This window comes from Apium graveolens, chromosome 5 (assembly GCF_009905375.1).
Source record: "Apium graveolens cultivar Ventura chromosome 5, ASM990537v1, whole genome shotgun sequence".
Classification (NCBI taxonomy): Eukaryota; Viridiplantae; Streptophyta; class Magnoliopsida; order Apiales; family Apiaceae; genus Apium; species Apium graveolens.
In genome coordinates this window covers 315735347-315875087 of record NC_133651.1, presented here as the reverse complement: position 1 = coordinate 315875087, position 139741 = coordinate 315735347, and the positions used below count along the sequence as shown (strand labels likewise).

General features: G+C 35.1%; 11 protein-coding genes across 17 annotated transcripts; 4 read left to right on the top strand and 7 right to left on the bottom strand.

Annotated features, from left to right (window-relative positions):
* The first annotated feature begins 17839 nt into the window (after window positions 1-17839).
* LOC141659517 (protein SCAR2-like) lies at window positions 17840-25806 on the top strand. 5 transcript variants are annotated; one of them, XM_074466421.1, is made up of 9 exons: window positions 17840-18306; window positions 19936-20099; window positions 20445-20568; window positions 20651-20780; window positions 21200-21264; window positions 21349-24937; window positions 25016-25099; window positions 25213-25317; window positions 25425-25806. In XM_074466421.1, the coding sequence occupies exons 1-9, from the start codon at window positions 18122-18124 to the stop codon at window positions 25470-25472; spliced, it is 4494 nt and encodes a 1497-aa protein (XP_074322522.1). In that variant the 5' UTR covers window positions 17840-18121; the 3' UTR covers window positions 25473-25806. The 5 variants fall into 5 exon arrangements, with proteins under 5 accessions (XP_074322522.1, XP_074322523.1, XP_074322524.1 ...); XM_074466422.1 differs by having other exon boundaries at window positions 17841-18306; window positions 21203-21264; XM_074466423.1 differs by having other exon boundaries at window positions 17842-18310.
* A 426-nt stretch (window positions 25807-26232) lies between these two features.
* Window positions 26233-30260, bottom strand: LOC141659516 (conserved oligomeric Golgi complex subunit 4). The gene is made up of 2 exons (XM_074466420.1): window positions 28498-30260; window positions 26233-26931 (listed from the first exon to the last, which is right to left on the bottom strand). The coding sequence occupies exons 1-2, from the start codon at window positions 30118-30120 to the stop codon at window positions 26302-26304; spliced, it is 2253 nt and encodes a 750-aa protein (XP_074322521.1). The 5' UTR covers window positions 30121-30260; the 3' UTR covers window positions 26233-26301.
* Window positions 30261-30748: 488 nt separating this feature from the next.
* LOC141661314 (uncharacterized) lies at window positions 30749-32059 on the bottom strand. The gene is made up of 3 exons (XM_074468298.1): window positions 31883-32059; window positions 31678-31743; window positions 30749-31564 (listed from the first exon to the last, which is right to left on the bottom strand). The coding sequence occupies exons 1-3, from the start codon at window positions 32057-32059 to the stop codon at window positions 30749-30751; spliced, it is 1059 nt and encodes a 352-aa protein (XP_074324399.1).
* A 4622-nt stretch (window positions 32060-36681) lies between these two features.
* LOC141659515 (endoribonuclease Dicer homolog 1) lies at window positions 36682-53079 on the top strand. The gene is made up of 21 exons (XM_074466419.1): window positions 36682-37029; window positions 37451-38657; window positions 38782-38895; window positions 41134-41344; window positions 41467-41861; window positions 43471-43693; window positions 44664-44836; window positions 44935-45057; window positions 45136-45296; window positions 45404-45637; window positions 45726-45876; window positions 45955-46137; window positions 48080-48241; window positions 48316-48411; window positions 48540-49168; window positions 49422-49522; window positions 49635-49834; window positions 49914-50834; window positions 50948-51112; window positions 52174-52544; window positions 52752-53079. The coding sequence occupies exons 2-21, from the start codon at window positions 37488-37490 to the stop codon at window positions 52927-52929; spliced, it is 5961 nt and encodes a 1986-aa protein (XP_074322520.1). The 5' UTR covers window positions 36682-37029; window positions 37451-37487; the 3' UTR covers window positions 52930-53079.
* Window positions 53080-57818: 4739 nt separating this feature from the next.
* On the bottom strand, window positions 57819-60806 carry LOC141659514 (putative HVA22-like protein g). 2 transcript variants are annotated; one of them, XM_074466417.1, is made up of 7 exons: window positions 60661-60806; window positions 59999-60039; window positions 59818-59916; window positions 59656-59712; window positions 59506-59569; window positions 59185-59394; window positions 57819-58496 (listed from the first exon to the last, which is right to left on the bottom strand). In XM_074466417.1, the coding sequence occupies exons 2-7, from the start codon at window positions 60028-60030 to the stop codon at window positions 58104-58106; spliced, it is 855 nt and encodes a 284-aa protein (XP_074322518.1). In that variant the 5' UTR covers window positions 60031-60039; window positions 60661-60806; the 3' UTR covers window positions 57819-58103. The 2 variants fall into 2 exon arrangements, with proteins under 2 accessions (XP_074322518.1, XP_074322519.1); XM_074466418.1 differs by having other exon boundaries at window positions 59185-59307.
* Window positions 60807-61764: 958 nt separating this feature from the next.
* LOC141659513 (protein SPA, chloroplastic) lies at window positions 61765-67716 on the top strand. The gene is made up of 5 exons (XM_074466416.1): window positions 61765-62034; window positions 62320-62403; window positions 62980-63031; window positions 67065-67221; window positions 67484-67716. Exons 1-5 carry the CDS (start codon window positions 61873-61875, stop codon window positions 67503-67505), a joined length of 477 nt encoding a protein of 158 aa, XP_074322517.1. The 5' UTR covers window positions 61765-61872; the 3' UTR covers window positions 67506-67716.
* Window positions 67717-67862: 146 nt separating this feature from the next.
* On the bottom strand, window positions 67863-74654 carry LOC141659512 (L10-interacting MYB domain-containing protein-like). 2 transcript variants are annotated; one of them, XM_074466413.1, is made up of 3 exons: window positions 74538-74654; window positions 68781-69107; window positions 67863-68701 (listed from the first exon to the last, which is right to left on the bottom strand). In XM_074466413.1, the coding sequence occupies exons 2-3, from the start codon at window positions 69105-69107 to the stop codon at window positions 68120-68122; spliced, it is 909 nt and encodes a 302-aa protein (XP_074322514.1). In that variant the 5' UTR covers window positions 74538-74654; the 3' UTR covers window positions 67863-68119. The 2 variants fall into 2 exon arrangements, with proteins under 2 accessions (XP_074322514.1, XP_074322515.1); XM_074466414.1 differs by lacking the exon at window positions 74538-74654 and adding an exon at window positions 72054-72427.
* Window positions 74655-77165: 2511 nt separating this feature from the next.
* On the bottom strand, window positions 77166-80279 carry LOC141659511 (cytokinin riboside 5'-monophosphate phosphoribohydrolase LOG1-like). Its single transcript, XM_074466412.1, has 7 exons — window positions 79996-80279; window positions 78954-79051; window positions 78809-78839; window positions 78473-78572; window positions 78306-78376; window positions 77816-77959; window positions 77166-77725 (listed from the first exon to the last, which is right to left on the bottom strand). The coding sequence occupies exons 1-7, from the start codon at window positions 80140-80142 to the stop codon at window positions 77630-77632; spliced, it is 687 nt and encodes a 228-aa protein (XP_074322513.1). The 5' UTR covers window positions 80143-80279; the 3' UTR covers window positions 77166-77629.
* A 5269-nt stretch (window positions 80280-85548) lies between these two features.
* Window positions 85549-95982, bottom strand: LOC141659510 (5'-3' exoribonuclease 3-like). Its single transcript, XM_074466411.1, has 23 exons — window positions 95763-95982; window positions 94193-94295; window positions 94022-94098; window positions 93748-93939; window positions 93493-93612; window positions 93335-93397; window positions 92980-93123; window positions 92723-92887; window positions 92041-92118; window positions 91828-91914; window positions 90699-90947; window positions 90246-90341; window positions 89744-89839; window positions 89059-89129; window positions 88215-88343; window positions 88043-88119; window positions 87919-87959; window positions 87723-87797; window positions 87450-87607; window positions 87147-87251; window positions 86973-87048; window positions 86583-86662; window positions 85549-86487 (listed from the first exon to the last, which is right to left on the bottom strand). Exons 1-23 carry the CDS (start codon window positions 95964-95966, stop codon window positions 85821-85823), a joined length of 3153 nt encoding a protein of 1050 aa, XP_074322512.1. The 5' UTR covers window positions 95967-95982; the 3' UTR covers window positions 85549-85820.
* A 28896-nt stretch (window positions 95983-124878) lies between these two features.
* Window positions 124879-125520, bottom strand: LOC141661313 (uncharacterized). Its single transcript, XM_074468297.1, has one exon. The coding sequence runs from the start codon at window positions 125518-125520 to the stop codon at window positions 124879-124881; it is 642 nt and encodes a 213-aa protein (XP_074324398.1).
* A 3972-nt stretch (window positions 125521-129492) lies between these two features.
* Window positions 129493-129914, top strand: LOC141661312 (protein SMALL AUXIN UP-REGULATED RNA 51-like). The gene has a single exon (XM_074468296.1). It carries the CDS (start codon window positions 129573-129575, stop codon window positions 129912-129914), a length of 342 nt encoding a protein of 113 aa, XP_074324397.1. The 5' UTR covers window positions 129493-129572.
* Window positions 129915-139741: the final 9827 nt, after the last annotated feature.

Below are 139741 nucleotides of genomic sequence, written 5' to 3'. Positions count from 1 at the left end.
ACGTGTATGATTATATGAAGTATTACGAGTCGGGTTTTGTTAACGTTCGGGTAGATTGTTAGCGAGGATATGTCAAGCATAATCGAAGGTCTAAGTTAGGGTATTTCGACTTTGTAGGTGCTAGTCGGAAAGCTCAAGAGTTGGCGCTGGATAGCCTAGTGGACAGTCGACGAGCTCAGTAAGGTTCCAATGGAAGGGCCTGAGTGTTGGAGTCGAATCCAGGGTAATCTAGTGGTTAGACGTTAAAGTCTGAGCGTCCGTGTCGGCTCAAGGTCAATCAATAATAGTTGTAAAGCTTTGCAAGGCAAGTACCCCCGACCATATCTTTATGGTTCAGTATATATGAATATAATGTTATTTTATTCTCGTACTGGAACAGATTGATTTAAGTTACGTATCCCCTGTGTTTCAAATTGTTTTACTAACTTGTGTTTTGAGGGAAAAGTAACTTCTGAAAATACCTATCTCTAAGTTTTGAATAAAATGGAAATGTTTTGGGAAAATGTGCTGTGTTATAATTGTTTTGACAAGAGATAGGTAAGTGATGTGGAAATAAACTGGATAAAAATGATCAGATAATTGGATGAGTGTGCGCAGAAGGCCCGTAACGGCCTGGAAGTTAGCGTAAGAGGCGAAGTGGTTGCGCACCCTATTATAACCACCAGCCCAGCGTGATAGAGACCTAGCTAGTCTCTGAGTTCCGGAACAAGTTTCATATGATAGCCTGATCAGCTGTCTCACCAGGAATCATCCAATGCTTTTATATCTGAGCAAGCGATTTTGAGGTTCCCGGAAAGGGACAAGTTTTATGGTTCCCGTAACGGAACAAATGGTTTTGGGTCCCCGTAACGGGACAAGTGGTTTTATGGTTCCTATAATGGAACAGAAGGTTTGAAAATGAAAATAGCATGCTAAAATTTAACTCTGGTATTTATACACAGCACACGACTGTTGATTTTGGTTTTACAGAGCATGCCAGTTTGATATCCAGTTTATACATGTTTTACATGTTTCTGGAAAGTTATGATTTCTGTTCCTATAATTGTTTATCATAAACTGTTTTTGATTATTATTCATATAGTGGTACCGCTGAGCAATTGATTGCTCACCCTTGCAAAATGTTTTATATATGTATTGCAGATACCTAGGAGATTCTTCAGTGGTAGTCGGGGCAGAGTTCCAGTTCCTTCCGTGTCAGGCTCCTCTGAGGTAGTTGTGTTGGACCCAAGCGGGTCTGTTGAGTTGCTGAATAAAGATAGTATTATTTGAATTGTCCTTACTAAATTGGTTTTGTGATGGTTGTAACCTAAGTCATACTTAAACCTGGAAAAGGTCTTGGTAAAGGGGTCGGAATTATGTTTAAGTAATAATTTGGGTTATATTGTTTATTAGTATTGTTGTTAGTGACGTCAACTCCTGACCCCGGGGTTAAGGCTGTCACAGTTGGTATCAGAGCCACAGGTTTGAGTCCCTGATTTAGGTTAAGAATAGAGTCAGAAGAGTGCAAGAAGGTTTATTCTATATAGATATGAGTCAGCAACTCAACCAGGGGAGCGAGTTTGTGAGTTTAGTCAAGGGCTCGAAGGCGTAACCCTAATGTCTGTGGAGGATTGGTTGGAACCGCCCTAGCTTTTAGTAAATCTCCCTTATATATAGGTATCATTGGCAATGTCTAGTTGAGGTTTCTAGTTTTCCTTCTCAAGCGAGCGAATCTGACCGTGAAAGTTCAGTTAGAAGGGTAATAGTCAGCGGCTGCCACGACAGCCGAGTTTCATAGTGAATGTGGATCAGTACTGAGGTTTATACCTTGAACCCTTATATTTATTTCCTCGGAGATTCTATCGGTTGATTGGGGCAAACAATACATATGATGTGCCTATTTGTCTGTGTAACAAAGGGTCTGGTGGGACGCCACCGAAATATGTGTTGTAAACTGTATGGTACTAAGACTGGCCATCTTACGTACTTGTATGGTTGCTCCCAGTCATATCCGCATTCCCTTCATATTTCTTTTAGAATGAATTATCCTGATTTCGAAATTTTATTTTGTATTTTATGGCAATAAATTTCCTTCGGTAACCACTGTGGTCAGATCATTCTAGTTATGGAAAGTAAACGAAGAATTGACCGTCAGGAGAAACAAAAGTTATGTGTCTGGTTGCTACTTTGGAATGATGGAAACAGTAAGGATTTGTGACCCATTGGAAAAAGGTTATTGTTTTATAAAAGTTAATTCAGTAGTTGTCGAGTCCATGGCAAATGATAGGAAACCGCCTTTAGAAGAATGGTCGGCTGAAACTTGGACTAGTAGGCCTATCAGAGATCCTTAAATTGACTTAGTTTGTGAAGTTGCTTGTTGGTAGTTGTGACTGAATTAGCTAACCCCGTTTTATTATGTTGGTTAGTGATACATATGGTTATTAACATGTTATGTGTCACAGTATTGTGAACTGTGGAGTGGAGTGGTGAAAGATGGTTAGTATACTTGTTGGTGGTTTGGTTGATGTTGATGGGTTGATATGGTTGTTGGTTGAGTGTTGGTGTCGGCTCGATTCCGACTGATAGTCAGTAATATAGAGGAAATGCTGCCCAAAATTTTGAAATACCCTACTTTTACAGATACAATGTATACTATGATGTGTTAGTGGGATTTCGGATGATACTCCAATTGGTCAATTCAAGAGGAAGAGTTGGTTAATTTTATCAGCTAATGGTCAGTTATGTAGAAGTCGGTTCCAATTATATGAAGTTAAATGCTAATGTGGTTTTCAAATTCGAAAACAAAGAATGTTCAATGCTTCAAATGCGGTCATAAGGGTCATGCTGCGTTGGAATGTAATCCAGAAAATAAAGGAGTTATTCGCTACCATTTTAGGAAGGTTATTACAAGGAGTTGTGAAACGGTTATTCAAGGTACTACATCTCAAGGGCCAATATCCAGCACGGCTAGAGGAAGAACTTTCAGAGTGACCAAAAGATCGAGTGTTTAGAAATTCGAACGTAGTGCAGCTGATCTGACACCCTTTGAGCTAGAGGAATTTGATATGATTTTAGTAACGAGTTGGTTTTCCTTTCATAAGGCAAAGATTAATTTAGGAGAAGCGAATAGTAAAGTGTATGGAAACCAGTAGTAGGGTGAGTTGCTAAATGAAGGAGCAAGATAAGAAGCTTTTCCAATCGTGTGAAGAAAAGAGTTAATAAGCTAAAGAGATAAAGTAGATCCACCTTGTGTAAAGATAAGAAGTAGAAAATACTTAAGCTGAAGGAAATTGAGTAATATATAAATTTCCGGGAGTTTCTTGGAAGGCCAGTGGGACGAAATAATTAGATCAAAAATTGTAAAAGATATTAGTAAGGAAAGTGAGCATACGAGATATAGTCCCTTGGTTTATACCAGAAATGTTGCTGAAAAGAAGAATAAAATTATGAGAGTATGTAATGATTATCGGGAGTTTAACAAGACGATGAATAGGAATAAGTAACCCTATTAAGAATTGATTATTTAGGTGACCTAATTTAAGGAGTGCTTGGATAAGCGAATTGTATCTATTGATAACATCCTCAGCTATTTAAAGATTAAGAAAGTCTGTGTAGAACGCTCAAAGATTTCCCTATGAAGATTAGAAGGGAAGAAACTATATGTTAAATTTTCCAGGATGAGTTGTAGCTGAGATAAATAAGGGATACATATCGTTTTAACAAAGATCACTTAAGCAAAGTCGGTGTAGTAACATATGCCCTGTATAGAAGGAAAGAATTGAATGTGATTAAAATCGCTAAGGAGTTAATAAAGGAATAGGGAAAGTGGAATGTGAAGTTCAAATATCTAAAGGTGAGAAGAAGTGAAGATAGGAGATTATTTTCCAGTCTTAACTGATGGTGAGAAGCAAGAGGTGTTTGAATGTTTGGAAACTAAATTGAAAATAAGCACCGCCTATCATTCGTAGAAGAAGGGTCAAAGTGAAAAGATGATTCAGGCAATATAAGGTATGCTGAGAGTATATAGTTTGAATCTAAAAAGAAATTATGGTAATCACCTACCAATGATTGAGTCCTCTATGTTAATAATTATCATGTTATTAGGGAATGCTACCTTGCGAAGCCCTGTGTGAGCATAAGTGTGAGTTCCCCTCTATTAAGAGAAAGTGGGAGTAGAAATGTTGCAGATTCTGAGTTAAGTCAGCGCGCCAAGGACGTAGTGGTGTTGATTCGAAAAAGAGTTAGAAAGAAGACGAATTTGCATCGAAAGAGTATAAATATAAAGGGAGGATCGTGGGTATTAACAAAAATTTCACTTTGAAAGAAGTTGGTTGGGTTTAGTTAGAAGGAGCGAGTTGAGCCCTAAATATTAGTACACGTTGGAGGTATCGAGAAAGATAAATGAAGTGCTCATGAGTTAGCATTGTCATTACAGTTGTAGACCCTTATAATGTGTTCTGCATGTCATTGTTAAAGCGATATGTTCTTGATTCGAACCAAATCGTTGAGTAGGAGCCAACGGGCTCTTGTCCAAATTGTTCTGCATAGAATGATCGACTCATATCCTATATCGTTATGTGCGAGTCCTTAGGAATAAGTTTATATCCGTAGTAAGTGTGCTTTGAATGAATCCTCGAATAGAAGAATCTACTTGAGATTTAGAGTCAGATATGCTTGACAAATATCCTCACTTGTTTGGTTAAAAATCAGATTCTGAGGACAGAATCTTTTTAAGGGGGGGAGATTATAACGACTCGTATATATTTATATTGTTTAAATGTGCAATTATTAAATAATTACATAAATAAAATAGCTTTGTGGGTTCTGTCAGCTGGATATTATTTTTGTTAATATTTTAATTAATTATGCGTGATCGTTGGTGTTCGTGTATTAATTGTATAATTCGTTGTGAAGCTGTGTTGTCACTTTTGTATTTAAAGGTGATTTTATTCAGAATTTATTTCCATAAATCCTTAGGTTATCCCTAAAATCATTTTATGGCTTCATAATTTTATTAATTATTTTTAGGGGTTTTTAAAATTGAGAAATCAATATTTTATTGATTATTTACCCTTAAATGATTTTCTGATTGTATTTATTTGTAAAATCCATATTAAATCCATAAAAGTTTCAGAAATTATGAAACTTATATTTATTCAAGTTTGGAATATCCCGAGAATTTTAAAATTATTTTGGTAATTTTTGGGATAAAAATCACCTGCGCGTTGTTTCGTTTATTCGTTAAAAACGAGTATCTATTGTGTTTCAAAAAAAAAAAATTTAAAATTATTTTAAAATTTTGAAAATTCTATTATTATTAACTTTTAGTTATTTGTGATATTTTATAAAATATTATATTAATGCTCGGGTTTTAGTTACCCGTGATTGTTCGTTACAGCTAAAATGCGGGTCAGATAAATTTTGTTGCGGGGTTTATTTCATAAAGAAGAAATAAATAAATAAAACAAAAGGGGGGGCTGTTCCATTCGGGTATAACCCGTCCTCTTCTCCAATCTCTTCTTCGACTCTCTTCTTCTCTAACACTCAAATCTCTCATGTTCTCCATTCTTATTTCCCCTCGATTCCCCCTGTACTGGTAAGTGCCTGTGCCGCCTTTCGTTTTTCGGCGCCGCCCTCCTTGCTTCTCCGGCGAGGGGTGGTGGTGTGTGATGTAGGCGTTACTGTGGGTGTGAATATTGCGTGTGCGTGTGTGTGTTAATCGTGGTGTGTGTGTGTATTATATGTGGGTGATTCGTGTTGTGTTGGTTGAGTTATTTTCTGGTTAGTTTTTCTGAGCTCCTGAGCGTACTGCTCTGTTCTCCTTCCGCGGTGCTTTCCGGCTTATTCTTCGTTTCCAGTTACTTTGTTGCCTGATTTTTCTTTGCCGACGCGTGTACGCGCGTGGCCTGAGTTGAATAACTCCTGATTTGTTTTGTTGGTTATTCCTGATGAAACTATTCGGTGTATACAGAATTAAATTTTTACAAATCGGTAGAATCCGTAAGGAAACCCGAAATTTATCGGGTACCGACGAATTCTACCGCCGTCGGCGATGAGCTTCGGCGAGCCGACGGTGGACGGTGATGACGTTGTTCTGAGTCCTACAATTTAAAATAAAAAAATACGATTTAAAATGTGAGTTGTGAATAAAACTATAAAATGCGATTAAAATTATAAAACATGACTAATCATTAGTAATTGTATTTAATTGATAATTGAGAATTTTGGGACTGATATTGATGGCTGTAATTGGTGGTTGGGAAATCGTATTTGGATTAATTGTGGAATTGTTGTTGTGATTTGACGTCGAGTTATTCGACGGGTAGGCTGGTAAACAGAGGAGGTACTGCCTGAATTTTTTTTTTAGAAATTAAATTTGGAAATTCAAGACATACCCTGTAATTGTCGGAACGTCGAGCGAGTATAAATAAGTATATACATATATTTTGTGCGAAACTTGATTGTATGTTGTGGTGAATATTTTTCCAAAACTCAATAACCCTAATTTCGTAAAAGGACGAGTATGCGTATTTTCCGAAAATGAACACCGAACCGACTTTCGAAGACGTGAACCCTAATTGATACGTGTATGATTATGTGAAGTATTACGAGTCGGGTTTTGTTAACGTTCGGGTAGATTGTTAGCGAGGATATGTCAAGCATAATCGAAGGTCTAAGTTAGGGTATTTCGACTTTGTAGGTGCTAGTCGGAAAGCTCAAGAGTTGGCGCTGGATAGCCTAGTGGACAGTCGACGAGCTCAGTAAGGTACCAATGGAAGGGCCTGAGTCTTGGAGTCGAATCCAGGGTAATCTAGTGGTTAGACGTTAAAGTCTGAGCGTCCGTGTCGACTCAAGGTCAATCAATAATAGTTGTAAAGCTTTGCAAGGCAAGTACCCCCGACCATATCTTTATGGTTCAGTATATATGAATATAATGTTATTTTATTCTCGTACTGGAACAGAGTGATTTAAGTTACGTATCCCCTGTGTTTCAAATTGTTTTACTAACTTGTGTTTTGAGGGAAAAGTAACTTCTGAAAATACCTATCTCTAAGTTTTGAATAAAATGGAAATGTTTTGGGAAAATGTGCTGTGTTATAATTGTTTTGACAAGAGATAGGTAAGTGATGTGGAAATAAACTGGATAAAAATGATCAGATAATTGGATGAGTGTGCGCAGAAGGCCCGTAACGGCCTGGAAGTTAGCGTAAGAGGCGAAGTGGTTGCGCACCCTATTATAACCACCAGCCCAGTGTGATAGAGACCTAGCTAGTCTCTGAGTTCCGGAACAAGTTTCATATGATAGCCTGATCAGCTGTCTCACCAGGAATCATCCAATGCTTTTATATCTGAGCAAGCGATTTTGAGGTTCCCGGAAAGGGACAAGTTTTATGGTTCCCGTAACGGAACAAATGGTTTTGGGTCCCCGTAACGGGACAAGTGGTTTTATGGTTCCTATAATGGAACAGAAGATTTGAAAATGAAAATAGCATGCTAAAATTTAACTCTGGTATTTATACACAGCACACGACTGTTGATTTTGGTTTTACAGAGCATGCCAGTTTAATATCCAGTTTATACCTGTTTTACATGTTTCTGGCAAGTTATGATTTCTGTTCCTATAATTGTTTATCATAAACTGTTTTTGATTATTATTCATATAGTGGTACTGCTGAGCAATTGATTGCTCACCCTTGCAAAATGTTTTATATATGTATTGCAGATACCTAGGAGATTCTTCAGTGGTAGTCGGGGCAGAGTTCCAGTTCCTTCCGTGTCAGGCTCCTCTGAGGTAGTTGTGTTGGACCCAAGCGGGTCTGTTGAGTTGCTGAATAAAGATAGTATTATTTGAATTGTCCTTACTAAATTGGTTTTGTTATGGTTGTAACCTAAGTCATACTTAAACCTGGAAAAGGTCTTGGTAAAGGGGTCGGAATTATGTTTAAGTAATAATTTGGGTTATATTGTTTATTAGTATTGTTGTTAGTGACGTCAACTCCTGACCCCGGGGTTAAGGCTGTCACAAATGTAGTGACTGTAGGACATAAAAGAAAGGTAGTCACTAAGAAGGCTAACACTAAACATGACAAGAACAAGGCTAAGAAACCAAAGATGAACAAACCATGTTGGTCTTGTAGACGGGTTGGTCATTGGAGCAAGGACTGTCCAAGGAAGAAAGCTAAGAAAGCTGGACTGGTAGCTCAAGCAAATACTGTGCTTGGACTTGGAACCATGAATGGGCCAGTAGCTAACATGGTCATTGGTGAGGTTGTTGCCTCTGCAACCGATGATTGGTATGTTACTTACAACCCTGTACTACTTTCCACTTATCTGTCACATGAGTGGTTGATTGATACTGGAGCTAATGTACATATTTGTGCTGATATTAGCTTGTTTGTATCTTATCAACAGAGTCATGGAGTGACAGTGACGATGGGGAATGCTAGTGTTGCACAAGTGCTTGGAATAGGAAACGTGGACCTGAAGTTTGCTTCTGGGCGGATTCTATCTCTCACTAGAGTGTATCATGTTCCCTCTATTCGTATAAATATTATAAGTGGAAGTTGTTTAGTTAAGAACGGCTTTGAACTTTCTTTAAAATGTAATAAAGTAGTTATTACTCATACTGGTACATTCTTTGGCTAGGGTTACTTGTCTAATGGTTTGTTTTTAATAAATGTTGAACCCGTTTTGGGTGGTTTTATTAATGATAGTGTTGCACCTTCTGTTAATTGTGTAGAATCATCTGATTTGTGGCACTTACGACTTGGTCATTTAAATTTTGGTGCTCTAAAGAATATGATGAATTTAGAGTTGATTCCAAAGTACGCCATTGATAAGAAATCTAAGTGTCAAGTGTGTGTAACTGCTAAACAAACAAGGAAACATTTTCATAATGTTATTAGGGATTCAGACTTGTTAGATTTAGTGCACTCAGACATATGTGAATTTGGTGGTGTGTTGACTAAGGATCACTGTAGATATTATTACCTTTATAGATGATTGTAGTAGATATTGTTATGTTTATTTGCTTAAACATAGGGATGAAACACTAGATAAATTCATTATGTATAAAAATGAAGCTGAAACACAAATTGGCAAAGTACTTAAATGTTTGAGGTATGATAGAGGTGGTGAGTATACGAGTACCTTGTTTAATGAATTTTGCGCAAGCAATGGTATAGTTCATGAGGTTACTCCACCATACACACCTGAGTCTAATGGGTGGCAGAACGAAAGAACAGAACTTTTAAAGACATGATTAACAGTATGCTAATTAATTCTGGGTTGCCTAAGTACATGTGGGGAGAGGCTCTGAATACGGCTTGCCATATTCTGAATAGAGTCCCTCTAAAACATATGGACAATACACCATATGAATTATGGAGAAATCGTAGGACAAGTTTGAGTTATCTTCGTGTGTGGGGGTGCCTTGCTAAGGTGCTTTTCCCTGAACACAAGAAAAAAAACTGGGTCCGAAAACTGTTGATTGTATCTTTCTGGGCTATCTTGAAACCACAACTGCTATGAGATTTTTAGTATTAAAATCTCACATAGATGGTATTGTGCCGAATACGATAGTTGAGTTTCGTGATGCAACTTTCTTTGAGGAAGTATTCCCAATGAAGACTGGTATATCTTTGGGTAGTTCTGAGGATGATCCCACTCACACATCAAGTTCTATTCCTGATCATGTGGAAAAGATGACAAATGTAGTGGTGGATCCTGGTAGTAGCTCTACTCCTAACAAAGTAGAGGAACCTAGAAAGAGTAAGCGTGCAAAGGTAGTCAAGGACTTTGGAAGTGACTTTATCACTTACAATGTCGAGGATGAGCCTTTAACTTTCCGTCAAGCCAAGGATTCTTCGGAGTCAATGCATTGGAAAGGTGATGTAAAGAGTGAAATTGACTCAATTGTTTCAAACGGAACATGGGAGTTAGTTGATCTCCCTCCAGGGTGTTCTACTATTGGATGTAAATGGATCTTCAAGAGGAAGCTAAACCCTGATGGCTCAATAAATAAGTACAAGGCTAGGCTAGTTGCTAAGGGCTTTAGGCAGAGGGAAGGCATTGATTATTTTGATACATATTCTACAGTTGCCCGAATGACAACAATCAGAATGCTTATTGCATTGGCTTCTGTACATGGTTTTATCATCCATCAAATGGATGTAAAGACAACTTTTCTTCATGGTGACCTTGAAGAAGAGATTTATATGGATCAGCCTGAGGGATTTGTTGCTTCTGGTAATGAGAGGAAAGTATGTAGACTAGTCAAGTCCATCTATGGCCTTAAACAAGCACCTATAGACTGGCATAAAATGTTTGATGAAACTGTTTTAGACTTCGAATTTTTTAGTTAATGAAAGTGACAAGTGTGTCTACTATAAGGTTAGAGGTAATGATTGTGTGATCGTGTGCTTGTATGCAGATGATATCTTGTTCTTTGGAACCAATATTGAGATTATTAACGAGGCAAAGAGTTTCTTGAAGATGCACTTTGAGATGAAGGATATGGGTGATGCTAGTGTGATTCTTGGGATCAAGTTGACTCAGTCAACTGATGGAATAACTTTGTCACAGTCTCATTATATAGAGAAATCTATACTTGAGAAGTATGGTTATTCAAATTGTAGAATCGCTAGTACACCATATGATTCAAAAGTTGCCTTAGTCAATAATAGTTCAGGAGTTCCTGTGTCTCAGTTAAGGTATTCTTAGATTATTGGGAGTTTGCAATATCTTGCTAATGTGACTAGGCCAGATATTTCTTATTCTGTGTCTAAGTTGGCTAGATATACAAGCTGTCCAAACAAGACTCATTGGGAGGCACTGGATAGAGTTCTTAAATATCTGAAGGGAACTATTTCCCTTGGCTTGCATTACCAGAGATTTCCGGGGGTACTCGAGGGGTACAGTGATGCAAGTTGGATAGCTAGGAAATCTGGTTCCAATGGAGTGACTGGATATATGTTTACCCTTGCGGGTGGAGCAGTGTCCTGAAAGTCTTCTAGACAGACTTTGATTACTCGGTCTACTTTTGAGGCTGAGTTGTGTGCACTTGATGCCACGGAGACGGAGGCTGAATGGTTACATGGACTCATGAGTATGTTACCTGTAGTAAGCAAGCCGCTTCCTGCCATTTCTGTTCATTGTGATAGCCGTACAACTATCGACAAAGTCAGAAGTGTAAAGTATAATGCTAAAACAAAGAGACACATCCAAGTTAGACTAAAGTCTATAAGGGGTCTTGTGTCTGATAGGATTATTGCTATAGAGTTCATAGGAACTCAGGATAATATAGCTGATCCGCTGACTAAAGGGCTTGAGCATGCTATAGTCCTTAAGTCGAGGTTGGGGATGGGACTGGTAACCCATCATAATTCATCAACAATGAGAACCCAATACACCTGAGAGGAGATCCCTCGAAGTGTATTCAATGTGGTAATAACAAGTTGTAAGGATGAATTAGTAGTACCTCTACCATATACATTTAGATACTTATGTATCTGAGTCTATCCCCTATAAATCTTAAGAGGTACTTGAACTGCTGGTTAGCAAGAGTTATTTGAACTCTGAATGGGGTCAAGTCGTTTGACGAGATGATAGCAGTACATCTCTGGAGATGCCCAGCTAAGCGAATGTAATTGTGTGGTCGCAATTAGAGGAAACGGTTATTCGTCGAAATATTTGACGAACAGGATCGAGACATGACCATTAACGTCTCAAAGCCGTAGATTGGCACCATAGCCTTTGACTTGTCGTCGTCTATAGAGTGTGGTTACACCCAACGGATAAAGATTCAAGGTGAAACATTCCATCTGTATCCGGTAGCCATCTTATTAGAGGACTTAGGAGGGTTCAAACCCGGGAGGGTACCGACCCTGAAAAACAAGTCATGATAAAATCTGGTATGCAATTTAATTATGGATTTGTGGGGGATTGTTAGAAAATGGAAAGTTTGAGGCATATTTTATATATGTTCTTGATATGATTTCCGGAAACTAACACTTGGAGGTTGTTTCTTGATATGAGGACTTAAACTTTCATATTTGGATCTAAGATATTTTCTTAGTGGAATCCATGAATATATTGAGACAAAGTTGCTTGTTTGAACTGGGTTATGGGGATTTTGTCCCACATTGGTATAGTAAAAGAAAGATATTGAGTTTATATAGCATCTTGTGTTAGTGTTGTTTACAACTACTAGCATAAGTGGAATGCTTGTGTGGCCTAGTGCTAGTGGGAACTCTTATATTTTTCTTTTCTATTACAAGTTTAATTATTTATATTGATTATTTAATTATTAATATAAAATATATTGAGTAAGGATTATTTTAATCATACTCTGAATATATTTTATAATATTAATATTAATTAATCAGGATATAATATAAATAATAAGGAAAACCCATTTTATTTACTTTTTCTGTTTTGTTACTTGGTGTACCACATCGAGTAAAATAGAAGAAGAGTAACTTGAGATTCCTATATATTGAGAGGTACACTTGAGATTAAAATGATACAAGTCTCGGTGCCTACCTCGCAAACATATATGAGTTGCGTAGGTTTTTTGGGCAAACTGAGGTGCGAGTCGCCGTTGATCATTGTTGGTTCTGTGGCCAGATTGATCCGTTGTTGTTTTATCCTGGAAGCGATATTGCTGCATTCCATCACAGCTTAAGTGGGGGAAATAATCTCTTCAATAACAGTCAAGTCCTCTTGAAGGGTTTGGCGACTCAGCTGTTGTGTTCTTCTTCTTATCAGAATTTGGCAAGCGATAAGAGATAAGTTTTCTTTACTTTCTTTGTCAATTACAGTCTTTATAGTTTGTTATTGCCTTCGTGTTTTGTTTCGTTAGTTAGTTATTTGTCATGTTCTTGTTATTATATATGTAACTGCCCATTGTTGCTGTGTAGTTAGAATTATACCCAACACATACTTCATTGAAAGTGCGTATCATCCTCATACTCCAGGTATCAGTGGAGTATCTGGTAGGTATTTTGGGCACCTTTTTTTAGAATAGATTTTTTGGGCAAAAGGACATCTAAAAAGAGGTATTTTGGTCATTTATTCAATATTTATTACGGTTTTTATATGTTGTGTTCATGAATATACATTAAGCTTAAAATTTGATAAATTTAACTTTTTTTATTACCTTGCATTTTTTAATAATGATAGATATTAAATCAATGAGTCAAATTTATAAATTTAAGTGCAAGTAGGCACAAACCAAATAAAGTAAATGTTATTATATATTTTGAAATATATTTGATTAATATTTATCGTTGAGTATCCGATAATCGTCGACTATCCGATTATATCAAAGCGTTTTTACCGACTAATTTACGTTCCTGTCATTTAGAACATTGATCACAATATCATCAGGGTGCAAGTTGTGGCTATGCATTTCTCGTATTTGTTAGCATCATGAGAACTTAAAATTTGTACCTCTTAACAAAAATAATAAATTAGGTGATATGTTTAGTTGTTTAATACTCCCTCCATCCCTAAAGACGTTTCCTATTTGTCTTGGACACGTTTGTCAATGCACATTTTTGATTGTTAATATTTTTAAATTCGTATTATTATTAAATATAAAAATTTCACTGTATTAAAGTATTGATAAATACGAATCCAACGAGATAACTCATGACTATGTGTTACAATATATAATAGACATCTGCAGTCATACAAGTGGAAAAGGCGAGTCAATTTGTGGCTTGGCGGGAAAGTTTGTTTTTAAAGTCAAAGTGAGTAAACTGAGTTTGTTACATCTAATGTGAGATAGGGAAACTTGTATATAAGGCTTGAGAGAACTGTGAGAGAAGATAACAGAAGTGATACAAATATTTTGTTCTGAAAAGATTGTAAGTAATGTAGAGAGATTCTCAGGTTCATCACTGTAAACACATTCATTGTGAAATAAGAATAGTAAGTAGATTTCTGAATTTATCATGGTATCAGAGCCACAATCACGGATCTAAGCATTCATCTTCATCACATCTGCACAGTTTCTCAGAGATTTCTATTGAGATTGAGTTTTTTTTCCCTCCATCTGCACATTATCTGTTTGCTTATTTGCTGCAATGGCAATGTCTTATTCATCCGCTGCTTCTGGATCTACATCCACATCTTCAGGTTCTATCATTGACTGTAATCATCCATACTATCTCTCTTCATCTGATCATCCAGGTATGATTCTTGTTACTATTACTCTTACAGAGCATAATTACAGTCAATGGTGTCGATCTATGCGAATTGTATTGTCATCGAAACTTAAACTAGGTTTTATTGATGGATCCTATGCTAAACCTGTATCTACATCACCTCTGACTGTTTACTGGAATCGGTGCAATGATATTGTAATCTCCTGGATCCTTAACACTGTTTCACCTGAGATTCGACAAAGCGTCATGTTCATGAATTCTGCTACTGAGATATGGTCTGATTTAGCCACTAGATTTGCATATACAAACATTCCTAAATTGTTTAATTTGAAGCGTGCAATTTCATCCTTAAGTCAAGATAACATGTCTATCTCTGCCTATTTCACTCGATTTCGTGCTCTAAATGATGAATTGGAATCCTTATCTGAATTGCCTAAATGCTCGTGTGCTAAATGTACTTGTAATGTCAATGCAAAATTAAATCTCTACATGGAATCTAGTCTGCTCGCTCAGTTTCTTATGGGACTCAATGATTCATTTACTGTTACTCGAGGTCATATTCTCATGATGACACCACCTCCTTCCCTGAGTGAAGCATATGGTATCCTGTTACAAGAGGAGCATCAGAGAGAGAAATCAACTTCTGTGTTACCAACTACTGAACATTCAGCAATGTCTGTCAAACAGTACAATGAGTTTGGCAACAGGAATGCTAAATCTCTTAAGAAAGTTACTTCTGATTTGTACTGTGATTACTGTCACACTCATGGTCATATCCGTGACAAATGCTTCTGTATTCACGGATATCCTGATTGGCACAAAATGTTTGGGAAACCCAAACCTAAACCAAAGAATTCAGTTCAACCTAAAGGAAAATTTCAGGCTCAGGCTCATAGTGTGCATATTGATAAGCCTGGTGTCTGTTCTGTAATCACTGAGTCTTCTGAGATGTTATCAAAAGAAGGTGCTACTTCTAATACTTTTTCTGAGAATCAGTGCAAGCAACTTATGCAGATGATTCAAGCTGGTATTAGAGAGATGACTCCTTCAGCTTCTACATCTGTTTGGCATCCTTCAGCAAATACAGTTCATGCTGCAGGTACAATCATGCACTTTGCTGGTTACACACAATATAATGGCTCAGAATCAAATGTTTGGATCATTGATTCTGGTGCCACAGATCACATTACATCAAATATCAGTCTTCTTACTGATATTCATGAGTTTCATTCTGATCTTCAATTGCCAAATGGCACCACTGCTGCTATTACTCATTTTGGCAAAGTTTGTCTGACTGATGAGATTTCTCTTGACAATGTGTTATGTGTGCCATCATTCACTTATAATTTGTTATCTATATCCAAACTTACTCAATAACTTAATTGTCCTGTATACTTTGATAATACAAGTTGCTTTGTTCAGGACCTTTCCTTGAAGACAACCAAAGAGATTGGTAGATATCAGGATGGTCTCTACCTGGTTCATCCCAGCATACTTCCTCCAATTACAGCCCAATATCACTTTGCAACTGTTTCTACTCAAGCATTTACACTTTGGCATGCTAGACTTGGTCATCCATCTCTCTCTGTCATGAAGTTACTTCCTTCTACTTTGTTCTCTGATGTAACAGACCTTAATAAATGTGATACTTGTCACCTGGCTAAACAAACAAGGTCTGTATTTCCTCTTAGTTCTACTGAATATGAGAACTTATTTGACCTAATTCATGTTGATGTTTGGGGGCCTTATAGGCATAAGACTCATGGTCAATGTTCTTATTTTTTGACTATTGTTGAAGCCAAATCACGAGCTACCTGGACTTATCTGTTTGCAAATAAGAGTCAAGTTCCTGAGTTACTTTCTTCTTATTTTTCTTATGTTCAAAATCATTTTCACACATCTGTCAAGATATTGCGCTCTGATAATGGGACATAATTTATCAATAGAACTCTTCATAATACCTTAAACTCCCTTGGTATTCAACATCAAACTAGTTGCTCATATACCCCACAACAAAATGGGGTAGTTGAACGTAAACATAGAGCTTTACTGAACACTGCCAGAGCTTTAAGACTTCAAGCATCTTTACCTTTATCTTTTTGGGGAGACTGCATATTAACTGCTACATATCTACTTAATAGAACTCCTTCTTCTCTTCTACATGGCTCTACTCCTTATGAAATTTTGTTTCGAACCAAGCCAGATTATAGTCATCTTAAGATTTTTGGCTCATTATGTTATGCCACAAATCATGATCCTCATAAAGACAAATTTTCTGATAGAACACCCAAATGTGTGTTCTTGGGGTATCCTATTGATCAAAAGGCTTATAGAGTGTTACACTTGGATAGTAGGAAGGTTTTCACCACCAGGGATATTGTATTTGTAGAAGATGTTTTCCCTTTTCAACAATTTTTCACTTGTATGACTGCAGATGTCTATTATATATTGTAACATTATGTTACAATATATAATAGACATCTGCAGTGTATTTTACCTTGTAGAACCACTTACAACCTACTATCTTTTTATATGGAGGATGTTACAATATATAATAGACATCTGCAGTCATACAAGCCACAAATTGACTCGCCTTTTCCACTTGTCATACAAAGTCATACTGTTGGACAGGGCATTCTTCTGTCAGCCACTAGTCCTTTTACACTTACTGCCTTTGCTGATGCAGATTGGGCTGGTTGCCCCACTACTCGTCAATCTCTGACTGGGTATTGTGTTACTCTTGGTGCATCTTTGATTTCATGGAAAGCTAAGAAACAATCTACTGTTTCTCGATCGTCTGCTGAGGCCGAATATCGTGCCATGGCTGATGTTTGTTGTGAGATTCAGTGGTTAGTTAATCTGTTTTTAGAACTCAATGGTGTTAAACTCACTCCTATTACCTTGTTCTGTGATAATAAGTCAGCCCTTTACATTGCTTCAAATCCTGTTTTTCATGAGCGTACCAAACATATTGATATTGATTGCCATATTGTTCGGGCTAAACTTCAGCAAGGTATCATTCGCACTGCCCATGTTTCTACCTCTCATCAACCTGCTGATATCTTTACAAAATCCTTGTCTGTTCAGTCTCTTCGTTCTCTGTTGTCCAAGATTGGGGTTTGTAATCTGTTCCACCCACAATCTTGAGGGGGATGTTACAATATATAATAGACATCTGCAGTCATACAAGTGGAAAATGCGAGTCAATTTGTGGCTTGGCGGGAAAGTTTGTTTTTAAAGCCGAAGTGAGTAAACTGAGTTTGTTACATCTAATGTGAGATAGGGAAACTTGTATATAAGGCTTGAGAGAACTGTGAGAGAAGATAACAGAAGTGATACAAATATTTTGTTCTGAAAAGATTGTAAGTAATGTAGAGAGATTCTCAGGTTCATCACTGTAAACACATTCATTGTGAAATAAGAATAGTAAGTAGATTTCTGAATTTATCACTATGTTTGATATTATAGATTAGACGTAAATTAGTAATCAATCGTTTACCGTAAACAATACCGAAAGAGGAAACGTTTAACGGGACGGAGGGAGTAACATATTAACATCCCTGAATTATAAAACAAAAAATGTGTTTAAATATTGTACGCGCAGAAGTCGTAAATAGAATGCGCAAGACAATAAACAAATACGAAACATGTGTCCTCTTATTATTATGGGGGAAGCCATGAACATTATTGGGTCCCACCCATTCCCCACCTGATCGACACGATCTCCGCCGTTGATTCTTTCTGCAATATAAATTCCTTCCGATTAATTTAATTTTTACATTTATTACTATACACTCCTCTCTCTCTCTCCACAGCTAATCTCGCTGTCACTGTGTGTGTAATCACACACACACATAATGGAAATGTATAGAATTGTGTATGTATACTTGTAATGTTGGCAAATGTGGTTGGAATTAGGAGTTTAGAACGAGGAATAGAGTGAGATTAAGTTAGTTAGTTAGTTAGGGTTTATGAGAGAGAGAGAGAGAGAGATGCCGATGAGTAGATATGAGATAAGAAATGAGTATAGTTTAGCTGATCCGGAGATATATGGAGGAGGAGCTGCTAATAGAGATGATGATCCTGAAGCTTTGCTTGAAGCTGTTGCTATGGCTGGTCTTGTTGGTGTTTTGCGTCAATTAGGCGACCTTGCTCAGTCCGTACTTACTCTCTCTCTCTCTCTCTCTCCCTCCCTCTCCCTCTCCCTCTCCCTCTCCCTCTCTCTCTACAAACATATATGTATCTATTGGTTATGTTGTTTGTTTTTGTGTTTGTAATTCTTAGAAATTGGACATATTAGGTGCTGCAATGCATAATTGGATATATAATTTTAGGTATATATAATTATTAATTCATATAATTTGTCCTATGTGGATTAGTGATTTTGTGATCAGTTTTGCATCCAATTATTAGATATACAGTTATATAAATCATATACTATATGTTTTAGTAGTCTAAATTCTAGTGATTGCTTGCTTGATAAACGAGTGTGAGTAAGTCCTTGGGGTTTGACTACCTGAATTTTGTAGTTTAGGATGTTCGCATATAGCTAAAAGTCTGAGATCTTACGGAATTTCCGATCTCAATACAGAAATTGATGCTTTTAAATTTTTTTTGAAATCATTTTTTTTAATAAACTATAATAGGAAAGAAGATACAAAGAACAAGGGCTTCCCCCGGTGCTAAAGAGTAGAGAGGAAGGATAAACACTCTCCTCTTAAAGGCGAACACAAGAAAAAACATAAAAAGAACTAGCTAAACTCTACTGGCAGACTATGGCTCATATCTAAAACAAGATGCTGATAATAATGTGTCTCTACGAGCAGCCTTTTGAAATTGCAAACATTCATAGACTTGGTCCCTTACCACCTGCTTAACTGTCTTTAAAATAATGCTCTGTATCACCACACTAACAAATCAGAACTTGACCTGATTTTGGATGGCCATTCGTCATCATGCCCATGATAGGTAAAACCCAGTTTGGTGCTAACGGTACAGGACTGAGGACTGTGTCTCAGCATTTCTGAGTGTAGGGGAAACTCTGGAGAAAGTAAAACATGGACTTAGTCTCTACGTTACATAAGGCACATTGATCAGTTTGCATGCAAAATTGTGTCATTCGGTCCTTAGTGATAATTTTTTTGCCAGGAGCAAGCTAGAGCAAAAACGAACACTTTGGGAATTCTGTGTAAGTGAAAATTCTGTGTAAGTGAAAGCTTCACTAAATTCACCTGGTTCCCATCCTATGTAGGTGGTCATGGTGCAGGGGAATCCCTGTAATGATATTCTATAATCCACAGCAGAAACATTATTTAAAAGGTGCAGGACCCATTGATTATTCTAAATAACCGAATTCGCCTTTAGCAGATTGTAAAACCTCACAATAGAACTTACTCTAGAGTCCTCCTGAAACCTTTAGAGTCCAGAAACCTTTTCTTCTCTCTATTACTAATAATTTCGCTTTTTACGAAAGAAATTGTTCAAGTTCTTAATTTGTTTTTGTCAACTGTTACATGTGAGCTTTTAGGAATTCGTTTTGTGAAAAGTTGATCTGAAGAGTGTGCTATAACTTTACAGATGGCATGATTGAGAAAACTATTAGGTTGTGCATTGCTGCAGTTTAACTTCGTTAATAGGTGCATATACAAAAATTAAACGGAACTGTGAAATACAAAATTAGCTCTTTATCTGTGAAGTAATAGCCATATGATATCTTTGGTTTATTTTATGAATATATGCGTTAATGAAATAATTCCATATAACATTTGTCCCTTGCATGCTTCAGGTTTGCTGCTGATTTATTTCACGATTTGCACGAGGAAGTGATGATAACAGCTACAAGAGGCCATGGTTTGATGGTTCGCGTAAAACAGCTTGAGGCAGATTTTCCTGTGATAGAGAAGGCATTTCTGTCACAAAGGAGTCCCTCGGCTTTCTATTCTAATCCAGGTTTGGTTGGTACTTAATCTCTTGCTACGAAATCGTTTTTATTACATAGCTTATATTGGATTTAATCAGGTTTGGTACTTTTAAATCTACTAGTCTATTCTGAATGCTGTACTTACTAATATGATAGCAAAGCATTTCTTCTTTAGCATGCCAGAAGGCCTAGAACACATAACCATAATAGTTTCACTTACCAAACAACTTTGAACAATTTGCATTTTGCTTAATTCTAAGGTTTGACTCATGATATCTGGATGGTTAACAACTGTGTTTGTGCTAATATTCTTATCTTTAATTTGAAAATGGATCATTAGAATGATAAGTAAAGATGGATATTTTAATTCACAGGTGCTGGCTGGCATCCTAGTCTGCGGACTAATCAAAATCTGATCACCGGGGGAGACCTGCCAAGATTTATCATGGATTCTTATGAAGAGTGTCGCGGACCTCCTCGCTTGTTTCTTCTTGACAAGTATAACCAGTCTTTTTTTTTGTAAGAAACATTTCTTATGTGATGGAATGGAGACCTTATGAATAAATCTGCTCTGTAATAGATTTGATGTTGCTGGTGCTGGAGCATGTTTAAAGCGGTACACAAATCCATCATTCTTTAAAGTGGGAGCATCAATCTATGTGCGTTCGAGTGCAGAAGTTCAGAAGGAAAAAAGATCTCGTAAATCCAAGGTTTATTATCTTAGACAACAATCCTAGTCAACAATTATAATTCTTTGTTTCCACTATTATGGGTTTGTTCGTAATTATAGAAATATAGTTAATAGGAACCTTACAATTGTTCTGGAAATCATGTACATATCAAAGTCAATGTCCAAGTTTTTTGGATCCATCAAATCGTGTTACTTACTAATGCCAAGTTTCTTTATCTGCATTCAAGCATAAGTAACCCTATCTACTTTGTCTTTCTCATATATTATAAGTCGATTTGTATTAATATTGTTTACTTGGTATAATCATTTTACTTTAGGTGTGTCGACACCATAGACAATTATAATGTTTATTACTTTATTTGCTTCATTAAGCAAAAAGTTTTTCACTTGATTTTCTCTGGTTATTCTTGTAATTGTAATCCGTGTTTTTCTTGGTAGCAGAAGAAAGGTTCACGTTTGAGGAATGCTGGAAATCCAGAGGTCTTACCAGCATCTCATGCCAAGTAGGACTGATTATTTTAATTTACTGTGATGCTCATCTTTTAGATTGGTACCGTGAATGAACTATTTTCAATGTAATACTGCAGACTCCAACAGCTATTTTTAGAGGATCGTGTCGAGAATGGCGTCACCGACTCTGCACGTCTTGTGAAACTGAAGAGGTTAAATAGGCATCCATTTGGCTCAGAAACTGGGAAAAGTTTTATGGAAAAGTTTATTAGTGTGTCTTCACCCGAGGATAAAGTCGTTCATGAAGTCACTTATGGTTCCTTGGCACCTGAATTGTCAACTGCTAGTGCGTCAGGAACTGGAGTAAGTTATCTGAAAGAATCAACGAGTGTGGAGAGGACTGTACTAACACCATTTGTGGATGAGGTAAGTGAGCATCTCCGACGTAGGGAACTTTCTTTGGTGACCAAGCATTATCCTCTTGAGGTGGTTGAGGAAAAAGAGATAGCCGTGAACGGAGAAAGAAAACCTGATGCCAGTGAGGATGATAACCAGTCAGATGATGTTGCAAGTGAAGTAGATACTTACATGGATGCCCTTGCTACCATGGAGCCAGAAATTGAGACGGACACTGATGTCAGATCCAGATATGATAATGGCTTTGTGGATATGGAAAATCAGGCGACAGATTGTGATGTTAATGAAGAACTGCTTCAGGTTCAATCTTCGGATTCTCCGTCAACTGGAAACTCAAATGGATCAGAAGATGGGAATGATTCAGTGAAAAAGGGATCATCTAGTTTTTCGTATTCTGATACTGAAAGCACTGCAGCTGAGAATGTGCCAGTAGATGTTTTTGATGCAGCTAAAGTGTCACCATCTACTAAATTTTGTGAAGATGAGGTTACTGTTATATTGATGAAAAAGCATTCTCCAAGTGTGGAGCTTTTAGAGGCTCAGGATTATCAACTTCCAAAGCTTGATGTTTCTGATGATATATCTAATGAGGTAACTAATTTGCCAAGTTATGGGTCTTATTCTGGAGATCATTGTTCTAGTGTGCTGATTCCAGATTCAGTTCTGACACGTATACCTCTGGATGATGGGATAGCTAGAGGCACATCAGCTGGAGCACAAACAGTTAGAATATCCTCCAACCATGATGAACTAGACACCAAATCTATCCAAATTAAAGAAAATAGCAGAAGTCGAGGCAATAATATACCTTGGACATCTAGACACTCTAATGTTCCTTCAAAAACAAAAGTTGATGAACCAACGACACGCACAGCATCTTCTGAAAACCATACTGTGGAAATCTTAGATGGTGATCTAAGTGTTCTTCCTAGCGCTTCAATCCATATTTCTGAAAACATTCGTGAGGTAATTCCCAAGAAACACGACAATGAATGTTCGTTGTATAATTCGTTTGAAGTAGAATATGAAGGAGATATATTTACCGAAGATTTGATAGAGAAACAAATAAGTCCTCGGCATTCAGTTATTTCACATGCAGACATTAAGCCTTCTGTACCAGCCTTTTTGGATTCTGAAACAAGTAACACAGTTCTGCAGCCTGAGGTTCTTGATCCTGTAGATAATGTGTCTTCATCAACTAAGTCGATAACTGTTAACTCTAATATTGCATCCAATAATTGTCATATGTCTTCAGTTGCAGAGCAACAGGAAGCAGAATGGACAGAGGATGTTCCTGAAATATCTATTGTTGCAGCTTCTGATTCTTCTTATGAAGAAGAAACCCCTACTAGCATTCTTCCTGAAGCTTACAGTGGTGAGACAGATGAAATTGCCAGCAGCATTAGTTTGGTAGGAAGTGAAGCTACTGCAGTTATGATTGAATCCGATCACTTGTACTCTGGAGGTTTTAGATCTTGCACTGGTTTTCCTCTTCCCAGCAAAGTGGCTGATGGTGGATTGGTTGAAGTTCCCTCCGGTGTGAATTTGGACGATACTGAAGCTGCTGCACTTGCAATTTTCTTGGGTCCCCTGAACATTACAGGTCCTGAATCACTCACCGATGAAAAACAAACTGAAGTGTGTCAATTAGAGAACATTATTGCCACCGCCATTGTTGCAAATCATGATAGTGAGGCTGACAAAGTTAATTCTATATCTAAACAACCTTTGCAGGCAGAAGATAATCACTGTGTTCAGTTTCCAGATCAGTATGGATCTGAAGTCTATGACAAAATTCTTCCACTGAACTATAATGAATCAGTTAAGCAAACAGCAGAGGTTCATCAGGAAACTGCACCACCGGATTTAAACTCTGTTTGGTCTGAGTCTGAGATAGACATTGGTGATCATTCAAACACTGAAATGGTTAGTTATGTTCCTGTATCGAGGTCGCAAACTGTTGAAACCACTGTGCTTTCATCTTCTTCAATTTACTGTGTCCAGAGTTCACAACCAGTTTCTTCTGGGGAGAATAATTTGCATGAGCATTCTGGTGATACTTCGCCTGTATCAACACATCACTTTCCTGAGGTAAGCACTCTTTCTAAACCAGAGCTCAACCTACAGACTTCTCAATTTAATATTGAACCCCAGCATGTGGTTGCATCAAAACCCAAGGAAGTATCTCAGTCGGAACAGTTAAGCTGTTCAAATTACCCGGGTGAAGGAAGCAGTGATACTTATTCTGAACCTTGTTTTGTTGCTAGTAAGTCTGTTCCAGTAAACTTACAGGCTGATGGCCTTGCTGTGAAGAGTCTGTATGGTGATAAAGAAAACTTTGTAGTGTCATCCAAGTTAGCCATAAATCATGTTGATCACGGAGGAAATTTTATTACTTCTCCAAGGCCATTGTCAATGACCCCTACATCAGAACTCTCTCAACCCGGAGGCCATGAGGTTGACATCTCTGAACAACCTAGGGATGAATTAAGTGCAATCAGTTTGGGCTTTCTTTCGATTCCTGAATTACCTCAAGTTAGGTTGCCTGAAATGCCTCCCCTGCCACCTCTACCTCCAGTGCAGTGGAGGACAGGGAGGGTTCAGCAACATTCTTCCCTGCCTTCAGATAGGGACTCGGTGCAAAATAATTTTGGCCTGTTTCAACCAATGTTTCCATCTAAAGCCAGCAATAACACTCAAATGGGTAATTTAATGAATAGAAATGATTTCCTGGCTCCAGTGCCAGTTGTGCCACTGCTTGATATTAAAGATAAGGACCATCAACATGCTTATGAGCACTTGCTGGGAACTACGAGTCCACTGTCAATCCAAATGCCACTTACCTCTAATAATAGAAGCAGAGATGTTCCAACTTCTGGTAGCATATCTAACACAGACCCATGCTTAACAATGCTTTCTACAGATAATGAGAGCCCTTGTCACCATATGCATGCTGGAGAACCAGGAAGTATGCTGTCTAGTGTTACTCCATCTTCAACTGTAACTGGTGCAGATGCATCAAATTTTTCTGGATCTGTACCAGGTCATCCTTCAAGTCAAATGCAACAGGAAATATGTCAAGAACCTGAGCTGATAAAGTTTTCTGACACAAATTTTCCACAACCAACAGTAGCAGATGAACATCTTAAGGACGTTTGCACAACTTTGGAATGTGAAACTGTAACGTCGACGAGTAACTCCTTGTATCCAGCTACTGAAGCTGGAATACAGAATGGAAATTGGCCTATGAAGCTTCCGCGGCCTCGTAGTCCCCTCATTGATGCTGTTGCTGCTCATGACAAGAGCATGGTAGTTATTGTTTTCCCACTAAATTAAATGATTCGATTTGAAATTTCTTGTTTCATAAGTTTATGGACATATATGCAGTTGAGGAAGGTGACGGAACGGTCTCGGCCTGAGGTACAGAAGGTAGAAGAAAGAGATAGTCTGTTAGAACAAATACGCGCCAAGGTAAAAGTGATTAAATCCTCCCCACCCCCCACCCACCCCCACCCAATCTCCTGTTATTGTTTGTATGGAGTTCATTTGTTGACATGATTATTAACTTTATATTGTTTCTCCAGTCATTCAATTTGAAACCTGCAGTACTGACAAGACCAAGCATTCAGGGTCCTAAAGCAAATTTAAGAGTTGCAGCCATTTTGGAGAAAGCAAATACTATTCGCCAGGTTTCACCTTATTTCCTTGAGTGCTTCGCTCCCACTTTTCTTTTGGTCTATTGTGCTTGCCCTTGCCCTTGCACTGGAATAATGAGAATTGTAAATTTTTAACCTAGGCATTTGCTGGTAGCGATGAGGATGAAGATAGTTGGAGTGATTCATGAATTTTCTGTTCTGATGTTTGTGTCTTTACAAGCTACGTGACGCTAATCTTCTTGACTTCTTCCAAGATCTTTTTGCTGAGACGTGCATGATTCTTATGCCTGGGGATCATAGATTTTATAGCCATCAATAGGATTAGGATTATATTCTTTGTTAGTAAATAGTTGATACTTGCAATATTCTTTTTTGTCTACCCTACACATGTATATATTACCTTACAAATATAGTATACATATAGTCCTTCCAATCCACCTCGCAAGTGATATGAAATATGTAACATGCCAGGTTTTACATAGTTTTGTTTGTTGGAATACATCATTTTCTGAATTATTACAATATACTTTTGTCAATATAACAAAAATGATAAATGTGGTACAAAAATTCGGTGTATTGTTTTAATAGTTTTGGGTGTGTGAAGTGTAGTTGCCGCTTTCGTGTTACCTTTAATTTGTTTGGTGTGAGTAGCTTGAAAGTTGGAAAACTCTTTTTTTTACACGAAGCTTGTTTGCCGTGACTAAAATGTTGGTGCTTTAAATGATTTTTACTTAAAAAGTTAAAAAATATATGGTTGTGTAACAAGTTAAAATTTGATTTAAATTTAAGAAAAAAACAAAGTTTGAAACTAGAAATCGGTCGGAAGTACTGTTGAAACAACTTAATTTATTTTTATGATTTTCGATGATTCATCTTCACCCTGCTTTCTCGTGTAGAAGTTCCAATAAACCAAACTGAAAGAGTTAAACTCTGAATTATTGCCAGTCATAAGCAAATAAAACCAAAAATTATCATAAAAATTACAAGTTTAAAGCGGAATGAAATTAGTTAAACAAATTACAATTTTAAGGCAGCAATAGCTTCGGGTCTAAAATCAATTCTCATACTTAACACTCTCCTCACCTCAGCTGGTGTTAGTCTCCAAGTCATAGGTCCTGAATTCTCGCCCCAGAAATCCAAAATCTCAGATACCTTTTCCAAGTTTAAGATAGTGGCCATTTGGGTGAGGCGAGCAAATTTGTCTCTAACAGTTCTTTGAGTCATGCCATTGAAATGACTAACTAAAGCTCTAGCATCTCTGTCAAGTTGAAGACCTCCCAGCTGACTGAATCGTTTCTGCATCATAATAACTTCAAGCCTTTTTACAACAAAGTCGATGACAAGATGAACGAATAAATCATAATTGTTGGCTGTCATCAAAGGTTGGAGCCATGCAATGTTGGTCTCAACATTATGGAGAAGAGTCTGCACCCATGGGTCGTTTACTTCATTGTCTGCGTACTCAGCCTCGGAGAGCTCATAACTGATTGTACCAACCTTATCTAGCACAAGACGGATTTTAGGTGTCACAGATGCAACCAGTTGCTCCATTTTATCATTCAAGGCCTTCTTGAAACTATTACTCATCTCACCCAATTCGGATAAACAGGATTTTACTCTCTCTCTATCAGCTGGTGCAGGGAAAACCTAATAACATTTATTTCAGTTAAAAGAAAAGCCATTTATTCATTTAGCAAAAAAACCCATTCATTCTTAGGAAAAGTGAAAGCCATATATACACACACACGCACACACACACACACACACACACAATAGAACCTCGATAAATGAATAAGCTCGTCAAATGATATATTTTTTTTCTCCGAACATAAAAAGGACAAGGTATTCATTTATCGAGGTTTAACTGTACACACACACAAGAGATTCCCAGTGATCTTTATAATAATATATCCACATAAGCACAAAAAAATTATGGAAGCCTTTTCATGTAAATTTGCATTAGACTCAGATGTCAGTTAATATTAGAGAAAACAAGTGAAATGGAACAAATAAGAAGTACTACGGAAACTGTGAAAGACCTCCTAGATCATCGTGTTGTTATCTATAAAAAATCGATAAATCAAATTTAATTGGTTGTGGAGTCATTAATCATTATATATTAGGTAGTCACATGTTGAAACATACTAAAGACAGACTGTTACAATAGAGTCCTTTGCATGCATATTCTTATTGGTCTATAATTTTAGTTTTCTCGTTAAATTTATTATTCTCACAAGTATTTTCTGAGGTGCCAATCAGTTGTTGCCATTGGACCAGGTTCCTTATATCTTCTACAGTTTGTCATGACTCCACTCAAGCACCAGCAAACTGTTTGGGAGGGCAGAGAGATAACCTGATCATATTTATACACAAAGACACACACACAATGATCTGTATGTAACCAAATTCTCACAAAATTGTCCAAAATACACGGTTTCAACTAGCTGGCCCTTTTTACCGGATGAGCATTACCATAATCATCTTCATCAGATAATACACACATCTTACTTAAGATAAAATTGTGGTACATACTTTAAATTACTGTCTCAGACGTGACCAACAATAAAGAAGTTGTTTGTTAAAACTTGGTAGCAAAGAAAATCTTGACAGAATAAAAGAATGTGATGCATTTTATATATATATATATATATATATAAGGAAACAGCTGAACAGTTAGCACCTTTCTCCCTCCCTCCCTCAGGGTTCAGAATCACAGCAGCCGTGCATAAGGTTTAAATTTTAAGTATGAATTATGTGTTAGCCTAGAAGGGAGTTGTCCAAGGCATTGCCTAAGACTAAGAGTCTCCAGGGCTGGAGACTCGACCAATCATACACCTGTTAGGCTATCAGCATGTAGTTGCCTGCCAAGTAGTAACATAGATTCTTTGTCCACCGGAGAATTTATATAACATGTGACAAATAAAAATAAAAAATTACATTTAAGCAGATCGAGCATTAGTGCATTATACTCTCTATCATAGAAACGGATGGATATGGTAACAAGAATTTATAGAATGACATCATGGTTAGCGGTTGGGCATCGAAAGCCACTGGGAGACATCAAATGGCTCTCGCTAATTAAAGACTATTTATTAGCAGTTTTCAAAGCTAAAGAATACTATTTCGCAAATAAAAAGCAAGGAACCTATGCAGTCTCATGACCATGTCGCATAAAAATTTGGCATTTAAATTAAACGATAATGTAGCACTCACCTCTAAACATTGCTCTTCAATCTCATGTCGAAGTTTGAGAGCGTATTCACTACTGACATCCAGGTTATTAAGTGAAGTAGCAATCTCTGCTCCGATCTCCGGCACAGCTACACCGCCTAAAAACAATTTTCCACCAAGGTAAGGCTCGCCAGCTTTTTGCTGCAAAGCTTCTTTATACTCGTTGCCCAACAAACTCACAGCGTTACCGAGGACTGGGATAACAGAGTTCATGTTGGAAGTGGATATTGACCTACGACAACAACTCTGAAGAACGTAGAACACATCATCTACCATTGACGTCGTGAGGCTGTCAAGCACATGCTCATCGATTTTGATAGCCTTTCTGACATTCTCCACCATGAAGAACCCCTCGAGAACAACATAGTAACCAGTGATATCTTGAGCAACTTTACTAAAATTTCCACTTCTAAAAGTTTTGGTAGCTCGAGGACCCAGCTCAGGGTTTACAGAGCTCAAGCCTCTGATTTTCGAAATCATGTACTCAGTGTAATCCTCACCCAATTGAGTAAGTGTGAGGATCTCTTCCAAAAACATTTCAATCTCCCTAGGGTCCGGACCCTCAACTCCACCAACAGGGAGCAAATCACCCTTATAAGAATTGATTTGAGAAGTCAATTTAGCTAATTTTCTATATTCCATATACTTTTTAAGAATGAGAGAACCTCTGGAATCACATTCTTCTTGAAGCTCAATTATAGCATACACAATACCGTCTTCACCACATAAACTCCTCAAAATCTCACCATTCTCTTCAATTGCCAGGACAATGTCTTTAAACAAGTTAGTTAAGCAGGCAACGAAATTAACAACAGGCGGTGGTGTTTGATTCATCTGTTGTTCCATGAGTTGAAGCAATTGCTCAAACTCAACTCTAGATCTCATAGAAATAACTTTCTTAAGATAAGTAACATAATCCTGCAATCCTTCCTCTTCTAAACCTAAAGGGGAAAAGAGCTTAATAAACCGAAGAATAACCGGATGATCACGTTGATCAATGGCAGATGACAATCTCTTACGAACAATAGTTTGTAATTGTTTCTTAGCAGCAAGTAACTGATCTCGCTGATCAGAACCACCAGGATCCTTATACTTATCATCAATTTGAAGAAAAGTCTGAACAAATTGAGCAGCGGATTCAAAATCTTCGTTATCGAGAGCCTTCCTAACGCCATCGAGACAATTACCACGCTCAACAATAGCATCAATACGAAGTAAAGTATGATTAACACGAGACTGAGCTTGATCGAGCTCACGGACCTTGCCACTAACTTGATCAGCTAAAACGCAAGTAGAACGAACATTTGAAAGCATAGAATCGGAATCAGATTTAACGAAATGGAGAATATCGGAAGATTTGTGAAGAAGAGAGAGATGTTTATCGAGATCTGAACGGTGAGTGAGAATATTATCTAAATTAAGATCTAGGCCACGTTGATAAGCAATACATTCATGGAGAAGACGTGTAATTGTACCTACGTCTGTGAGTTTTTTGACCTCTTCAATGGCTTCTCTAGTCCCAAATTTCAGTGTGGATAATGATGATTCTTCTTCTTCTTCTCTTTCAACTTGTCCGTTGTTTGAAGTTGCTGAAGGCGATAGCATTGTCTCTCCCTCGCTTTCCTTCTCTATCTCTCTCAATCTCTCTCTCCCTCTCTCAATCTCTCTCTCTCTCTCTCTCAATCTCCCACAGTCTGGTTCAGTTAATCGTCTTTCTCAATTCTCTCTTGTTAAACAAAAATTCGGGCCGGACCAGCTTCCTCTATTTAATTTTTTTTGAGAGAAAAAACATATTTAATTGTTTATTTAAATTTTAAAAAATATTCTATTTTTTGGTAATTTAATCAATATATAAAATGATGATTTATAATTTAAATTTATAACAATTTTTTAAAATTTCATGATAGTGAAAAAAACTTAAACTTTTTTGAATTTTAATAAATGATAGGTTTAATGAAATTATCATGACTTTTTATATTTTTGAAATTTGTCCAACTGAATTCTAAAAAGGAGTTTATTAAAAACACCACAATTCTGATGTTTTCTTCCTGTTTTTACCATCTTCTGTAAATATTTAAAAATATATATTTTATAACTTTTAATTACTATTTTTTTAAGTCATAGTAATCAACATTGTGGTTTATTTTAGTCGTAGGGTTGTAATTCCGGCCGAGCGAGCCAACTTTCAAGTCAAGCGTAATTTTTTTTTCTTTGAAATTAAAGGTACTTGCTTTTATTCAATAGAATCGATGATCAACACATCACGAATACAATCAGGAGGGGTATCGACCCACTCATGGACGCCTGACATAGAATAAGTAGTTCGTGCCAACTCATGAGTCACTACATTCGCAGACCTCGGGACATAGTCTACTAGCACTTCATCATAGTGCTTAAGTAAATCAATACAATCTAACACAATCAAATGAAAGTAGGTATTTCCTTGAGCGCTTCTACATGCTTCCACAAGCTCTTTCGCATCTGTTTCAAATACACATCTTTTGTATCCCAACTCTTTCACCCGCAATAACGCTTCCTTAAGGCCTAGTGCTTCAGCTTCTCTGGGACTATACAAAGCCTGCAATTTGTGATTTCTTGCTCGTATAAATTGGTCATGTTCATCTCTGATTACATTTCTTACTCCAGTATTATCCCATTCCAAAAACAACGCGACATCAGTGTTTACTTTAACCCACCCGTGTTGTGGTCTACGCCATCTCTTCAAACTCCCATCTGTACATATCCCTTTCCTTTTACCTTCTGCACATTTATGTTTCCATTCGTGCAGCATGTTCATTATCAGTGCTTGGACCCCAAATTCTGATACATTCACCCTATCCCACACCCACCTGTTCCTCCGATTCCATAAGTTCCAACATACTATCAAAATCAAGGCAAAATTACCTCGTGAACATTTCTCTGCAAAATGTTGAATTATATCTGTAATATGCCCTTCGTATCCCGCCGTACTAACATTTGTCAACCCCATATGAGTCCATACGGACCTTGCATACGAGCAATCAAATAGCACATGAGTGACATCTTCATCCTTAACTAAACACCATGGGCATTTAACGTTAATTTACACACGTTTCATAACCAAGTCACGCGCAGTTGGTAAGCATCCACGACATACACGCCAAGCAAAGTTGAGTACCTTACCTGGTAATTCCAAGGACCAGATTTTCTTCCAAAACGCTGCGTGTGACCATTGATGTATCCCTTGCACTGCTCTATAACAACTTCTCACAGAGAACATTCCTGATTTCTCCCATCTCCAGATCCACGAGTCTTATCTACTTTGTGCTGGAATCGGTATACTTTTAATCAACTTCGTATCTCGTTCATTGCATATATCATTTAATACCTCCTCATCCCAGCGTTTACTACCAGTTTCCATTAAGTTCACCACTCGTATATGTTTCAGCTCCTGAGGCATTTCACTAGTCAAACAACCGTCATTATCACCTGGCAACCATGGTATATGCCACACATTAGTTTGCTCCCCATCTCCTATCCGTCTTCTACTTCCCTGTTTAACCATCTCTTTCGCTGCGTGAATACTTCGTCACATATATGATGGATTAACTCCTAACTTAGCTTGCAAGAAGTCACAGTTTGGGAAGTATTTTGCTTTCATGATACTCGTAACCAACAGATTCTGATTATTAAGCAATCTTCATCCTTGTTTTGCTAACATAGCAATGTTAAATTTGTTTAACTCCTTGAAACCCAGGCCTCCCCCCTCTTTAGCAGTACACATCCTCTCCCAAGACAACCACCTAATTCCCTTGCCTGATCCTCCACTCCCCCACCAAAACGAGTTCACCTGCTTCTGAATTTGACTACATATCCCATGTGGTATTAACAGGAGATTCATCCAAAAATTTGGTATTGTTTGTGCGGCAGTTTTCAAAAGAATCACTTTACCACCCCTTGAAATTGATTTATTACTCCACCCTTTCAACTTAGAACTGATACGCTCCACCAAGAACTTAAACTCTTTATTTTTCCTCCTTCCAATATGCATTGGCAATCCCAAATATTTACCAGGTACACTGACTTCCGCTACCTGCAATGTTTCACAAACCTCCCTTCTTCTCCTACTCGTAGTATTAGGACTGAAAACCACATTAGATTTTCCAAAATTTATTGCTTGTCCGGACAGTCTTTCGTACTTCAGTAAGATGTTCTTCATAGTCAATGCCTCCGGTTTTGTAGCTCTGAAGAAAAAATACGAATCATCTGCAAATAATAGGTGTGACACTGGAGGTGCCCCTCGAGCAATTGAACACCCATGTAACAAGCCCACATGTTCATGTCTACGAATCATAGAGCTTAAACCTTCTGCACATAGTATATATAGATAAGGGGACATAGGGTCCCCCTGTCGAATACCCCGTTGTGGTTGCACATCGCCAAATATCTCTCCCTCATGAACAAAACTATACGAAACTGTTGTAACACTTTTTATCACCTCGTCTATCCATACACTATTGAAACTGAATTTCTGCATCATAGCTTCCAAAAAATGCCACTCCAATCTATCGGATGCTTTGGACACATCGATCTTGAATCCCACTACTCCATTCTTCCCTTGTCTTTTTCGTCGGATATAATGATTTAACTCAAATGACAAGAGCGCATTGTCAGTAAGCAAACGATTTTCTATAAATGTACTATGTGAATCTGATATTAACACATGTAGACACTCCTTTAGTCGATTAGCCAAGACTTTTGAAACAATTCTAATAAGTACATTACATAGTGAAATCGGTCGTAGATCAGTAACTTTCTGAGGGTTCTTGATCTTTGGAATTAAGCATACCACTGTTTTATTCGCAGCCTGTGGCAACTCCCCTGTATTCATAAAAGTCTGACAGCATCGTATCACGTCCTCTCCTACCACATTCCAATATGTCTGGAAAAAACACGGATTCAAACCATCGATACCCGGTGATTTATCCGGGTGCATCGAGAACGCCGCATTCTTCACCTCCTCTCTTGTAACTGGCATAACTAACTCTTTATCTTGTTCATCCGAAATTTTCTTTACCACTTCACGTTCAGAGAGTGTTTCAGTCGTTCCTGAGCTTACAAATAATTCAGAAAAATAATCCACAATTACATGTCGAATCCCCTCTTTACTTTCCTGCCAGTTTCCGTTTGAGTCCATCAACTTCGTAAGCTGATTCTGTTTTCTCCTCCCAGTCGTGTACCTGTGAAAAAACTTTGTATTTTGGTCTCCCTCCCGGAGCCAAAACTGTTTTGACCGTTGTTTCCAGTACAACTCCTGCTTCTCTAACAATCTCAGATACTGACCTCGAGCTTTATCATACTTTTTTACCCCATACCCATCTCTTATTGATCTGAATCTCTGCATAATTGTTCTACACTTCTTAATCTGTAATCGCATCTCTTGCACTAGCCCCCCTCCCCACTCTTCTAACTTCACACTCACATACGCCATTTTTTCCATGATACTCCACTCCTTAACCTCAGTCCAATTATCCTGCACAATTTTTGAGCATTGGTTTTCCCTAATCCAACAGTTTTCAAACCGAAATCTTTTTGCCCGTGGCACATACACCATTTTATTTAGCTACAAAAACAAAGGGAGATGATCAGAGGTAGATACCTCTAAAACTCTTATCTCTGCTCGTGGAAACATAGCTTGCCACTCAGTAGTTACCAATCCTCTGTCCAACCTTATCTGCATCCAACTAGAAGTTCCCCTTGATTTTTCCCAAGTAAATTCGCTCCCATTAAACCCTAAATCCATTAATCCATAATCAGTCACCGCACTCTTAAATCCCTCCATCAACCATCGAGGTTGTGGTCTTCCCCCAGATATTTCGTGATCAAACATAATATCATTAAAATCCCCAAGTATGCACCATGGTAACGTAGAGTCCCCTTATAATTTTCTCAATAATTCCCACGACTCTTGTCTTCTCTGTCTTTCCGGGCAACCGTAAAACCCTGTGTACCTCCATCTCCCTACTTGCTCACAAACTACTTCATAATCAATATAATGATTACAACTTCCTTTTATTTCTACTCCTCCCTCGTTTTTCCAAATGAGAGCCAACCCACCTCCATGATTCTGAGCTTCGACTACAAAACACCCTGCATAATGTAGTGCCTTACATATAGCTTTGATTTTATTCCTTTTTACTAATATTTCTGACAGAAAAATAAGACTTGGCCTAAGCTGTTTGACGATTTCCTTAAGAAATCGAACTGCTCGTGGATTGGTCATTCCACGACAGTTCCACGATAAGCAACTCATAATTCTAGGCGGGCCTGGACTCCAGGACCCGCCACATACAAGTTTTTTGGATCGGTTACTTCCATTAATTTTCTTGTTTCCTCATAACTTGGCCCATCTGTTTGCATTAAAATTGGTCCAGGTTGCATCTGTGTTAGGCCCATGTCAACTCTTTTCCTTTTTGAATCCGGTACTGTATCAACATTTTCAAAATTTCCGCTTAAATTCAAATTGTTTCTCTCCTTATCTATACCCTCCTGATTTCTCGGTGTAATAACTACTGCAAATTTATCTCCACTTTTCTCTCTAACTACTCCATCAGATTCCTGAAATCTTGCCACCTCCATCGTGTTGTTACCTCCATTCCCCTGATTACTCGTATCTCCCCCAGCTTCCGACCATCCGCCTCCTCCACCTACATTGTGAAGCCACCGTGCTCCCACCCCTTGTTTACCACCCCTACTCTGAGCCCTAAGCCACGTACCATATGCACGTTCTACTTCCTTCTCTGGATGTGCGTACACACAATTACAATCTCTCTCTGTATGTCCTATAATACCACAGACAAAACAGAAATTGCCTAGTCTTTCATACTTGAAATTAATCCAACTCCAAGATCCTCCTTCGCGTTTAATTTTCATACGCCTCTTTAACGGTTTCTGTATATTCATCTTCACTCGAACTCTAACATATTGTTTCCATGTGCTATCGAAATTTGTAGAATTAGACTTGACATGTTTCCCCACAAAATTACCAATGCTTACTAGAATGCTTTCAGATATAAATCCTTTGGGAATATCATGAATCTATACCCAAATATCCATTTCATTGAGACTTATCTGGCCTAGATCTTCATCAGTCTGCATCTCATGGTAGACTAACATGTTCAGCTCAAACGACCATGGTCCCCCCTCGATTACTTTACGTAAATCCAAAGTGTGGTAAAAAACAAACGAGTATCTATAGCCTCCTATATCATGCACCTCCATTCCCTCCTTGGGTCTCCATAACGAAGCTAAAACATTCCGCATCGCCTGGAAATTTATATTTTTTTCCGTTAAAAATCGCCCCATGAGAAGAAAGCTTTCTTTCTTCGCCTGTTCTTGTGCAGTCCCAACGATGATGCCAATATCTCCCTCCTCTTCTTCTTCAATGGTTAATTTGTCATACAATTTTTCCAGATTTGATTGATTCACCTCCATAACTATGTTATTTGGATATGATAATAATGATATACGATATACTTATAATGAATGGAAGACAAAATTGATAGAATGATAATTTATAAACTTGCCATTAAAGACAAGACAATTCTGATTTCCAGAGATCGACAAGCTTAGTATATGCTGTGATCTATTTATATCCAAAATATCCGTTTTTAGTCAGGCGTAATTTAATTCGAGTTTAATCGAGTAGAACTTACTCGTTTAACTAATAAAGTTTAAATCTTTTTCCGAATTTGACTTGTTTAATTTCACGAGTCGAGATGACTCGCTTAGATAAACTTGTTAATTTTAACTAGTCGGTGAGGAAATTCGTTTAATTTTATAATTAATCGAGTTTAACTGTACCCGAACTTGTCTCGTTTATTTTTTACGAGTCGAGACAGATCATTTAATTGAATAATCCGAAACCTCAGCTGGCTGTAATAAATGAGAATCATATTTCATTTTTAAGCAGAGCGATAGAGACTTCATCTATCACTAAAAATTAGCATTTTTGTGTGAAAAATGGCTAATATAAGAGGATCAGGATCTATCGATGATAAATTTAATTTTTCGCTAGTTATATAAGGATAAATTTGATAGTAACCCCATTTAAAAAATAGGTATTTAAGAGGACAAAATGAAGAAGAAAGAGAGTTACCCTAGCCCCCAATGTGTGAGGTATAAATAAAAGCAGGTAATACCCGAGGGGGGATTGTGAGGGGAGACGATAGACAGAAGAGAAAGTATGGTAGCAAGACAGGGGCAAGTCGGAGGTTAGAAAAGGAGGGTAGAATAGCGTAAGATAGACCGTGCAGAATCAAGAATCTCTATACACACACAATTTGCTGCTTTGATTTTGTTTCTTTGTGTCCTTTTTCTTATCTCTCTTTCTTCTCATCTTTACCCCCAAACTATATTCTTCCCCTTGTTCTGTTATTCTCCCCCCTTTCTGCGTGTTTTCTACGGTCTATCCCACGCTAATCTGCTCCTTCTTCCCCATCCTCCCCCCCTTTTGTTTTCACTCTCCTTTCACAGGTCTCTCTCTCTCTCTCCCTACCTACTATGTATAATTCTCTCTCTCTCTTATAATTCTCTCTCTCTCTCTCTTATAATTCTCTCTCTCTCTCCCTACCTACTATGTATAATTCTCTCTCTCTCTCTCTCTCTATCTCTCTCTCCCTACTATGTATAACTCTCTCTCTCTCTCTCTCCCTACTATGTCTCTCTCTCTACTATGTATAATTCTCACTCTCTCTCTCCTCTCTCTCCTCACGCACACATATGTATGTATTATTGTATGTTTGATGATATTTTGATGGTCAGAATCAATTAATGCCTGCATTATTCTTCATTTACTTGTCTAGTTAATTTTTACATTTTGTTATTTGTTTTTACATTATTTATATCCTTTAACATATGCATTTAGCAATTCATTCTTATTAATTTGTTTATCTAGAGTTTGGCAGCAACTGGAACAAAGATAAGTGTACATTATGGATGTTAAGACTGATGATGCTACTAATAATGACCCGAAACTACCATCCTCCTCCTACTGGCTAGATGCTTGTGAGGAGGACATGTCTTGTGATGATCTCATTACTCTCTCCAATGATTTTATTGTTCCTCCTCCTTTACCGCTCCCTTCTTCTCTAGACCAACAACCTCAAGATTCCCTTCTCGATCCTTGCTTCTTTGGCGGTATAGATGGCATTCTTGACAACATTAGAAAAGGTGCTGGCTTTACTCCTCCACCTCAACCCCAACTCAATCACTCTCATCCCAATAATGAATTAGAGATGGTGGGGGAGGACAAGTTATTTCCTCGTACCGATGAAATAATTATACCCTTAAATCACAGTTTCTTGCCTGCTGACGATGATAGTGTACTTGCTACAAAAAGTGAGGCCCAACCAACACATGGAAATAATTCAATATCTCTAAGCAATGCTCATAATAAATTTTCTTCAACTCATCCCTCAAACGGAAATTGTGTCCACCAGAAGACCGAAAAGTCTCGGCGTCATTCGTCTGATATTATCAACCCTGTAGACAGATTTGACAAAAAGCCCAGGCTTAACTATCACAGGGATCACTATCCGGGTAGAGGGAATAATAATAATCACCAACATTCTAGAGAGAGGGATCCGGGTAGAGGGAATAATAATAATCACCAACATTCTAGAGAGAGGAAGAGATCTCGCGATTGGGAAGAAGCAGAGAGGAGGGACAGGGATCGAGTTCGGAGAAGTGAACGAAACAATGGATCTGTCAATGGTGGTAAAAAGGAGTGTAGGGAGAACAGGGGTTATTGGGAAAGGGATCGGTCCAAGGGTTCTGGTGAGATGGTTTTCCATCCTGGTTCATGGGAAGCTGATCGAACGAGAGAGGTTAAGGCACTCTCACATAAAACCCATGAAAACTGTGTAGAAGTTAAGAAATCTGAAGAGCCTAAAGAGAAAGTTATAGATGAGCAGGCCCGCAAGTATCAGCTGGATGTTCTTCAACAAGCTGAAAATAGGAATACAATAGCTTTTCTGGAAACTGGGGCTGGTAAGACCCTTATTGCGGTACTTCTTATTAAAAGCCTTTGCAGCCGACTGCAAATGATGAAAAAGAAATTTCTTGCTGTATTTTTGGTTCCCAAGATTCCTCTGGTTTATCAGGTAATAACTCGAGTAGTTTTGCATGGACTAAAGGATATCTGTTAACCAATATTCACTTTTTTGGGCATTGCACAGTGTTAGTTGACCACAAATTGAATCCATATATTTGTTTATTCATTTTCAGCAAGCAGAGGTCATTCGGGACCGAACAGGGTACCATGTTGGTCATTACTGTGGTGAGATGGGTCAAGATTTCTGGGATGCACGTAGGTGGCAGCATGAGTTTGAAACAAAACATGTAATTAGTGAATTTGCGACCTTTTTCTCCTTGTTCTATAGTTTATCTTACACTAGTTACTGTTTTTTTTCTTCTTTTGTTTGTCAACTATTTATTATCAATTTGGTGATAGGTTCGTCTAATTATGAATAGATATTACATAAATAATAGTTTAATATGTAAACAACATTTATTTCAAAAGATACTACCTGTTAATTGAATGTTAAATAAGGTAGCAGTGAAAACTTTGATGGTAGATTACAGCTCTCATATCTCGTTATGAAGTAGAGAGGTATTACAAACGTGGGTCTGAATAGGTCAATGCTAGTTTAATAAAGTCTCTACTGGGTAGTGTCATTAGTGCTCCTACAAATTAGCCATTTAGCTATTTTTTAGGATGTTAGTTTGAATTAACTCTCAGAATGATATACATATGCAAGTTAATTTGTTTGAACTCTGTACCATATTATAATATTTTTGAAACTGTTTGTATCCTCAAAATGAATATGCAGGTCTTATTTAAATATATATTATGTCTACTAGCTATATCCTGTGCAGAAAGAGGTGTTGTTTCTAATATTTAAATTCTATTATTTTATTTATATATATTTTTTCTATAATTCTTTTTCTATTCAGTATTTTGTGTGGATGTATTATTACTTATCAAATATATTTGATAATTTAAATATTTAAATTCTAGTATTCTATTTATATACTTATGTTCTATATTTTTGTTTCTATAAAGTATTTTGGGTGGATATATTGTTACAAATCAAATCTATTTGATTACTTATAGTTTTACTTTGCATGCATGATGCATGTTATTTCATAATTAGAATAAATATTGAATAATTTCCGAGTACATTTTTATTTAAATTTTTTATTATTTATATTCTAATATTTTATCTTTAATATAGAATATAAAATCTCATACGCTAATTAATAATATGATATATAGATACAACACGAAATTATAAAAAAAATCACAATTGCATAAACACCTGGGTGTCTAGTCTTCGAAATAGTGAAACATCATTATTCGGTCATACTACGAGGTTAGCATAAGTATTTTCTGATAAAATTTTATATGAAATTGGTTGCAGGGTTAGGGAATTACAATAAATAATATTTTAATTTTAGAAATAAGTTGGGATTTTTAAATTTGATGTCTTTAAGTCCTAGTTTGAAAAGGTTTCACTGAATAATTGTTTTTCATGAAATTTGGAGTATCTTTGGTAAATAATCAATTGTAACTTATAAATAATTGTATAATATCATGTAGTTGCTAGGTATCGATTAGACCTTCAGTATTAAATGGAGTATCAAACTCTTGACGGTAGTACTTTAAATTATCCCTCCTGCGCTTATTATATACTCCCTCTGTCCCTCCCATTTGTTTACACTTTCCTTTTTGGGATGTCCCTTCCAATTGTTTACATTTCAAAATTTTCCAAAAATAGTAAAGTTTTTATAATTTTTAAATTAACTACATCCACTAATTTCCTCCACTATACCCACTTTATATATATAATATTAATCGGTCCCACTAATTTACCCACTTTTTCAACTTTTCTCCCCTACTTTATCATTTTTCTTAAACTCCGCGCCCCACCCAAATGTAAACATTTGGGAGGGACGGAGGGAGTATAATTTATTACTCCCTCCGTCCCTCCAGGTTCTTTACATTAGGGGACGGGGGCTCAACACGCATTTAAGGCTCTTATAAAGTATGGTTCCTATTTTTTTATTTTTTTCTTCTAAATAAAAATATGATGTTTAAACTTTTATACAAAAAAAGAAAATTTTAAAAATAAATATGCAACTATACTTTATAATAGCCTTAAAATGCGTGCCGAACATAAGAAAAAACCCGTAAAGAAATGAGTGTGACGGAGGGAGTATTTTTTTTCCTAAACATGCAAGTTATATAAATTTTTGGTGATGAGAAGGCATTAAAAAAAATGTACACATTTTATTGAATGGACAGCAGAAATAGGGAGCAATATAGCTGTTACATTCCTTTGCAAATATATGTTTTCAACTGATATTTATATGCATACATGGGTAAAATTCATCCACCTATGGGGTTCTCTATCTAGACAAACATCTGCTGCCTTAAAAGTGTGGTTTAACCTAGAAAAACATTGTTACGTAATAATCCGAAGATTGCTGCCTAGGGATTTAAGGAAAGAGTTTACAGATGGAGGGTTTTATATTTTTTTGTGTGGTTAACTCATAGCTGCTTCTTTCTGTTATCAGGTTTTGGTGATGACAGCTCAAATTCTGTTGAATATTCTAAGGCACAGCATAATAAAGATGGAGTCTATTAATCTTCTAATTCTGGACGAGTGCCATCATGCTGTAAAGAAACATCCTTATTCATTAGTGATGTCTGAGTTTTATCACACAACCCCCAAGGTGAAGAGGCCATCAGTGTTTGGAATGACTGCTTCTCCTGTTAATTTGAAGGGTAATTGTTCATTCCTTTACATTACATCGATCTTGCCATACTATTATTGCCTCCACAACATTTATAAGTAATATTCATTGTTTCTGCATTCATAATGGTATGTTCTTTAAAAAATTGTGAAGGTGTATCCAGCCAAGTGGATTGTGCGATAAAGATACGTAACCTTGAAACCAAATTAGATTCTATTGTCTGCACCATAAAAGACCGTAAGGAGCTGGAGAAACACGTTCCAATGCCTTCAGAAACTGTAGTGCTGTACGATAAAGCTGCTAGTTTGTGCTACCTCCATGACCAAATAAAACAAATGGAAGTAGCAGTTGAAGAAGCTGCCCTATCAAGTTCCAGAAGAAGTAAATGGCAATTTATGGGAGCAAGAGATGCCGGGGCCAAGGAACAACTTCGCCAAGTTTATGGTGTATCTGAAAGAACAGAAAGTGATGGAGCTGCAAATTTGATTCAAAAGCTTAGAGCTATAAACTATGCGCTTGGTGAACTAGGGCAGTGGTGTGCTTTTAAGGTTCTATATCTAATTTTGTTTCTGTTTATTTGAAGTGTTTGTTTGGCTCAAGATGGAAGTCATTCCGTAAGGAATTTAAATTTACCATGGAAGTTGTTATCGCTAGGAAATAGGAAAATTTGTTTGGTTAGCATATGGGTATTAACTTCCTATGGTAAGTGTAAGTTACCAAGGAGGGGTTGGGTAAGTAAATTCCCATATTGTGTGGGTATTGAAATTCCCGTGGAACTTTCACTTCCCTTATAAATGTTAACCAAACAACTTAACAATATCTACTTCCTAGGTATTAGCACTTCTTGGGTATTTGGATAAGCAACCAAACAACCTCTAACATTCTACTAGCTTAAATCCAGTGAGATGCACATGATACCTTTAATATTTTAATATTCAATGATTTTTTTTTAAAAAAATTCCATCAGTGTTAATTTTATTTAATATCTCGTACACTATCATTTTTATATAGTTAAACCAAAGTAATTGATTATTTGTATCCTTTTTAAATGCATGAATATGCATAATAATATCATAAGATGGTTTCCGACGTATGTTGGTTAGCTATATCCTTTATTTTAACTTGCATTGAATAAAAGTATTGTATGCAGCATACTCTTCTTCTTTACTAGTCCTAATGTATTATTTTTGTATTTTTATGGGACCTGCTAATGACCACGCCATACCATGCCACATCAACCTCCTTACACCATGGTTGTAAAAATCGGAAATCAGAATTAATCGGTTGAGGTAGCGATTAGGGATTAATCAGTAAGCCGGGGATTAATCAGGAGGATTGATCGGGTCAAAAATCGGGTCAATCATTATTATTATATAATTACATTTATTCTTACATATGAGAATAATTTTTTTAAAAATCAAGCTGAAAAAATAAAGTTAAACTAATAAAAACTTTAAAATTAAAATAGATACAGACTATAGAGTAATACTAGCTATTACTCATTAACTCCTACTTTTAGGTCATACTCCCCTAACCAGCTATATAAAATATCTCTAAACAAAAGTCACCCCTCACCTTCATGGCTTCACCCCTCCCTCATTCCCCCTCTCCAACCCAAAGTCCCAAACCGTCAAACCCTAACTTCCATCCCATATCGCTGTCATTCACTTTACTATCTAATTTTATCACTGTGATGTTCTGTTATGTCCTATATCTTTCTTTTTCTTTCTTCAGATGTACAACATACTAATATGATTTATGCATATATATCATTGCTGATTTGCAAATCCGAAGAAAATATTGTAAGTTTTTGCTGGAAAAATGTAAGACCCCATCGGAACTTCAACTGTAACTCTGATATTGTCCTCCAAACTCCGAATTTTGACCGGATATTGACCGATTTTTGACCGCTCTCTAGAAAAACGTTTTTTTACGGTGATTCTGGCAAATATTATCAAAAGTCCACTGACTTGCGATTAATCGTCCGATTAATCACCTGAGTCAGTGATTTTTACAACCCTGCATTACGGGATTACGCTGATTGTCCGATTAATCACCTGAGTCGGTGATTTTTACAACCCTGCATTACGGGATTACGCTGATTATATATTTAAAAATTTTTATGTGAATCTTTTATTTAGCAAAATATCTTTGCAGGTCGCACAATCTTTTTTGACAGCTTTACAAAATGACGAAAGGGCGAACTACCAACTTGATGTGAAATTCCAGGAAACTTATTTGGACAAAGTTGTTACTCTGTTGCAGTGCCAGCTATCAGAGGGTGCTGTATCAGATAACAACTTGGAAGATGCAGATGAAACTGGAGTGGATATAGGTGCCTTTGATGAGGTCGAGGAAGGAGAGCTCCCTGAGAGTCATGGCAAGTACTTGTTTACCCTAATTGATGTCATGAAGTTTATATAATGTTTTCAGTTAGATTTTACATTTGAATATCTAGTGCATTTATTTATAAAGTTGGTGGTTAGCTATAACCTACAAAAATTCAAATTATTGGAAAATGTCAAGTTGCTTAATGGAATTTATACCAATTAAGCTTCTTCTAACTCTCATAAATGAAGATGATGATGAGGAAGTGAGAAACTTTGAAATCCCCGTCCAACTGAACAAAGCCCAAGCTCTGAGGTCTAGACCAGTACCTCGACAACCCACCACGGGCCTAAGCTAGCAACTTTGGTGCACATTAGTTGTAAACATGTGCTTATGAATGCATTCAAACTCAACCAATTTATGGATGTGGGATGTTGCAATTACTTGAACCGACAAAAAAATTGCTTCGTATATTTACAAGTGCAATAGTATGTTTTATTAGTTTTTGGACCTTTCACAGCAAGGGATTAAATAATACTTGGAGCAGTATCTATCTTATACTTATCTAGCAGGTAAATGGTGCCTGCAGCTGAGGTGTCATATACCATATATTTTTTTTCATTACTATTCTCCCATATGTGTTCAATTATTTTGCTTTCGACCCTCTGTAACCTTTTGTTGTTCAAGTAGATATTTTTTGCTATGGAATGTTTTCCATGCATGATATATGTTTGTAATTCAACATTTGTAGTCCGGAATTCTGGATAAATGTATATCTTTTTTCTTAAATTTACTACTAGTAAATCAAGTCTATTGTCAAGATTCCAGAATCCCGTGGTGGCCTGTTTATAAGTTTGTCACAGCATCTATTTTCATTTTCGTCTAATTTGTTTAAATCTTTTTATTACTAGTGTATGTTTTCATTTTCGTGTAATTTGTTTAAATCTTTTTATTACTAGTGTATGTTGTACTGTACTTCGAATCCTTGACTTGCCAAATAATCGATGCATTCCATTTTTTAGTTGTCTCTGGTGGGGAGCATGTAGACGTGATTATAGGAGGTGCTGTGGCTGATGGAAAAGTAACCCCAAAGGTCCAGTCATTAGTAAAAATACTTCATAAATATCAGAGCACTGGCGATTTTCGTGCAATAATCTTTGTTGAGCGTGTGGTTACAGCCTTAGTTCTTCCAAAGGTCCATTGTTGTATTTCATATTGTTTGAATTCTAATGTAGGAACCAATTATAATTTAACTGACTTGGTACATTTTGTTATGCTATGCTAAATATGCAGGTCTTTGCAGAGCTTCCATCTTTAAATTTTATCAGGTCAGCGAGTTTGATCGGACATAACAATAGTCAAGAGATGCGGACTTCACAAATGCAGGACACAATTTCCAAATTCCGGGATGGTCGTGTACGTCTTGTTGTATCTGATGAAGTTTCTCCGTGATTTGATATTATCGTAATCTAATTGTTTGCTTATAATATTTAGGTGACGTTGTTAGTTGCCACTAGTGTTGCTGAGGAAGGCCTTGATATTCGGCAATGTAATGTTGTCATTCGCTTTGACCTCGCCAAAACTGTTTTGGCTTACATCCAGTCACGGGGTCGTGCTAGAAAGCCTGGATCGGATTACATATTGATGGCTGAGAGGTACCTGCTTTGTCCTGTTATATATGTATTCAGCTTTACTATCTTTAACAACCTTGAGATGTTAGATAACAAATATATTCTAATTTCACACGCTTCCTGTTCTTTAGAGGAAACTTGTCACATGAAGCATTTCTACGGAATGCCAGAAACAGTGAGGAGACTTTACGGAAAGAAGCAATCGAGAGAACTGATCTTAGTCATCTTAAAGATAGCTCCAGATTGATTTCTGCAGAGGCATCCCCAGATTCCGTCTACCAGGTGAAATCGACCGGTGCCATCGTTAGCTTGAATTCTGCTGTTGGGCTTATCCATTTCTATTGCTCCCAATTGCCAAGTGACAGGTGTTAGAAATAATGCACCTAATGTGATATTGAATTCAATAGTCCATGGTTCTGTTCCATATCCTTTTTTATAAACGACTATTTTCAGGTACTCTATACTTCGTCCAGAATTCATCATGGAACGTCATGAGAAGTCAGAAGGTCCCGTTGAATATTCTTGCAGGCTTCAACTCCCCTGCAATGCACCATTTGAAAACCTTGAGGGCCCTGTTTGCATCTCAATGCGTGTTGCACAACAGGCATGCTAGCACAACTTTATTGATCTGCCTTGTTGTTTTGCATTCAAAGATGTTAATTTGTTAGTAATTACCATGTAGGCCGTTTGCCTGCTCGCTTGCAAGAAGCTCCACGAGATGGGGGCTTTTACTGACATGCTCTTACCTGACAAGGGAAGTGGTGGAGATGGTGAAAAATCTGAACAAAATGATGAACGAGATGCTCTTCCTGGAACTGCTAGGCATAGGGAATTCTATCCTGAAGGCATTGCTAATGTTCTCCAGGTTCGTTTACCAGTGTTAGATGGTTACACAAGTCTTTTTTTAAAACGATATTACTGTACAGTAGATTAATACAATTATGCATTCATATTCTACATTATTCATGTTTAAGTGTGTAAAATCTATTTTAAATTGTTCATTTTGGTGCAAATCAAAGCTCTCTATATTGACAATAACACGAACTATTGTCGAAATGGTAATGACGATTTGTGATATAAACAGATGAATATATTGCAGTGTATGTAAATAGGGGCAGTACAAGGAAAATGTCTTTATTTGATATATCTATATTGTGTCTGCTTACAAGGAGGCTGCTTCCTCTTATAGAAACATAAAGTTAAAGCCCTACAGTAAACCCTAATGATGCCATCATTATGGTGATGTCATTATGCATATGTCATGATGCTTGCATCTTTCTTGCATCTTAACAACTATATACTCTATAGGGAGCTCAGTTGAGTTTTAATTTTGTCCTCATAATCCTGTTGACGTGGCGTGCGTGTGGTATGGGATATGAGTCGGATCCTTTATATTGTAACTGGACACATCACCTTGCAATAGTGAAGAATTTCCATATAAGTTATTATTAATTTAAATACATTTAGTGTAAAGATAAACATATAATTATGTATTTCTTATGTAATGGTAGGGCTAGTGGTTATTAAGAGCCTTTCTGGCCATGCTTTAAGCCGGTAACTTGAAGTGATTTCTGACTTCAAATTCAAAAATGTAGTGTTAAAAGCAGAAAAGTGACTTATAGTTAGAAAAACGGCTAAAAGCCAGAAGTTGGTAGGAGATACTTTTTGAACTACTTATTTCATTTTTTGTAATTGTTTTAATAAAAATTAGCATCATGATTTACGTGAACAACTTGTAATTTTTGTTTTTGTAGTTTTAATTTGTAAGATAATGTGCCCGTTTGGGAAATCTTAAAATAAGTAACTTATAACTTAAATCAAATAAGTGACCGATAAGTGATAAGTTGATAAATGCTTATAAATTATACAAGTGTTTGGCTAATTTAACTTATAAGTCATAATTTTTTTATTTAAATAAACTAAAATAAATAATTTTTAAATATAATTATCTTAATTCTTGAATTTTAAGTTAGGTTAACATTTTAAAAAATATTTTTAAAAACTAAAGTTATCAAACAAAACAAAAAATCAAAATAAGTTGAGAAAAAGTACGTCATTGCTAACATTCAACTTATCAACTTATAAGTTGTAAATTCAACTTATAAGTTGGGTAGACAAACACTCGATAAGTTGTTGCGGGCTTATAAGTTTATAAGCCCACTTAATAGATTTCCCAAACACGCCCAATATAACAATAAAATTACACAAACAGATATCAACTTAAAATTTTCACATTTTATTTCTCACTATATGCAACTTTAAGTCATAAGTTTTTTTTTAAGTTTTACCCAAATGGGGCTTTAAGTTAGTAGTTTATTCTTAATAAGTTCGATAATTTATAGACCTTAATTCGTTATATTAGAGTTCCTATCCGACATAAGTGCTGTAGTTGCCCACATATTAAGAAGACTCTAATTTTTGGTATAATGTCAAACTCCTTGAAATAGCTGGGAAAATATAGCTAACATTGTGTCATGTATTTCAATCTTTTGTTTGTCATTTCTTTGTGTGCTAGGTGGGAATGGATGGTCTGTGCTCTTTCCTGTATACCCAGTTGTCTTAAGAACTAACTCGGTTAGCTCTATCTCAGTGCAGTCAAGAGCTGTTCTTTCCATCCATACATCTTTCTTTCTAATACAATGAACATGAGATATAATTCCATTATCCCACTCTGACTGTTTCTTTTTAAATTTATGATATACCAAGTTTCCTAGTTTTTTAACAAAAAAGGTAGGATGTCTTGCTGACATTCATAATATCTTAGTTATATCTTCATAAAGTGATACACTTTAAACTTTTGCTTACAGGGACAATGGATCTTATCCGGCACCGATGGCTGTTACAGTTCCAAATTGATTCATCTTTATATGTATGCTATAAGATGTTCAAATATTGGCTCCTCCAAAGATCCATTCATAACCAATGTTTCTGAATTTGCTGTGATTTTTGGCAAGGAGCTGGATGCAGAGGTATTGTGTTGTTCATTATTATAATTTTAGAGCCAAAGCAAGCATGTAGAGCCTAACTTCTTAATGTTTCATAGGTGTTATCGATTTCAATGGATTTGTTTATTGCTCGTACCATGATAACCAAGGCATCACTTGTCTTGCAAGGGCCTATAGAAATTACCGAGAACCAGGTTGGCTTTTTGTTACCATACAAAGTTGTTAAGCATTAATTTCTTAATCTTTTATATAATTTGCTTTCTGACTCGTTTGGTCTTAAGTTAGTAATTTGACTGAAGTTATGGATTTTTTTTGTTTGTAGTTGGTATCTCTTAAGAGCTTTCATGTAAGACTAATGAGCATTGTTCTGGATGTGGATGTTGAGCCGACCACCACCCCATGGGATTCTTCCAAGGCATATCTTTTTGTCCCGTTAGTGAGCAGCAAGTGTGTGAATCTAGGTCAAAAGATCGACTGGAATCTGGTGGAACAAATTATTAATACAGATGCCTGGAGCAATCCCCTTCAGAGAGCTCGGCCAGATGTTTACCTTGGTACAAGTGAGCGAACACTAGGAGGAGATCGAAGGGAATATGGTTTTGGTAAGTTACGCCACGGGATGGCATTTGGACAAAAATCCCATCCCACCTATGGTAAAAGGGGAGCTGTTGCACAATTTGATGTTGTGAAAGCATCCGGACTGGTTCCTAATAAAGGTACTACTGAGAGGCCAAATCATATGAATCTCACTGAAATGAAGTTGATGATGGCTGATTCGCTTAGCACTCCAGAAGATTTGGTTGGAAGAATTGTCACTGCTGCTCATTCGGGGAAAAGGTTTTATGTCGATTCTGTACGTTCTGATATGACAGCGGAGAACTCATTCCCAAGGAAAGAAGGCTATCTTGGTCCATTGGAGTACAGCTCATATGCTGATTATTATAAGCAAAAGTGCGACTCTCTTTTATATCTTGTTTGAATAAATTCATTGTTCCCCATGTTTGTCCAGCTACTAACATGTATATTTTATAATAATGAAAGGACTGCTTAGCTGTAGTGCACCTTGGTTGTTGTGCATGGAAAACTGTAACTTATCACAATTTTTGGGTATCAGTAATTTCTGAAACCTTCATATTGTATATGTTTCAAGTTTCCATGCACATCAAAAGGTGCATTTTAGCTATTCAGTCCATATTTCAAACAGGTATGGAGTTGACTTGAAGTATAAGCAACAACCTCTGCTAAGATGTCGAGGTGTTTCTTACTGCAAGAATCTTCTATCCCCACGATTTATACATTCTGAAGGTATGGCTGCCCCATTTTTGTTTTTATTTGTTTTAACTTACTTACCTAGGTGTCTACTTCTGAGCTCAACTCATTTCACAATTCTGAAAAAAATTCTGGTTTTTTTGCACAGCTCATGATGGTGAATCTGAAGAAGCATTGGACAAAACATACTATGTGTACCTCCCTCCGGAGTTATGTTTTGTACATCCTCTTCCTGGTTCACTAGTTCGAGGTGCTCAAAGGTTACCCTCAATAATGAGAAGAGTAGAGAGCATGCTGCTTGCAGTCCAGCTCAAGGATGTGATTGGTTATGCTGTTCCTTCTACAAAAGTAAAAGATTTTTCTAAGAGATTAACCTTATTGCCCAAATGTTCATGTGCTAACTGTGGTATGTGTCTGTTCTGTCCAGATCTTGGAAGCCTTGACTGCAGCTTCTTGTCAGGAGACTTTCTGCTATGAAAGAGCAGAGCTACTAGGAGATGCTTATTTAAAATGGGTAGTGAGTCGGTACTTATTTCTGAAGTACCCCCAAAAGCATGAAGGCCAGCTAACTAGGATGAGACAACAAATGGTGAGTAACATGGTACTATACCAATACGCATTAAACAAGGGACTTCAGTCATATATTCAAGCAGATCGATTCGCTCCATCAAGATGGTCTGCTCCGGGGGTTCCTCCTGTCTTTGATGAGGATACTAAGGAAGAAGATCTGCCCTTTCCTGATCATGAAAGAGTGCTGGATACTTATTTGTTTGAAAAAGATTCCCCTAAAGGTATTTCGGAAGATGATGAGATGGAAGATGGTGAACTCGAGAGTGATTTGAGCTCATATCGAGTCCTCTCTAGCAAAACACTGGCCGATGTTGTTGAAGCACTGATTGGAGTCTATTATGTTGAAGGTGGGAAGATTGCTGCAAACCATCTCATGAAATGGGTCGGTATACAGGTAGATTTTGATGTCAAGGAATTAGATTCCTCAAGCAGAGCGAGCCATGTTTCAGATAGTGTACTAAAGAGTGTAAACTTTAAAGCTTTAGAAGGTGCACTAAATATTAAGTTTAAGGACAGGGGCCTTTTAATAGAAGCTATTACTCATGCTTCGAGGCCATCTTCTGGAGTATCTTGTTATCAGCGGCTGGAATTTGTCGGAGATGCTGTCTTAGATCATCTAATTACAAGGCACTTGTTCTTTACGTATACAGATCTCCCCCCTGGACGTTTAACCGACTTGCGAGCGGCTGCTGTAAACAATGAAAACTTTGCGAGGGTTGCTGTTAAACATAATCTCCATGTGCACCTTCGTCACGGTTCAAATGCCCTTGAGAAGCAGGTTTGCATTTCTTTCTGAGTTTCCATCCACATGTGCTTCTATTTGTTTTTTGTACAGGGGGAGAGGAATAATTCGTTTTTTGGTTTTACATCACATGTTGTTTTCTTTGTCAGATCCGCGACTTTGTGAAAGAGTTTCAAGATGAGCTGTTAAAGCCAGGATTCAACTGTTTTGGCTTGGGTGATTGCAAAGCACCAAAAGTTCTGGGAGATATTGTTGAGTCAATTGCTGGTTCCATTTTTCTAGATAGCGGACATGATACTGGAGTTGTTTGGCAGGTTTGTTTCTGTCATAGAATCTGGTATCTTACTTATACTCTCTCCATCAGTTGTGCCCATTACTTGACAAATTATCAAACGGGAAAATGTTCAATACAACAGCATTTTGGCTATATGTTTAGTGTACTGAAAGAGTTAAATCTCAGTGTTACTATTGTTAACTTATAAATCGTGGTAATCAAATCCCACATATTGGAAGTACTGTATGCATCCGGTCGGGGTGACAATTTCAGGTTCCGTTCCAAATTTTTAATAAAATAAAAAAATGAATACATATATTCTTGAAAGTATATAATTCCATTTAACAAGTTGTATTTAGGTCAATCAGTCCGTGTCTGTGCAATTTTTTGGGCTGTCTTTGTAAATTGTGTTGGGTCCGGGGTCGGGCCCGGGTCATGTTTCAAGCCGTGTCAAGCTTTGCCACCCCTAACATCATTCTAACATCTGCAATTAGAGATACAGCTAATGTAAAAATGGTAGGTGATTAGGTACTGAAATTGTTCTTAAACATGCATTATAAATATTCCAATGTAATACCCCCTCGGTCCCAGCCAGTTGTTATCGTTTCTGAGAGAGTGTCTGACACGCATTTTTAGATGAATATAAAGTATAGTTTTATAGCTTTTTAAAAAAAATTCTTTTTCTAAATAAAAATAGAATGTTTAAACTTTTATTCAGAAAAAGAATTTTTTTTAAAAAAGTTATAGAACTATACTTTCTATTCATCTTAAAATGCGTGTCGAACACTATTTTTGAAACGATAAGAATTGGGAGGGATGGAGGGAGTATCATTTAGGGGAAGATAATGTTTTCGTTTGAAAGTGCGGCCACGTTTAATTTTATTTTACATTTAGTGGATGACAGTATTATTGTATATTAGTAACTAGTACTTTTCAGCAACTGCAAAAGAAAAAAGAAGGGGCTCTGTACTCTTGTAGTTAGGAAATGAAATCTCATCATCCTGTAATATTGGTCCTTGTACAATTTAAGATTTGTGTTTCCTCAGTGTGACTCTTTTGGAAAACTATTCATGTGAAGAGTGTTTTCTGCGTTTGTTTCAGGTATTTAAACCATTGTTAGATCCAATGGTTACCCCAGAAACGCTCCCTATGCATCCAGTCCGGGAACTGCAAGAAAGGTGCCAGCAGCAGGCTGAAGGTCTGGAGTACAAAGCTACTCGAAGTGGAAATGTAGCGACAGTTGAAGTTTATATTGATGGCGTCCAGGTTGGGGCTGCTCAAAATCAGCAAAAGAAAATGGCACAAAAATTAGCTGCTAGGAATGCACTTGTTGCTTTGAAAGAAAAAGAAACAATTGCAGCTGACGAGAAAAGAGACGAGGATGAGAAAAAAAGGAACGGAAGCCAAGCATTTACTAGGCAGACATTAAATGATATATGCTTGCGCAGAAATTGGCCAATGCCTTTATACCGGTAAGAAAAGAGAAAAATAAAGCAACATGTAGTTGTTACCAAAAAAGATAATGCAACATGTACTAGTTGCTAACAAGTTCATCATTGAATTGCAACAGTTCTGTTGTCCATGGAGAGCCTGTTTTATTTTTATCTTGTACATTGTAATTTTATCTTCACACTAGATACACTGCCTTTGTAATTATAGTTTTTGTTGTTATCATGTAGGTGTGTTAATGAGGGTGGCCCAGCACATGCTAAAAAGTTTACATTTGCTGTTCGCGTAAACACTTCAGATAGGGGATGGACTGATGAATGTATAGGAGAGCCCATGCCAAGTGTAAAGAAAGCTAAAGATTCAGCTGCTGTTCTTCTTTTGGAACTTTTAAATAATTGGTATGCATAATAATGCTTAGTTCATCATTTAAGCAATGTTGTTAGCTACATTAAATATAATTTCAAATAAGGTATAGACCCCAATTCATCTTTTATTGAATACTACTTTATTATGAAGTTTATAGAGCTGGTCATCCTAAAGTTGTGACCTTTATAAATATTTATTGTTTACGCAATCCGTAAAATTGTTTTTCTGCAAGTCAAACAAGCTATAGCAGCTGCCAAGAAAAAGGGTGAAATCGCCCAGTTATTCACGTCCTTTAGGGCCATCTCGATTGTTATTTAGTACAAATTCCTTTCAGTTTCTCCAGTACACTTCTGATGGGATATTATAGTTTCTCAAGTACATTTCTGATGGAAACTAAAGGCTGCATGAAGAAGCGGCATCAATATTCTATACATTGTCTTGATTTCCTGAGGGTGAATTGGTTAATCAGCATTAGAGATGCACAAAAGGCCCACCGGGCCGGGTTTTTCGGGCTTTGACTTTGACCGGGTCGGGCCGGGCTTTCCGGAAATGTCAAAGCCCGTTTGGGCCCTTGGGGGCCTAACCGGGTTTTTTTCGGGCCGGATCGGATCGGCCCGGACTTTTTTCTACTTTTAAATCAGATCTAGTATTATTAGAGATTCCGAAGAATACATGTGTTAGCAACTAGATCATCGTAGAAATTTATTAGTTTAGATGGAATATTTTAGGAAAACATTATTTCGTTGAAAACATTTAAGTTCGGCAAAAAATAAACATGTTTATATAATATATTTTATCATTGTTATGATAACAATGATATCATTGTTATGATAACAATGATATCCAAATATTCATGATAATGATATCCAAATATATATAGTGTACTTATTATATCTTCTTTCATTATTTATGCAACGAAGTATATAAATAATATTATTAATCACAAATATGTAAATATATATGTGTTTAAAGCATTATTTATATTTATAGTAAATGTGAATTTATAAATATATAAGAAAATATATTAGAATAATCAGATTATAACCGGGATTTTTCGGGTTTTTAATCGGGTCGGGCCGAAGCCCGGGCTTTTAACCAGGTCGGGCTTTGCCTAAAAATAGAGGGTCCGTCGAGGCCCGAAACCCGGGCCGGGACCGGGCCGAGCTTTGACCGGGTCGGACTTGACCGGGTTTTGACCGGATCGGGCCGGGCCAGATTTTCGGGTCCGGGCTTTGTGTGCATCTGTGATCAGCATCTATATCCCAGATGGAATTATGATTATTTTTCAAAGTGGCATAATAGTTTTATGGGATACCCCTATACTTGGTTTGTTTGGTAGCAACTCTCTTTTGTAAATTGTAAAATAATTGACGATATGTGGGTTATGTGTTTATTTCTTTACTTTGTTAATATAGTGGAAATATTGAAAGCTGTGATTATTAGGTAATTGGACCAATTATTTATTACGTAATTTTATTCATTATAAATTTATTTTGACGGATCTAATTATTTTAATTTAAACAGATTTTCAGGCAGAGGTACACGTAATAAAACATATATACCAAGTGAAAGGAATATTTAGGTAAAAATGTTGGTGTGAAATTCTCGGTATTGTGGCATTGTAATTTGTGACCCACAGGACCTCCGTCGAAATGATTTGAAACCATCGTTTCGTTTATATGAAAATATTACTCAGCAACGAGATCTTAAGCAACAAATTCTTTTGGGGCTTTTTCCAGCTTATTCGAGTTCGGAGTTAAAATTTGACGCGATTTTTTTTTAAAATATTTGGTACTTGATATGAGTTGTCGTAAAAAATTAAGTACACCAATTTTTGTCAAATACTGAATACTAATGTATTATGAATTTTTTCACATATTTGTCTTCATATTGATATTTGAATTTGAACATAATCATATTTGGAGAATTTTTGACTCGAAAATGAGCAAATTTGAGAGAAACGGGGTTTTGAGCCCAAATATTTTATGGATATTTTCACATATTTGTTGAAACCACCTCTTCTTTGTGGTTTTGCAAACCTCATCCTTCCTTTGTGGTTTTGCAAACCTCATCCTTCTAAAGCCTTTAATCAGCATTGCAGCCATTAACAACTTGAGGATCATCCAGATCAATCTCGGAATCCCTATGAATCATCAGTATCTGACTCTTACATCATGTTCCTTTTTCTTGACCTCTCACTCAACATTTCCTTGCCTTTATGCGTCTCAGTATTAAGAGCCACAACCTTCATCTCCAAGTCATGAGTTTTCAGCATCCCATACACTTCATCCAGAGTCAGTAAATCAAGATCATATTGATGTCTGATTATTGAGACTTGAGTATCCCAATCTTTTGGAAGAGCTCTCAGAAACTTGGTGTTTGAGTCTTTTCTGTCATACTGTTTTCCAACCAATGATAGATCATTCAACAGTGTCAGAAATTTATCATACATGTCAGTAATTGACTCATCAACCTTGGCATCAAATTGCTCATATTCTTGCATAAAAATAACTCTTCTATTCTTCTTTATTGCCATTGGACCTTGACACTGTGTTTTCAAGACAACCCATATCTATTTTGCAGTCTTGCAGGCAATCACTCTGTTGGACATCATATTATCCAAACTATTGTGCAGAATATTCCTGGCTTTTGCATCCTTAAGCATTGAAGCCTTTTCAGGATCTGACCACTTTGATCTTTCTTTCCTGACATAGTGTTCAGGAGTATCTGGGGTTATAGTCACAGTTTCTATAAGGTATGGAGGTCCTGTTTTGATAATATCAACATATGTATCATCAATAGCTTCCAGGAACATCAACATTTTTACTCTCCATGTAGAGTAATCAGCTTTCTTCAGGATGAGAATTTTCATGCTTTCATACTTACTTTCAGACATCTTGACCTTTTCAAATTAACAATTAATTTGATTGCTCTGATACCACTTGTTGCCCAGTAAAGTAATTGTTAAAGGGGAGTTGTATACAATTACTAAACAAATCGATGTATTATGAAAGTAAAGTAAGAACAGATGAATCAAATAACAGTTTATATTGATCTTTAATAAACTGTTACAAAACTCTATCAAGAATAATATTCATAAGAGCTGTTAGGTTATACGAATACTCGAGTTTCACACTTATGTGATAAACTATTCTGTATTTATATACTACACAACTACAATCAATCTCTATCAATTACAAAATATGTTACAATATAACTCTACTACTTTCTATACATATCTAAATCAACTACGATCCTATAAACCATCACCTTTTGATTTATCTCGCAGCTCTGACTTGTCATTCAAGTCATTCTCAACGGATAAGCGGATAAGCTGATAAACGGATATATGTTGTAACTTCGACGGATATTCATTTGTAGATATCAACGGATGATAATGAAACTTCCAATGGATAATCATATCCTGACGGTTGATCATATCTTGATTGTTAGACAGATCCTGATTCTCGACTTAGCCAATTTTCAACACGTACCACAAACTCGGCATATTTGACAGAACTGGGGTTTTCGACGAATTTACAAAGGTACAAAGATTTTTTCTCAATAATACGTTTTTTCAAATATTGAGTCCTAATATATTATCGATATTTTCACACATTTGTGTCCATATTGATATTTGAATTCGAACCGAACCATATTTCACGAATTATGAACGGAGCAGATTTGACGAAAAATAGGGTTTTCGACGAATTCTTCTAAGGGTTAGTGCACAATGTTTTTTTTTCAAATATTGATTCTGAATGTTTTATGGATATTTTCACATATCCGTGTTCATATTAATATTTGAATTTGAACAGAAGCATATTTCGCGAATTCGGGACCCCGAAACAGATTAGATCTAACGGAAACGAAGATTTTGACGAATACTCCTAGGGTTAAGTACACATATTTTTTTTCAAATACCAAATCTAAGTGTTTTTATGGATATTTTCACATTTCGTGTCCATATTAATATTTGATTTTGAATAGAAGTATATTTCGCGAATTTCATATCTAAAACGGAGTAGATTTAAGGAAAATGGAGTTTTTGACGAGTCTCTTTAGGGTTAGTACACGAAAAATGACATAAATAGCTGTTTTTTCATTAAAAAAATACCAAAATAATGTATTTCACATAATTGGTCAATTTTGGTCGACTTCATCACTGTCGAATCCATCATACGTCGTTGACCATGGAACCATCACATAGCTTGTGAGACGGAGATTTATAAACCGACAAACTAAACCTCCCTATCATATCATGTAATAAAGACACTCATGTGTACTATAATCAATATCTCACCAAAGATTTGAGACAATGAATGTAGATGCATAAATTAAAAGTTCGGGATTTATAAAGTAGGAATGGATATATAATCACGTATGTGTATCCATGATAAATGGGTATCCAATAAAAGACACCCCAACCTCATATGCGTAATTTGGGTAAAAATTGTAATACTCCCTTCCTGAAATGTGTATTGAGTAATACCTAACCGACAAATGCATATTCAATTGATTATTTTTGCTCAATTATTGCAAAAATAGCTATTCTTGTTCAGATGATTGAATAATAGGCTAGATATGTCCTTCACCTTTAGCACACACAAATCTTTTTTTTCAAATATTGAGTACGGATACTTGAAAAATAATCTAATTTCTTTGATACAAAATACATACGGTTTATATTAGTATTTTATATTGGTGTTTTAACTTGTAAATAGATATCCTTTTTTTTTTAAATAATTTCGCTTATATACCTTACAAATGATTATCCGCTCTAACAAATTTCGAGAGTGAGCAATAATCGATCCCAGGAGATGGGACGACAACGACAATAATCAAACCTAGGAGATGGGACGACGACGAGAGATATATCTTGATCTAAGATGAATATAATCAATTTGTTGCATGTGTAGGTCTACCGAAAAGAGATGAATAATTGTGGACATTTTTAGTCTAAAATTGACAAAATCAATAATAAAAATTGTAGATCATATAACAGAGTCGCAGACATTCCTTTTCTTTTTAGCTAGGCAACAGAGGCGCAGCTTTCCTTTCCGGCAAGGACATCCAAATGAAATAAAATCCGGGTGTATATCAATTGCCATCTACTTATATATGCCCTGCCCGAACTGTTATGCAGAAACTTAAACAAATCAGTATGTTTTGGAGAGTGAGCTGCTATATTTACAATGTTCATGATGCAGTATCAGTCAATGGATTGACATTACACGCGTCCGCCTCAATCTGCCACGTGTAACTCGCATGTTTTCCTCCAGAACTGTATCTGGTTCGGGAGGGTTTGCAACTTCTTTAACTGAAGAAGACGCTGTATCAATAGCTAGCGTTTCTTCATTTGAAGTCGCGGGTTTAGAAGATATGGTAATAGATTGTGTTGCAGCTGATTTTTGCACATTCGTAGCAGCAACAGGGGGAGCTGATGCAGGAAGTTCCGAAGGGTTTTTCTCTAAAATCATCGTGTCTTTAGCTTCGTCTGATGTACTAACTGTAGGAGAGGCTGGTTCGTCAACCTGCATTGGTGTTGTAGCTGCTGCTTGGCGATTCTGCCCAGCTGTAGGTTGGCGAACTCTGGCAGCTTGTTGTGGCTGCATTGAAGTGTGAAGACCACAATTTAGCATCCACAATTTAGCATACCAACTAAATATGTATATACAATACATATATTACTAAAGTTATCCTCCCATGCTCTAAATATTTTATTTGTTATAATAAGACATTAAATGTAACTTTAATCAAATAATATCAAACATACAAATTATGTCATTAAAGCTTAAATAATGATGTGATGAACGAGACGTCATTTACCATGATTAATATAAATACTCAACAAAGTACTTCTCGAAGATACCTTGACCTTCTATTCAAACAAAAAAGAAAGAAACTGCAAACTGTGACTGAATCTAAGTTTTTGCATTCAATAATCCATTCACAATCCACAACAATATCCAAGACAAGGAACTGGCCATGGCCTTACTTTAACGAGAAAATAACATGCATATTTTATCTTATTAGCAAATATCAAACCCCATAGAAGCACAAGTCATACAATGAACCGGATATTTCTAATGTGCAGACAACTAGAAAAGTCAATGCTACATCATGGACACGAGCTTTTCCACTGTTATCTTACAATGTTACATATATCAAAAAAAATCCTAGCGCACAAGGAAGACGACAAAAGAATTTCTGGACAACTGTAGTAACAGGCACATAGGTGAGCAGATTAACATAAATGTTGGTATTAATATAGGAATATTTTTGGGAAATACATGCCTGAGTTGGCCGAGGCCTAGGTGTCGACTGGGATGCAATATATTGAAGAATGTCCAAAACTCTGGTTTGACTGTAGCTCGCAGCTCTTTGCCAGTATAATACCACATAATCTCCAGCCCTAGTCTTTAGTTCCAACAAATTACGGTCAATATCCATCTCGTGCTTTGCAATATATGGTCTAAAGAAGGAGTCATAAACATAAGTTGTTCCCTAAGGTAAATTAAGAGGAAAAAGACAAATCTATAGATTAGAATGGTAAGACATAAATAACTCTTAACTCTTAAGAGGTTCTAAACATTACAACTTGCAGCGGAATTTTACCTTTGTTTTAGGGTACCACAAGTATATGAAAAAGAACAGTTTTGCTTCACTGTACATCGGAACCCTTAACAAGGAGAAAGGTATAGCATACACAAATTAGTCGCAACACCAATTAGGTCCTTCATAGATAAATCAGATTCAGTTTCTTACCATGAAACGAAAGTATCCCCTACCCTCTCCGTAACTGTCAACATAGCCACCAAGATCCTAAAAAAGCAGGTTGGAAATTTATTATAGCAAAGTAAACAGATTTTAGTACAGACTTCAAAAAATCTAATCTATTAAAAAAGCACAACATAATTTCAACGGTACCAGTACTGGCACCAAAAACGAAGTTGTTCTACATCTGGTTTATTCTTTTCCACTGTTTTATAGCACTCATAAGCAGGATAAGCATAACCCAGGATCATCCTACAGAATAAAGGGAAGATCGATCAGCATCCGATAGTATTTGAAAACAACAGTCACGAGAATGAGAGGTATGCCAACGTACACAAGTCCTCTTGTAAGGAATGATCCAATCATTATATATCCCTAGAACAAGGGAAAAAACAATAAATCAGGTCAGTTTACCACACCTCATAACAATAAAATTCAAAGAGCGTATCAATATATACGAACACTACTTATCCGTACAAATAAAACAGGTTCCAAAAGAGAGTGACGAATACAATCACAAATTCAAGAAAACCTGTAATTAGCTACAGCATGTGTGAACTGCTACTTAATACCATTTCATGAAACACAAATTAAAAGCTCCTCCTCCGCATTTGTACAAATAACAAACTAAAAATTAGGGAAAAATGAAATTATCGTAATAGAATGGCAACTTAAAAATAATCAAAAGCTCATCATAAAACATTTTGAGGATCATTCGACTACGAAAGGCCTCAAAAGCCAGGGGGATTGCAACTAGCGTCTACAAAAAATGCAATAAATCGCAGCATAAATCATGTACTAAAATGTGTGTGTGTGTGTGTGTTTAATTCAATCAAAGGATGGTAGAATTAGTTGCTACTCTACTAGTTAAATATACTACACCTGTGAATAAATTGAAGGCAATAAATCAACATGGATAACTGGGATAAGAATTACGATTATATTAAATACTTGACAGAGAGAGAGAGAGGAGAGAGAGAGAGAGAGAGAACAAACGAGAATGAATAAATTGAAGCTCGGGAGAGATGAATAGTCTTTTGTTCGGCGACGTCGATAGCACCGTTGGTATGACGGCAAAAGAGGATAATAATAAGATAAAAGAGAGAGTGTTTTTTATTTTTGGGATTTGTTGAATTTGTTTAATGCCCTACCCTTTCATTGCACCAAAATTAAATTACTACTATGTAGTGAAAGTGGTAACTTGTAAAGACGGTAGATTTGATTTTTGAACATTATTTTAATATTATATTTTAAAATATGCTATCATATTTAAAAATATTTTAAGTTTGACCAAATATTAAAATATTTTTAAATTTATATGATTGGCAATAGAAAAGAAATAGCCTGGTCGTAGAAAAAAAATATAATTTGAGACAAAAATCACGAATTTATCAATTAAATCGATTTTTTTTTAATTATTTAGAAAAGAGGGCTAAGTGCACGTAGGGCTGTCAAAAGAAATCGAAAAATACGATATTCGTCCGAAAAATCCGTATCCGTATCTGAGAAAAAACGGATATTATCTGTATCCGAATTTGGGATATTCGAATCCAAAACTAAATACATATATGATATTTAAATTATATAAATATATAATTATATAATTTAAAATTTATTTTTATTAGTTTATAGTATGTGTAAATGTATTAAATACTACGTTTATATAAATTTTATATAATTGTATACATACTTTATACATATATAAATATATTATTTGTATTTAATCATAGAAAATGTTTCGACAAAACGGTAGGGGCAACAAAAAACATCAAAAAATCTGATATTCGTCCGAGATATCCGCATTCGTATCCGTATTCGAAATAAAACGAATATTATTCATATTCGAATTCAATAATTACGGATATAGATACGGATATAGGCAAGAGTCCATACTTGAAATGCTAGGCTTCACTCGCATCCTGCCGGTCAATAGGCCTATATATCTGGCCCAATTAAATGTGGTCTATATGTATGATGGGCTGGACTACCTTTACGTCAATCATTTTTGTTCACATTCAGACCCAGCAGCATGATATATATGTGTCATTACCAAATCCAAACTAAAAAATTATGTAACTGGAGGAGATAGATTGTGACCCCACAGATCCTCTACTGTCATTTTTGTCCAGTCACACTACCCCCAAACATCAAAATGCTGCTTTAATTTTCTTCACTATTTTCATATTACAACCAAGAAATTAAAAAAATATGTCAGTTGGAGCTTCGGTTCCTGGTGTTCTTCAATCTTCATTTTTGAGTTCAAAGCTATATGCTGCTACTCCCTCTTCATGTATCTCCTGCTACAATTTATCCAAAACAAGAACCAGACGGTTACCATGCATCAGAGCCATTGATCTTGATCAGAATACGGTTCTTCATTTTCCCCTCTGCCTTTTTTTTTGGTTTCTTGTTTTTACTATACCTTATTGCTCGCTCCGTCCCATCGAAATGTTTACGTGGCACGTATATTGAGACTTTTATAAAGCACAGATAATATTTTTTCAAATTTTTTTTATTCAAAATATTTTTTTAAAAAAATATTATGAAACTAGCATTGAAAAGCGTACTGAAAAGTAACGTAAACAATCCGGTGGAACGGAGGGAGCACGTATTATGCAATGTATTTGAATTATTTATATGATATTTTGGTTGCAGTTAGTTGCAATTTCAGTCGGGGTAGCTAGTGTTGCGGTTGGGATTGGAATTCCTGTTTTTTACGAATCTCAGATCGACAATTCTGTAAGCATTTCTATTTTACTTTCTTTTTTTATGTAGTTGAAGTTGAGAAATGTTATCTTGTTATATCATAGGCCTTTCATTAGATTAAAAGACGGAACTAACCTTACTCTGTAAATTTGAGCTTCAGCTCTTGCTCTTACGCTACATTACCATCAGGTTTTACTGGTTGTGCAAGGAGGATCTAGTAAGGGGCACGGGGGGAAATAAAATTTTACCATTTTTACCATTTTTTTTTTTAAATATATGAAAGTACCCCGAAAAATAGAAAATACAAGGGTGTATTCACAAAATATGGTCGGTGACCCCCCGGAATATAATTCCTGGATCCGCCCCGGAGGTGACTATGCTTTTACTTTAAGAAAACTTTTTCACTTATGATATTAACACACTTTTTTAAAGCTGAAATGAGGTTGCTTAAGCAAATCCCGGAGAGGCTCTTAAACATGAGGTTCTTGAACTATAATTTCTAGCTGGATTTTAAATGACTGTAAGATGGGAAACAGATAATATACAGGCTGCTGACCAATTCCATTATGTTGTTGAGTTGAATGCTAATTTATATATTCTGTGTTGCAGGCGAAAAGAGACAATACTCAACCATGCTTCCCCTGCACTGGCTCTGGTGCACGTAAGTTCCTACATCCTTAGAGCAAGTCTAATGTTAATGTTAAATGCAAATTCACTATAGTCATTGCTATGATATGGCACCATAAAGTGCTTTGTTATGATAATATGAAATTTGAAGCTTGCACTCCAATGCCCGTTGCAAATTACAGCCGACCAATTTCAAATTTAACTAACATGTTATCCAACTCGATTTTTATTTATTGTGGGGCACCTTGCACTCCGTCTCTTGTTGGTTAATGATACGCCAAGGATTGACTATAACCATCAAATGATTGGAAATTGGAATCAAATGTTGCTATAAATTGGACTTGCTCTTATACAAGTTATGCCACTGTTGTTGGAGGAATTTCGTAACAACACGAAATCGGAGGGTTGCTGGAATATTAGAGCGATTTGTGTGTAGTTGTGAGATTAGGGTTTATGAAAAAGAGGGGCTGGACTTGGGAGGTGTCTCGATTTGTCTCGTTGTATCGGATCCCTTTTGCCAAGATGCCTGCGTACCAATTTATATTGGATCAAGCCTACGCAGTTCTGTGAAATTTGGGCTTATCCCTAAGAGACTTTAGGGATAAGTTTCATTAATGTGGTAATTACCGATTTTATCTGATTTAATCTGAGCGTTGTGATATCTTCCTGATTTGAAGAATATCGTTGAGAGATATTTTCCGTTATTGATTTATTGAGATTGATTCTTTCCTCGTTTCGGAGAGAGGATAACTTGGGGCTTAAGCAATTAATTATTAGCTGTAATTAATAATTAACAAATTACGGAATTATTAAAAAGTATTTGTCATGCCAAAACGTGGCATAACAACTACCCCCCAGTTCTTCAGTGTAGCTTGCTGCAGTGGAGAACTAAATATTCTTCAATCGCTGAAACAACTAAAAATCGGAGTTTAGTAAATAACATAGAGCACCTTCGTGCTCAAAACAATTATGCGAATGCACGTGCGAGACCATGCAAGATCCGAAAAAGATACATATTTCCCTTGTTTGTGGTTGTGCGAGCACAAATTTATAAATCCATTGCGAACAATGATGTTAAGTTGGACCTTGACGTACACACTTCAAGATAGATATAACAGCCGATTGTAAAATTGTATTATTGAGGTGAACTGCTAGTATTATATGAATGTAACAAGATCAACAAACATGCCTTCAGCAAAAGATAAGGCGGAACTCCCGACCTTCAATCTCTTTCTGTACTTAAGATAAGGTGAGCTCGCACCTTGAATCTCTTTCCATACTTGAGATAAGGTGAGCTCATACCTTCAATCTTTCCGTTTGTAATCTTTCTGCCTATCTAGGCGTAAGGTGTCAACAATACAAGTTCACAATCGGTAGTGTATATCATTCCAAGTGGTTGTCTCAGCTACCAAAATAGCAATTCCCATTCACAAGTTTGAAAATATTTTTCGACATATATGTATTATCGCGACAGTATATGCAAAATATTTTAAACGCAATTCAAACATAATAAATATGCCAATTTAAAATTGTCACGATATTTATTTTTCCCAAAAATAATGCTCTTTCTTAAATATTTTCCCAAAATTATGCATCTCGCATATATAATTTATTTTTCCAAAAGATGCAGCTCGTACGATCTTCTAAAAATCCACAATTCTCTCAAATAAATATCTCGTACGATTTTTTCCCAAAATATGTGTGTCGTCCAAAATTAAGATGACGCAATAATTTTACAATCATAAAAATATGTGACTCGCACGAATTTTATCACTAAATATTTTTCTTATAAAAAATTAGAAGAAAAACATAATATCTATGCATTCATCACGTAATAATAAATTTGCAGAAATAAATCAGGAGAAGAAAAATCTTATCTTTATTTTCCGCTTCTAACAGGCTGTGAATTTCCGAGTGTCACCATTTTTCTATGGTGCGTTTCAGTGTTCCTCAAGTTGTTTGTCTTCTTTTTCCTGCTGACCCCACAATCTCAACATGACATGTTCATTCGTCATTCTTTTTACTCCATGGTTGCTTCCCTTTTTTTTATTTCTCCTTGTCCGCGCGTGTATATTACCTTAACATGTCCGTCCGCGTGTGACTACAAACGCCTGATCGTTGGGTTTTCTTAAATGCCACGGGTCGCTCCATGTTAAATATTATTTTTTTCGCCAAGTTTGCATGCCGCCGCTGGGTCTTGTTATTCATCATGAGACTGCCTTTGCTGCACCATATTGCACCGCCTGGACTCCGCTGAATTGTGTGTTATTGTACATCCATATAGGATATATCTGCCACGAGCCCCTTTTTTTTTTACCATCGGTAATTGACTATCGATCCCCCATTGTATGGATGAACCATAAACCCACGAGTTTTGTAATATTATTCGTCCTCCTCGAATAATAACCCCTCCTTCTAGCGCCAAATGTTGTTGGAGGAATTTCGTAACAACACGAAATCGGAGGGTTGCTGGAATATTAGAGCGATTTGTGTGTAGTTGTGAGATTAGGGTTTATGAAAAAGAGGGGCTGGACTTGGGAGGTGTCTCGATTTGTCTCGTTGTATCGGATCCCTTTTGCCAAGATGCCTGCGTACCAATTTATATTGGATCAAGCCTACGCAGTTCTGTGAAATTTGGGCTTATCCCTAAGAGACTTTAGGGATAAGTTTCATTAATGTGGTAATTACCGATTTTATCTGATTTAATCTGAGCGTTGTGATATCTTCCTGATTTGAAGAATATCGTTGAGAGATATTTTCCGTTATTGATTTATTGAGATTGATTCTTTCCTCGTTTCGGAGAGAGGATAACTTGGGGCTTAAGCAATTAATTATTAGCTGTAATTAATAATTAACAAATTACGGAATTATTAAAAAGTATTTGTCATGCCAAAACGTGGCATAACAGCCACCATTAGGGAGCCTTCTTCTAGCGACAATTTAAACAACCCTAAACTGTTTCTTCCCATAATATCTTCTTATTGTAGCAGAGATTATGGTGTTGATTTTTAAAGATCAAGTCCAATGCAATTTCAAACATGGTTGCAATGCTATAATTTAGAACCACATGCAAAAAATCAAAACTCCAAAATAATTACATATTTGGATGCAAATATGCACAAATGTTTAGTTGGTTCCAAATTATCAACCAAGGATGGATATATGCATCCTAACTACATCATCATTCGCCACAGTCCACACATAAAATGCAAGTTGAGGTAGCTTAAATAAAAGTGAGGACAACTAGCATTAGAGTGCAAAGTTCTACATTAGCACAACAAGACACTTTTCGGTTACATATTATAGCAATTGTTGTAGCTATTTTGCATGTTCTTAGCCTTCTAATTGTTCCCTTAGAAGTCAATTGCAATCATTTCTTTTTTTACAAGAAAAGAAGTCGATCATCATCCATATGCAAAGATGCATAATTAGTTGATGGTATACATTTGTGAAGTCTTGGACTCTTGATAATGACCTATTTGGCTAAGAAGACAGCATTAGTAACATGTCACAATGGGGAGGCCACAAATTACAAAGCATTCCCGCATATAATCATACAGTAAGCTATAGCCAGAGATGGGGAGGGATTTCTATATATTACCAAACACAAATTTTATACAGCCATTCTAAACTTGCCACTGCTGCATCTGCATTTGCTTCTCTAAAATTGAGCACTAGGAGAACTCAATCAACCAATATATTGATGCGGAAGGTCCCCTATGAATTGCTCTCACTTTACAAGATGATTAAGCTCGGCTGGTTTTGCCCATAGCGGTCCAAGAAATATTGATCAGTAATGTGGGGAGAAAGTTCCAGCCAGCTTGAATTCATGGCGGACCATCAAAGTTTTGTAACTATTTTTCATCAGCCAAAACCCACTTCAAAGCATTTATGATGTCAGCAATCTATGATATTTTAGGTTCTGAAATTTCCCGTTTGCTTCATTGATATATGATTTGCATTGTATATTATGGTATATATATTTGTATTAAGCTCTTTCCAAAGCTGCATGTGGGCTGCTACAACCCGGGAAGATTTGTACTCTCACGATATCAATTTATGTACAGAGAAATGCAGATTTTGCATGGGAGCTGGCACTGTAACTGTAGAGCTAGGTGGGGATGAGAAAGAAGTCTCAAATTGCATCAACTGTGATGGTGCTGGCTCTTTAACATGCACCACATGTCAAGGATCTGGTATTCAACCTCGATATCTTGACCGCAGGTATGATAGCTAGAGATCATGCGAGCAATTTGAATAAGGATACTCACTCAGTATAATCTACTTGCTCAATCGAACATAACAACTCAGTACTGACAATGACCATGGAGTAGGGAACATACAACTTACTATGATAAAATGTAATGCATTATACTTGAAGTTTGCTATACGAGTAATTGTGGATTATCTGCAAAAATGTGTCTGCAGGGGTCTCAAGTCTTTTGATATACTAATGTGTGTGTGTGTGTTTGTTTCTGTTGTGCAGAGAATTCAAAGACGATGATTAAACTGCTTGAAGTGGCAGCTTTGCGGATTATCTAATCAACACATTTGTATAAGAGCCGAGAGGAGGAACCAGTACTGTAAACAATTTCACTCTTAATTATTTTTTCCTTCTTTTGGTCAGGGTTCAGAAATCATTTTCTTCTCCTCTACTTTTGTATAATATTAAGTGATTCAATACTCTTCCTAATCTTATATATGAAATACTTGTTTACATTCTCTGTTTCTATAAGAATCTTATAGTCTGTATGGGATCTGTAAATATGTATGACCAGATTAAGCAGAGCAGCAGATTCCGATTTGTCACATCATCTTCGTAACTTCCCAGGGGTAGAATGATTAAATGATATTTCAACATATAGTTTCTAATTTCACAATTAAACTGGAATAAAATGAAGCTGGATAAAGTGAACAACGTTTTCCAAAGAAATCCTACAAAAAAATGTGCATACTAAAAGCAGATAGTTCTAAGCCATTTACTGTTAAATTGGCTTGAAATCAAGGTGGCTATTGAACTTTACTTGAAAAAATCCTGCAAAACAATCTGTGCACTAAAAACAGACAAAAGAAAACTAAGTCTGAAAGATCCTAATAGGTACTAGAAGTCAAAATCTTCCAACTAGATGAAATTTCCACACTTCCCTCGCAACCATGTCCACTTTACGTTGTTTCCCTTAAGAGAAATGAACATCTCCCTAAGATTGGGGTCCTCAAATAGGTCCAGAGCAGCATAATATAGCCAGTCATCAACACCTTCTATCTCATCCAAGGATTTGATGCATGCTGAAATAGTAAACCTCTCATCTCTATGAGGTGTTGTGGCCATATTCGATTTCAAAGCAGCAACCATCTCTAACATGCCTTCTGCCATTGCATTATGTAGCTCTTGATCCTTATTGTTGTCACCTACATGAGCCCCTTCATCTGCTGCTCGCTTTCTCTTTCTCTCGGCATTTCTTTTGCTCAAATTATTAGCTGAAGAAGTGTTCCCTTGTGTAGGTTTTGAAGAGGTTGGAGTTTTCATAGCTAGATTTTCATTTTCCAAGCATGAAATTAAGCCCGTAGGATTTGACTTGTCCAGCTCCTCATAATGACTTGATTGAGCATATTTGCCATCAGCTCCCAAGTCCGCAAATATGGTGCATAGTTGCTCAAGGATCGGACAATCTTTGATCTTGGTTGAGTCAGGCTTAAGTTGTACCTGTAATGTTAAAGTGAGCAGACATGTGAGGTCAAGTGCATCTAGAAATAAATTCAATCAAAAAAATTCAGAAATGTACCCCCATATCCCATAGATCAATGGCGGTGTAACATGAATCATCCAGAGCAAAATCGTTTTGATCAAATGAAGACTTCAGATTGTAGTAACGTGTTCGTAGAACATCTAGGTGCTTCCTCAGTTGGTTGTTATTAAAGCTAAGGTCAGTCTGTCTGTTGAATTCATCACGTATGTGATTCCAAGTTTTCTTATCGAAAACATTGTTCTTTCTGTTCCCCAAATGAATCTGCTCAACAACAAGGTCAGCAAAAATTTTGTCAAGGGATGCTGTCCACCTTGTTCTTAACCTTTCTTGTTTAGGTGGTTGTTCAACTACTTCGTATTCCATCTGCAGATACATCACTAAGATTTATATGCAGGCCATTTAATATGATAACATAAATGAGAGTCATCTCATAACTCTCCCTCACCCCCACCCAAATACAAAAATAAATAAATAATAATAAAAAAATTGAGCAGCTAAGTAGCTTGTGCCGAGTGTTCTTAAAAGCAGCGTTCATAGATTACAAAGAAAAATAAATTAGACAAATCTTCGGGAGTTGGGCTCATATTGGAATATTGGTAATATTCATTCCTACAAATATCTCCTGCATCACACAAGAAAAATGCTGGACAGACTTGTTAACAAATATCTATGCAAGTATTTAACAAATATCTACACAAGTATTTAACAAATATCTAAGCATTTACTAATTATGCAAAATATTCAACAAAAGTATCACATATAAATGAACCGAAGTTCAGTTCTATGTTAATATGTGCTTCCTGACGACCCTAAATCCTAATACAAGTATTCAACTAAATAAACAAAAAGTTTTTAAAAGGAGAATACACTAGAGTGACCATAAAGAAGTGGAATATGTGCCACTCATCAGCATTTCACATGATTTTGGAAAATACTAGTGAAGTTGGATGGGGTCTAGGGTTAAGAACCTACAAACTCTTCCAGGGATAAATCTCACAAATGGGTACATAGTAAGAATTTAAACTCCAATCCACTTAAAAAAGAATATTAACATTTCTATTGTAGGATATAGATTTGTAATAGACATCACTACCATATTTACCTGAAGTAATGTATATCCATCAGGAAATTATAAAAAACCCACAAATAGAACACAACCATGAACTAAAAACAACTCAAATCTGATTACGATATATAACGATGACAACTTCACATGTATGTTCGAGAGTTAAAGTAGAAACCTAACTTATGTAGGATATAGATTTGTAGTATACATTACTACCATAATTACCTGAAGTAATATATATCCATCAGGAAATTGATAACAAAAAACCACAAAAACCACAAATAGAACACAAAGCATGAATATGAAAAAAAAACTCAAATCTGATTACAATATATATTATTATGACATCTTACCATGTATGTTGGATACTTGAGGTAGAAACTTAACTTTAGAGGTATCATAAGTCCTAGTGAGAGAACACCACCCTCCTCCCCTCTAAGGCTCTAACTAATAGGCCATGCATTTGAATTCTTACTCTTCCCTTGTGTTTATTTAAAATCTTAAGCATTAAAAGATATGTAACATACCACATCAAAACGTAACTTTTATAATATGAAAATAATCATAATAACTATCTAGATTCATAGTAGACAATATACCATTATTATCTAAACTTGCAGATGAAATAGAACATTTCTCTTGCTCCGGATCAGTTCCTCTAATAAAAATCAAAATAATGCTATTTTCCTCTTCATACAAGAGTTCTAAAACTTACAGATAAAACTTAATTTCATACTCGATGATATTTGTAACATTATACACAAAGAGGAAATTATATAAATATAAATATACATATTGCCGCCTCTAAGATACCCAACCTACTAAAGGATCTAAGATACCCAACCTACTAAAGGATCTAGATTACTAATTTGGGAACTATAATATGGATCTAATGCACCTGTGCAAACTAAAAAGTTGGAGGGGTATGCATCTTATAACTACTATATTTGTTAATGATCATGCCAGTTTGGAAAAATAATTACTTAAATCATTCTATTCCTTGAAAGCAGATTTTGCACGATTCCTTGGGGACCTGAACCCATTCCATCCAGATCTACAATACATATACTACTTGGGCTTTCAACTTTTCATAGGTTCTAACTTTTTGTCATATTGAATTTGTTCTGTATAATATATATACGACAAATATAAAATCAACGCCTCCATTAGTGTAAGTAACAGGAGACAAATTTGAGCTAGTTGAGAAAATAAATGATTTGACCCATTACAGAATAGACTATTGTTAAATTTTATAAATAAATGATAAAAAGTAAACTAAAAAGTATTCTAAAACAAAACTATTTTATTATCAGATTCCATACATCTAAAATACACTTGTAAGCCTCTTTATATAGGCCATACATCTAACAAATACACCTTAAAAATAGTTAACCCTAACCACTAAAATGAAAAATCTGATCTATAATTCAAAAACTACATTATCTAATAAATATTCAAAAACTACTTCTAATTCAAATAAATTTGAATTATTACTTCCAACACTCACTCTTAATTCAAAATTTTAAATTTTTAAAAATTTGTTTGACCAGTGATGTAATTCCATCACCACCACCATTGTTGTACACTTCTCTCCCCAATTTCTTCAAGGAGCACTTGTCTCCCTATTTTATAAAATTAAAAGAAACGTAAACCGGAACAAAAACTATTTTTATAATCTGATTCCATACATCTAAAATACACCCGTAAGCCTCTTTATATAGGCAATACATCTAACAAATACACCTTAAAAATAGTTAACCATAACCACTAAAATATAATCTACAATTCAAAAATTACATTATCTAATAAATATTCAAAAACTACTTCTAACAATCTAATCAAAATAAATTCAAAAAAAACTATTCAAATAATTTTGAATTATTATTTCCAACACCTATAAAGGCTCTGCTTTAATTTTGGCCTGAAATTTTGTTTATAATTTTTAACACTAATGGTTACTTAAACTAGAAAAGTGTGTATCATCATTAACCATGTTTTAAAAATATATATTTAATTATTTTTAAAAATAAATGGTACGTGTATGTTTTTAATTAATTATCTGTTTATTAAATAAAGAGCGGGTGAATTTAAAATAAGATAGAAAAGATAATTAATCAAAAAAATATAAGAAATGACAGATGAGACAAATAAGTATTTTTTTCCTTTATATATAATCCAAGAGGGCGGGGTTTAATTCCCCACTTTAACAATAAAATAAAGTAAGAACTGGGTCTTAGGGTTACCTGTTATATACTTATATTCTTCTGATGCACACACTTCTTTTCACTCCCCTTTCACTCCCGAGGTGGGGTTCACTTCCCCACTTCAACAAGAAAAGGGTGAGGACTGGTGTCCTTTAGGGTGCCTGTTATATTCTGATGCACGCACTTCTTAAGAGGGTAGTAGCTTGTGGTGTTGATAGTATTGACGTTAGGGCTCCGTGAGTTGACTCATGATGTCTGTACCCAAGCTAGAGATGATGGTTTAAATAGACTCTTAAAAGATTTGTACCAAAGGCTATATAAGTAGCCGAACCTAGTGACAAGACTCCTCCCTCCCCTCTAAGCCTCTCACCGTTATATCATTAAGGGTTTGAATCCTTACTTATACTTATCAACTTAAGCATTAAAAATATGCAACATACAAAACAAAAAGTAATTTTTTTTTGAAAGAAAATAGTCCTCAAAACTATTAGGACTCGTAATATTACCATAATTATCTAAAACTTTTTTTTTGTCAGGAAAAAATTTCCATTGATTTAAATATCAAGATTACAAACCGGAGGGATAGAGTAGCCAATCCGGAGAAACAGAGTTTCTTTCATTCATTAAAAGTATATCATCTAACCGAAGAATAAGCAAGTACTCCCGGATATTTAGATAACATCACCTTTAAATGTCTGAAAAGATAACCCACAAAAGGCCTCGTTAAAACCCCACAACAGTAAAACCCTATGGGAAAAAATCATATATATTTGTATGCATCAATTCCTTGTGTATATTTTAAAATACTGGGCAGAAAACAAATAGCCTTTGACTTGTGCTGTTGCCTTTTAGTTTTACAAAAGTTTTGAACATGCGTGAGTCTTAATTTTGAAAATAAATAAAAATACAGTCCGTTCATCTTTCACTTTTGTAAAATATGCAGTTTCGGTAATATCTCACTGTGACAACTGATGTGGCACAAAATCTAATTAGTTATGGACTGTATGCACTATATTAAAATAATTAGAATGAGAGGTCGTGTTCTTGCATAAATGAAAGACCAATAACACCTCAAAACATTTGCTTATTATATGCAGACTGCAAAGTCATTGTATATCACAAAGTCAAGTTAAAAAATACTGATAATTTCAACATATAGCTAAAAAAATAATCAGTTCTGATTTATATATCCCAAAGACCCGATACAATATTTATATTAACAGAAATCAATTCCGATTTGAATTAAATGATAATTATGTAGTAGCAAAAACTTACTTTGTTTAAAAAAAAGACTCGATATCTAGAGTTGTAGAAGTCGACAAGATTGCTACAATTACAACCATCATGGATGATCTAAACCTACCACAAATAGACCTAGCTGACCTCTTGTATCATTTAAGGCTAGAGCAGCAAAGGTCCTTATGAAGTGTGGGTTTGAGATGAGGCGTGTGCTGCATTTAATTCTCAAAGAGGGACGCAAATAGTTAAATTTGGTCTAGTATATTATATATGCATATAAACAAAAAAAAAGTCTACTCACTAAAAAATCAAATGAAGCCTAATAAAAAGTGGAAAGAGTATTATAACTTATAAGAAAGATTGGACGCATTAAATTAGGAAATTATGTAGCTTTACGCATAATTTTACTTCTGACAATATACCAAACAACAGGAAATATTATACTAAATAAAATGGACAAGGTGCACATATGCCTTACTAATTTATCGTAATTAATAATTTCCAATGCAAATTTTATTCTTGTGTGTTTATTGGATTAATCATCATTAAAAACTTTAAGGGTTATTATTACGTAAATGTAAAAAATATTCAAAACGAATTGAAACCTAATTCCCTTATAATCAACATAGCATGATTAACTTTAGATCAATATAACATTCATATAAAAGGAGCGATCCATATAATTAAATAAGCAAATCACGTAATAGGAAGAATAACAAAGAAAAAAGACATACGAAGCAGAACGGTTGAACAAGTTAAAAGTTATTCCAACGAGCGGAGGATTCTGAAAATCTGGCCACAACTTTTTAATGTAAAATAGGCCAAACTTAGCTTCACTCTCTAGTGACGTGCACCTGATTTCACTAGTCTCTCTGAGGCGCACACCAATCAGATTGCCTCGGGTTTCGGACAAGCAAGACAAGGTTAATGTGCCTCGACTACATATCTAAACTAACACATCATTCTCAACCTCCTCGTCTACAAAATGATTATCGAATTACAAAATGATTATCAAAATTGTTGCATTACTAATTCCATTATTTATCATATTCTACGTAACAATAATCGCAAAGACACCGTAAAGTAAGAACTGATAGCTTCTCAGACATCAAAATAAAATACAGGCGCGCACATATCACAAGTTAAAATCGCACACAAGGAGGAGATATAAATAAATATGTATGCATAAATAAAAATCGCAAAGATATATAAAGATATAATAAAAAAAAGAGAGAGATTGCGATAAGAGAATGAAAAAAAAAGAGACTGAAAAGAGGAACTGACCGGAATTGGAGATCGGGTCGCCGGAGCTCCGGAGACGATACAAGTGAATATGAGCACAACGAGAACTCAATTAGTTAAGCAATTCGAAAAAAGAAAGGGGAAACAAATGGGCTGGCCTCAAATTATTGGATTGGTCCAATCAGGCCTGATTTGGTTTCGGCCCTAAATCCAACTAGACAAGCGTGTACTTTCTTTTTGGATAAGGAATCTATACTTACTATATATATTATAATAGCCGGAATAGAGATAATTTGGTTTAACGGTAAACTACTAAATTATTAAACTACTAATAAATATAGTATATTTATCCTACTAAATTACGAATACAACTTATCCTATTATTAAAAGATATAAATAATACTGTTACATATCTGCTAAACTACTAGAAATAGTTTATTTATTCTACTAAATTGCGACCACATGTTATTCTATTATTTTTATTATAAATTTATAATCATTATATATTTATATAAATATTTTAAAAATATAATATAACTTGATAAATAAAAACAAAAAATATTATTAATAAATAAAAATTTAAAATATTAATGAAAACCCGTGCATCGCATGGGATTTATGCTAGTATATTATAATATCCGGAATAGAGATGATTTGGTTCAACAGTTTGGTTTAACGATACGATAATTCCCTAATTTTGATTATTAGAAAAATAGATAAATAGTGTTATATATCTAATAAACTACTAAATTATTAAACTACTACTAAATATAGTATACTTATCCTACTAAACTACGAATACAACTTATCATATTATTAAAAAATATAAATAATAGTGTTACATATTGTTAAACTACTAGAAATAGTCTATTTATTCTACTAAATTACGACCACATGTTATTCTATTATTTTTATTACAAATTGATAATCATTATATATTTATATAAATATTTTAAAAATATAATATAACTTGATAAATAAAAATTTAAAATATTAATGAAAACTCGTGCATCGCACGGGATTTATGCTAGTTTAAGATAAAGATAAGAAATGAGTTTAATAAATCTAAGATATAATGTTATAAACATTTAGTATTAGTTCTTTTTTTAGTATATTCAAGAATTGTGATTTAAAAAAAAAGTAGAACAATAATATGAGATATAAACATTCTAATTGGCAAATTTTGGTAAAAAATATTTGTATGAAGTATTTATTTGTATGAAAAATTCGGAATTCAGACCCGTTAATATTTTATTAAAATAATGTAAGAAATAAATAATTTTGATAAGGAACTAGAGATCGGGCCAGGTTTTTGTCCGGATCGGACTTAAATCTGGAATTTTATAAAAAATATGTGATCTGTTAAGGATTGCGGGTCGGATCGGAACATGGCTTTTTTCGTAGGGCTGCACAGAATTCCGGTATGAATTATTTATAATTGAAAAAATCCGGTCTTCAGTCCAGTCCGGTCCAAGACCTGAAAAAATCCGGTTCAGATCTGAATGGACCTTAATTCATATATATAATTGTTTTACCTTTAGTTTATGTCTTATAAGATCATATATAAATATTAAATATTCACCCATATCATATTTATTGATCCAAATTAATAGATAATAAATTCATATAATAAAATAGATCAATACTACACTTTAAATTACTAAATTTCGTACTACATGTAATAAAATATTGATATTTATACTCTTAAAATTTTATATTTACTTTTAAAATAATAAAATATTTACTTACTTTTAAATTTTTATTGACGTACCAAGTAACAAAATTTTTAATGTATATAAATTTGGGAAAAAAAATTAAAAAAAATTATATAAATAATTTTTTTATATAAATATTAATTAAACCGGTCCAAACCGGTCCGGTCCCGGTCCAATCCGGGTTTTTCCGGTCCGGTCCGGTCTCAAGACCGGATAGAGCCGGTCCGGTACTCGGTCCTTAATTCTAAAAAAAAAAAACCCGTCTTCGGTGCAGTCTTGGTCGGTCCAGTCCGGTTTTTTATCTTTGTGCAGTCCTATTTTTTCGAATCAAATTAAGTTAACTTATAGATATCATATGATATGATGCTGGGCGGGGTATCAAATGAAGTCCAGTTTCCGTATGGTTTTAAGTTGACTGCATTATTGCTTTCATGGAGCATAATGGAGTGCTCTGCTGAAGGTGAAACTATGGATATTCTGGCGCCTTTATCATCATGTAAGCTTACATATTATTCTGACATAACATAACTTTGATGAACGGCATTGAGATTAACATATACCACGTCTAAATTATGATTCAACATGCCCTGTTTCTCAAAGTAAATCCCTGAATTTACATTGTTCTATTGAGTCTGAAGTCTGAAACAGTAGGCTTCTGCTAACTGCTCTACACTTCTACTATTAGCATACTGAAATGCCACAAACCTGCATATTAAAACCTATTCTGAAGTGGGTAACATTCAACTTCAAGAGCTACATCCAGCAGAAGAAATAGTAATAATCTATCTGAATGATACCTTTTCTGTTATACCCTTTCTTCTAGTTGATATATAACGGAAAGCAACTGCAGTGCATTCTTACCTGCTCCTTTCTCGCGCTCACACACACAAAGCATCTCTGTATGAGGTTTTGATGCTTCTGGAACATTGCTAGTTGATATATAAACGCACAATGATTGTAGTAATTTGAGATATCATATTTTAGAAAACATCAAGTATGTGAGAAATAATACAGAGAGAGCGTAAAGGACTAAACATTCAATTTGCATCAAAACCAACTTCTAAAATAAAAGAACAGCTTCTGAGTACAATCTTGATTCAAACAAACCGTATATTACAGGCAAAACTGGTAATCTCCGCGACTTACAATCAACAAACAATTCAGGTTCACATCCAAGCGAACGTAAACAAAAATATTAGACAAGTCATAACCATCTGAAATTAGAAGCTATAGTATCCTGTTTAATGGCCAGAGCAGCTTCTGATATATACATAAACAGGGAAATTATGTGATCCACATGATAGGTAACCCGCAGCGAGTTTAAAAGAACTGTGGTTGAATCCATTGTTGTCTTCATGCATTTTATAGTGCTATATATCCTTCATTAAAATTTATCTGATCAATCTATTACTGTTGTCATTAACGAGCAATATCTGGCTTTGTTGTGTAGCCTAATTGCTGCTCCATTTCCCAACTTAGCTTTGATGCCGCCCCATTGTGTTCCGGAACATAATCCTTGTTATAAAAAGTATAAAGAAAATATAAACATAAGCCAATTAAGAAAATGGGAAATCAAGAATGTAAACTGATTGTATAGATTTGTACCTCAAGCTTGGACAACAGTTCGAAGGCAGTAGGGGCAGAAATAATAATTTGACGGGCAGAGGGCGCTATGAAACCTTCATCAACTGCCTTGTCTATGAAACTTAATAGTGAGTTGTAATATCCTTCTACATTCAGTAGCCCTACCTATTAGTACAAATAAGATCACATACTTAGAAAATAAAACATGTATTTTACTATGTACATTAAATAATCATAGATACGGTTAAAAATATCCGTTAAACAGATACTATCCATCAAGTGCCTCTACTAACACCTTCAGGTTTTAGAAGAATCAGTCATCTAGGATGATATTACATTTCAGATATAGGAGATCTCTCAAATTTCGACCAATGTTCCCAAAATGTAAATTCTTTATTCATCTATTGCTACTAAGTACTTTCCTGAGATTTATTCAGTGGCTTTTACTAACAGCATAGGTTTTAATTAGAAGAAAGTGATCATCTTAAGGAAACGATGAATGAGGGTATACCGGCTTATTATGAATTCCCAGCTGAGCCCAAGTGATTACTTCAAGGAGTTCTTCCAAGGTTCCATACCCGCCTAAATATTACATAAGAAGATGTATAACCCCTTAAGGTACCTCGATACTGATATAAAAGAGGAATAATGGTGGTTTAGGAGTAAACAAAGGATTACCAGGCAAAGCAATGAAAGCATCAGCTTGTCGTGCCATTTCGGCTTTCCTTTGGTGCATACCAGCCACAGGTCTTACTTCTCCAACAGTCACCCCAGTAATCTAGAATATTAGCAAACAAATCCATTATCAAATATAGTCCTCATGTCACTTCACTTATTCTATAAACACTACAAGCACAGGGGTTCTACTTCTACAACATGATTGTAATAAAGCTTATCATATCATTATGTCTCGTCTATTTTAAGAAAAAAATAAGTTCATGAACACAACAATAATGTTTAGGGAAGAAAAGTAAAAAAGAACAAGAACTGTGAAGTTGAATTATATCTATTTACCTCTCTAGGCATGAGGGTTTTGGGAATTATCCTACAAAAAAAAAAAAAAAATAAGCAAGAGGATAAGCGAAAATTATAGAATTTGAATTTGACGTGTTAATGAGAGGGGGGGGGGGCTAGAAATTAGGAAGAAATAGAAAGTGACCCCAACACATGGCGACCACCGTCATGAACAGCTTGAGAGACAAGTCCCATCAGCCCAATGCTACCTCCTCCATACACCAAGTCGATATTTCTCTCTACCTGCACCCACTCATTTTTGTAAACACATACATATTTAACAAACCTCGTGTTTCCGACAGTGTTAGAATACAATATAAGATCATCGCCCTTTCCTAACACCATCATGACATAATAATTTGTGCATTTATATTTTTTGGGGAAAAATTCGAGATTAGAAAGACAACAAACTGTTTCATCTTCCGGCGGTACAAGGTATATACCTCATCCAAATGTTCACCTAATAAGATGGATTGGTTCAAAAACCAGTCTGGATCTAGCTAATGAAGCTCTGTTCGATATGCGGCTAGTTAGTGGCACCTTTGTTTAAATTTAATGTTCATTGGGTTATCTTGACATGTAACTGTAAGTTGAATAAAAACTACTCAGGCCTGTTAAAAGTTTCCCTTTTGACTTTTTGTATGGTTCACGGTAAGCGATTGACTACTAATTTACTAATTTACGTCTAATCTATAATATCAAACATAGTTATGAGTGATTTTGTTGGATTCATATTTATGAGTACTTTTAATATAATGAAGTTTTTATATTTAATACTTATATGAAACTAAAAATATTAACAATTAAAAAAGTTTATATTGACAAACGTGTCCAACAAAAATAGGAAACGTTTTTAGGACGGAGGGAGCAGTAACTAATACATCCTACAGTATCATTTCGCATTACTCTGACCGATTGCAGTACGTACTTTGGAATATTCTCAGTTCTTCTTTTGGACCACCTATTCGTATCATCTAATCTACTATTTTCACACCCCCTCCTCAAAATATATAATATTAAGTATTATTTCACCGTTAAAAACGAAAATGATATTTAGAATCAGCAGGGTCGTTGTAGTACTTAAAACATAGGGGATTACTAACTAGTAGTATATAATTAATGATCCAATTAAGTGGCGGGTCGAGATTTTAGGAGAACGGTTAACTTATAAGTAGGGGGGTACGTACCAGTTGGTTGGCCAGCTGAATGGCAGAAAGTTGGTAGCTAGGATTGTTGCCGGGACTGCTGCCGCAGAAAACACAGATACGCCGGAATCTTGATTTTACGCCGGGAGCATGTACGCGATATTGCTGCTGCTGCTTCTTGTTGTCCATGTATTGTAGATAGGGTACTACTTGATTGTTTGTATACTCTAGTTTGTTTATGATATTGAATTATGGTTTCATGTTCATAACTGTTAAGAGGGAAGGGCTCACAAACATATGGGAGGGAACGTTAAAGAGTGTATGACTGGTACTCCTATTTTATATTATTCCATTATTTATTTATTATTACTCCCTCCGTTCCGGTGGATGTTTACGTTCATTATTTGTACGTATTTCGAGATTTTTATAAATTATATTTTTATAATATTTTTTTTTTAAAAAAAATTGAATAAAAATTTAATATAAAACTTTTATTCAAAAAAAAAAATTAAAAATATATTATGAAACTATATTTTAAACGAACATTTGAAAAATGTGCCGAAAAATAACGTAAACAATTCGATGGGACTGATGAAATATGTTTTTATTCCAAATCCAAACGCTCCAACGGAGCCCCCTCATCAGCATCTTTCCACGTGTCCACACACATGAGATGTTTTGTGTGCGTGTGTATTTGTCAAGTTGTACGCTTGCAGTTTCATTTTTATAAATTATTACTCATATTTACGAATAAGTCTTACCCGAAAATTCATTGCATACAGTTATGCTACACTGGTTTGTACTTGTACAATAAAATGCTACTTGTATTATCGGAAATTATTTAAATCGAACAAATATGTTTGATCAGTTTTAATAATTTATCAATAATTTTTTAAAAGTCAGCCACTTTCAATAATATTGGAACTTGGATAATTTAGACATAACAACTTAAGGTTAGTTGTGTTTAAGATTATTTTATTCACCTCGGCTCTATTTTTAATATGTAGAAATTATAGAACGATTAATTATTTAACATAGTATTAAAAACTTGATTCAAGGATGATTCAATGGACGAGTCCTTATATTCTATTTATTTAATTTAAATATTTGTTTTTATGATGTATATTGGTATTGATTGTATTTATTAGGATTAAAAAGAATAAGATCATGTTCGGATGATATTGATACTTGTTGTCGTTATATTTATTAGTGTTAAAGAGTATAAGATCAGCGTTAAAAAATTATATGATATATACGATATATCACCGACTTTTGATAAACATTTGTTCTTAAACTTTAAAGTGAAATCTCTATCAATCTACCACCAAGTATTATTGAATGAAGACCTTGGTGTTGTATAGTATTTGTGTTTACACAATGCATATTTTTTATTAAAAAAAATATTGGCTTTCGATCATTTTCAGCTAATATAAATAAACTAGAGTTGAGATCACCGGTAGTTTGGTCGGACACTCTTTTTCTATTCTTCAATTACGTCACCAAAATATTTTTTCCATTTTGATTTTTTTACTGTTCATGGTAAGCGATTGACTACTAATTTACGTCTAATTTATAAGATCAAATATAGTCATGAGTGATCTTATTGGATTCGTATTAATGAGTATTTTAATACAATGAAGTTTTTATATTTAATACTAATACGAAATTAAAGATATTAACAATCAAAAGTGTGAATTGGCAAACGTGTCCAACACAAACAAGAAACGTTTTTAGGGACGGAGGGAGTAGTAGATGATAATATATTATATTATATTATATTTATATCTGCCGGTAAGAATTTAACAGGTGGAATGAAGCTGGTAGTTTCTTTATAGCTCAAATTTGAACATGCTTCCTAGACTTCCATTAAGTCCTTACATATATATTTAATAATTAATTAACTCCTAATTAAGATACTTAAATAAGCCTAGTATGCTTACTTTGTGGTAATCAAATCACATTTAAACAAGTTAGTAGGTTATAGTTGTATGCGTGCAAAAAGGAAACACGATAGAGTTCACCAGTTTCTCCACAAGTGACAACATCAATCATTTTCTTGAATTATTCATCCTCCAAAATTTTGATTCTCGAATATGCCTTATTTACTACCTCGTTAATCAAATAATTTTAAAATAATAGTCAAATTTTCAAATTCTCAAAACACTAAAATAGTAACCAATTTTTCTTTTGGCTTTCAAAAAAATTACTGCCGTCAATTCCTGTTAAATATTCAATTTTAAATAATATATTTAAAATGTATATTACAGAATGGTGGTTATTCTTCACATTTATTTTCAAAATAGTGGTTAAACTTTTAAAAATTGTTGTATTTTTTTTTTCGCCTTTTAAAAGAATGGCTTCGTCAAATTTCTACCCGGACTCACACTTTATTGTCACTGAAAACATATGATATCGCTAAACAAAAAAATACAAACACAACTCAATAATCTTTAGTTTTTTCACTTATTCTAATTCAATAAAGTGTCCGACTTCCATGTTTTTTGGACCACTTCACAAATGAACACGAATAAAAAAAATTAGCAAAAATATAGACAAAAGTATCCACCTATTGAAAAAAACTTATCACCAAAGTAATAGTGATTTTTTAATCGATACCTGGTATTAGGATCAATCTAGGATAACCCTTTAAAACTCTTCACACAATGATAATATGTCATTATTTTGAAAATTTAAAAGTGTAACCATTATTTTGAAAATAAGTGTAAAATACGACCACAATTATGTAATTTATATTTTAAAAATATTAGTTAATGACTTAATGGTAAAGATTTAACAGACGGCGGTCATTTTTTTAAAAGGCGTCAAGAAAAGTAGACCACTATTTTGAGAATTAAAATTTTGATCAATATTTTGAAAATTAACATAAAATACGTTCAATACTATGTAATTTACTCTGGTCTTAGACTTAAAATCTGTGCAAGTACAAATGATCAATATTTCATTTTAATTCAATCAAAAATGGCCTTTTTTACATATAGAAAAATGGCCACCTACAGTAGTACACATAATCATTTTTAGTTTTTGTTAAGAACACCTCGAGAAATTCTAAACCAAAAAAATAATGGGACAAATAGTATTAGAATAATCATACAAAGTTTTATTAATCCACGGCCATGGATGTCAGTTACCGATCAGTATGACAGGCAAATTGAATGATATACTCTCTCGGTCCCTAAAAACGTTTCTTATTTGTGTTGGACACGTTTGTCGATTCACACTTTTAATTGTTAATATCTTTAATTTCGTATTAGTATTAAATATAAAAACTTCATTATATTAAGGTATTCATAAATACGAATCCAACAAGATTACTCATGACTATATTTGATCTTATAGATTAGATGTAAATTAATAATGAATCGCTTAGCATAAATAGTGTCCGAAGTCAATATAGGAAATGTATAAAGGGACGGAGTAAGTATAAAGCGGAACTCTCCACCGTTGGTGTGATATGGGGCAGTCAAAAAGAAGGAAAGAAAACAGGCTGGTGAAGTAGCGACGGCTTACCAAAGTAATCATCCCCACACGTGTATTACCTAACTAACTACTGTAACTGTCTAACACCTACTGCCGACATAAACACTAGACTCGCTATTCTCAAGGTGCTGTACTTTCAACGCGGAAACACAGCTACTACACCTTATGTTTTTAAATATTCAATTCTTTAATTCGAAACCACAATTTTAATTATCTGCTCAAAACTTGTGTCAAATATTCCAACCGTAATTATATAAAAACAGAGGAAGTACTTTATACTCACTTTATTTCACAATTTCATTCATATATTCCGACCTCAAAATTTAATATTACCTGATTTTTTTCACTTATTACAAATTTATAAATTATATATGTAATATATATATATAGGCCAACCTTCCGGAGATAACCTCTTATGTACGTGGAGAATCCTTTAATTTTATTATAAATCTCATACAAATTGTAAAATTTTATTTTAAAAATATAAAATTCGATTTTAATGTAGAATAATATTTATATTTAAATATTATAAAAATTTTAACACTTAAATTTAAAAAAATAATTTATTTTACATTTGATTATACTATAAAATAATTTTGATTAACTGTGATTCCACTACAAAATCACTATGTAATATTTTATTATTTTTCAATGATTTTTTAAATAAAAAGTTGGACAACTTTGTATTTTTATTTGATAATAAAAAATGAAATAAATATGTGTACTTTATTCCATTATTTCATTCATATATTCCGACCTCAAAATTTAAAATTTTCTGATTTCTTCAAAATAAGATTTGTATTAATATAAACAAAAAGTGTCTTTTAGTAAAAAAGACATTTTTGATGTCAAATTATATTATTTTGCGCATTGGACTTGATCCAAGGAGTGGCTGTAGATTCTCGACAAGTCTCTTGATTCTTTTTTATTATTTTATCTCTGCACTTTTCTTTTGTTTTATTTTTTACTTTTCCCTGCAATCGTTTTGACGTATCTAGTGACGTAATCAAAATTGTATAATAATCAAGATTAGAATAATATAATATATAGCCTACTTTGAAGATCAGACAGATATAAAAAAACATCAATGATTTCAAATATCAATTAGAGATTATGATCTAACAAAATAAAAAAATAGGGGTACATCAACATTTATGATTGAAAAACCAATCAAATTTTGACACGTATTTTTTTATTATGTCCCCGTGGACACAAAGCAGAAAATTCGTTAGATTATTTACACCTTGGGTTTTATCATATTTACATATTTTAGTTATTTAAAACACAAAATTAGAAGATAATATAGTCGTTACCTTCTAGGATACGCACAGAATGGTTAATTAGTAAAGAGCGCTCTTATGAGGTCTAGTATTGGATACCTATGCAAGGACACAATCAAGATATGTACGTGAAAAGCGAAGAATTCATAAATATGATTATAGACAGAATTTAAAACGGTCCAAGTAAATTCTTGCATAACGACTCCAACAAAATATGGTAAAGTTGTGCTTCACTTGCCACGTCGATAGACAATAGACATGTACTAGATGTACTAGATTTTCATCTAGTAAGAGTATGAGGTACGCGTTTTTAATTCTTAAATTTTCAAGATAAGCTTTCTTAAATTCGTCAATTTTCAAGGTATTATTTATATGGGCTTGTTAATAATTATTTATCACCCACCGTATATTGTTGTGCAATAAATTAAGGATCTTTACGGAAACAGTCAAAATAGGGGCATGATCCGCGTATATGTTACACTCATCATACCCCTGTTCTAAACGGGATATACCGAATATGTTTGGTTTGTTTATATTTTAAACATTTCAATATAAAAACTGAAGTTACGACTTGAATTAAAAAAATTGTGTGCAATATCAATTATTCTTATCACCCCTCTAATTATTTTTTCATACACGCCGGCCATTTATTTTTTTAAAACGAGGAAGCACACTATTGAAGCCCCCGTCTCTGAATAGAAATCTTTGACTCACTAGTTGTACGATGATATAAAGATATAAAATCATCACTTTTCAATTAAATTACTAGATTCGATCGATAATGGTAGATTGCTAGCCAAAACAAGTTAGGCGGAGCTAGGAAGAAAATTGCGCCGAATTTAATTTTATATGTAAATTCCAAGTCATATGTATACTTTGGCATTCAGGTTTAAAGAATTAATCAAACAATCTGCCGATCCTTTTTACATTACAAGTTACAACAGTTATTCTTCCCAATAATTAATATGAGCTAGGTGAATGAATCACAATTTAATACCTTAATCTGTAAAAGAAAGAATAGATATCTGGCACACCTAATTTAAATTTATAACAATCCAACTACAGCTGGCTCTTGATCAGGCACCCAAGTTAATGGCGGTGACCAGGTGGTGGCGGTGGTGGCCTTCGAACTCCTCTTCCAATGCCTAATGCTGAAAACTGGTTGCCAAATTTTTCATGACGTACATAATCTCTGCCCACTCTTGAGTCTAGAGTGGGCGGGCCTCTGTTCGGGTGATGATAATTGGCACCAACGTATGTTTGATATCCGACATGTTGATAAAATGGAACACCGGCTGCAACTGGAGGCAGTGCTTGGACTGTGTGAAGAGGGGCATGTGGTTGATATACATATCTATTTTGATGCGATCCTTGGGAGTAATATACTTGTGGGGGATAATCCCTACTCTGATTCGAAGGAGGATGATGCCGATTGTTAGAATGTCGTGTTGATGACGAAGCATAAGGTTGGTTATGAGAACGATCGTATTGACTCTGCCCAGGAACAGAATATGGTAACATGTGGTGACCTTGAGGATAAGCTGAATTAGGTGGTACCGATCTGTACTGTCCCTGACCCTGGTGTCTATTACTTTGGTTCGATTCAAATGCCAGGCCATGTGCAGTGGCATATGGAGGATGGCCATTATAATCTCCATCAACATTTCTATCTTTCTTTACCTGTAAGCTATTTGCTACAAGCCGATGAGCAGCATCACCTAGCTGCCTGCCAGAAATGGCTCCTGGAGGGTTATTCCTGAAATGAGGTCATTCACAGACAAAAAATATACTCAGTAAACTAGAGATCACCAAGAAAACCAACCACTACCATTATAAGAGAGGTGTTTTTACCTTCTATTTTCCCATGGCTTCCTTCCAGAATCTTCATGCCACAGAACAGGATCTGGCGTTAGATCCCCAACTGAAACGGTCTGCATAAGAGGATGATGTCATATTATTCAAGCACAAACTGGAACTCAAATTAGCATGTCCCACACATATATAACTGAACTAGCTGAGAATTGGGGACATAACAATCATTAAAGAAAGCGAATAAACATTACAAGTAACAATATGTGCTTTCATGGTTAACAAAGTTGGCCTATTTAATGTTAACAGTGTGCCACCGCCAAACCCTCCAGCCCCCCCCCCCAAAAAAAAATCTAAGATCAGTATTAACGAGTCACAAAGACGTATACCTACATGGTATAACTGCAAGTAGATGTAAAGATAAAGATGTACCTTTTTAGGGAGTCTAACTCCTGGAGGAGGATGTGCAATATGATCGTGATAATCTGGAAGTCTGTAAATAGCACATCTGAAAAGAAAACATCACAAGTGCATTACGAACATATATACAAGGTCATGAATCGATTTGTTCACCCCAAACAGTTTCTTTCTTGCTCAAAAGCTTACATCACATTATTGTCCATAATATCTTCCATCCCCTCAACTGGTGATCTGAATATTTGTGGGCACGGTTCTCCAGAGCAAAGAGATATATAACCATTCATCCCGCCGCTGCACGTAGCCCTCAATTAATCAGAAAATAGATCTATGTAGTTTATTAGCAGTAAAAACTTTAAACATGAAAGTCTAAACTATGTAAAGGCTTCAAATAAAGCTGACACAGGTATTATGATATCACTTAAAAACTTTCATTTTTAAGTACACAAAGATGGAAGCATAATATAAACTTATATACATTAATACTTATACCTGGCCCCTGGATCAATTTTCTCCGTCAGTTGAGTTCGTTCTTTGTCATTCAATTGTTTACAGCGATCATCAAGAGAAAATATGTACGGAGATAGAGGGTGAGATACTGCCACAAAAAACATGTCATTCATTGTACTGTTTCTCCGAACTTCTTCATCCTGCCAAAAAACACATCAGTTCATAAAAATGATGATGGTTATTTATCATGAAAATAATAATATATGCACAATAATGTTGTGGCTGAACATGTTTTAAAGCATAACTTTATCTTACCGTTAAAGTATACTCGATTTTTGCAACCTCTGCAAGAAGGCGGGCTTCATCAATGAAGGGCAATTTGGCAATACCCTACATAGTTTTTCAAAAAAAAAATAAATGCCAAGAAACTTCCATTTTTATAATCATATAAAAAAAGGAACCTAAGTATCTCAACATGGAAACTGAAAATGTGGTATGGGTTTAAACACACCTGCCAAGCAAATCTCTTACCATTCATATCCACTTCAAAATCTGATAGATCAGCAATAGTTTTAATAAAAAGAAAATATTTTGAATCATAAAGATCAATTATCAGTAATGTGCCAGACACGTACCAGCTGGATAAAAATCAATAATAGGCGAATTTGGATCAGTCATCAGTTTCCTGTACTGCTGAGGAAGTGCATGGGAGCTGCAAGTAATATTAGTCAGCGCTATTTATCTGTATTTGTGTGTGTGTGTAATATTAAATGGAACAAGAGAAGAAAGGCAAAAGGTGTGCACAACCTGGCAGCAGGAAATACTCCCAACAGCTGATTAAATGGTTTGAATGGAGAACCTAGTTCAAAGCTTATATTCAACTGTCCAAGATCTTTAAGATCAGAAGCAAATGGAGCATAATGATAAGGATAGAACCTGCAAACAATAACGTGTCTTCAAATCTCAAAATATAATAACCATTTAATGAGGGGAAAACAAATTTTGAAAACTTTCTTTTTCTTCATTGCCCTCTTTTCTTCCTAGGATAGTCTACACTTAAAAAATGCTGCAATAATTAAACAAAACCTTTTCTAGCTAAATGATACATAAGTAAATGTGTATTACTTGCTCCAACTCTTAGCTGCTTAGAGAATGAGGCAGAATACCGCCACACATTTTTACTACCCCCCCCCAGATATAAGCCTCAACTATGTATTTATTATGTATTCGCTCTAGTAAATGTACTTGAGTTTTCTTTAGTTAATTACTTTATCTGTCTTATGTTTCCTAGCATATTCGAACTGAACTGCCACATGAACAGTTGCTAGGTTAACGTGATTATAAAAATTATAGGAGAAGAGACGATGGTACATAATTTTTCAAGCCAACAGTGAACACCCATAAGCTAATAATAGATATTTTTATTCTTCATTATTTACTTATTCACTAGAAGAGTTCAATTTTCCCCATCCTTGCGAAAAATAAAATATGTTAATGGGTATAAACATTTCTCTTATTTTGACTTGCTTCATGTGTTTTTCTTTTCCGGACAAATGTTTTTTAACCTATGACATAATTCCTAAGCAGGAATGGAGTAATTTATAGATTGTAAGTTCATATTGCAAACTGTAAAAACATAATGATACAATACCATTGCCATGAACAAACTCCTTCGTAGTAATAGTGCATAACCCAACACAAACCTTCGGCGTAACTCTTTACCTACAAAGAATCACATTAAATCATAATTTTTCTTACTGTTGTTATGGACATAAATGTGCCACTAAGCAAACTTAATGATTACAGAAGTACTTGAGGTCTGAAATTTCCTCAATCAAATATCAAAATTGTCAAATGTGTGATGAAAATTGAAAATATTAGTCTGAGAGATTCCGACATCCACTTGGACAAAGACCGAGTCAGAAAGTCAAAGGTCTATGGAAAAATTTAAACCCCCTCCAGTCTCATAAAATGACATTTTACTTGGGGATATTCATCTTGTAATAGGCGTATGAGAAGTTCACGGAGTGACAATACCTACCTTTACAATGCTGAAGTTATTGAATATTCTCGATTATATTTTTAATGCATTTCACTTGAGTATACAAGGAAGCTATCTTAGTTATAAAATAAAGTGTAATAATCATTGTTTCTTAATAAACTAAACAAGATATGCGCATTCAAAGATAATCATTTCTAAATATTTGAATTATTTAAAAATCACATGACAATGGTTTTTTAGGTTTAGTCAACAGGACAGGTCAGACTCAAAAAATGAGCCATTAATAAAACTTAATATATTATATAAGAAGATATGCAAACATTAAACTACTTACAACGTCTTTGCGAACCCGATCAAGTTCCTCAGGAGTCTTTGCAGAAAACTTTTCTTCATAATACCTCTCCTTCCAACCTGGCTCTCCTAGTTTTACCTGATGATTATATATGAGAATATTACATAACGGTTGTTGACTTTCAAGTGACGGACAGGACTTACGAAAGTAATATGAATCCAAGAACTAAGAGACGCCTTGTTCACATAATAAGTACGAGGGACTAGGTGTGCAGAAAGGGCATGCATTACCAGTTCCCAAGAGTTTATGGACCCTTTACATGATTCATTATTGTGCATATATATTATGGAAGTGTATAAACAAAAGTGAAATACTTCGAGCATATACGAATTCAACAAATGCAGGCATGTATATTTTTCTCTTTGCAAGAGGAAGATTACTCAGTTCCGATAAAAGTATTATCGAACAACAATATAGAGTGAGCGTTTCCCAAAACTTAACGGTTGATTTAGATGTAAAACTAAATATGTTTCTTTGCTTATACCTTGTCTTCCTCGGGATTCTCAGAGTTGAAAGCATCAGATTTTTCACGAAGTATCCCCTTCAACTTTATTTTCAGTTCCTCTTTGTTTTCAGATGCCTGCAGAAAATTGAGGATAATTTAGAAAACAAGCTTCGCTAAAAAGTAGGAGCGCACACTTCTACTCCTACTTGTGAGCACCCTATTATGCATGTAGGACATGAAAAATGAAGGTAAGTGACTATGACGTATTGCTATTGAGACCAGTAAAAATAGCCAATAAAATGAAAAATCCTATATGCATTTTATGCACAAGGGAAGTCCAATATAACTACATTCATTTTATGCACAAGGGAAGCACAGAAACAAGTACTGCAGCAAAGGGGACAGTCCCTTGATGTACCACCTAATGGCTGATGGAACACATTTGTTCAACACTACTACTTATACTCCAGAAGTGGAAAACCGAAAATGTACCTCGTTTTCAAGATTATTCTCAGCTTCGACAAGAGCAGCAGCAATAGTGGCCTCAGAAGATAGCCGTGCAACTTTTGAGGCTCGCTGGTTGCTGGATTGTGTATGCTGATATGGTGAGGGTGCATGCCCTGAGGCGAGACGAGAACCATGAAACCTGGCAACTGGAACCATATCAGGTTTGATCTGTGGCTCCGCATCATCTCCTCTTTTCACTTGAGCTTTATCACGCTTGACTCTCTCGGCTTGACGCTGAACAAGAAAGGCATTGTAAGTTGCTATATTTTCTCTCTTTAATAAGACGTTGGGGTACAGCAAAGATAGGAATTTAAAGTACTGCTTGACACACAATATTTAAAGGGTTCATAGAATTTGATTGTTGTAAGACTCCCGGAAACAATAGATTTCTCCAAATTATATAGAGAACTAATCAGTTCTTCATTTACTGACTAACATGAGCCTAATTACACTTCCCATAGATATACAGACTGCAGCAGAGACTTTAGAATACATAATTTTGAGATAAATCAACTGAATACTTAAAGCCTAGTGAAAGGGATCAGGCCCTATTATTATATTATATATGGTATTGGAGAAAAAGGTTCCTAAAGTTAACTTTAGGAAAATTATCTAAAGTTATTAGGATTTTGCATATAAAAGTTGAATGACATTTTTGTAATAATAGAATTAACCCCCCTGCATTTACAAAAATACCCTTAACTTTGTATTGAAAACTCGCTTAACTTTAGACAATTATCTAAAGTTAACTTTTGGATCACTAAGACTTATTATTATTATATATTGGACCAGATTTTATATTATTGGACTTATGTTAGCCCACATGTTTAGGGCTTTGGTTTATTATTAGCCCTTTAGGGTTTTTGTGACGGTATATTTATTACCGAAACATTTTACTTATAGGGTACGCTTGATTATACACTTTTTTTCTGAGAATAAATTATTCATTGTTCTTGGGAATTCGTATAATCTTTGCATTGTTATGGTTTTTTAAGTTTTGTCCTGCGTCACCTAGACCTTGAAGGTGCTTTTCATGTAAAGAGTTAATATTCCTAATATCCAAATATTCATAGCAGATAGTAAAATCTACTAAACAAAAATTACTGTAACAAACCTGATGCAACCGAACTCTTTTACTAAAGATTTTGTCCTCATATGATCCCACGGCTTGAATGAAATGCTCCACCCTGCTCAAGTTTGGCTAACAAAGAAAAAACAAGTAATTGAGGACACTTTTGTATACTTTTGTAGCAGCAAGCGTACAAGAAAACTTAAGAAGTAGAGCTAATACAGATAAAATTGACCAAAAGATCACCATTTTACATACCTTGCTTCCATCAGTCAAATAACCACCTAAAGCCCGGAATTCTTTCTTGTAAACAGCCAAAAGCAGATTGATTGCACCCTAAATAGCAGGCATTAAAAATATTAGGGGACAAAAGAAGAATTTAATTAATACTATTGAGGGCATTTGAAAAAAAACAAGAAATCCGTTATCCTAGATAGTAGCACTTGGCTACTTCACAAGAAAATCTCAGAGCATATGTAAAATATCATAGTTATTATACATTCCAGAAACCCTCAGTTTTCACCTTGTCCTAAACCCAGAAACAGAGACCATTTTTTGAATTAATATCTGAAAAAGGTATCGGATCTGTGGACAACCCGAGTAATACTCTCAAGTGATGACCAGTACAATAAATGGGGCATCCTCGGCCACTATCCAATTATTCAAGAATTATAAGTTTCTAAATAGAATCATCAATGTAAATGTCTAAAAAACCTTATTACTTGTTATCTTCATCAAATTTCGGGACTACAAGACATATATGTGAGGTTTTATAGTACTATTACTATATTTCTTTAAGGTTAGCTAGCCAAAGACTCGTAGGGTAACAGCCCAATAGATTTATCCAGCCATTCCTCCTTGCCTGTGAGCACGAATTATTTCCGGTCAAATCTAAGAGTTCAGCTATGATCTGATTGGGAAAAGAAACAATATGACACACCTCACGGATCTCCAATGTAGGCATATGTGGTAAAAAATCATTTCCAACAAAGAAACACATGAAGATGAAATCATCAACGATACGCTCAAAATCAACTTTGAAAGGAATATTAGGAATCCTCATCTCAAGTTCCAAATACTCCCTGAGAGTCCAAATGTGGAGAAACTGCAAACGATACAGGGCACACAACTTAGAAAGCATAGAGGGTTACTGCATCCTAATACCACTGAATAGGTTTCTATTTACCAAGTACAAACCTGGTATGGCTTTTTGGGAACAATTTCACCTTTCTCATCAAACTCGCCATTCTTCCTTTTAGCCTTCCCTTCACAATCTGCGGCCATGTGGCCCATTTGACCACAAAGAAAACACTTGTTTTGCTGTCCTGGAGTGAATACAACCTACAAATTAAGTTAGACCAACAGAACTTGTGTTTGTCATAAATATATTTACCAACAAAGTATACAAAAGGCCCTTATATTAATTAGTAAAAGATTTATTTTTTTGACAAAAAAAGTTCAAAGACAAATATCTGGTATTCTCTTATCCAACTGCAATGTAATATGCACTGAAGTCTGGACTAATATTGGTAACAAACAGTCAGATACTAACCTCCCTGAGAATTGAAAAATGAATCTCATGGGTAGCCAGAGCCAACATGATGAGATCAGCGTCCTGTTATGCATCATCAGGCATCAGCATTGTATGATGTTTATTAAATAAAATTCACTAGATTAGCAGTCCACAAGTACTCAAACCAGAAAACTTACCAAACCATACAGGCAGTGGCGTGTGTTTGGATCAAAACCAGGAAGGTTTCTTTGAAGACGAATGTAGGACATAATTTTGTGTTCCCCTTCGCCAGGAACATTTGCATCAGAAAGTATAACCTTCAAAAGAATATAGGAATAAGCAACATATGCAACACTACTTCTTGAAACAAATACAAAGATTTTAACTGAAAGCATGAATAAGCTGAACAGAAGATCCAGAAACCAAATTTATATTTTAAGGGAATATACTACCTTTACAGATTTCCATCCAGGGTCATTGTTAATTCTGAGATGGATATAATACTGTAGAGCAACTGATAAAACTGCCATAAACTCAGTTCCAGGAGTTATAACATTAGAATCACAAACTTGAGACTCCTGTTTTGGGGGAAGCTTTCTGCCTTCCTTTTCAAATTCCTCGCGCAATCTTTCCTCTTCAGCTGCCTACATAAGAAAAGAGACAGACACTGGCTATAGAAGGTTGTAATTACACAGCATATGCAATTTAGGTACAAGAGGTAATCACCGCATCTGCTGCATCTTTGGCTGCTCTAAAACGCCTAGATCGCTGCTGGTTCATTTTTGCCCTTGGGGCAACACCATCTACAACAGACGCCAAAACATTATTACCAAAAGAGAGACGCAAACAAACAAAGAGACAACAAAATAGTTAATTGCTTTCGAAAATGTGACTCGCCTATAGCCATGTAGAGGAGCTTTCTAGGACGCACCATCACAAACAGCCTATCGATGTAATCGAACATACACTGAAACACCTCAGTGAAGGAGGTTGGAGAAGGCTGCAGTAGAACAGAAGAAACAGAGATATTCATGAAAATGGTCCAATAACAAGGAATGATCAAAATTGCAAGTGGTTGCACAAATAAGAAATAATAAAAATGAAACAGACTGTAGATATATTTTGGAAATACAGCAAGAAATGCTACACCAGCTCAGTGTGTTATTAAAAGCGCGCATATGTGCGCGCATATGCGAGATGCGATGCAATGCGAGGCTGAAGCGCTTCGCTTCAATTATGCGATGCAACTTTACTGAAGCGCTTCGCTTTAAGAAGAGCATGATGATAATTATTATTAATTTATGTCAAGTTATCAACTATTAAGAAGTCAGGGACTAATTTATAGGGATGTAGTTGATTTTCTGTCTTTAAGTTTGCATATTACATGTCAAATATATTGTTATGCATTTTTTTCCAACTGTTTTGCTTTTTTACAAAAAGCACGCTTATCGCGTTGCGCTTATAATCCAGAAGGCCTTTGCCCTTCAGTGTACATATTGCGTTTAATAACACTAATTAACCAGCTTAATATTTGTAAGTCTAAATTACCATCCATTGCCAACCCATTTTACATTATTACATTTACAGGCTCCAATCATCATTACACATATATATCACTAAATTATGGTCCTTGTATCTTAATTTCATCACATTTTATAATTCCACAAAAAGTAATAATGACCATCTTTATTAGCTATTAACAATACTCAAGTTTTAATTTAACCCCTCCACAAACTATCATCTCTCCCATGTCCTTTTTCCTCCAAATTTGTTCAAGACCTATATTACATCAACTTTCTCTTATAATCTAAGGCGTCAAACTGACCAAAGTGACTTATAAGCCTAGAGCAACTCCAGTGGAGTCGCTATTCTCCCAAAATGTCAAATTTGGCGACTCAAGTAGCTAGGCAGCAGGTCCAACAATGTGACATGGCTGGATAACTTTTTTTGGCCAGTCTGATTTTACTTGACTCTTTTATCTGTTGACCAAGCTTATCAATATCAATTTTATGTACTACTCTATCCTTACATTTTATTGTTCACTCTTCCTGCACGCGTTTTGTCTTCCTCATTTCTTTAAAATCATCTAGGTTAATTAATAAAAAAATTAAAATAAATGGTGATATATCTAGTGCTACTGGAGAGGCATGTAGATAATGGTGTTGGGGATGCTCTAATTTATTTTTAAATTATTTAAGTTAGGGATTGAAATATCTAAATCAGATAACAAGTTATAAATTACACGAAAGCAACTTGAAGCAGCAAATGATCTCTAAGTAAAGCAAATGTGCACATAAGAAGTAGTGAATAGGCATTCAAGTGAAACCAACAGAGAAATGGAACAATCGAAACCGGTAATTTGAAATTATTGCATAAGCCTCCCCCATTTCCCTCGTAGCAAATATCAAGAGTACAGGAACAATGAATAATTAAAAAATGAAAAATATAATTAGAATAACAATCTTACCCGGTCCTCGGGGTGAAAACAGGGGTGAATGATACCATTCATATCGAGATAGAGATTATCATATTCAAGGTGATTAGGATTAGGTTTAGAAGTATCAACAGGAATCTTAACACCTTCAATTTCAATTGCTTCTTCTTCAATTACATCTACAACTACCATCGGATACTTCTCCGCTAACCACCGGTAGAATGCTGGAACTCCCATCCCACCCACCCGCCCTCAATCAATTTAATTTTTTGTATTTGTATAATTTGGCAACCAACCAACAACAATTACAAATAGAATACAATGATTATACGATTGCCGGAATATTGAGGGAAGATAAAGGATATGGCGAGTAGTTAAGATAGTAGTTGTTAAGATAAAGGATACGGCGAGTAGCTGTGGAAAGGGTGAATGACAAATTTAGCTTATTTTTACACAAAATTGATAAAAATAACCAATTTCTGAAAAGTGGGCCAACTTGCCGATGGGATACCCAACTATTAGTGGAGTATCCACTTTATACAAGATACCCAACTGGTAGTGGAGTATCCATATATGAAATATCCAATTACCAGTGGAGTATCTTATACAAATTGGGATACCCAACTGACACTAAAGTATTCATTCGGTCAAAATTGATCACTTTTTTCAGAATGACTATTTTTGTTAAATTTTTTTAAAAATCGGCTATTTTTGTCATTTTTTCGTTGTTAAATTAGGGCACTGAAATACGTGGGGCCGCTTGAATTTACAGCTTCACTCCTCTTCGCTCCCAAATTAACGTGCACCCTTATGTGCGGCGTAAATATTCTCTTTTTTTTGCAAAGGTCCTTAGCTAAATGTAGAGATGCACAAAAGTCCCACCGGGCCGGACTTTTCGGGTTTTGACTTTGACCGGGTCGGGCCGGACCGGGTTTTTCGGAAATGTCAGAGCCCGTTTGGGCCCTCGAGACGGGCCTAACCGGGCTTTTTTTCGGGCCGAATCAGATCAGGTGGGCTTTTTTCTAATTTAAATCGGATCGAGTATTATTAGAGATTCTGAAGAATACATGTGTTAGCAACTAGATCATCGTAAAAATGTATTAGTTTACATGGAATATTTTATGAAAACATTACTTCGTTGAAAACATTTAAGTTCGGCAAAAAATAAACATGTATATAGAATAATATGTTTTATCATTGTTATGATAACAATGATAACAATGATATTATTGTTATGATAACAATGATATCCAAATATATATAGTGTACTTATTATATCTTCTCTCATTATTTATGCAACGAAGTATATAAATAATATTATTAATCACAAATATGTAAATATATATGTGTTTAAAGTATTATTTATATTTATAGTAAATGTGAATTTATAAATATATAAGAAAATATATTAGAATAATCGAATTATAACCGGGCTTTTTCGGGCTTATAATCGGGTCGGGCCGGGCCGAAGCCCGGGCTTTTAACCGGGTCGGGCCGGGCCGGGCTTTGCCTAAAAATATAGGGGTCGTCGAAGCCCGAAGCCCGGGCGGGGACCAGGCCGGGCTTGACCGGGCTTTGACCGGATCGGGCCGGGCCAGATTTTCGGGCCCGGGCTTTTTGTGCATCTCTAGCTACATGTCGTTCATTTGTTAAATCTGAACCATATATTCTGAATAGTTAATATTTCTGGACGAATTCAATTTCTGAACTATTCATTTGTGACTTATTTGACAAATCTGAACCATATTTTAGAATAAATATATTTTTTTGACAGATATCATAAATATATATGATATTTATTTTAATATTTTTTATTAAATAAAAAATAATTCTACATGACCTACATGTGTAATTATTGGAAGACGTTATGATTATTTATACGAATTTACATGACCTACATGTGTAATTATTGGAAGACATTATGATTATTTATACGAATTCATTAAAACCTTTATATATAGTAAATAGGTAAAGAAAGTATGACATTAAAAATGCTCAAATGTTCGTAAAATCAAAAGTTACATAACTAGAATATAAAAAAGGAGCAAGAATGTTGTAATTAATGTAAAAAAAGAAAAAGATGCACCAAAATTTAGTAACAAACACATGTTCTAGTGTCTTGATATTGAAAGAATAGTTGAGGCTAATTTTTTTACCCAGTCGTCCAAATGAATATTAGGTATAACGTACAGGGTTGGAATGAATAAAACACGTACCTTGTGTTTGGTTGAATATTTTTAATTTTAAAACTCATTCCACAACCCATGAGAGATATAGGGTCTAAAAACCCATATAGAAAGGTGGGTATGAGCCATATCAAACCTTTGGGTATCATTTATCACACACACTTTTTACACATTTTTTTTTCCCGACTTTGTTGCTTCACATCTTCCTGCGGCCTCACTTCTTCATCCGCGGCCTCACTTCTTCTTCTTCCCATCTTCTGCTTCAAGTACGTTCATTTTTTATTTCTCCAATAATTTGGTAATTTTGCAAGTAAACATGTATTATTTTATCAATAATCAAGAATGTATATACAGATATACAATTGGCTGACATTTTTACTAAACCTTTGGATGAAGCAACTTCCACTAGGCTCGTAGGTGAAATTGGAATGCTTAATTCTTCATCCTAAAGCAAGAACTCAGCTAATGTTTTGCAGCAGACTAATCTCCAGTAAATCATTAGTAATTTGATTTTATTGGAAGTTAACTGAAATGTGAATTATAAATATTTCAGAAATCCCTGCATATTTGTATTTCAAATTCAAATTCAACTTAGAGTTCTTCAAATTCTAAGTAACTGCTCAGTTGTTAATTTACATTCTTAATATGTAAAATTAACACAAGGCAGAATTACATAAACCAAAAGTATATAGAGAAATGAGTTCTTGATAAATATAAATTGACTTCTCGACAAGTCATTTTAGGACTTCTCGAGTGAGTCCTCGATAAGTCAATTTACTGACTTCTCAAGTGACATCTCGATAGGCTTAAAAATGACTTATCGATAAAGTCCTTGTAGAGTTCTCTAGTAGTATTTATTCAAAAAGTTCTCTACAAATACAATTTTTGACTAATCAATAACTCAGAACTGAGATAATTTGAATTAATAAATTATTTCGGTAAAATACTTTTGAAAATCTATTCTAATCTTATTTTGAATTTATTGAAATAAAATTTAGAATTAGTTCAGTCTCTCTAGAGCAGGAGACTTCCTTTTCTTTGAGGGAGAAGTCTTTCTGGAGCAGGAGAGATGTGCCAGAGTGGATGAGCAGCAACGTCTTGCTGCTCTGGAGTTGCAGGAGAGGATCATCTCTCTTGCACACTCCATATCTAGAACTTACCAGCGCCGGGCAAGGAGGATAAAGGCCGAGAAGAAGAAGCCAAAACTATAGTAGTTAGGATTAAGATTCACTTGGTGTAATCTATATCTTAATGTACTCTATTTTTTTATTATTAATGAAAATTCTCTTCTTCTCTATCAATTTGTTTTTGTTGCTTGTTGTCTATGTCATGATTGCCTTGTATTTACAACTCATTTGATTATTATCCTTCCTGACATAATGCTTGCAACTATATATCTCAATGCATATGTCTGATTAAAACTCCAAAAATATAAATATATTCAATGCATTACAGGTCCAACACAATCTATTCAGACAATAACAGGAAATACAGATAATCAATCAACAAATATTTGTGCTAAACTGCAGCTAAAATATTTAAAAACCAAACTGCAGTTCACTCAGGCACGACAACACAAACACAAACTCAAACACAATCCCACTCAGGTGACTCTCAAAAGAAACCTGTTTTATAAAAGGACAGAATCCTCAAAATGTTCTTTAGTTGTTCTGTTGTTTGAGAAAAGAAACCTCCACAAACATGGAAATTCATCAGTTTTCCATGAATATCTCTAATGCACCTTGTAATATCCCATATTTTCAAATTTTATTATTATAATTATCTAGAATTGTTTATGTGATTTTATGTGAATTTTGGTGAATTATCTGATAATTGAAATTGATGTTCGGGTGTTTATATGTGACATTATTTGAATATTTGAATTTTTATATGTTCAGAATAAAATATGGATAATTGTGATATTTTTCTGGTAATTTTTGGACTGTTATATGATTTTATATTGATTTATGAATTATTAATTATTTTCTGAGTAATTACCAAAATTATTTTATAAAGCCGGGAATCATTCAACTTCAACCGTTTTTACGTTTTTACAACCCGAAACTCTTCCGAAAACTCCTTCCTAACCTAATCTGGTAATTCCGGACATTTTCCATGTTTTGACTTTTTCAATCCGGATTACGGTTTGACCCGTGTGCGGCCGACGCAAAATTTTCGATACGATAGTTATTTCGGTAATCGATAAAACCCGTATTCTCGAGAGACGGAATATTTTTACATTATTTTCGTATAAGGTATTTTATAAAAAGCCCAGTTTTGAGAATTATCCAAATCTGATATTAAATTGTATCGTATTAATAATTACTTAGTGGCTAAGTAACCTATTTTTGAATCCTATATGATCCAATAGGATACGTGTTACGTGTTTAAAATGTATTTATAGGAATCGATCCGCAAATTATACGCGTGGTTACTTACGTTACTCGTTTTATGTGAGTCTGGTTGTATTTTATGGGTATTCGGGGTTTTCTGTTAATTTGGGAATCGTCTCTGTGTTTTAAAAATTAATGAACCAGGACCCCACCGGAACGTCAAACCCTACAAAATTTGTGTTTTTATTTTTATAAAATCAATCGTATTTCAAATACCCAGTATTTCTACAATTTTGAAATATTCGCAATTTTTGGGAAATTTTGATACGAATTTTACATCTTACTGTTTTTAAAATTATTCCCCGTAATTATAATTTTGGGACTTAATTATTTTAATTAGGGAATAAAAACACCCTAAATTGATTTTGGGGTATTTATTTTTCAGAAAATATAAATAGCCCATTTATTCTTTTATTTCATTTTTATTTTTATTAAAAACAAAAATGAAGAACTTGTTCTTGGAGGTTTCAATCCATTCTTGATCTTAATCTTGCGATATCTGGAGATCCGTTGCTCTGTTTTTGACGATCTAGTAGTCGATTATTTTGATACCAGAATCATCAACTAAGGTTGATTACTTCTCAAAAAACGTAGTTCATCATTTTTGTACGAATTGGGTTCTTGATTTTCAGGAGTTTTTGGTTGTTTTTAATATTAGGATTAGCTTTAACATGTTATTTAGAGTCGATCCATACCATTTTTGTGTTCGTTCTATTGCCGGAGGGCTATAGTCGAGTTTTTGGTTTTGTTAGTTTGTATTTTTCAATATTTTGGGTTATACGTTAATTGGTTGTTGATTGTGATGATATGATTAGATTGTACATGTTTCTAGCATCGTTTTGATATATAGTACGTCGATTATGGTTGAGAAACGAAGTAAATCGATTTTTGGATGGAAAGTTTGTTGTTCTTGATGGTTTTGATCAATTTTTGTGTGGGTTTGATTGTTTGATGTTGTAGTTGCTTCCATTCAATTTCTGGAATGATTTTGGTTGAGTTTGGTGTGAGAAACAGAAGTTTTCGTGATGTTTTGGTGGAATTCGGGGGTTCGTCGGAGGTGTTGAAGCTTGCCGGATTCCGGAAAATTCCGGCGAGTTCTTCAAGCTTCCCGGCTGTGTTCTTGTGCTTTGCTGATGTTTGATCCATCTAAGAAGATGACCCCTTTCCAAAACATGTTTCTGGGAATTATTTTCAGAAAATAATTCAAAATTCATTTGAAATTCCAAAAATTGTTTTTAAATTCAAAAATTAATTTAGTTAATTATTTTAAATAGTTAACTGAATTATTTTAATTCCAAAAATTATTTTCTTTTATTATTTTCAAAAAAAAATTCAAATTTGATTTAATTATTTATAATTTATTTTAGTTAATTATTTATGGATTTGATTGATTGATTAATCCATTTAATCAATTAATTTTATTTATAAATGGTTAAATAAAATATAATTATTTATAATTAAGCCAAATAATTCCTAATAATTATTTTGGGCTTTTAAAAATATCTATAGAGTATTAAATATTCAATTAATACTATTATTAATTGAATTATTCGTATTTTATTCGTAGAAAATCAACCGTTCGTCCGTTTAATACGAAACGAACGCGTATAGACTCAGAAAAATATTCTGCTTTCAATAAAAATACTTTCAAGACCCAAATCCTTTTGTTTCGAAAGGTCACTTGCTTTACGAATGATTCTGAGTCGTTAATTCATTGATAAATCATATTTTTTGACCTGATTTCAGTTTTAAACGTACCGAGTCGACCCTTTTGATGAATTGAGTCTTATGTGATATGAATTATGTGATATATGAGTTATGTGCTTATGTGCTATGTGAATTATGTGCATATGTGGGTCAAGATTCCTGTGTTTGGCTGATATAATTATGTGTGGGCTATCGTATGGGTAGGCGATAGGATTTTGACGCGCAGTTCGTTGAGTGATTATCGTTTAGATGATTAAAGTTCTATATTTTAATTATAGATGCGGATCTTTCGAGTTGATCAGGACAAGACATTGGATAAAGAATGAGATGGAATGGTATTGGGTAGCTGACTTCTAGTAATCGCAGGAGCAGCATATCAGTAAAGTGTTGAAAGGGAAGACGATGATGTTTTGAGACAGAATGTCAGAATTGATGCGTTATTGCGAGTATGCTAACTGCTAAAAACCCAAAGGCAAGTACCCCTGACTTCACTTATTGTTCAAGTGACGTTATTTTGAATCATATTATGCAAGTATTGCTTTCCCTATTCTCAGTTTAGAATTGATAAACGTTTTACATATCGCTAAATTAAATGATTCTGTTTACGCAAGTACCCCCTGCTATTCTATATTCAGAATAGTCAAGTGATTTTACTTATCCAATTACTGGATTTATAAATGTTTTGGATTTTGAGAAAAGTGATTTGGTTGTGAATATTCCTACCCAAGTTATTGGGGGAATAAAATTATTTCGGGTGTCGGTTATTATGACCCCTTTTCAATAAAAGGTTTTGAGATTTGATGGTTACTGGTAGCGTAAGAGGCCGAGACACCGGTCCAGCGTGAGTTATTATACGGAAGTACAATACAGAAGTGTAATATCTTACAAGGCTAGTTATGCCTTTTTCTGGCGCCCTATAGGTACCGTATGTCTTCGGGATACGGGTAGTACCTATATTAACGGTATGGCCGCGGGATACCGGTGTTGTTTCATGACTGATCATCAGGAACAACATAGTGCATAATTTGGTTCCAATCGATATTATTATATTGCTTTTGATAATCTTATAAGGAATGATTTATCAACTGTTTCTGTTTTGGAATAATGGTAAAGTGCGGTTTTGATTCAGATTCTGATTTATGCTGATACTTACGTTGTTGTTAAATATCAAAGGTGGTATTAATATAGATGAATGATGTTGACTTCAGTATGGAATGTTGTGAGCATCAAAGTTCGTATTGATATCTAATTTGATATGACAACAAAATAAATATTAATCTCAAGAGTTCGGTTTTGAGTAAAGTTTATGATTCAATCCATAATCATTGTTTAATGTTATTATGGTTTACGATATTTCCGTAAACACTGTTTTACGAGTTTTATTCTCGTTATGATTCAAAGTATTGCTGAAGCACGTCGCTGGAAAATATAAAAAGGGTTTTTGAATACAATTAAGGAATCAATTCTGGGGTTCCACTACTATAATTTTATGATTCAGCAATTATGATTTTTAAATGTTCTGCGCTGATGCAGATGTCAGTTTTATATCAAAACGACCCTATATATGTTATAATTAACTTGCTGAGCATTTCTTTCGCTCATACTTGCCTGTTTTCAAATTTAACCTCCAGTGAGGATTAGCTTGCGCTGTTTAGCTGCGTAATTCGAGGAAGCAAAGAAGAAGCTTTTGGAAGGTGGTTGGTCCAGGGTTTACGGACTAGTGTAAGTTTTATTATATAAAGTTGTTTATATTATATTATAATTGTGTATTTTATAGTTGGGCCTAGTATACTTCTTTTCGAAGTTATACTAGCGGGTTAAGTTTTGAGATTGAGAATTGTTGTAAAGAAATGTAAAAGAAAGTGAAAAATTTATTGATGGAATTTGGAATTCTTGTTTCTAGAACTGTAACCTTAAAAGATCTTGGATTAGTTTGGGGTCATTTATAATAAATATCTTCCGCTGGCATTTAATTTTGATTAAACAGGTTATTTTGGATTGAGGTTTCATAGTGACGACCAAATCTTCTGACCCCGGATTTGGGGGCGTTACAGGTTGGTATCAGAGCTGAGGTTATAGTAAACTAGAAACGAGAGTGTGTAGGAGTGTGTATAGCTATGTGAGGACGTTTGAGCTCATATCGAGTTCCTGTTGGACTATCAGATATAGTACCAACGAGTAAGTTAAGATAAGGCGTATTCGTTTGAGATGGTTGTGCTGAGCTGGATGGAACTCCTGGCAGTTGCAAAACTTCTATTGTGGAATCTTTCGAGACTACGATTTGACGACGATGAAGATTATCGATATCCTTAAAACATGAAGAAGTGTCTAGAATCGGACGACGAGTCAACAGGATAGTTCAAATTGAAGATAAATATTAAGACTTTGGCAATACCTTCTCTTTCTATAATTTCTTTTGGCTTCTCTCAGAAAGGGATATCTGTTAGAGGATATATTCCCTAACACTCATTTTCAATCATAACTGTGTTTTAAATGTGCCAGAGGTTGTCATGAAGCCTATTGTTCAGGTTTTGATAGCTCTGTCAAGTTGTGATATTGAACTTCCACTTTTCTTATCTGGTGGATAGTTTCTTGGTGATGTGACACCACTTGCTCATTTGGTGTCAAAATTTTTGTTCTCTGGATTTCATTTTTTTCAGAAATATCAGCTTTGAAATCTTTCCACTTTTATTCGTTTGATTTTGGATTCTTTTGATATTCTTTTATTTTGACTGAGATGAACAACTCTAACTATAGGGGACACAAGGTATACCTGTCTGTGTGATAGGAGTTGGATGGGATGCCATCACTTGTGTGTGTTGTGAATACATGAAGGTTAACAACCTTTAGTAGTGTCTTAATTTGGACACGCAATACCAAGTTCGTTTGATCATATTGATCTCTCAGTTATTCTTTTATTTCAACAATATTTTTTCTCAAATTCAGATTTTGGTTCCGTCATGGTGTCAAAGTCTCTTCTTTTTGAAATTCTATGATTTTATCATTCCAAATATTCGAAGGTATGCCAATCAAGTTAAGTTGAGTATCCTGTCCAAGTCAAAGTAAGGCGATGTGATGAAATTACGAAGGACGACAGTGGACTGTAATGCGATTAAAATATTAGTGGCATATACCGAAGTCAATCTGTTTCTTTATTTCTCTCTTTATCTATCTTTATTTTCTTCTCTCTATCTTTCTTTCTATTCTTCTTTCTCGCGATCAGTAAAAAGTGATTCTATTGAAGAATTGGTCCAAAAAAAAAAAAGGTGAATGGAACAGTGGTGCACGGTGAAGCTCCTATAAAAGTTTTATTATACAAGGAATACAAGATTTATTTGAGATTATGGAAAATTGAGGTTATTTGGAAATGAAAAGTTGACTAGAAGATCCCTAGTGCTCTCTTCTGCTGATTCCGAGGACGGAATCCTTATAAGGGGGGTAGATTGTAATATCCCATATTTTCAAATTTTATTATTATAATTATCTAGAATTGTTTATGTGATTTTATGTGAATTTTGGTGAATTATCTGATAATTGAAATTGATGTTTGGGTGTTTATATGTGACATTATTTGAATATTTGAATTTTTATATGTTCAGAATAAAATATGGATAATTGTGATATTTTTCTGGTAATTTTTGGACTGTTATATGATTTTATATTGATTTATGAATTATTAATTATTTTCTGAGTAATTACCAAAATTATTTTATAAAGCCGGGAATCATTCAACTTCAACCGTTTTTACGTTTTTACAACCCGAAACTCTTCCGAAAACTCCTTCCTAACCTAATCTGGTAATTCCGGACATTTTCCATGTTTTGACTTTTTCAATCCGGATTACGGTTTGACCCGTGTGCGGCCGACGCAAAATTTTCGATACGATAGTTATTTCGGTAATCAATAAAACCCGTATTCTCGAGAGACGGGATATTTTTACATTATTTTCGTATAAGGTATTTTATAAAAAGCCCAGTTTTGAGAATTATCCAAATCTGATATTAAATTGTATCGTATTAATAATTACTTAGTGGCTAAGTAACCTATTTTTGAATCCTATATGATCCAATAGGATACGTGTTACGTGTTTAAAATGTATTTATAGGAATCGATCCGCAAATTATACGCGTGGTTACTTACGTTACTCGTTTTATGTGAGTCTGGTTGTATTTTATGGGTATTCGGGGTTTTCTGTTAATTTGGGAATCGTCTCTGTGTTTTAAAAATTAATGAACCAGGACCCCACCGGAACGTCAAACCCTACAAAATTTGTGTTTTTATTTTTATAAAATCAATCGTATTTCAAATACCCAGTATTTCTACAATTTTGAAATATTCGCAATTTTTGGGAAATTTTGATACGAATTTTACATCTTACTGTTTTTAAAATTATTCCCCGTAATTATAATTTTGGGACTTAATTATTTTAATTAGGGAATAAAAACACCCTAAATTGATTTTGGGGTATTTATTTTTCAGAAAATATAAATAGCCCATTTATTCTTTTATTTCATTTTTATTTTTATTAAAAACAAAAATGAAGAACTTGTTCTTGGAGGTTTCAATCCATTCTTGATCTTAATCTTGCGATATCTGGAGATCCGTTGCTCTGTTTTTGACGATCTAGTAGTCGATTATTTTGATACCAGAATCATCAACTAAGGTTGATTACTTCTCAAAAAACGTAGTTCATCATTTTTGTACGAATTGGGTTCTTGATTTTCAGGAGTTTTTGGTTGTTTTTAATATTAGGATTAGCTTTAACATGTTATTTAGAGTCGATCCATACCATTTTTGTGTTCGTTCTATTGCCGGAGGGCTATAGTCGAGTTTTTGGTTTTGTTAGTTTGTATTTTTCAATATTTTGGGTTATACGTTAATTGGTTGTTGATTGTGATGATATGATTAGATTGTACATGTTTCTAGCATCGTTTTGATATATAGTACGTCGATTATGGTTGAGAAACGAAGTAAATCGATTTTTGGATGGAAAGTTTGTTGTTCTTGATGGTTTTGATCAATTTTTGTGTGGGTTTGATTGTTTGATGTTGTAGTTGCTTCCATTCAATTTCTGGAATGATTTTGGTTGAGTTTGGTGTGAGAAACAGAAGTTTTCGTGATGTTTTGGTGGAATTCGGGGGTTCGTCGGAGGTGTTGAAGCTTGCCGGATTCCGGAAAATTCCGGCGAGTTCTTCAAGCTTCCCGGCTGTGTTCTTGTGCTTTGCTGATGTTTGATCCATCTAAGAAGATGACCCCTTTCCAAAACATGTTTCTGGGAATTATTTTCAGAAAATAATTCAAAATTCATTTGAAATTCCAAAAATTGTTTTTAAATTCAAAAATTAATTTAGTTAATTATTTTAAATAGTTAACTGAATTATTTTAATTCCAAAAATTATTTTCTTTTATTATTTTCAAAAAAAAATTCAAATTTGATTTAATTATTTATAATTTATTTTAGTTAATTATTTATGGATTTGATTGATTGATTAATCCATTTAATCAATTAATTTTATTTATAAATGGTTAAATAAAATATAATTATTTATAATTAAGCCAAATAATTCCTAATAATTATTTTGGGCTTTTAAAAATATCTATAGAGTATTAAATATTCAATTAATACTATTATTAATTGAATTATTCGTATTTTATTCGTAGAAAATCAACCGTTCGTCCGTTTAATACGAAACGAACGCGTATAGACTCAGAAAAATATTCTGCTTTCAATAAAAATACTTTCAAGACCCAAATCCTTTTGTTTCGAAAGGTCACTTGCTTTACGAATGATTCTGAGTCGTTAATTCATTGATAAATCATATTTTTTGACCTGATTTCAGTTTTAAACGTACCGAGTCGACCCTTTTGATGAATTGAGTCTTATGTGATATGAATTATGTGATATATGAGTTATGTGCTTATGTGCTATGTGAATTATGTGCATATGTGGGTCAAGATTCCTGTGTTTGGCTGATATAATTATGTGTGGGCTATCGTATGGGTAGGCGATAGGATTTTGACGCGCAGTTCGTTGAGTGATTATCGTTTAGATGATTAAAGTTCTATATTTTAATTATAGATGCGGATCTTTCGAGTTGATCAGGACAAGACATTGGATAAAGAATGAGATGGAATGGTATTGGGTAGCTGACTTCTAGTAATCGCAGGAGCAGCATATCAGTAAAGTGTTGAAAGGGAAGACGATGATGTTTTGAGACAGAATGTCAGAATTGATGCGTTATTGCGAGTATGCTAACTGCTAAAAACCCAAAGGCAAGTACCCCTGACTTCACTTATTGTTCAAGTGACGTTATTTTGAATAATATTATGCAAGTATTGCTTTCCCTATTCTCAGTTTAGAATTGATAAACGTTTTACATATCGCTAAATTAAATGATTCTGTTTACGCAAGTACCCCCTGCTATTCTATATTCAGAATAGTCAAGTGATTTTACTTATCCAATTACTGGATTTATAAATGTTTTGGATTTTGAGAAAAGTGATTTGGTTGTGAATATTCCTACCCAAGTTATTGGGGGAATAAAATTATTTCGGGTGTCGGTTATTATGACCCCTTTTCAATAAAAGGTTTTGAGATTTGATGGTTACTGGTAGCGTAAGAGGCCGAGACACCGGTCCAGCGTGAGTTATTATACGGAAGTACAATACAGAAGTGTAATATCTTACAAGGCTAGTTATGCCTTTTTCTGGCGCCCTATAGGTACCGTATGTCTTCGGGATACGGGTAGTACCTATATTAACGGTATGGCCGCGGGATACCGGTGTTGTTTCATGACTGATCATCAGGAACAACATAGTGCATAATTTGGTTCCAATCGATATTATTATATTGCTTTTGATAATCTTATAAGGAATGATTTATCAACTGTTTCTGTTTTGGAATAATGGTAAAGTGCGGTTTTGATTCAGATTCTGATTTATGCTGATACTTACGTTGTTGTTAAATATCAAAGGTGGTATTAATATAGATGAATGATGTTGACTTCAGTATGGAATGTTGTGAGCATCAAAGTTCGTATTGATATCTAATTTGATATGACAACAAAATAAATATTAATCTCAAGAGTTCGGTTTTGAGTAAAGTTTATGATTCAATCCATAATCATTGTTTAATGTTATTATGGTTTACGATATTTCCGTAAACACTGTTTTACGAGTTTTATTCTCGTTATGATTCAAAGTATTGCTGAAGCACGTCGCTGGAAAATATAAAAAGGGTTTTTGAATACAATTAAGGAATCAATTCTGGGGTTCCACTACTATAATTTTATGATTCAGCAATTATGATTTTTAAATGTTCTGCGCTGATGCAGATGTCAGTTTTATATCAAAACGACCCTATATATGTTATAATTAACTTGCTGAGCATTTCTTTCGCTCATACTTGCCTGTTTTCAAATTTAACCTCCAGTGAGGATTAGCTTGCGCTGTTTAGCTGCGTAATTCGAGGAAGCAAAGAAGAAGCTTTTGGAAGGTGGTTGGTCCAGGGTTTACGGACTAGTGTAAGTTTTATTATATAAAGTTGTTTATATTATATTATAATTGTGTATTTTATAGTTGGGCCTAGTATACTTCTTTTCGAAGTTATACTAGCGGGTTAAGTTTTGAGATTGAGAATTGTTGTAAAGAAATGTAAAAGAAAGTGAAAAATTTATTGATGGAATTTGGAATTCTTGTTTCTAGAACTGTAACCTTAAAAGATCTTGGATTAGTTTGGGGTCATTTATAATAAATATCTTCCGCTGGCATTTAATTTTGATTAAACAGGTTATTTTGGATTGAGGTTTCATAGTGACGACCAAATCTTCTGACCCCGGATTTGGGGGCGTTACACACCTTCATGTGCAAAACAGTCTTTACAAACTGAAAGGTTTTAGGATAGTACTCCTGAGGGGGAGCTATCTAAATCCTCTTCAATTCAATTGGAGGTTCCTCAAAAAGGAACAACTCCCCTCATAACTCTAGCAGAAGCTGCCTTAGCAGTCAAAGCTAGAAGTACAATTTCCTATGACAATGTCATGAGAAAGGCAAGTATAGCACATTTAAGTGACAGTGTGTTGCAAGATACACAAGGGTTTGAGGCTGGGGCACATGGCAGTAACCCAGTCAAATCCCCTCCAATTTAATTGGAGGTTCCCACTATAAGTGAAGGACACCACACTGTCAAAACCACATAGCAATCTGTGAGCTAAACTGTGACCCTAGTCACAGGTGTTTCTGATGACTCATTCACCTCACAATCTCAAACTGGTATTCACGCTTCGGATGAAATGAGTATGATTAGACCTATATGGATTACCCCTAATCATATGATCACATACAACTCTTCTCAACCACCTCTTATTTATGTAAGTCAAACAGCAAATTAAGCCTTTCATGTAAGAATGAGAGAAAAGATTGAGAGAAAAATAGAAAATAAGAGAGTCAGGATCCTTCCTGGCAAAAGGAGAGGTAGATGAGTGTCTGAATTTAGTAATCTTTGTGAGGAAACTCTGACTCTCAAAAGTCATGAGACTAGTGCAGTGAAAAGTAGTGAGACTACTTAGTCAAAAGAACAGAGAGTTTAGAACTTTTGTTACTAACAGACTTCTTCTACAGATCTAAGTGAAACTCCTATTCTACTTGATAAACTCATCACCATAACTCTCACTGAAGCTTGAAGCTGCAGACAGTGTTTTAAATGGACAATGACAGCAGCTTGAATAATGTACATCTAGCTGAATCTTTCTAACTGAAGATAATGTCAAAAAGGGGGAGAATATGTCTAAATGCCAAAACAGCTGATGGATGTTGCTAGATAATAAAATTCTATTCTTCATAGGGGGAGAGAAGAATAAATCTAAATGCAACTCAAAAAAGAAGAACAGATGGGGAGATTAAATTCAGTATTTAACTAGAATTTTAACATCATCGATCAAAACTTGTGCATAATTCCATAATAAACAAGTTGGGGGAGATTGTGATATATAAGTGATGATGTCAAAGATCATTGGAGATAACAATATCATTAGTGTCTCTGATCAAAGTATGAAGCAAGCCAGATGGACATCTGATCTAAGGAGGAGATTAATAAACTATTATTTTTGATAATCAGTTAAACTTGGGGTCAACCCTAAGTAAGTTGTATTGTTATCTTAATTTGTATTTTGTACTTGTAACACTTAAAGTCTGTAAAAATATAAAGGAGCAGACTTGAGTCTTTTTCCTGAAACAGTATCAAGCCTAAGGATTCTATCTGAAAGAAGATCAAGAAGATCATGCCTCAAAATAATTTTGAAGAAGCTTGGAGTTGAATAAATCTGTTTGCAGAAAAATACTCTAAGTCACAGATTTAATGTTATAGAGAAGTCATTCGAGAACTCCAGAATGGTTTATCGAGAAGTCATGATAGCTACTAGAGAACTCAGGAAGATATCGACAAGCCAAATTGAAGAACTGAAGATTGGAGATATCGACAAGTCATTCATTCTCTAGAGAACTCAGAGTTATCGATAGGTCTACATTCAGCAGAGAACTCTAAGTTATCGATAAGTCAAGTTCCACTAGAGAACTCAGAGATATTGATAAGTCAAAATTCACTAGAGAACTCTAAGATATCGACAAGTCAAGAAGTCACTAGAGAACTAAGAGTTATCGATAAGTCAAAGTGAAGATGTGAAGACTAGAGATCTCGACAAGCCTAAAATATCTTATAGAGAACTGAAGACCTCTACAAGCCAAACTAAACATAGAATACTGGAGAGCTCGATAAGTCAATATACTTATCGAGATGTCAAGTGTTTTATAAACCTGAACTAGAGATCTCAAGGTACAATCTTAAAGTACAAAATTGCAGATCAGTTGAATATCCAAGATAAACAATCAACAAACAATCCAACAGCTGGATTGACAAGTCTACAAAAAGCTGCTTGAAGAATGTGCAAGGTCAATGGTAAAGATTAACTGACAGAGGAAGATTAAAGTGAACACAGGATGCTAAAGATATGCTAATCCAGAAATGGAAGATCTCCTTTTCTATAAATAGAAATGACAAGTGACAGTTTAGAAAAGCTAATAGCATATTTTATTATCCACTGTGTAAACCAGTAGTTAACTAAGTTATAAAGTTAACACTGGTCCTTTAGTCAGGGGTAACAAATTAGATCAAATTTCTTGTAACACTCTCAAGGAGAAGCTAAGCTCTTTATCAATAAAGAGCCTAGAAATTTTATAGCAAAACAGTCTTAATTTTAATATAAAATTAAGTGAGTTTTGAAGATATGTGTTCTTTATATTTCTGCAAGTTTAAATTCTGCATGAACACATTTCACTACAAGAATTAATTTACTTTGTTCAACCATAAACATTCAAGAAAAATTCAAAAACAGTAAAACACATTCACCCCCCCATGTGTGTTATTCATTTCCTAACAGTAGCATTGCTTCTGTACCATAGGCTAGCTTGAAGGGAGTTTCTCTTGAGCTTATCCGGGGGCTTGTCCTGTAGGACCACAATACACTTGGAAATTCTTCTGGACATTTGCTTTTGATTTCTCTAAGTCTCTTCTTAATGCCTCAGAACAAGATTTTGTTTGTGACTTCTACTTGACCATTTCCTTGGGGATATGCTACTGATGATTTTGTGTGCTTGATCCCGCGCTCTTGGAGGTAGGACTCGAATTCTGATCCGACGAACTGTGGCCCATTATCTGATACTAGGACTCGTGGGATCCCGAATCTTATCAAAATATTGTCCATAAATTTTATGCAGTCTTACTGGTTGATTGTCCTCATTACTTTTGCTTCCACCCATTTAGTCATGTGATCAATTGAAACCAACAAGTACCTGAGATCTTGTCTAGCCCGGAAAAAGGGTCCCATGATATCAATACCCCAAATAGCAAAGGGGATTGGAGACATAACTGAGGAGGGTAAGTGTGACGCCCTCCAAACCCGGGGTCTAGATTTGGGGGTCACTCGCCAATAAACCAAAATAAAATAATCACAGCGGAATAATATAATAAATACGACCCCTTTACCTGCACTGGATCGATCACAGGTTATAGTATGGAACATGCACTACTACAAATCAAGTGTTATTACAAACCATAGTCTAATTAGTTTTACAACTTATTCAAATTTTATTACAAACCTCTAGACTAATTAAGTATCCCAAACTGTCTACCTGGAAACACACCAACTATTTACAAGCACAAAACCTCTGGTCAGACCTGGAACTTAAGCTTGCTCTGGCCTAGCTGAAAGAATCAAGATATGAAACAAGTATGAGCGAACGAAATGCTCAGCAAGTAATGAATAGCTTATGATTTGGAATAACAACAGTGTATCTGATGAACAAAACCAACTAAACTAACTGAACAGCATCAAAACTGAAAAAAAATTTGATAATAAACAACATTTGCAATATATTATGTTTTGGGACTGGAATCCTCGAACGACGGTGTGTTGCCGCCGGTGATCAGCCGCGGAGCAACACCGGTATGCCGAAGCATATCCAACTAAACAAAAGGTACCCAAGGCACATATTGGCCTAGCAAGGTGTTATATCCTGTATAACACATAGCTCACACTGGACCGCCGCTACGGCCTCTTACGCAACCATCCAACCCATAAAAACAATTTTCCGCCAAAGGAGTCGAATCAAATGACATCCTTAACCACATAACTCCCCATTTCTCATGGTCCGGAGTTTTCTCAACAACCAATGGCGAAATAACCAGAACAATTAGTTATTCGCTAATCTCAATTTAAAGCTTTGCTGTATAGAGTAATTCATAGCGAAACATAAAACGTTTAACTATTCTGAACTTAGAATAGTATGGATATTGAAAGAATAAAGTTCAGAGTCAATATCAATTGAATGATAAATAAAGATATAGGTACTTGTATAATATGATTAGAAATGAACGTCACTTGAATGATAAGTGAAGTTAGGGTACTTGCCTGGTATGCTCAATAACCTCTTACTTTAACTCTGCTTCTAACTGCTGGCTACTATCTTCGTCTAACACTTGACTGCACTTCTAGCTACTCGATTTGTGATTTCTGGGCAGAAACTGATGATTGATTCAAAAAGAAGATTTCGAGAGCTTCGTTTTGATATGCTGCACGCCCGAATCGGAGTTCGATAACGCCTTCGTTCGTGTGTTTGATTCTCGGAAACGTATCGGTTTCTCGGGTTTTTCTCTATTTTTACGGTATTTTAACTGGTTACAAATAAATAAACGAAATAAACTAAATAAGAAATAGGCTATTTATATTTATGGAATATTGGATCGTTCTGGATCATTTTGGATCGTTAAATTAGTTGCTTAGCCGCTAAGTAATTGTAAAAACGATACAATTCAATACCAGAATTGGATAATTATCAAAACCGGGCTTTTTATAAAACACCATATACGAACATAACGTAAAAATATCCCGTCTTTCGAGATTACGGGTTTTTATTGATTACCGAAATAACTATCGTATCGAAAATATTGCGCCGGGCCGCGCACGGGTCAAACCGTAATCCGGATCGAAAAAGTCAAAACACGGAAAATGTCCGGAATTACCAGATTAGGTTAGGAAGGAGTTTTTGGAAAAGTTTCGGGTTGTAAAAACGCAAAACGGTTGAAGTTGGAAGATTCCCGGCTTTATAAAATAATTTTATAATTATTCTGAAAATAATTAATAATTCATAAATCATTATAAAATCATATAACACTCCAAAAATTACCAGAAAAATACCACAATTATCTATATTTTATTCTGGACATATAAAAATTCAAATATTCAAATAATGTCACATATAACATTCAGATATCTATTCTACTTTTCAGATAATTCACCAAAAATTCACATAAAATCACATAAACAATTCCGAATAATAATAATAATATTTGAAAATATATGGGATATTACAATCTACCCCCCTTAACAGGATTCTGTCCTCAGAATCAGCCTAGGAAAATAAATAAGGATACTTGGATCGCATTTCGCTTTCCAATTCCCAAGTCGACTCTTCAACCTTGGGATTCCTCCACAAGACTCGCACTAAAGATACAGACTTATTCCTAAGTACTCTTTCTTTCTTATCTAAAATCTGTACTGGTTGCTCTACAAAAGATAAATCTGGTTGGATCTCGATTGGCTCGTATTCTATCACATGGTTCGAATCAGGCAAATAATGCTTCAACATTGACACGTGGAACACGTTTTGAATATGCTGCATGTGAGGTGGTAACGCTAATTCGTAAGCAACCTTTCCCACACGCTTCAAAATCTCAAAAGGGCCAACATAACGCGGACTCAGCTTTCCTTTCTTTCCAAATCTTGATAAACCTTTCCAAGGAGAAACTTTTAATAACACTGCCTCTCCAACTTCAAATTCCATATCTTTTCTGGTAGGATCAGCATATTTGCGTTGACGATCTTGAGCTGCTGTTAATCTTTTCCGAATGAGTTCTATTTTCTCCTTCGTCTGTTGGATCAATTCTGGACCCAAAATCTTTCTTTCACCAACTTCTTCCCAACATATTGGAGATCTGCATCTTCTACCGTACAAAGCTTCGTAAGGCGGCATTCCAATACTGGCATGATAACTGTTATTGTAGGAGAATTCAACTAATGGCAAATGCTCGTCCCAACTCCCTTCAAAATCTAGTGTACATACCCTTAGCATATCTTTAATAGTCTGAATCGTTCTTTCACTTTGACCGTCTGTCTGCGGATGATACGCGGTACTCATGTTCAGCTTCGTTCCGAGGCAATCTTGAAAACTTCTCCAAAATCTTGAATTAAATCGAGGATCTCTGTCTGAAACTATGGATACTGGAACTCCGTGTCTTGTCACAATTTCTTTAAGATATAACCGTACCAATTTATCCATTGAGAATCTCTCGTTGATAGGAAGAAAATGCGCTGACTTCGTCAATCTGTCAATAATAACCCAAATAGCATCATGATTCGCCCTGGTCCTCGGTAATCCGACTACAAAATCCATCGCTATATGCTCCCACTTCCATTCTGGAATGTCCAACGGTTGTATTAATCCACTGGGCCTTTGATGTTCTGCTTTAACTCGCTGGCAAGTGTAACACTTACTTACCCATTCTGCAATTTCCTTCTTCATGCTTGGCCACCAAAAGTTTTCTCTTAAGTCTCTATACATCTTCGTACTCCCGGGATGAATTGAGTATCTAGAGTTGTGAGCGTCTCGAAGAATTTCATCTTTCAGCTCGGCTACATTGGGTATCCATATTCTGGAAGAAAATCTTAATATCCCTTTATCATCCTTTTGACTCCCTATTTCTTCTCCTGTCAAACTGTCTCGTTCATGGCTCATTACTTCTTCCTGACATCTTCTTATTTTCTCTAATAATTCTGGTTGAAAAGACATTGCACACAATACCTCTGTAGACATACTTGGAATACTAACCTCTATTTCCAGCTTCTCAAATTCCTTGATCAATTCCTCTGATGAAATTATCATGTTTAACCTTTCTTTTCTGCTCAGAGCGTCGGCCACCACATTTGCTTTTCCTGGATGATAGTTAATAGTACAGTCGTAATCCTTGATTAGTTCTAACCATCTTCTCTGCCTCATGTTCAATTCCTTCTGGGTGAAGATATACTTTAAACTCTTGTGGTCCGTGTAGATCTCGCACTTTTTCCCATAAAGATAATGCCTCCAAATCTTCAATGCAAACATTACAGCTGCCAATTCTAGATCATGCGTTGGATACTTTTCTTCATGTGGTTTCAACTGTCTTGAAGCGTAGGCTATCACCTTGTCATGCTGCATCAAAACACATCCCAATCCTTTGTACGACGCGTCACTGTAGATCACAAAATTTCCTTGTTCATCTGGCAAGACTAGTACTGGAGAAGATACTAATCTATTCTTTAATTCCTGGAAACTTTCTTCGCACTTCTCATCCCATTCAAATTTCTGGTTCTTCCTGGTGAGCTTTGTCAATGGCGTAGCTATCTTCGCAAAATCTTGCACGAATCTTCTATAGTAACCTGCCAATCCCATGAAACTTCTTACTTCCGTTGGTGTTTTTGGCCTCTCCCAGTTGATTATGGCTTCAATCTTTGCTGGATCCACTTCCACTCCTTTATTGCTAATCACGTGCCCAAGAAATCGTACTTCTTCTAACCAAAATTCACACTTGGAAAACTTTGCGTATAACTTCTCATGTCGCAGTATCTCCAGAACTATCCTCAAATGCTCTACATGCTCCTCTTCTGTTTTGGAATAGATCAAGATATCGTCTATGAACACGATCACAAATTTATCCAAATACTTCTTAAATACTCGATTCATTAGATCCATGAAAACTGCTGGTGCGTTGGTTAATCCAAATGCCATCACTAGAAACTCATAATGCCCATATCTGGTTCTAAATGCGGTCTTCGGAATGTCTCCAGGCTTGATCTTCAGTTGATGATATCCGGATCTTAAATCAATTTTAGAAAACCATATCGCGCCTTTCAATTGGTCAAACAGATCATCGATCCTCGGCAATGGGTATTTGTTCTTAATGGTCAGCTTATTCAGTTCTCGATAGTCGATACACAGTCGCATACTCCCGTCTTTCTTCTTGACAAACAGTACTGGTGTGCCCCATGGGGACACACTGGGTCTTATAACTCCTTTCTCCAAAAGATCTTGCAGCTGAGATGCCAATTCTTTCATTTCCACTGGTGCCATCCGGTACGGAGCTTTAGAAACTGGTTCTGTTCCGGGTGCTAGATCAATCGCAAATTCAATTTCTCTGTCGGGAGGTAATCCTGGTAGATCATCTGGGAAAACATCTGAAAATTCGTTGACAACTGGAATCGCTTCTAGTGCTGGAACTTCTTTACTGGTGTCTACCACATGGGCCAAATATGCTTCACAATTCTGACGCAATAACTTTTTCACTTGAGCGATCGCTAAGAACTTCTTCTCTTGCCTATTTCCTCGAAATATTATCTTCTTCTTACTATCCAAAGTTTGAAGTCTTAATTTCCTATTCTTACAATCAATCTGAGCATTATTTTCTGACAACCAATCCATTCCTAAAATAACATCAAATTCTCCCAACTTAAAAGGTATTAAGTCGGCATAGAAATGATGTCCTCCTATCTTAATATCGCACTTCGGGCACACTCGGTCGACGGAAACTTGATCCTTATTAGCTAACTCTATCATTAATGCTTGTTCTAACAACTTAACTTCGCAATGCAGTTTATCAACAAAACTTTGAGAAATAAATGATCTTGTAGCTCCAGAATCAAATAAAACTTTAGCATCTATGGAGTTGACTGGAAGCGTACCTGCCACCACGTCTGAACTCTGAACAGCATCCTTCATAGTCATATTGAATGTCCTAGCCTTTGGCTGGTCCTTTGTTGGTGGTCCTTCAATCCTTGGCACATTAGCAGTTGGTTCAATTGTCTGGCAGTCCCTGGCAATATGCCCCATCTTTCCACATTTAAAGCACACTGTCCCTGATCTCTGAGCTGTAGTCTGACTTCGACACTCATTAGCATAGTGTCCCTTCTGATTGCACTTATAACACAACACATTAGCCTTACAAATCCCAAAATGCCTTCTACCACAAAATTTGCACTCTGATGCAGGTGGACGATTGGGTCTCTGCTGATTTGAATTCTGAAAACGGTTCCCATTTCCTGGCTGTGGTTTCTTAAATCCCACACTCTTATTATTCTGAAACTCTGGCCTTTTATTGAAACGGCCCTGGAAGTTACCTTGTTGCTGGCCTCCTCCTGAGGTTTCTATTTTCCTTTTCTTCCCATCCTTCCCTTTCTGATACATATCACTCTTACTTTCAATCACCATCGCTTTCTGCACTACTGCCACATATGAAGTCAATTCAAACATGGCCACCCTATTCTGAATCCAAAATCTCAATCCCTGTTCAAACCTTCTTGCTTTCTTTTCATCCGTGTCAACCTGGTCTGGCACGAACCTCGCTAATTCAGTAAACTTAGCTTCGTACTCAGCTACAGTAAGATCTCCCTGGGTCAAGTTCAAGAATTGGATCTCCATTTGATTCTTCATATACCTCGGAAAATACTTCTCTAGAAACAGCTCTGTGAATCTCTCCCAAGTTATAAACTCACCTCCTTCCAATGCTCGCGCGGATTCCCACCAATAGTTCGCCTCACCCTTCAGAAAGTAACTTGCAAACTTGGTCTTCTGCTCAGTTCCTGCTCCGACCAATTCAAAAGCCTTTTCCATTTCCTTAAGCCATGCATTGGCTTCCACAGGATCAGCACTTCCCTTGAACTCAGGTGGCTTCACTGCTTGAAACTGCTTAAAAGTCACTGCAGGTGGTGCTGCTGCTTGCTGCTGTTGTTACTGTTGTTGCTGTTGTTGCTGCTGTGTAAGATGTAACATCTGCTGCTGCATCAGTCCCAACATCTGGATAATCGCTGGATCTGTACGGCTCTCGGTATTACCCTCTCCTGAATTATTCCTTCTCTTTGGTGCCATTATTCTGGTAAGAAACAAGCAATATATATAATAATCTGTCAAGCATTGTGTCAAATATGTAGCAATTCCTTAGCATATTAAAGTTCGCAAACACTATCTCTTCTCAAAATATCATAAACTTGCTACCATATTAACACAAGCGACATGATTATCACATAATCCTGCTTATTATCTCAAGAATAATAACACAAAGAAAATTTACCCCGAATTATCCGAACTTTTAAAATCCTCTCTTGAAATCTTAACTAAACCAACAAAATAGCAGGGCAATGACACAAGGCCTAACGCTAAACGCAAAACAGGAAACCTAAACACCTTAACTACAACCTAACCCAATAACCTAAATTTAATCCTATAAAAGCTAAACTACACGCACCTATCTTATGTGATCTTCCTATGACTCATCTATGACAATCCTATGCCTGTTTCAGTGACCATAACCTGTGGCTCTGATACCAACCTGTGACGCCCTCCAAACCCGGGGTCTAGATTTGGGGGTCACTCGCCAATAAACCAAAATAAAATAATCACAGCGGAATAATATAATAAATACGACCCCTTTACCTGCACTGGATCGATCACAGGTTATAGTATGAAACAGGCACTACTATAAATCAAGTGTTATTACAAACCATAGTCTAATTAGTTTTACAACTTATTCAAATTTTATTACAAACCTCTAGACTAATTAAGTATCCCAAACTGTCTACCTGGAAACACACCAACTATTTACAAGCACAAAACCTCTGGTCAGACCTGGAACTTAAGCTTGCTCTGGCCTAGCTGAAAGAATCAAGATATGAAACAAGTATGAGCGAACGAAATGCTCAGCAAGTAATGAATAGCTTATGATTTGGAATAACAACAGTATATCTGATGAACAAAACCAACTAAACTAACTGAACAGCATCAAAACTGAAATTTTTTTTGATAATAAACAACATTTGCAATATATTATATTTTGGGACTGGAATCCTCGAACGACGGTGTGTTGCCGCCGGTGATCAGCCGCGGAGCAACACCGGTATGCCGAAGCATATCCAACTAAACAAAAGGTACCCAAGGCACATATTGGCCTAGCAAGGTGTTATATCCTGTATAACACATAGCTCACACTGGACCGCCGCCACGGCCTCTTACGCAACCATCCAACCCATAAAAACAATTTTCCGCCAAAGGAGTCGAATCAAATGACATCCTTAACCACATAACTCCCCATTTCTCATGGTCCGGAGTTTTCTCAACAACCAATGGCGAAATAACCAGAACAATTAGTTATTCGCTAATCTCAATTTAAAGCTTTGTTGTATAGAGTAATTCATAGCGAAACATAAAACGTTTAACTATTCTGAACTTAGAATAGTATGGATATTGAAAGAATAAAGTTCAGAGTCAATATCAATTGAATGATAAATAAAGATATAGGTACTTGTATAATATGATTAGAAATGAACGTCACTTGAATGATAAGTGAAGTTAGGGTACTTGCCTGGTATGCTCAATAACCTCTTACTTTAACTCTGCTTCTAACTGCTGGCTACTATCTTCGTCTAACACTTGACTGCACTTCTAGCTACTCGATTTGTGATTTCTGGGCAGAAACTGATGATTGATTCAAAAAGAAGATTTCGAGAGCTTCGTTTTGATATGCTGCACGCCCGAATCGGAGTTCGATAACGCCTTCGTTCGTGTGTTTGATTCTCGGAAACGTATCGGTTTCTCGGGTTTTTCTCTATTTTTACGGTATTTTAACTGGTTACAAATAAATAAACGAAATAAACTAAATAAGAAATAGGCTATTTATATTTATGGAATATTGGATCGTTCTGGATCGTTTTGGATCGTTAAATTAGTTGTTTAGCCGCTAAGTAATTGTAAAAACGATACAATTCAATACCAGAATTGGATAATTATCAAAACCGGGCTTTTTATAAAACACCATATACGAACATAACGTAAAAATATCCCGTCTTTCGAGATTACGGGTTTTTATTGATTACCGAAATAACTATCGTATCGAAAATATTGCGCCGGGCCGCGCACGGGTCAAACCGTAATCCGGATCGAAAAAGTCAAAACACGGAAAATGTCCGGAATTACCAGATTAGGTTAGGAAGGAGTTTTTGGAAAAGTTTCGGGTTGTAAAAACGCAAAACGGTTGAAGTTGGAAGATTCCCGGCTTTATAAAATAATTTTATAATTATTCTGAAAATAATTAATAATTCATAAATCATTATAAAATCATATAACACTCCAAAAATTACCAGAAAAATACCACAATTATCTATATTTTATTCTGGACATATAAAAATTCAAATATTCAAATAATGTCACATATAACATTCAGATATCTATTCTACTTTTCAGATAATTCACCAAAAATTCACATAAAATCACATAAACAATTCCGAATAATAATAATAATATTTGAAAATATATGGGATATTACAGTAAGACTGGGCTCATCCGGGACATATTGCTAAAGAGTTGGCATTCCTTACATTTTTTACGAACTCTACTGCATCCTAGTGAATTGTTGGCCAGTAGTAGCATTGTCTTATGATCTTGTGAGTCAGGGCTTTTGCAAATATGTGATCTCCGCATATCCCTTCATGTACTTTCATCAAACAATAATTAGCTTTTGCTAGGCCGACGCATTTCAAAATAGGGGATGAGAAGGTCTGGCGGTATAGTAGTCCTTCTTCAAGAAAGAACTTGGTTGCTTTGGCTTTTAGTCTTTGAGCCTTTCCTTTTGTCTTCCGGGAGCTCTCCCTTTTCCAAATAATTGATGAAATGAGTCCTTCAGTTTTGGTTGTTTTCAATCTCCAAGACTTCTGCAGCTTCAATAGATGGTTTTTGCAATTCTTCAAAGTAAACTGAGCAATCTAGATCTGATGAGTTTCAGACTAGCTTGGACATGCTATCAGCCTCTTCATTTTCCTTCTCGACATATTTGCAGGACTTGATGTTTTGGGATTGATGCTAAGTAGCTTTGAACCAGGGCCTGATACTTTGCTAGGATTTGGTCTTTTGTTATATATTCTCCGTTTAGTTGATTGACCACTATATCGGAGTCGCTGTAGATGTTTAAGTCGTGGACCCTAAGAGTCCTAGAGAACTTCAATCCTGCAATCAATGCCTCATACTCCGCCTGGTTGTTTGTTGCCAGAAAAGCGAAGGATAGAGCTGTTTGTATCTCGAAGCCATCAGGACTCTTTAGGATGAGTCCGGCTCTAGACCTTTCGCTTATTGATGATCCGTCTACTTTCAAGGTCCAAGCTCCTGGATTTGTAGCTTGATTTCTCTTTGGGTCTATGCTCATAGGTTCTGGTTCTGTCTCCGGAAAGTTACATTCAATTACAAAATCAACAAGCGCTTGAGCTTTGATGGCAATCCTGGGAATGAGACTTAGATTGAATTGACTTACCTCCACAACCCAATTAACTAGCCTTCCCAAGACATCTGGTTTGTGAATTATTTTCCTCAATGGATGGTTTGTGACTACCCTGATTTTTCTTCTTTGAAAGTAGTGCCTGAGTTTTCTCGATGTTATGATCAAGGCGAAGACGAACTTTTCTAAACTTGGGTACCTGGTCTCCACATCATTGAGTACTTAGCTGACATAGTAAACTGGTTCATGCCTTCCATTCTCTTCCCAGATTAAGGCTGCTCCAACTGCTAAGGCCCCGACTGATAAATATAGGTAGAGGGGCTCTCCTGGTTGGGCCTTAGTTAGGACTGAAGGCTGCGAGAGGTATTCCTTGATTTCTTCAAATGATCTTTGACACTCCGGAGTCCAGCTGACTTTTTTCTTGTTGTTGGCTCCTTTGAGTAGATCAAAGAAGGGTAAGCCCCTTTATGCTAGCTTGGAAACAAATCTTCTAAGTGCTGTTAGTGATCCCGCTAGCTTCTGTACGTCTTTCTGCGTCCTGGGAGCCTTCATCTCCTGAATTGCTTTGATTTTCTCTAGATCAGCTTATATTCCTCGGTTGGTTATCATGAATCCTAGGAATTTGCCTGCTCCTACTCCGAATGTGCATTTTTCTAGATTCAACTTGAGTTCATGCTTCCTTAGGTTTTCAAAGCATTCTTTTAGATCTTCGACGTGTCCCGGGTTGGTTGTTGACTTTGCAATCATGTCGTCGACGTAGGACTCCAAGTTTCTTCCGATCTGGGACTTGAATATCTTGTTCATTGCTCTTTGGTAAGTGGATCACATGTTTGTCAGTCCAAATGGCAACATCACATAAGCGTAGAATGCTATGTGAGTTATGAATGATGTCTTTGGTATGTCTTTCGGGTTCATCTTGATCTGATTGTATCCGGAAAAGGCATCCATGAAGCTCATAATGATGTGTCCGGATGTGGCATCTATCAGCTGGTCAATATTTGGCAATGAGTAGGGGTCCTTCGGGCATGCATCAATCAAGCCGATGTAGTCCACACACATTCTCCATTTGCCGCTTGACTTCTTCACCATTACAACATTTTACAGCCACTTCGGGAATTTAATTTCTCGGATAATCCCTGCTTTAAGAAACTTCTCTACTTCTTCATATATTGCTCTTTTCCTCTCCGAGGCAAAGTTCCTTCCTTTTTGCTTGATCGACTTTCTGTTCGGGTTGATTTCCAAGTTGTGCATTGTTATGGACTCATGCAAGCCGGGCATATCTCTTGGACTCCAGGCAAACATATCTTTGTACTTCCATATCAAGGATACCGGTTCTTCTCTAAAGACTGCCTCGAGTCTGGACCCAACTTTCACCCTCTTGGTAGGACTGCTTTTATCAATCTGAATATCTTATGTTTCTACTGCGGCCTCAATTTTTGCTTGGTCTTGGGTCGAGACCATTTGATGAATCCGGGCTTCGGCGTTCTTCTTCAAGTAGGTATTAGCTTGTGCTGATTCTTTGTCTTTGATTGCTTGCATGGTAGGATTGGCATGGTCTATGACCAGATTTGCTTCAATAACTACCATGACTTGGTTGCATTTCAGTTCTTTCGAACTTGGTTTGGCTGCTTTTAGATCCGAATTGGATTCAATGACTTGCACTTCTTTTCATGTTTCTTCCCTTGAGCGAGGACAATGCTTTTTGACACTTTGTTGTTTGCGAAGAACTATGGCCTTTCTTTTGTTATCCTGGTGAGTTTTTGCCATTACCAAGGCCTGACTGTAGCATCTCTCAGCAACTGTGTAATCTCTTTTTACTTCGCCGACTCCAGTCGGGGTTGGGAACTTGATCTTGAGATGGGAGATTGAAGTTATTTCTTGCATCCTAGTTAAAGATGATCGGCCGATTATGTCATTTTACGATGAAGGAGTGTTGATAACATAAAATTTGATGACATAGTTACTTAGTTGGGAGCCATTCCAAATAGGTCAGGTAAGTACAGGGTTCCTTGCATCGATACTAAGTTATTCCCAAACCCATAGAGTGGGTCTTCTCGGCAGCCATTTGAGCGGACACTCCCTAGCTGCATTCGATCCACAGTATGCTTGAAAAGAATATTGACCAAGGAGCCGTTGTCTATTAGCATTCTCTTTACTTCATTGTCAAAGATATCCAAAGTCACAACCAAGGCTTCATTGTTGTTGGGATTGACTCCTTCATAGTCCTTGTTGCTGAAAGATATCACCATCTCCAGGAATGATTGGATGGATAGTACCTCTTTCCTAGAGTCCGGGCTCCGTGGTGGGGAGTGGGAGCCTCCTAGGACGATATTCACTACATTATTTCCTTTATTTGGCCCTTCACCTCTTTGGTTGCTGTCCCGGACTAGGTACTTGTTCAGGTTCCCTTTCTTAACTTGCTCCTCGATGAAGTACTTGAGTGATAAGCAGTTCTTGGTCTTGTGTCCATGTGTTTCATGATAGTCGCATCGCCTATTGTAAGACTCCTCTCCGGAGGAGTCTACATTGGCTTCGAGTGGTAATAAAATGGCCTGTCTTTTATATCCTTCAAGATTTCCTCCCCGGTCCTGTTTAGGGGAGTCCATTCTGGCTCCTGCTTTGGCTACCGGGACTACTTAACTGGCCTCGGGTCACTTTTGGACTCCGTCCTAGGACCGAGCCTTTGGAATATTGGAGTAGTATGTCTCTCCTGATTCTACTGGTTTTACTTGATTTTTTTGTCCTAATGGTAAACCCCTTTTGGTCGGTCATCAGAATTCTTGCTCCCAGATCCCCCATTCTGGGTTATCCTCATAATTTGGAGTACATCAGTTTCTTTGATGAATTTGGCAGCCATGGAGTAGGCTGCCGCCAAACTCTGGGGCTCCTTGTTGATAAGTTGTACTATGTATCTTTCATTATGCTCTTTGGAAGATGCTGAGAGCCTCCCGCTCGTCCAAGTTCGAGATCTTGTTGATTGCAACCTGGAAACGCAATATATAGGATGAGAGAGATTCATTGTCATGTTGCCAGATGGTTTCCAGGTGACACATGTGCATCTCATATGTTTTGTTTTGCCCAGAACCTCCTAAGAAAGACTTCGCGGAACTATTTCCAGCTGTGGATGCTTCGGTAGGGTATCCTTCTCAACCACCTTTGGGCCCCTCCTTTAAGAGTTGATGCGAAGAACCCGGACTTTATCAGATCATTGTAGTAGTATATCTGCGCAATCTGCACAAAGTAATTCAAGCGTTCTTCAGGGTCCCCTAAGCCATCAAAAGAATCAAAGTTATAGTGCTTCAGGTCCCTCTGTCGGGGAATAGCCTCCAATAAGTGGCTGAAAGGTGTTAGAGTTTCCCCAATTTCCATTTCAGAGTCGTTTTACATTTTCCTTTGTAGTTCATAGATCATATCTTTGAGATCCTTCTGCTTCTCCTCATCATCATCAGAAATGACCTCGGGGGCGGGTTCCCTCCAGATCCTCTTGGTCCTGGACTTGGCCAGGTGCTTTTCTTCTTTAAGCTGCATTCTTTTTTGAATCTTTAGATCAAGCTTTGCTTCCCTTCCCTTCCGATTAATTCTTTCATCTTTTCCAACTTCTTCTACTTCGCTGCTTTAGTTTCTTTCTTATTGCCCTGATCTTTTTCGTTCTTCTTCCCTTTAGCTCCAATGCGGTCAAAGACAGATCTCCGGGATTGGTGGGAGTCCCCGGACTCTTCCGGTTCCTCCTCTAGTTCGGCTTCCTCCAGGACCCGGGCTTGCTCTTGTTTGTAGAGCCGGATTGCTTCTGCTAGCTCATTGCTGGTGAGGTTGGCCATGTGTTCTTAGCCACCGGGACATTAGTATATTTGTATTGGTTTAGCTCAATAAGGCTCCTGGCGTCCCGATGATTTACCACTCTCTCCAGAATGCGGGGTGGGGGGTGGCAATGGTTGCTCCTGGAGTAAGTCTCGGTCAGCTCCCGGGTCCTGAGCTTGGGAGTGGTCCGAAACCTGGACCTGGGTACTAGCAGAGGGTCTCCCAACGATATTTTTTCCTACTCTTGCCATTGTTTCAAATGTACTAACAACAACTAACCAAAATTTGAAGCTAACAATATCGATTTAAGATTGCCTTTTGAAAAGAACGAAAACTATCCAGAACAACAACAAACAACTTTCTGGGACTAGTTCAAACAACTTTCTGGGGCTCATTAGACTATGGCGCAGCTGAGTCTTAGAACACAAAGGCAATATGCGGACAAAACAAATTTGGGGTTCTAAAACAATCGAAACTATCAATAGCACACACAAACGTGGCTTAAATCAATGAAACAGGGCTCACACAAATATGGCCTAAAATAACGGGCACACACAAACGTGGCTTAAATAAAATACATTCATATTTATGAGAGAGTTTGGTTGCTTGGGTTCTTACAAGTTAAAGAAATGGACTCTTTCAAGAGTTCACTGGTGAAAGTGAATCCAGGGGCACCGAGACCCCATGATGGAGAGCCCATCCTTCTAGCGCCAAATGATAACTCCCAATGACAGAGCTGCTCCTTTGACGCCGTGCCTGGATCCTTTGTCGCGGTAGTGGTGTAGTTGTGGGGTATCTGTAAAATAACACCGGAATGGGGGTTTGAGTTCCGCGGCGCCTGCGGTGTGAGAGTAAGAACTTACTTTGGGGAAGATGAAGATATATAAGAATGAAAGGTGGTTGTGTGTATATGGGTGTATGAGAGTGATTAACCCCAAAACCTTTCCTCATTGGGCCTATTTATAGCCCAATGATAGGGTTTAGGGGTTGGTACCTGTGAATCGTAACTGTTGGTTCTAGGAGCGGAGAACACCGGGATGGGTTGGATGCCTTACACGTGTCAGGATGAGAATGGTTGAGGAATGTTTTAAGGATCTCCTGGCATGTGCTCTGATTGTTCTCGTGATTGATAATGACAGTTGTCTCTATCATGAGTTTGGGCACGTATCTCACGTGTCGGGGCTCCCAAAGATTGGGCCGAGGGGATTAGGTAATCTGGAATAGTGGTATGCGGGACTGGATGGAGTTAGGAGTCCAGACTCAGTCCTTCTAGGAGCCATATGTACTACCACTGCATGTTACTAGTCACATAAAATTTAAGTAAAAGTTTCTAAGATATAATATATAATTTTAATACGCGATAGCAATCAAAAAAGCATTTCGAAAATAAAAATACAATCGATAAAGGAGAGGAAAAAACTTGTTCATGAGAACATGTTACATATGGGACGAAACATTTATTAGTATTGGATGGATTATATGAATGGGACAATGGAGGTTTTGTTAAGTACTGTTGCATAACGTATATCTGCATAACGTTCACTCACTTATTTGCATGACCCCCATCTGTCCAAGGGGCCTTCAATATTTGTTGTTACTGCTAGCCCCTACATCTGGAATTTAAAGAAAAATCAAAACTGATCTTGCCTCACCATAGTCCAAACATTTTATTGATTGATTTGGAAACATAAAATATGTAGATGACAGTGATAAGACCTCTCTCTTCTTCCTCAAATTCTTTCTGTAGTAATACTCCTAGTCCTAGATATCATCATCTGTCGGCATTATATTTTCAGAATTATGCTTCTGTTTCGTCTTCTTTTCTTCTGTACATATGCAGTTTTGTTTTTATATACCTTTTTAAACAATAAGTTATACCAATTCTTGAGGCTACTTGTGGGGCATTCTTTTAGTTTACAAATGACATTTTTCTGATTTTTATTTTAACAGTATCTGTACTAAAGAAACAAACAGAACAAAATAAAAATTAATATATTAGAAGAAGTATTATATATACTAGCTTAAATCCCGCACGGGTTCCCGTTAATATTTAAATTTTTTATTTATTCCGTCATATTATAATTTAAAAAGATTCCGTCATATTATAATTTAAAAATATATATATAAATATATATTAATTATAAATTTATAATTAAAATTATAGGATAATTTGTGATCGTAGTTTAGTAGGATAAGTAGATTATGTCTATTAGTTTAACAACTTAGTAGTTTAGCGGATATATGGATAAATTATGGTCGTAGTTTAATAGGACTGTGTCCAGTAGTTTAACAATTTACTAGTTTAAAGAATAAATAACACTATTTATTTATTATTTTAATAACCAAAATTATGGAATAATCGTTGAATCAAATTATAGCTCATATCGGTTATTATATTATAGTATATATCAGCAGAATTGCCAGAGATACACACCTGGCTTTATATGTGCATGTTTATTCACCTATGAAGTAAATGACAGTGGGTTTAACAAGTAAAATAAATAATATAAACTGAATGGTATTTAAAGTGTGTGCTATTCATTGATGCATGAGTTGTCGACTAAAATTTCAATTAACAAAACGACAAGGATTATACAGAAAATATAATAATAGTATCTATTTTGGAAAGTAAAGGAGAGGGCAAACAATACCAACTTAACTTTAATTTCCCTCAAGCCTATAATTAATTCGCAGCAGCTGGGAGCTAGCTACTTGTTCTCTATATATACTTCTGTCTATCAGCTGATTTGTATGCAGAACTAAAACTCCTCCCACAGCAGTACACTAGATATACAATATCACCTTAAACCCTAGCTAACCTTTAGTCTCCGAAACTCAATTAGCTATAGCATATATAGAAATGGGGTTAAGAAAGTCACACAGTAGTTTGCGGCAAGCAGCAATCTTGAAGCAAATCCTAAAGAGGTGCTCAGGTTTTGCAAAGAAAAGCTTAGTGGTTGGAAATTATTATACTAGTATTGGTGAACAATTAGGGTTTCCCTTAGACGTTCCAAAGGGCCACTTTGTAGCATACGTTGGGAATAACAGAAGCAGGTACGTTGTTCCTATTTCGCTCTTGACTATCCCTGTGTTTCAAGCACTCCTTCAAGAAGCTGCAGAAGAGTTCGGTTTCGATTACACCACCGGGATCATCATACCTTGTCCCGAAGATGTTTTTCTGTCTCTCATTGACGCCAATTAAGTACTCGGTCGCATGCTCATATGTATTGTTAATTAGCGGACAAGCGCGCATGCATCTGTACATTTGCTCTCCATTTTATGGTTCTGTCTTTTCCAGAAATATATGTGACCATATTATGTGTAGAGACGTTGGTGTAAGAGTCAATTTGTACATCATTAATGTCTACTCATGCATGCATATTTTCTCTGATATAATGTATTTCAAATTGCCAAGTTTTTATATCTAAAAATGCTCTTATAATTCTGGTTTGGTTTAAATTAATTATGAACCGATTATTTATTCTAGGAGAATTCGCCATTTTTAGAAATACTAGCAAATTGTAACGAAGCAGAGCTTTGGAGGGGCCGATTTTATATTATAATTTTAAAAATTAAAATAAAGGAATTAATAATTAAAAAGTTCTAAAATAATATATTTAAATTATATCACTTTATTATTAACAGTAAAAATTACTAGAATAATGATTCGAAATGTTTATAATTTTAACTTAAAATTTTATACTAGTTTGTTATTAATATTTAAAATTATATACATATAATTAAAATACTGGATTAGTATTTTTCAAGAAATCATTTACAAAATTTCATACTAGTTTGTTATTAATATTTAAAATTATATATATATATATATACTTAAAATACTGGATTAATATTTGTTAAGAAACCAGTTACTCTAAAATTTGAAGGTGTTAGAGAATGATCATTTTCAGGATCTGATATTATTCTAACACCCACCATCACTCGAAAACCTATTTATGGGTTTTATACTAGTTTGTTATTAATATTTAAAATTATATATGTATATATATCTAATTAAAATACTGGATTAATATTTGTCAAAAAATCAGTTATTCTAAAATCTCAAACTATTAGAGAATGGTCGTTAGGGTGTTAGAGACGAATGGTCCTTTTGAGGATCTTATATTATTTTAACACTCCTATCGTCACTCGAAAACCCATGGTTACTCTAAAATCTCAAAATATTAGAAAATACCCCGTTTCACGATTTTATATTATTCTAACACTCCTCATCACTCGAAAGCCCATTTATGGGTTGAAAAGTGGATCACGGGTGCCCATTTTCGGGGCATAAAGAAAACCTATTTATGGGTTGAACAGTGTAACACGGGCGCCCATCTTTGGGGCATAAATTTGCCTTTTGTGTCCCTCATAAATTGTGAGAAATGTTAGGATTGACAGGGATCGAACCTGAGTCATTTACCAGCTGAGCTCTGATACCATGATAAGAAATAATTTACTTAAAAACCTCAAGATGTAAGATGTTAGAGAATGACCATTTTCCGAATTTTATATTATTATAAAAATATTGAAACAAAGTAGAAATAAGCTAACTTATTAGTATACGAGATAAGCCAATAATAAACAAGACCACGTTGAATTATAAATCCAAAATACATACACGCCTATTCATGATAATTATATAAGTACATGGTGTATCTTTTTCTCAAGTGGCATACATAATATATATTTTAGTAATAGAAATTTAATATCATTAATAGAAATTTGTTGTTATGTCATTGAATAAAGGGAAGTTAATAACTATAAAAGACCAAAAATAATATTAATATTTAATTTTAAATTGTAAAATGTTTTGTTCATTTCAAAAGTTGTAATTTTGATATTTACTTGTATTTTAAAGTGCAAAAAAATGATAGCTTTCGTAAAAAAAATTGTGAATAAAAATTTTTTTTATTCAAAAATGGTATATATCATTACCTTAACTATCATTTTTTACACATTACGAAAATTAATGTGGGGTATATAATTTTCTTACTGTGAATATATATTGAAGATCATGAAGGTTTGTAAATTTTTGTGGTGGAGGTAAGAGATTGAATCGCTAAGGTTGGCCAGGCGTGTAAGTATTGTCAGATTCAACTTGAACACGAGTAAAAGACTTCGCTCGTAAAAAGTTTGATACTGATTCAACTCAAAAACTTGAATATATATATATATATATATATCACCAAATATTAATAAAAACTCAAAATATAATGGGTTTGGATCGAGTTTGATTTGATTAAATATATAAAATATAAATGCAATTCTAAGTATTTATATAAAAATATATTTTTAATAAAAAAATTAAAAATTATACAAACTGGATAAAGTTCGAGCACGACTCGATAAAAAATTTGAAAAACTCGAGTTCGAACTTGGCTCAATTGTTATTGAGTCGAATTCAAATACTTTATGAGCCGAGATCGAGCGGTTCATGAACGATTTGACCCATTTACAATTCTAATTTCTGATTTATTTGATATTTTGAGTTTTTTTGTTCCAGCTAAATTTCAAAATTTGAGCCTGTTTTTTCTTATGAGGTCAAGAGATAAAACCGAGCTGAATTCAAATATTTTATGAGTCGAGATCGAATAACTCAGAAACAGTTTAACTCATTCATAACAATAGTTTTAACTCTATCTAGATTTTTGGGGGGTTTTCGGTCCAACTGAATTTCAAAATTGGGCATGTTTTCTCTTAGGAGGTCGAAAGATAAAAGTCATCAAGTTTGGATAGTTTGTCTTACTTTGTGAACTTTATACTTACACCTTTACGAAGATTACTCGTAGTTCAAAACTAATGTAAGGAGTGTTATAAATAATATATATATATAAGAGATTAAGACAGAGCTAGATAGTAATGAAAGAGATCATCTTGTAATTCACTATCATAAATAAAGTACAAGCAAACCTTATACAGACTAGTGGAAGGGATGTTACAAGAAAAATGTTGAACCAAAGGTTGCTAGTAATAAAGATAACTATATGAAAGGCTAAGAGTCATCTATTTATTACATAACACTCCCCCTTAGATAACTCATAAGAACACCATACCTCGTTAAAACCTTATTAGAAAAAACCTTGTGGAAAAAAACCCTAGTGAAGGAAAAAGAGTACATGTGTTGCATGTGTAATAATGAGTGTATTATATCTTCCCTCATTTTGACATGACTATGAATACCAACATAGATCTCGAAGTCTGCACATCCCGATCATGTGTACTAATTTCTTAAATGAAGTGGTAGGAAATGCCTTTGTGAAGAAATCTGTTGAATTCCTTTAATCATCATTCCTTTCATGTGATGTTGTCTCGTTAAAAATTGCATGCAACAATTAAATTCATAGCAAAAGAAAATCCCCACTATAATTTATTCAATTTTTAATTTCCTATCACTTTCCGCCTGCAAAATTAGCTTAGCACTTTATAGAATAAGTTAGTGGAGATTGAATAAAATTATCATTTATTCAAGAGTAATTCTTCAAGAAACACTTTATCACATAATATAGCACGAAGTATTTTTATTATGAGGTGCAACTTAATTCAATATCAACTAGAAACACATTCTAGTATCTATCTGCTCTGGCCAGAGACTTTAAGAGTTGTCCTTATAATTCGGTATACATGTATTTTGTGAAATAATTTTAGGTCGGACTACTGGTCCAAATCCCCTTTTTCATTTGAGGAGGGTACGTTCTCGAGAATTTGTTGGACTGCTTCCGGTAGTTAAGATCCTTCCGGGATAATCATTGTCAAGTGGGTCATATATAAAACTTAAATTAAATCACTCACATATGGTGATATTATTTAACAACCAAATAATCGTGTCCACCAAGATACTATTTCTCTTCATAACCTATACAAGATCATCTACGATTATCTGATCTTTACATTCGTAAATTTTGAAATTTCATTTTGTTTCACACAAATAACCGTACATATTCCACTGACATAACACCTTTAGTTGTGCGAACTGCAGTTTCAAAAAAAAATCCCTATTTTAAGAGAAAAATGATTCGTAGTGCACACTATTTGCACAACTTTAGGTGTGGAAGGACTACCGGTCCAAATAATTTTTCTTTATAATTGTCTCAATTATATCCTTTATTCTTTGGCTAATTTCAATATATTTTTAACAGATTATACTTCATGATCCTCATTATTATAAATAACCTCTAGTTCTATAAATATTATCGACGTCGATTCGATTAATGGTTCCACTTTATCCTGGACAAGACATAATAAATCGAGATCTCAATATTTTTCATTACTTTTATTCTTTCTAATTTATCATGTCTACAATATCTTCCTGAGATCCAAATTTTATTGATTTCTCAATCTAGCCATCATCAATTATTGCTCATTTTCACCCTTTTTTTACTTAAATAAGATATGGAACCAACTTGATTATCACGCTTCAGGCGTTCGTTAGACATAGTAGTATCTTGAGGTTGTCATTCTATTAAGATTATTGGAGTCGGTATATGTGACACAGTTACTATTTCTGGTCATCAAATATATAAATGAATTATCTTATCAACTTCTGGTTCGTATTAACATCCTTTTTTAGGATCAAGATGAGGCAACGATAATTCAATCTTCTAAAAATATTCACCAACTATTTATTTTCTCCCCTAATTTCAATCAAGTCATAACGAAATACACTGATGATTTCAATATATATCCCATGGTGGAATCGATCTTACTATCGTGGTGGAAAATCTATGATGACCAAATAATTTGTTTATGACAGGGAGAAAATATGAAAACTTGTTTATATGATTCGAATCAAAACAAGATACTCAACAATTTTTAATTATGCCTTATAAGCAAATAATATATTTATCACTGAGAAGAATCTATAGGTTCTTCAACAAAAATTCGTATAAATTTCAATTATTATTCGCATATTTATTAAATTGTTGGCTTGGCTGATAATGTCCCGCTATAAAATTATCAGTAAACTTCTGGTTTACTTCATAATCAATTTCAGTAATTTTATAAAAAAAATATTTTTCAATTATTTGGGAGAATACAATTACATCAATAATATACATACCCTTTTGGGTAAAATGTATTTAAAAAAAATATGATAAAATGTACATGCTCTTCAGGAGCCTTATATTTAGAAAAATATATAATGATACATTCTATATAATGCTCCCCCCTTAAATGACTCATATTAGGAATTGATATTGGTCATCTATATCTCATTTAAGAGAAATATTTCTTATACACGTGGTAAAAATACGATCAAAAGTATTTGTAACATCATGACTATTGTTACAAGCATGATCAATATCCTCTAATTTTATACTCTAAGGAATGGAAGGGTGTCATTTGTTGCAATACATAATCTTTCAATCAATAATTTAAATTTAATAAATCACAATTAGTCACAATATCAACTTATAATTGTAACAAACCAATTTCATAACACCGTATCTGTAGAATACTATTTAATATATATTTATTCAACTAAATTCTATTATATCCAAATATCACACTATTCTTTATATAGATCCATCCTCTAGGGAGATTAAAATCATTTAGGATAAAATCATAATTTCAATATTATATAATATACCATTCTATTGGAATGTAAACAAGTGTTTAAACATATCAAAACGCGTGATAAAAAAATAAAAAAAAATTATTATATAGGGACAACTTATGGTAGTTATTAGATGCAACTTCTGGTTGCAATCATATACAGTCAATCTATTAAAAACAACGTCAAATAGGTGTTGTCGATAATACCAACATCATTTAACTTAAGTGGGATAAAAAAATCATTTTTACAAATGCTAAGATTAAATCACAGATGTACATAGCGATTTTATCATTTACCAAGATATCATATAAAGATTTCAAAATATCACTTATTTGAAGCATGCACAATATGTAATATATTGTAATATGTGAGTAAGACAACTTAATATAACTGACATAGTGTGTGCGCATAAGGCTTCTCTTTCAGACTATAATATATAAAGTTTTGACTATCTCAAAAATTTTATAATAAATATAAACATTACATAGCAAACATAAACCAACCACTTAAGTGACATGGTCATGAGTGTCAATTCATGCCAATGAATCGTTGGAAGAAAACTATTTTAAAAAAAAATATCGGAAAAAATTCATGGCAATGAATTTATATTCATGCCCATGAATCTCTGATGTCTCAAGTTAGTTCGCTTTCACGTTATCATAAAAAAAATCAAACAGGTGGAGTAAAAATAATGCATACCTTTGATGATCTACCATGAGCATATCTACGAGCACAACCAAATCTACGAGCACGCTCTTATCCATGTCTAAATTGCTTACTTGGCCCAAGATCATTACTAGTCACAACATTCACTTCAGAGAATGGTGTTGACCCAGTTGGACGAGCTTGATGATTTTTCATCAATAGTTCATTATTTTTGCTCAACAAGAAGCAAGACTGATATAAGCTCAGAATATTTTTGAAACTCTCTTTCACGATACTGCTGTTGCAGGAGCATATTACTATCGTGGAATGTGGAGTGAGTTTTTTTTTCAATATATCTTTATCAGTTATATTTTCACTACATAATTTCTGCTGAGAAGTAATCTTAAACATTGCAGAGTTATACTCTCGCTTACACTTTTAAAATCTTGCAAGCGCAAGTGTAGCCAATCATAGCGAGCCTTAGAAAGTATAATAGTTTATTGGTGAGCATATCTTCTTTTAGATTTTTTCAAAGGGTTGTTGCTCAAAAGTTGTATTCCCTTTTTTAATTGTGTCACCAAGACCCATAACGCTAAGATGGATTTTCGCATCCAAAATCCATGTCAAGTAATTATTTTCGGTGACATCAACTGCGTTGAACTCAAGTTTTGTAAGATTCAACATTTCTTATATTGTTCTAATATAATTAATCAATTATAATAAGCACAATCGTTGGAAGAACACACTCGGTCAATATTTAAAATACGTAAAGAAAACACATATGCATTAATATTTAAAAACACATGATAATATAACGTGATGATGGTACATTGAATTGAATTTTCTGGCACATTGAATGCAATCTATTGTATATGTAGCGTCTAGCATGTTGCACCTATTTTCATCTTTATAATTTATTTTACCCCACTCCAAAAAAATATAGTTTATTAGTATATTAAATCAAGAAAGGTGGGAACTATTAAAGCAAACAAGGATAAAACATATTGATCCAATATTTTAAATCAAATATCGTACAAAATGGCTAATTATGATAAAGTCAAATCTGATCAGTTTGAAAGAATACCAATTTACTTAGTCATTGATTCGTCGAAAAGGGGGATACTTGCTTCGAATTTTACCAATTATACTATATCTGGAAACATCTATGAAGATGATTCTATCCGAAAAAGTATTAAATACGAAAAATGTAGAAAATTTCGGGACCTTTCCAGAATGGTAAGGTTGAAAACGAACAAGTAACGAATTCAAAAAATAAATATTTGTGGACTGTAAAATCAGAATCAGCTCCTGATTATAATAGTATTTTGATATTTAATACATCGAAATTACAGTATATGGTAATGGAATGTAAAGACAAAAGGTAGATATCGAAAAGAGATTTCTGGAATGGTATGACTCATAATATTTTAACAAATATTTAATTTACTATGAATTTTAAAAATTACTGTATATTACTATGTATCATATAATCAAATTACACAAAATGCAGATTTTGACATACTTATAAGCAGATTTTGGAAAAAACACAAATAAGAAAGATTGTAGATAATCAAAAAAATCTTTACAAAGAGTATAAGCTCAATAAATTCCTATGGGTAATGAATCAGATATAAAATATACAAGCATCAGGCACATAATAAGCACATAAAAATTATCTGATTGCAACCGAAGTAAAGTAAACTAAAAATCATGTACTTACTTGATGGACAAACTAAAATACTAAAAGTTTCGTAGAATCCTTCTTTTTCTTGGATTTCCAACACCTATTTACACTAATGGACAAACTGAAATAATAAAAGTTCCGTAGAATCCTTCTTCTTCTTGGATTTCCAACACCGATTTATACTGATGGAAAACTGAAATAATAAAAGTTTCGTAGAATTCTTGTTCTTCTTGAATTTCCAACACCTATTTACACTATCGTGCTGATAACGTGTTATAAATAATATAATATAAAAGAGAATGAGAGAGAGTTAGATAATAATGAAAGAGATCATTTATAATTCACTATCATAAACAAAGTACAAACAAGTCTCATATAGGCTATAAGGAATGTTATAAGGAAAATGGAAAGTCAAAGGTTATTAGTAATTAAGATAATCATATGAAAGGCTTAGAGTCGCCTATTTATTACATAACAAGGAGATAAATTTTAGTAATGTACCTGGTGATATAATATTGTTTGCTTATCAAAATTATAAAAGTTTTGTAATAAAAAAATTAGCCTTTAGTAATGTTTAACCATGATTTCCGCGCTGCAAAAAGCATTTTCAATACATTACACTATTTTAAAGTTCAACTCTGGTCCATATATAATAAATTTTACATAACAATTGTACTATATATAGTATTTTATTGTCAAAATTTAAAAGTAATAAAATTGGTTGGGTACAAAAGAAATAATTCTTTTTTATATAAGAATAATGCCAGAATAAATAAAAACTTTAAAATTTTGAAATAACACCAAATTTTATGTAACATTTGGTGCAACACCAAAATGTTATTAAGTTTAGGGTTGAGTTGTAGAGATATTTTATATAATTTTAGCGTAAATATACATATTTAGAGTTGGTTGAATATGGTCTAAATTACTCGGCACGAAGGGCGCATTCATGTAGGGGTCACCACGGACACGTGCTCCCACAAAAATAAAAATTAACGATTTTTATTAAAATTTAAAGTAAAAAAATGTATATTTTATAAAATGCCCCCGTAAAAAAATTACCTATATAAAAATAATTTTTTCATAATTTAAGTCATATTTGATTTGATTTATAAATAATTGATCATAAGTTAAAGATTAAATGATTAAAATACTAATTTTTAATAATTAGATATCAAAAAAATTCAAAAAATTGAGAAATGTCAAAAAAATTGAATTTGAACCGATCACTCCTGACATAGGGTGTGTTTGGGATTGCTATTGCAAATATTAACAACAGTTTTTTGCTGAAAAACAGTTAAAAAAACTGTTTGGTAAAATTCAAAAGTTATTTTTCTGAAAAGTGTTTTTGGCGTATAAGTTGATGCTAGAGAAAAGAAGGCCCGTGCTTTTCCAAAAAGTTGTTTTTCAGTTTTTGCTGGATGATAATTTCAACATCAAAACTCATCAAAAATATTATTTTTTACATCAAAACATATACATATTAAAAATATTATCAAACAATTAGATAATTTTTCCCACAACACTTTTTTTCATCAACATTTTTTCTAACAGTTCATCAATTTTTAATGGCAATTCCAAACGGAGCATGCACGTTTAAAGTACACGGTGCCATGCGGACTCGGGATAGCCTCGGCACGACGACACCTGACTGAGTCAAAACTTGCACTCGAGTTTTATCTATCTATCTATCTATGTTGCCAACTTGCCATATATGATATATCTATGCCATTAAATTATTTTTTAAAGCAAAAGTTAGTTAGACGGAGTAATAAAATTGAAACAGTAACAGCAGATGTGGCCAAATGGTGGTGTAGTATACCAGAAACAGCCGTATCTTAAGAAGCCCACCAAATGGATTATATAATCCGCAAAAGAAGTATCATAGGCCCACATGCTCCAATGTTATAACAAGAAAATGTTTGCATTGCCCACGTGATTCCTCACAAATACTGTCCCCTTTGGTTTCTATCTCAACCAAGTGCCCAAAGTCAGAGGAAACAAACAAAAACTATAATTTAAATTTAGGCAAAAGAAAACAAAATGTGAACTTTCAAATGGAAATATTTGTAGTCGCTAGATATTTGTCATTTAACATATTTGATATTGATTCCCCAAAGTCAGTCATAACAAACGTGTCAAAAGA

Bases quoted from the DNA above. Each gene is read 5' to 3' on its own strand.
- LOC141661313 (XM_074468297.1), bottom strand. From the start codon at position 125,520: ATGGACTCCCCTAAACAGGACCGGGGAGGAAATCTTGAAGGATATAAA.
- LOC141659514 (XM_074466417.1), bottom strand. From the start codon at position 60,030: ATGATTGGATCATTCCTTACAAGAGGACTTGT. The intron at 59,570-59,655 runs GTAAGAAACTGA...CTCCTTGTTAAG, and splicing joins GGGGATACTTTCGTTTCATG to GGTTCCGATGTACAGTGAAG. The intron at 59,395-59,505 runs GTAAAATTCCGC...AATTTACCTTAG, and splicing joins TGTGGTACCCTAAAACAAAG to GGAACAACTTATGTTTATGA.
- LOC141659511 (XM_074466412.1), bottom strand. From the start codon at position 80,142: ATGGACAACAAGAAGCAGCAGCAGCAATATCGCGTACATGCTCCCGGC. The intron at 78,377-78,472 runs GTAATCCTTTGT...TGTAATATTTAG, and splicing joins TGCTTTCATTGCTTTGCCTG to GCGGGTATGGAACCTTGGAA. The intron at 77,726-77,815 runs GTACAAATCTAT...TTTTATAACAAG, and splicing joins AACTGTTGTCCAAGCTTGAG to GATTATGTTCCGGAACACAA.
- LOC141659510 (XM_074466411.1), bottom strand. From the start codon at position 95,966: ATGGGAGTTCCAGCATTCTACCGGTGGTTAGCGGAGAAGTATCCGATG. The intron at 93,124-93,334 runs GTTAGTATCTGA...CTTAATTTGTAG, and splicing joins ATTTTTCAATTCTCAGGGAG to GTTGTATTCACTCCAGGACA. The intron at 86,488-86,582 runs GTAAAAACACCT...ACCTCATTTCAG, and splicing joins AAGCCATGGGAAAATAGAAG to GAATAACCCTCCAGGAGCCA.
- LOC141659513 (XM_074466416.1), top strand. From the start codon at position 61,873: ATGTCAGTTGGAGCTTCGGTTCCTGGTGTTCTTCAATCTTCATTTTTG. The intron at 62,404-62,979 runs GTAAGCATTTCT...TCTGTGTTGCAG, and splicing joins AATCTCAGATCGACAATTCT to GCGAAAAGAGACAATACTCA. The intron at 63,032-67,064 runs GTAAGTTCCTAC...ATTTATGTACAG, and splicing joins CTGCACTGGCTCTGGTGCAC to AGAAATGCAGATTTTGCATG.
- LOC141659512 (XM_074466413.1), bottom strand. From the start codon at position 69,107: ATGGAATACGAAGTAGTTGAACAACCACCTAAACAAGAAAGGTTAAGA. The intron at 68,702-68,780 runs GTACATTTCTGA...TTAACATTACAG, and splicing joins TTGATCTATGGGATATGGGG to GTACAACTTAAGCCTGACTC.
- LOC141661314 (XM_074468298.1), bottom strand. From the start codon at position 32,059: ATGGTTAAACAGGGAAGTAGAAGACGGATAGGAGATGGGGAGCAAACT. The intron at 31,744-31,882 runs GTATTAAATGAT...GTTATAGAGCAG, and splicing joins GTAAACGCTGGGATGAGGAG to TGCAAGGGATACATCAATGG. The intron at 31,565-31,677 runs GTAAGGTACTCA...TGTTTAGTTAAG, and splicing joins CTGGTCCTTGGAATTACCAG to GATGAAGATGTCACTCATGT.
- LOC141661312 (XM_074468296.1), top strand. From the start codon at position 129,573: ATGGGGTTAAGAAAGTCACACAGTAGTTTGCGGCAAGCAGCAATCTTG.
- LOC141659515 (XM_074466419.1), top strand. From the start codon at position 37,488: ATGGATGTTAAGACTGATGATGCTACTAATAATGACCCGAAACTACCA. The intron at 45,058-45,135 runs GTACGTCTTGTT...TATAATATTTAG, and splicing joins CCAAATTCCGGGATGGTCGT to GTGACGTTGTTAGTTGCCAC. The intron at 49,169-49,421 runs GTGCGACTCTCT...TATTTCAAACAG, and splicing joins GCTGATTATTATAAGCAAAA to GTATGGAGTTGACTTGAAGT.
- LOC141659516 (XM_074466420.1), bottom strand. From the start codon at position 30,120: ATGCTATCGCCTTCAGCAACTTCAAACAACGGACAAGTTGAAAGAGAA. The intron at 26,932-28,497 runs GTGAGTGCTACA...AAATGTTATTAG, and splicing joins TTGAAGAGCAATGTTTAGAG to GTTTTCCCTGCACCAGCTGA.
- LOC141659517 (XM_074466421.1), top strand. From the start codon at position 18,122: ATGAGAGAGAGAGAGAGAGAGATGCCGATGAGTAGATATGAGATAAGA. The intron at 18,307-19,935 runs GTCCGTACTTAC...TGCATGCTTCAG, and splicing joins CAATTAGGCGACCTTGCTCA to GTTTGCTGCTGATTTATTTC. The intron at 20,569-20,650 runs GTATAACCAGTC...GCTCTGTAATAG, and splicing joins CGCTTGTTTCTTCTTGACAA to ATTTGATGTTGCTGGTGCTG.